At 57.0% G+C, this 112807-nt stretch overlaps 3 protein-coding genes and 2 long non-coding RNA genes across 8 annotated transcripts; 2 read left to right on the forward strand and 3 right to left on the reverse strand.

The window, feature by feature from the left end:
- Positions 1-1245: 1245 nt before the first annotated feature.
- Positions 1246-48734, reverse strand: PRTG (protogenin). The gene is given in 21 exon segments (XM_072982137.2): positions 1246-7114; positions 7342-7446; positions 8130-8263; positions 8266-8297; positions 8686-8806; positions 9792-9980; positions 12724-12894; positions 13733-13860; positions 14918-15104; positions 15659-15754; positions 24308-24496; positions 25291-25596; positions 26133-26297; positions 28475-28722; positions 29192-29351; positions 29967-30125; positions 30442-30579; positions 30820-30953; positions 31802-31946; positions 46591-46896; positions 48586-48734. Coding segments are annotated over 21 exon segments (3528 nt in total). The 5' UTR covers positions 48650-48734; the 3' UTR covers positions 1246-6763.
- LOC144584653 (uncharacterized) lies at positions 18872-21203 on the forward strand. The gene is made up of 2 exons (XR_013539043.1): positions 18872-19105; positions 20803-21203. It is a non-coding gene; the product is annotated as an uncharacterized LOC144584653 (long non-coding RNA).
- A 390-nt stretch (positions 48735-49124) lies between the features above and the next one.
- On the forward strand, positions 49125-52141 carry LOC140702455 (uncharacterized). The gene is made up of 2 exons (XR_012081637.2): positions 49125-49264; positions 51933-52141. It is a non-coding gene; the product is annotated as an uncharacterized LOC140702455 (long non-coding RNA).
- A 2238-nt stretch (positions 52142-54379) lies between these two features.
- NEDD4 (NEDD4 E3 ubiquitin protein ligase) lies at positions 54380-80780 on the reverse strand. Of its 2 annotated transcripts, XM_072982136.2 has the most exons (29): positions 80597-80780; positions 76292-76365; positions 75506-75584; positions 74521-74559; positions 74336-74389; positions 68816-68866; positions 68175-68236; positions 67197-67299; positions 66450-66613; positions 65538-65655; positions 65282-65440; positions 64565-64633; positions 63755-63874; positions 63406-63609; positions 63050-63127; positions 62890-62944; positions 62742-62800; positions 62271-62336; positions 60924-61153; positions 60194-60315; positions 60001-60071; positions 59696-59791; positions 59198-59271; positions 58992-59052; positions 58067-58126; positions 57838-57945; positions 57218-57314; positions 56309-56381; positions 54380-56188 (listed from the first exon to the last, which is right to left on the reverse strand). In XM_072982136.2, the coding sequence occupies exons 1-29, from the start codon at positions 80693-80695 to the stop codon at positions 56086-56088; spliced, it is 2748 nt and encodes a 915-aa protein (XP_072838237.2). In that variant the 5' UTR covers positions 80696-80780; the 3' UTR covers positions 54380-56085. The 2 variants fall into 2 exon arrangements, with proteins under 2 accessions (XP_072838237.2, XP_072838236.2); XM_072982135.2 differs by lacking the exons at positions 74336-74389; positions 74521-74559; positions 75506-75584; positions 76292-76365; positions 80597-80780 and adding an exon at positions 70899-72563.
- Positions 80781-82205: 1425 nt separating this feature from the next.
- On the reverse strand, positions 82206-111894 carry RFX7 (regulatory factor X7). Of its 3 annotated transcripts, none has more exons than XM_072982112.2 (9): positions 111662-111894; positions 97506-97539; positions 96577-96659; positions 95063-95185; positions 94747-94863; positions 94269-94353; positions 93425-93632; positions 92202-92509; positions 82206-89991 (listed from the first exon to the last, which is right to left on the reverse strand). In XM_072982112.2, the coding sequence occupies exons 1-9, from the start codon at positions 111877-111879 to the stop codon at positions 86539-86541; spliced, it is 4629 nt and encodes a 1542-aa protein (XP_072838213.2). In that variant the 5' UTR covers positions 111880-111894; the 3' UTR covers positions 82206-86538. The 3 variants fall into 3 exon arrangements, with proteins under 3 accessions (XP_072838213.2, XP_078237320.1, XP_078237319.1); XM_078381194.1 differs by lacking the exon at positions 111662-111894 and adding an exon at positions 98405-101523; XM_078381193.1 differs by lacking the exon at positions 111662-111894 and having other exon boundaries at positions 97506-98383.
- Between the last annotated feature and the right edge of the window lie 913 nt (positions 111895-112807).

Here is a 112807-nt window from a genome sequence, read left to right on the forward strand (position 1 = left end):
TTCTGAAAGCTGTAGCCCAGCTGGGTGCGCCCAAGTGAACCAAGGTTGCCTCCTCCGTGGCCCCCCCACCACAAACGACGAGGGAGGGGGAATGGAGGCTGGCAGGGCTTTGGGGCACAACCACTCTCCTCCTCTCCCCCCCCCTTATTTGACCCCTTCTACGAGGAGGCCTGTTGGCAGCCCCCAACCCTCCCCAGGCTGGGCTGGCAAACTCCCCCCCCAGAACCCCAAACATGTCCTCCTGTGCCTCCCCCCCCCCCAATTTCTGTCCTGCCTTTTCTCCCCCTCTCCGGCCTGCCCAACCCTCCACCCCACCCACCCCCCAGAGCGGCCGGTGGGGTCCCCTCCTTGGGCGGCCAGGAGAGGAAGGCCCTGGTGAGAGGCTCCCCTGGTCTCCTCAGGAGGAAGCGGAGCCAGAACAGGGAGGGCCACCCTTCTTCCTCTGGAAATGAATCCAACTAACCAACAACAACAAAAAACCCTTCTCTTGTCCCCCCCACCCCAAAAAAATGACCTCCACTGCAGCAACCAGAACCCCCAAACGCTCACCCATCCTCACGAGATGCGGGGAGCTCCGTGCGCTGAAGCCTCCAGGGGATTTCCTTCTTTTGAGAGCCAGTCCTCGGACGAGGCCCTGTTCCCAAAACTATTGGCCGCGCAGCTCACAGGGAAGGGTGGCAGGCGCCTCTCCTAGACCTGCGGGCCCATGCGCAAGGGCCCCCCCTTCCCTCCCTCCCTCCCCCCCCCACGGGAGCGTTTCACTCTCCCAGCTCATTTAAGGCACTGCACACCTTCTGTGGATGAAATGCTCACTCTTTTGCAGAAGGCTACGGGGCGCCCGCTCACCCTCCCGAACCCCTTTGCAGAGGCCGGGGAAGGGGCATGTCGGGGGGGGGGCAGCGGCAGAGGGGTGGACAGCACGGCCTCAAATGTGGCTGCGGAGTGGATGCCCGCAAACCCAGGTGGGGCCCCATCCCCTGGGCCCGAAACCCTCCCCTGGCCGAGAGCCCCTTGGCCCTCCTGAACGCTATGCCACGCAAAGCCCAGACATCCCCAAGCTGGCACCTCCCAAAGAGGTTGGACTACAGGGCCCATCGCCCTCAGCCAGCAATGCCTCTGGCAGGTCCTGGATGGGAGAAGGGTTCAGAAATCTCCCACGGTGCTAGACTCAATAAAGACCAAACTGAAGAGAATATTATTCCTCCCGGGGGCAAAAAACAAACAAAAAACAAAAACAAGCTGCCATTTACTAAAGGAAACTTTTATTTAAACTGTGCAATCCATCAGTATTAGACAGCAGTTTTTAATAAACATTTTGGCATTTAAATTTCTACTCATTTTTGGCATGACATTTGTGCTAGTATAAGAACAAGCCGGGGGGGGGGAACACTCCAGGTTAACATTCACTAGGCTATTTAAAAAAGAGGTATTATTTCTTTTAAAAAAAAACACATTATAAAACAAAACACATAAAAAGACATTTCCAAAAGGTACATTCATTATCAAGGCACACATCAGCTGCCCTCTCGCAATGGAACCCACAGAGCTGACCCCCTGAGTAAAATATAAAATTAATATAATTCAGCTCTATCCTCCATTCGTCAGGCAGCGGCTGCAGCCCTTATGAAAACACAGTGACGGGACCCGGAACACCCACAACGCAAGAGACACACCCGGGGTCCCACACTGGCAAGTCATTCACATCTTTAAAAACACAACAGAAAGAAACATTTTTGTTTTTTAAAAAAAATGTAAAAGCTTGGTGTTGTGAATGAGGTGTCTAACGAAGCCCCCACGCCCACCCAGGCAGACGCAAGGGGTTGTGTGTCCACAACATGCCCAACCACAAGCAATGAGAAAACCTGTCCAGTTCTGCAAGGTCCGGCCGGGGGGGGGGGGTGAGCAGCTTCCCACTAGGGCGGGCTGGCCTTAGTAGGGGCTGGCAGACACCCCAGAGATGGCGGGCCTGCCAGTTCTCCCATCCACCCTAGTAGCCAAGGTCCCCGATGGTAGAGGAGGATGGGAGGTGTGGTCTTTTAACTTTGGGGCTGGGGGTGGCAGCCTTTCATTCCCACCCCCCTCCTAAAAGTCTGGGCTGCTCAGGCATCACAGTAGAAGGTTCCTCAAAGGTGAAACCAAACAAACCTAAGGCCAAGGATGTGTTGTTTCCCCCCCCAAAAAAACACACACACACCCCTCATCTGGCCTCCCTGATTTCCACCCCACCCCCCCAAGGCATGTGCGCTGGGCAGAGTGGAAGAGGAAAGCCCATCAGCCTGCCCAAAAAAGCAGGGCGTCTGACAAGGGGCTGGAGGCAGGCCAAGCTCCGTCCTCGAGGTGAAGAGGTCCCTTCCGGGCGCGCAAGAAGGCCATGCCCACGGCCCGCTCTCGCTGTGGCACCAGCACCGGTTTCGGGTTTCGGTCCCACAACCGCCAGCCCCGCTTGCTCTGCCCCAGCAAGGCACAGCCTGGCACGGGTTCAGGAGGCTGGCGGGGTCCGGCCCCACAGCTCTCCCCACAGGCTGGGACAGGCGACCCCAGGGAATAGCCTCCACCTCCAGGGAGCTGGGGGACAAAGCAGCCTGCCGAGCACCCCCGGAGAGCGGTGGCCGGTCCGAGCGGAGCGTCCTGGGCCGGACGGAGGCCCAAAGGCTGCTGGGGTCCGCAGGGAGGCTCTCCCTCTGGACAGGAGACCTGGGAGCACAGGTGGGCACCGAGGGCTCAAGCCGGGAGGAGGCCAGATCTCGACCCCAGAGACCGGCGTCCTCGTGGAAATAACAGGACGGAGGCACGCCGGGAAGACCCTTTGCCAGATCCCCTCTTTGAAAGGCTGACGCAGCGCGGAGGAGGTGGCGCCTCCTCCGATGGGCCCGTGCGCTTCCTCTTCCTCCATCTCTGGAGGAGCCAACGGCCGCCCGTCAGCCACAGGCAGAGCCCTCGCCCAGCGGGAGAAAGCTGGCACGTTTTGCTCCCAAATCCGCCAAAGCGGTGGCCATCTTTTCCCTCAGTGTTATTGCCTCTCACAGCCTGGGTCAAGCCTCCCATCCTGAAAACATGGCAAGCCAGAGGTCATTTTTGTATGCGCGTCCTATCAAAAGTGATGGGACTACTCTGGAGTATGTGCTTCTAGCACAGCGCTGTTGCCTCTGGTCCAGGTGCTACCTGGATCAAAGGAGGCCTTCTCCCTTTGACTCTTAAGAGGGACCGCATAAAGGTCCTGCGCGGCTGGTCACTGGGAACCCTGCAGGGGAGCAAGGAGCCGGTCCAAGGGCAGACGCCTTTCGGGGATCAGCAATCAGCTGCTCCCACTCCCCACCAGGCTGGAGGCCACCCTCCCCTTGGGAAATTACGCTAGACCTTCCTAGGTTTTGTTACCTGAGGGCACCAAGCAAGGCCAGCACCAATCTGGATGTGGACTGGAGGGGCACATTATTATTATTATTATTATAACAGAACGCTAACTCAAAGAACATCAACAAACAAAAGGCAAGGAGACCTACCTAACATTCGGGCCCCTAGGCTGAGGTAACCTTAAATATCTTTGGTTTTCTTCATTTGCTGCTAAGAAATTCTTGAATAAAAGCTCTCCCTTCAGTGGCAAACCTCCCTGTGGAATCAGTCGTTTTCTTTCACGAGCAGGATCACGTACATACATGGGCAGCAGAGGCGAAACCCACCGTCTCAGGGACAGTTATTTTGGTCAAAGACAGGAAGGAGGAGCGAGGGAAACACCGCTCGTCCTCCGGACAAGTCGAGGCTCGACTTCACGCACCGAAGGTGGATTCTAAGTGGGACGGCCCTCTTTGTCGGAGGTGGTCTCCTCTAACCCCACTGAAGGTGGTTCCGGCAAAGGAGAGGTCCTGCAATGCCCGTCGCCCTCTTTCAGCCTCTGAGGGGCGGAAACACCTCCGCTCGCTTAGCACATCCCACAATCCTGTTTTCTCTTTTTGATTGTTCGCAGAAGCAGCCAGCGAAGCGTTACTGGTCTTTGGCATGAGAATGTCGAGGAGTGGAATTTACCAGTGCTAACCACGACTGACCGACCGTGCTAGGCAGGGGTTCCAAAAAGTGTCGGTATTCACAGCAAACAAGTCTTTGGAGGAGGAAGTGGTTACCTTGACAGATCAGCCCTAGGAGGGCATCGCTCAGAGCCTCGGCCAGCTAGAGGAACGTGGCGAGAAGCCGCTTCGCCCTCACCGCTAACCTGGTCTTTGCCCTCTAGCGCCTGTGACTCCCTCTCGGCTGTACACGACACAGCTCGCTCCCAGGAGACAGCAAAAATAATAATAATAACTCTTTGGTGAGAAAAAAAAAGTTTCTTTTTCTTCAGCAAGTAGATATTTTAGAACATTTTTTTAAAATAGGTGTATCTAATATGGGACTGCTTAAAAGCTAATTGCTGAAGGAAAGGGAAACACAATTCCACTTAGAGGAGTCTTTGCCGATCTCTGTGCTGGGAAGATCTGGCATCCACTTTCAGGAAAGGATCCGGGAACAATCAGGTAGTTAACGCGGTGGAACTAATCTAGGCCATTCACCAACTACACTCCATAGAAGCCCTACGGTTTGGTTCTCTCTCCTTCTTTTTGGTTAGTAACTACATAGGCAATAAAACGTATTCTTCAAACCCTATAGTTTCTTCTCTTTAAAACTAGCTCAATTTCTTTTGGAAAATACGCAGCTTTCTTTGCTACGGGAACATTCTTTGGTACAAGATTATTGTCATCTTTAAAGCCTTTGAATCAGGAAAAAAATGTGGAACAGTGAACACATCCTGCCTGGTACACAGCATTAGCAAACACACACACTGACAAACGGTCTACAGAAGCTATGAGCCAATTCACCCGAGCCAAAGAGGGGTTTTGGGGTGGGTGGGGGTGGGGGTGTCCATTCCCTTCTCTCCCCAAGCAAAACAAAGATTTGTCATGATCTCTGTCTCAATATGGCACAAAGGGAAACTGGGAGCCCAGGCTCGTGTAACAGAACCAGAGGCTCCCCCAGAGGAAAAGCCACCACAAGTTGCCGGCTATGTGAAAAAAAAGAACAATTTTGGCTTGGAGGAGAGAACAGTGGTGGCCGGGGGGGGGGGGCGGAAGGGAGAGGAGAAGGCAACATGTACCAACTTTGGTGAATACGGCTCTTTCAACCACCAACCTGCCTCATGCACGCACGCACACACGCACAAACACACATACATAGTCTAACTTAAAATAAAAATGGATACCCTGTCAGTCTGCCTCACATCGCTGCCAGACAGCTCAAAAAGTCACAAACTGCACCCTGAGTACAGGAAAACAATAATACTAGAATAACGTTAAGAGGAGGTAGTATAAACAGGAGCTGTGGGGGCCCGGGGGGGGGGGGTGAGGGCAGCCTGGCCGGCGGGCTGTTCAGCGGAGACTCTGGCCCTTCCTGCCCTCCGTCCTCCTTTCTGCGGGGCCCTCTCCCAGCGCCTGGCGACTGGGCCAGACAGGTGTGGGGGAAGCGGAGGGGAAGGCTAGCCCTCTCCCAGGGCGCAGACACGGCCCCCCCACCCCACCCCACCCCCCGTCCACCCGCTCTTCCAAAGACTCTGGAGGCTCCCTGCCTGCCCGGCGCTCTCCGTTAAGGCCTCTTTCTGTACCCCAAAAGCAACTTCATGGACACGAAAAACGGCGTAAGGCAAAAAGGGTGATTCCCTAACATCTATCGTGGAAGGCACTGTTGCTCTGACGTACGAGGGAGCGCTCAGTGTTCGGCACTGCCTGTCCGGCCGGGCCAAACTGGGGGGGAGGGGGGGGGCTGGGGAATCATTGCAGAGTCCCAGGGATCCAGGCGACCAACACACACTGGCCGGGGGGGGGACGGGGGGGACAGGATCCCCACAAGAAGGCACTCACTCTCTGGGGCAGCCATGGGGCCCTCCAGGCTCAGAGGGCAAAAGGCCCTTTCAGGGAGGCACCTGGGCGGAAAAGGCTCTTGGGGGTGTGTGGGCGCGTGAGGGAATCTAGACACCCACGTGCGCCCCCCGCCCAGCCTTGGAAGGGGCTGAGGGTTTCGGAGTGCACCCCCCACCCACCCGATGGCCGGGTCCCCTTGCTAGGCAGCCTCTGGTGCCTCCCCCCCCTCTTTCTGGCTGCGGCTGCAGCGGGGGCCCCTTTTTTATAGAACCAGCCTCTTCTCTCCCCCCCCCCTCGCTCTGACGCTGGCCCCAGCTTCAAGCCACACCGAGGCGTCTACGCCTGGCTTCCACCTCTTCTCCAGAGTCTCAGCTGAACAGCCCCCTCCCTCCACTTCCCTCCACAGCTCCTTTGAAACTCACACGCACACGCACACTCTACACCGAAAACAGAGGAAAAAGAAAAGGTTTAGGACTGCTAGGAAGTTATTGTCGGTTACGTAGCTGAGACCAACTCTTCACACAAAAAACAAGGTAAAATGCAGGTGTTCTTCTGAGTTTGCCCCCTGGCAAACTGAGGTAGATCGCAAGCAAAGGGGCTGCCCTTTGCTCCAGTGATAGATAGATATATATATATAGAGAGAGAGATATAAAAGCTCTGCTCTGCTCAGGAAGCAAAACTGAGCTCTCCTTTCACATGGCGGAGCACGGAACATTCAAGACGAGTGAGTTTGACGCATCAAAACCCCCAAAAAACCATTGATGGCATCAGCGTGGAATTGCCTGCCAGCCCCTCGGGGCTCCCCGGATCGCTCGGGCCCCTTGTTCGGCGTCCTGTGACCAGACAAAGAGGCCGGTCAGTCTGGCGGTCGCCTGGCCGGCAAGTCAGTCTTGTCCTGCAGGCGACAGCTGGAACGTGAGCGGAGAGCGGCTCGGGTCTGGAGGCTCCTCGGAAGCCCTCGGGGTGGGGCGGCCGTTGCACCCTGGGTAGGAGGTGGACGCCAGGATGGAGAGATGCAGTTCTTCGTTTGACTCGTGAGAGAACCTTCCGGAATCGCCAGTTTCATGGCTTCCTTCACTGTTTGCGGAATGCTCCGTGTCAGCAGCCACACAGGAGGAGGTCCGGTGGTTGGGCTGCGGCAGCTCCTGCTCCGGGCTTCCCTCTTTGGCCATGAGAACGCTGGCACGTGTGCCAGGCTGGTACAGACGCACCCCTTTGGCAGCTTGTCTCTGGGTCTGGGGGAAGCATAAAGGCGGAAGGGAGGCGGGGGGGTGGTCCTGTCATTTTAACATTTAAGGCAATAAAGGTGCTTCTTACGGCAGGCGGGGGTTGGGGGCACACGAACACAGCACAGAGGCGCTCGGCTCCTCTCTGGACCCAAAAGGCAGGCCTGACACCCAGGTGCCCATGGCCCACCTCCCTCCCTGCCCACCCCCCCACCCCCTGCCATCACCCTCCCTACCTCCTCGGCCTTGTCCTTTGCGGAGTTTGGAAAGAAGAGCCATTTCTTCTTCGTTGTCTTCTTGGTGACGGGACCAAAGCTGTTTATGATCAGGTCCGTCCCACCCTAAGAAAAAGAAGAGAATTCTCAAGTTACTGAATGAAAAGGGGGTTTGGGCGAAATCAGAAACATGGCCTTTCCTGCTACAGCAGGAGGAGGGATTTCAACTCCAGAAAGGTTGGCCCCGCACGCTTTCTTTGGTGAACCCCCGCCCCCCCACCCCCCGGGGACAGGACTCACCTGCCCTCCCAGGTCATCCCCCGCAGCGCCAGGATGCAAGTCTCAGGAACCCTCGCACAAAGGACTCTCCCTCCCTCAACACCCACCCAAATGAACTTGATTTCTGCCAGGAGGAGAACCAACCGGGCGGCAGGAGGAGGGCAGCCTCCATGGGGGCCCCGACCCCTGGGCACGCAAGCCAGCCTTCTCCATCAACTGGATGACGTTCCAGATCAGGCACCAGGAAAGACTGGATTGAGGCCAGGGATCTCTCTGGCTTTCCCACCCTTCACGCCTCGGCCGAGAGGCAGCGCTCTTCTGAGTGGCACCAAGGCCCCGGGAAACTGGGAGGAACTGGCCGGGGGGGGGGTGTCTTTGTGAGAGCTTTTGCAAGAGCCTGGCAGAGACTCTTCCTTGAGGGAAGCCACCCTCTCTGGAAGGGTGAACCGTGCAGGTCCGAGGGAAGCACAAGCAGGGAGGCGGGTGTGTGCGGAGGGGGAGAGAAGAGCAGAGAAAACGGGCCAGCCCACCTTGGCATCCAGGAAGTTGCTTCCGGCCATCATGGGCAGCAAAGACTCCGTATTCTCAGCCACGTCCTCCAGGCTCTTGCCCGTTTCGGTGGCCCCGACGGAGGAGACCACACTGTGGCCAGAGAGCGGATCGGGCCCCGCTGGAGACTCTTGGGGGCTGAGGCTTTCCTGTGCAAGAAGAAGGAAGCCAGAAAGGGGGAGGGGGGTTAGGGTCAGCCTCAGACAAGCAGCCCTGGAGAAACCCGTGAGTGTGTGTAGAGGCCCCCCCAGCCGGGACCCAAGCGGCATAAGCCTCTTCCGCTGCTGTCGGGAAGCCAAGAAGAACCCTGTGGGACCTTAAAGCCTGCCCGGCGTGGGCAGGCACACGCTTTCCCAGGCAGCGGCCCCGTGTGTCCCATTCGTCTGGGCATGACGGTCCACGGACGCGGAGGCCACTTTCCGTCTGGGCCAACCTCCAGGGGCCACGTGAACCCCTGGCGCCCTGGAGGCGGCCCAGGGCCTCTCCCTACCTCACCCAAACTCCCCACCCCCCACCCGCAGAAGCCGGCTCGCCCACCTGGCTCGGCTGCGGTAGATCAGGATCAGGACGCAGATCACGATGCAGGCCAGGGCGATGCAGACGCCCGCAATGATGCCCGTCATGGACCTCTGGTCCAGCTGGTAGTAGCCGGAATAAGCTGCAGGAAAAGAAGAGGCGAGGCAGGCCTATGGGTGTGTGTGTATGTGTGTTTGTCCGGGGGTGGGGCAGTATCAGGGTGGCACCCCAAATACAAAAGACCAAGAAAGGCGGTGTCCACTGGACGGCCTCTTTCTGCCCGGGTGGGGAGTGGGGGACTCTCTGGGTCAGGGTGGAATCTCATGAGGAGCCCCCACTCTTTCCATGGCGGCCTTCTTCTGAGTTCCATTTCTATCTTGTCTTCCCTCTGGTGTCCCGTCCCGTCCCCCCCCCCCGGATAGCCCAATACAGTTACCCTCCCCTCCCCTCCCCTCCCTCCCTCCCACCATGGACACTGCATTTGAGGGGTGGGGGTGGGTTTCGACAGCAAGCCCTTCTCTTCAGTTCCCTTTCAGAGGCCATTTTCAACACCCAAATGACCTCTTCAGGAGAGACACCGTGTCTGGTGGCAGAGGGGGTTCGTTCCAGAGTCAGCTAGAAAAGATGGAGCGCCCCTCACCGGGACCCGCCCTTAGGTTTGTCAAAGAGGGAGGAAAAAGCACAGGCCAAAAAAAAAGGGGGGACGCTGGTGGGCCCCCTCGAACGCAAGCCGCCCTTCTCCCCAGCGCCAGGCTCTCCTGCCCGCCTGCCCTGGACTTTTCTTCCCGAACCCTGGGTCCAGCTCTGCCAAAGAGGGGGACCCCCTGCACAGGGCTGGCAGGAGGGCGAGCGAGAGGTCAGGGTGGGGGCCCTCTGGGTTGTTTAGAAGAGGCGATGCTAAAGAACCGAACCGGCCCCGGTACCCCTGCCATCTGCCTCACCTCTGGCCGGCAGGACTGCGCCGGGAGGGACCTCACCGAGCGGAACCGCCAGTGTTCACGAGAGGCATGTGCGTGGGACCGGCCCTGGCCCTCCCCCTGCGGTCCCCACCACCACCACCACCACCACCACCACCACCACCACCACCTAAACAGCCGGGTGTTACTCCACACGTTTGGCGCTCACACCTAGGTCAGTAGCATCGGCAGAATCCAGGCGCTTGGGCCTCTGGTTCGACTCCAAGGCTTCCTTCGGCGAGACGGCCAGCTCCACCGCGTTGGAGAAGGGACCCTCCCCCACCTCGTTGGATGCTGCTATTTTAACCAGATAGACGTTTCCGGCGGTGAGATTCTCCAGCAGGGCCATGGTGATCGTTCCTGGGAAGGAAGGAAAAAGGCGTCCGTTCAGACACGGTAGAGCCCAGAACGGTATTCCCTAAAAACCTGACTTGGCCACCACCTGGCTTCCATTTCCACCCACCCCCCTGAACCCCACCCCAGAAAACAGAGACGGTGGCCTCTGCCCCTTCTGCTCTTTCAGCCCCCGTTCATTCCCTCCTCTTCTACCTTAAGATGCGCCGCAAGAGGTGTTTCACAGAAGGGAAAGAAACCATAAAGCAAGCTCAAAATCCGAAGTGGCAGAGCGCTGTTTATCATAATTGTTGCATGACACATTCTGAAAGCAGAGGCGGCAGTACAAGGAAAAGCCCTGGAAATGGATGCGGACGGTTTTGTTTGTTTCTGTTTGGACTTGGCTTCCTCTGTTACAAAACTGAGGGCATCTTCAGGAGGCGGTTCTTGGCCTATTAGAAGAACCCTGGTTTGGCTCCCACCTTGCCCGTGGAAACTGCAGGCGCACCCGGAGGAGGAACCTGCTCCCTCAGTCAGCCTATCAGTCTCTGAAAGCGCCACCCATTCCTCCTCCTGCAAACCGGCAAGGGCAAAGTAGGAGCAAAACCACCCGCCCCCCACCCCAATTCCCTCTGGTTCGTTATGCGACATGAGGGATGACGTGCCCTCTCCTACTGGCCCAATCATATTATTGCAATACTTCATTTTTTTGCTGTTAGGCCTTGCAGCTGTTACACTACTAGATAAACATCAATACTCTACAGCAACTCTTCTCCGTGGTGGCACATTTGAAGGGAGCTACAGGCTGAGACATTTTCCATTCTGTTTTTCTGTCCCTTGTTGTATAGGGAGCCTTGCAATCTCTTATTTGGGCAAGGTGTTGGAGCGGGTTGTGGCCGGGCAACTCCAGGCGCTGCTGGATGAAACGGATTTTCTGGATCCATTTCAATCGGGTTTCAGGCCGGGTTTTGGTACAGAGACTGCCTTGGTCGCCCTGTACGATGACCTTTGCCGGGAGAGAGACAGGGGGAGTGTGACCCTGTTGATACTCCTGGACCTCTCAGCGGCTTTCGACACCATCGACCATGTCCTTCTGGATAGGCTGGCTGGGTTGGGAGTTGGGGGCACTGTTTTACAGTGGTTCCGCTCCTTCCTGGCTGACCGTGTCCAGAGGGTGGTGCTGGGGGACAGTTGCTCTGCCCCATGGCATTTATGTCATGGGGTTCCTCAGGGCTCAATACTGTCCCCCATGCTGTTCAACATCTACATGAAACCGCTGGGAGAGGTCATCAGGAGGTTTGGGCTGAGGAGTCAGCAATATGCTGATGATACTCAGTTCTACCTCTCGTTTTCCACCAATCCAGGTGAGGCAGTTTCTGTGCTGAACTCGTGTCTGGACCTGATAATGGACTGGATGAGGGTTAATAAATTGAAACTCAATCCAGACAAGACGGAAGTGCTGTTAGTGGGTGCTTCGCCGGACAGGCTGGAGGGCCATTTCCCTGCCCTGAATGGGGTTACACTCCCCCTAAGGGACAGGGTCCGCAGCTTGGGGGTGCTCCTGGACCCCAGTCTAACACTGGAAGCCCAGGTGGACTCAGTGGCCAGGGGCGCCTTCCTTCAGCTGCGGAAATTATACCAGCTACGGCCCTACCTGGACGAGCGGAGTCTCATGACAGTCACACATGCACTGGTAACATCCCGCATAGATTACTGCAATGCGCTTTACGTGGGGCTGCCTTTGAAGACGGTCCGGCGATTGCAACTGGTCCAGAATCGAGCTGGTGAGTGGTGCAGCTGCCACGGAACATATCAAGCCGATTCTGTATAAGTTACATTGGCTACCAGTTGCTGCCCGGGCCCAATTCAAAGTGCTTGTTTTGACATATAAAGCCCTAAACGGCTTGGGCCCTGGATACCTGAAGGACCGCCTCCTTCCATATGAACCTACCCGGCAGTTAAGATCTAGCCAGGGGGCCCTTTTGAAAGAGCCGTCCCTTAAGGAGGTAAGAGGGACGGCTTGTAGACAAAGGGCCTTTTCGGCAGCTGCCCCCAGACTATGGAATGCCCTCCCGACTGAGATTCGTCTGGCGCCGACGCTGATGACATTTCGGCGCCAGGTCAAAACCTTCCTGTTCCAGAAGGCTTTTAACTGAAATAATATTAGCTGTGGGTCTGATGGCAATTTTAATTGTATTTTAATTGTATTTTAATTATTTTATCTTTTGCTGTATTGAATTTTAATTATTGTAAGCCGCCCAGAGACCTCTGGGTAGTTTGGGCGGCATATAAATTGAATAAATAAATAAATAAAATAAATAAAAGGTCCATGCCCCCCCCCCCCCCAAAAAATAGGCTGAGAGTGGCTACTCCACAATACTGCTCATATTCAACAATTAGTGGAAAGCTTGGCTAAATAGCCGTAGAAACCGGGTTGGATGCAACGGGGAGCCCCCCCCCCGGTCAGAGTCACTGCCTCCCAAGTCAAAACAGAACCAGGAAAAGTAGGGAAGCATGGTTTCTGTCCGTCTGCTCGTAAGCACACAGCCCCTGTGAACAGACACAAGGCCTCGCGCCTGGGGAAAACAGGCTCTCTGTTTTGACCATGAAGGCACTCTGGTTCTTCGGCGGAGTGGTCAGTGGTGCAGACGGTAGAGGAATCCGGGAGCGGCCATAGATGTCAGATGCAGCAAGTTTATATGAGGAGGAGGAGGAGGCAAGAGAGACCCAGAAAGCCCCTTCCGGCTTTTGGAGAGCCAGACACGCTCACCTTCCCGGTGCAGGATTTGCCATTCGCCGGCAATCCAGGCCTTCCGTGAGGCGTAGAGGATGGTGTATCGCGAGACGGTGGTCCCGACTCGGCTGGGCGGCTTCCAAGACACCAAGGCGGTGTCCTCCTCTATCAGAGTCACCTTCACCCCCAGTGGGGGGCCAGATGGCACTGTGGCGCAGGGGGAGAAGGACCCATGTTACTGCTGAGCCACACACACACACACTCCCTCCAGAGGGACCATCCCAAATAACTGGCAGGTCTCCAAAAACACCAACCACAGAACCAGACTGCAAGACACACCAAACAGCTGCTCCCTGGGTGGGAGCAAGAAACCTTCCTAAAGCAACCCAGTTAAACGGAAAGCCCGACTTGCTCTGAGCGTTTCCCCCTCTGAAACAGGGGCACAAAACAGCCACAGAGGGTGATGGTGCTCGGGATCCACCTACACGCAAAAAAAAAAGTGCGGGTGGACGTGGTGGCGGCGGCCCTAGAAACAAGTGCCTGTTCGTGGTCAGGAGTCACCCCCTCCCCATTTGAAATTTTATAAAGGACCCCAAGGAGTGGGGAACAAGGCCCTTGAACTGCTATAACTAATAACAACAGTCGTTGCTTTTCCACTTGGAGGCACCTCGAAGAAAGCATTTCGGGGTTTCATGCCATTCTCCAGTCCCGCAAAATCAAACCCATGAAGAGCCACTTCAGAAGCAAAAGGACAAGGGCCCCTTTTAGAACCCCTGCCACAAAGAAGGGCAAAACGTGGCTTTGCAAAGGGCAGGAGGAGACACTTTCCCCTTTCAAGCTCCGCCTGTGAGATCAGCCTTCAGGTGGGGCTGGGGCCGGCCTGGTGGGCCGGCTGGGCAAGCGACGGCCTTAGGAGGACGTCCACCCCACACTGGGCAGGGATTGCGTGGACTGGTCCACCAGCCACACGCTTGGGGGAGGGGGGTGGGTCACAGCTCCTAGGGTGACCTGACCAGGGTGGTGTCATCATCTTACACATTCTCACCTTCTGGAAGGGTTGTGTGGTATACCACGGGGCTCCAAGGGCTGGAGAGCTGGTCCACATGCAGCCGAACAGCAAACTCATACTTGGTGCTTGGCTCAAGCCCTTGAACCAGCAGGTGGGTTTCGGATCTGGAAGCATGGAAGACACGCTGAATACCGGAGGCCAGAGACGGTCCCGCTCCACGAGGAGCCCCTGCTCTCCCGCATCAGCCCCTTCGAGGGTGGCCCCAGAGGGAACACCCATGTTTCTAGCAGAATGGGAAGGCCAGCCCTTGCAGACGGGAAGCATCTCTCTCAGGGGGTCCCTCTGTCAGGAGAGGCTGTCCAAGAGAGGGGCTGTCCAGAGAACAGATGCAGGCAAGCCAGCTTGTCTGAAATGGCATCTGTATTAATTGCATTATTGGCTTTCTGCTCATCTCCTCAGGTGGCCCAAACTGAGCAGCTCACGGGATCTGGAACGACGTTGAATCCTCACAGAAACAGCTGTTATGGCCAGGGGCCAAGCTTCATTTTGCTCACTGGCTCATTTTTTTTTAAAATTCAATTTGCTCCAAGCTGTTTCTGCACCGGTTTGCAACTTTTAGAAACTGGACATGGATTTTCCTGTGAGTTTCTCAAAGTCTATGCATTTTTCAAATCTCTGCATTTTTGGCAGGGAAATTTCTCCTAAGAGAAAGTATTCCTGCCCATACGTCTCTGTCGTTTTACATGCTTCTGTGCTACGTGCATTTCGGAAGGCCTTTTAAAAATCTGCAAACTTGGGTTGCAACCTTCAGAGCTGCGAGAGGGAGGCCGCAAACGTGCTGGCTTTTAGAGGGAGGGGCTGGCCTTCAAACCACTGAAGTGGCTGGCGTTTCCTGATAGCCGCCCCCCCCGACACACAGACACATGCACACAGGTGCGTGTGCCTGATGAAGAAAGCAACCTGGCTTGGCAGGCAACCTCCGAGGACCGCTTCACTCAGAGGCCGAGCCAGGCGCTCAAAATAAGCCTGGGCCGCTGAAGAGGAGCTTGAATGGGCCACCGAGGGGGGCAGGCATCATGGGGGGGGGAGGCTCTCATTCTTAGGGCCCGACTCCTGCCCCATCCAGAGAGAGCAAAGCAAAGCTCCAGGGTCTGTCTGGAAGGGGGGGGGGTTGCTGAGGAGGTTTTTGCGGGGCAGGGAAGCGGAGGGAGCGATACGCACGTCTGAAGGTAGAGCACCAGCGACGCGTTCTGGAGGCCCACCGGGTTGCAGCGCAGCGTGTAGTTGAGGACCTGGGCGGAGGTGAAGGCCGGCCGGCCCCAGTGCAGGTAGATGGCGGAAGAGGAGTTCGCCCAGGCGTACAGGTGGTGAGGAGGGGGAGGCGGGGGGACCATGCGGTCACGGACAGCTGGGGAGAGCAGGAAGGCAGCCGGGTCAGCGGCAAAGGGTGGAGGGCTGCCGGGGGTGCGGGGGGGGGCATGGGAGGAGGACGGCTCCACCTCAAACAACCCCGGGTCTTCTCCAAAGACCCCAGCCCCCAAGTGACCCTGCTCAAACACAAACGCTGAGGGCTCCACAAGTGGCACCACGGGGCATCCGCACCAAGAGCCGGCGGGCCACTTGGGATTTCCGCCCGCCCCCACCTTTTCCTTCTCCCACTAGATCCCTTCCTCTTCTTGTGCTGTCCTGAGGGAACCGAGGGTCTCGTCCTGAACCTTGGGAAGCTGCTCGGCCTCCCTTCCCTTCGGGCCGCCCCAGCCGAGAGGAACCTCCTGGAGCCGCTCCACCCATCCTTTGGGCCGCGCCTTCCTTTGGGCGCACACACCCCACAGAGCCGTCCTTTCCCACAGGCCCGGAGGCCCCTCTGGCCACAGGGAGGGCTCGGGGATCCCAAACGGTGCCCTGCCCAAACTGCCACAGCCACGGCACAGCGGGTTCCGGCAAAGCGTCAGAAAGACTCACAGACGCATCCTGGGGTGCTGACGGTCTGGTCGGCCTGGTAGCCCTCCTCCAAGGCGTTGTAGGCCAGGAGCCTCACGTGGTACTTCCTCCGGGGATCTGCACCAGGAAGAAGGTTTCGTTTGTCAACCGGGCAGTCTTGGGAGAAGGAAAAACGCAGACTTTTCTCTGTTGCCCGTTCTGAGAACCCAGGACTTTCCCTGGTGTACCCAGGCCTTCAAAAGGGGCCCTGGAAGGAGGCTCCAAAAGCCCTGACCACCGCTGGCAGGAGAGCGGCTTCCAAGGCTGGGAAAGGCCTGAGCTCCAGAGCGCAACCCATAATGGACGAGGAGAGCCGCCCCACGGATCTGCTGTCCCCGTCAGACCACTCGCAAGCAAAGAGGCGTCTCCTCCTCAGCCGACCTGCGAGGGAGACCTGTCGGCCGCCTAAGCAGCTCTTTCCCTCTGCAGCTCACGGCCCGAGGGGTGGCCGAAGGAGGACCTGCCTCTCTGGGGCTACAGACAGAGCCCCCCCCCCCGCCCGAGAACTAATGCCATGGACTGGAAAGGAGGCAATGCCCCAGAGGAGCCTCACTGAGAGCTGGAATGAGACGTCTAGAAGGGTCACAGGGTCCAAACTGCAGCCAAAGCAGGGAATCCACCCCTCCCTTGAGTCTCCCTGGTCGGTGGCCCCCACCCCCCCCCCACTGGAGAAATCACCCTCCTCTCCTGGGTTTGAGTCCCAATTCCTGGAGCCGCAGGAAAGAGACTGGCTGCATCTCCCACGATGGCCTTCCCAAGAACGGAAGACGGTTCTCAGGCAGGCCACGCTCCGTTTTCTTGGTCAGGTAACTCACACCCAGCGCCCCCCCCCCCGACTGTCCTGAACAGGAAAGCTCCAAGTAGGGAGGAAGGCAGCTGTCACAGAGACAGGAGGCCCCCTCCTCAGGATTTAGGAGCAAGACCCGGCCCAAGTGACGGTTCTCAGCCCCCTCCATGATGTGGGGAGCTAACGTCCCCTCCGTTAGATGTCCCAAAGGAGGAGAGAACCACCCGCCATGCCCGGGGGGGGGCAGCTGATCTTCCAGCGGAGGCAGAGAGGGCCCAGAGAGCACCCGACTCAGTCGTGGCCACCCTGGCGTTCAGCACAGCCACCCAGGGTCCCTGCCTGAGGGATGCCAGGGAGCAAAGGTGCCAACCCCGTCTGTGGGCCAAGGAGACATTCCATCCTGCGGAGCGACACGAGGCTCTCTCTGGGTTGAGGGTGCAAGAGGAAGGACGGACCGAGGGGGCAGACCTCGCGCGCCAGGGGAGAGCCAGGGTGGCTGGCTATTTGAGGGACCCCTAAAGGGGGCTTTCGCTCCATGCCTGACATCTCTCCCCCTTGGGAGGCACACACTTCACCGGGAGGCAGATCGAAGGCAAGCTGGGCAGGGAGGGGCCCCAAGGGCCAGGTCCTCCCCCTCCGCCCCCCCCCTTGGTCTTTCCCTGGGCCTCCCAAAGCCCCTCTTTCACCTCCAGGCTCCCAGAGGGAGGGAGGGAGGGAGACCCTCCACATCTGGGCGCCAGAGGGAGCTCATGCCCTCCCTTCCAGAAACGTGGAGCACGTCAAGCGAGAGGCTGTGAAGAACCGTTTTTTCAAGGCAGAAGCCCCCCACCCAGAACCTCTCCAGCCATGGCCGGCCACCCTGGCAAAAGGACACAGTCTGTCGGTGGCCTCTGTGGAGGAACGCCGGGGAGGCCCCTCCACCCCCCAGTTCCCAAACGTGCCGGGAAAGGCGCAAGGGGGCTGCCAGCCTCGCCAGGAAGAAAGAGCAGCGCGGCCAGGGGAAGGGGCCCAGTTTAGTTCAGTATGAGGACACGGGCGGGACGGGGGTGGCTGGAGGGTGACCCTTGTGTGACACACGGACACGCACCATGACCACCACTAAAGGCTCTGCCATGAAAGTCCAATGGCCCCCCCAACAAGCCTGCCCCCCACGCCCTCCCCCTGACAGCTGGGCACGGGATTGCTGCAGAGTTTCCGGAGGGTCCCGGCCCTCTCCCCTCACCCAGCTTCCAGGGCTGGTTTCCAAAATCTAGCCCTACAGCCCGCGAGGGGGGGCTCCTCCAAACGACACCCCTAGTCTTGAGGAGCCCCACTGACTCCGTGGGATGCATGCAAGAGTCTTCTAATTCTTTTTTTTTTTTTTTTTTTTTTGGCCAGATCAAGAGAGCGACACCTACACTCCAACATCACGTTCCACGAGAGGAACTAGCCAGCCAGAGCGGGGGGGGGGGGGGTAAAGAGAGGGGGAGACCCTGTTCTTTGGAGGTTGGAGAAAAAATGCTCCAGGACGCACCCCTCGCCCCGAAGAGGCCCACCAGGCCGGCCCGCACCCCCCTAAAGAGACAGGCGTCAAAAGTGGGGGCTGGCAAGTGTGAGGAAGACATTCCCCACACCATGGGGGGGGGCGCTTCTTGGCCAAAGCCTGAAGAAAGGCCTCTGTTTGCCAACCGCCCCCCTACCCAGGGCCTGGAGGTCACCTGGGGGGGGCCATGAGGGGGCCACGCCAGGAAGCACACCCTGCCTTTCCGCCGGCTACGCGCTCGGGAGCCTCCAAAGGCAGCTGCGCTGAGCCAACAGGTCAGGGCGAGATAAAATTAAGAAGGAATCCGAGGTCAGGACCACGGAGGGGCTTTTCTCTTCTTTCAGAGCATGGAATCCAGCCCCCCCCCCTTCTCAGGCATTACTGATAAAGGTTCAGGAAAGCAAGAAACAGGGAGGGGGGGGTGCGGAGAGCACAGGGAGAGATCACGTTTCCTAAACGGGCGGCATCTGATCCATTCACTTCTCAAGTAAACAAAAAGGAATCCTCTTGCTTAAAGCAAACGCCGGCCGCCCTTGGACGACAATCGAGGGTTTATGATGCATGCAAGATACAGAAGCAGATCTGTTTCCAAACGGATTTGCAAGTTTAGTCAAAAGTTCTTCTTGCTGACATTTTGAATAAAATGTGGCCAGGGTCCATTCGGTGAGTGCCTTTGTCCGAGTGGGGCCTCCCGCTTTGCTCCCTCCCACGAAATGTCCAGCCCCCATTGACTCTTTTGTGCTCCCCGGGTCCGCGCTATTGTGGAGGATGGCCCGAGAGTCCGGCTGGAGCGCCTGGCCGGAGCGGCTGGGTCACCCCCCCTTCCCTCCCTCCCTCCCTCCCCCTCCAACACAATAAACTCCAGATCCTCCTTCCCGAGGAGGAGGAGGAGGAGGAGGAGGAGGAGGCCAGCCGGGAGGGCTGCTCTGCCACCTGGGTCGTGGCCTTTGACTCGGGACCTGGGCCTCTCCAAAATCTGCTCCGAGCAAGAGGGGTCCGGGGGGGGGGGGAAGGGTGGGAACGGGAGGGCCGGCAGAAACCCGACTCTCAGAAATGCACGCCTGAAGTCCAGAAATGTAAATACACCCGAAGCCCATTAGGTAGGAGGAAAAGCAAACAGGTACGTCTTCTGGGATCTTGGCACACCTAAAGAAGCCGGCCCGCCGGAGAGAGGCTGGGGCTCCCGAGAAGCAGCCTGCTTCTTGTTAGGGGGTGGGGGCAGGTAGCCCCCGCTCGCCCCCCCCCCCCAAAAGGACTTCCCCTCAGCATTGGATTCTGGTCCTGGAATGGATTCTCCTGCCAGGCAACTTTTGCACAAAGGAATCCTCAGATCCCAACAAACCCTTCGAAAGACGGCGCTTCTTCTCCCCCACCAACGACCAAGTCGGGGAGGGGGCACTCTGGGGAAGGCAGTGACCACCCCCCCTTTTTTCTACCCTCTGCAAGGATTTAGTACTGGGGCTGTGTGTGTGTGTGTGTGTGTGTGTGTGTGTGTGTGTGTGTGTGTGTGTGTGTGTGTGTGTGTGTGTGTGTGTGTGTGTGTGTGTGTGTGTGTGTGTGTGTGTGTGTGTGTGTGTGTGTGTGTGTGTGTGTGTGTGTGTGTGTGTGTGTGTGTGTGTGTGTGTGTCTCTCTCTCTCTCTCTCTCTCTCTCTCTCTCTCTCTCTCTCTCTCTCTCCTGGGGAGGCAGATCTGACCTCTCAGGGCCAGGTCTCCCCAAGGGAAGGGCAAGCCCCCCATCAAGGGCCAAGAGGGCGTCTCAAAGGGCGGGGAGCTGGAGAGGCAGAGGGGCTTCGGATCGGACCCCTGGGTGACTCTACCCCACAGGATGGCTGGCGGCGAGGGCGTATAGGCCAGGAGAGCTCCTAGAGTCAAAGAGGCACAAGGAACGGGCAGGAGCCCAGGGCGGCTCTCTGCCCATTTTGCGCACGGGGGGAGGGGGGTAGAGAGGGAGCCGACCCGCTGGCACCCCCCCCAGGACTCGGGCGGGCAGCAGACCGTGAAAGGGGCTCCCCAACAGGTCCGGCTCCTGGGGTGGGGCCTCTCCCACCCTCTCACCGGGGCCACGGAGGGGCCGGGAGCTCTAAAGGGGGCCTTTTAACCATGCATGCCGCCCTTTGTATATTCAGTTGGATTCTTAAATATTGTTTTTAAATGCTGTCAGCTGCCTTGAGTCCTTTTCTAAGAAGGAAGACGGGGTGGAAATATCGTAAATAAATAAATAAATAAATAAATAAATAAATAAATAAATAAATAAATAAATAAATAAATAAATAGCCTGTTTGAGCTGGGCTTGGCAGGAAGCTTCGGCCACCCTTGCCACCCGGGCAAAGGAAGGCCTGCCAGGCTCAGCGCCGCCTTGCCCCCCCCCCCGGGGCGGTGGGTCCTTCCTTCCTTCCTTCCTGCCTGCAGCCCCCTCCTCTCCCTCCCTCCCCACCTCACTTGCTGGCTTTTGTGGCTGCCCGGCAGATTGAGCCGAGTTCATTGGCCTCTGCTTTGTAAGATGAGACGATGGCCCCTAAAAGTCACCTCTCAGACAACCATCATTTAAATGGAATTAGAGGGAAAGAGGCCACACTGGGTTGGAGAGAAGGAGCGAGAGGGGGGGGCGGCGGCGGGAAGGTGCCTCCCCCATTCCTGACCAGCCAGTACAACTGGGGGAGCCCTACGTGGTGGCGAGGAACTTTCCAGTGACAGGTTTGGGAAGAGGCAGGCAGCCCTCTGAGTCTGTGCAAGCGTTCTCAGAGGGAAACAAAATAAAAATTGAAAAAGGCAAAAAGGTGCCGCAAGGTGTGTCTTTTTAATGTTTTCTTTTGTAGGTTTGTGTCCGTGTGCTGAGGCTACAACACCGCACGGCTCCTTTGGAGAAGCACCCCCAAGCCCAAAAGCAGGTTCCCCACATTCTTCCCAGAAGAGGCGACACTTCCTCAGGCACCACAGAAGATAAACGATACCCCGGGGGATACTGCCATCCTACCACGAAAACAAGTTTTCTCCAACAGACCCATGAGAGGAAAGGTGCTGCAGAATCTTGGTTTTAACATCTGTTTAAGTGGCTGCCCCGGGAGCGCCGCCCCCCCCCCTGCACTGACCAGCCGACAGAGGAACCCACAGCCTTCTCTTTAATAAACCGTACATTTTTCGACACCGACAAAGGGAATCCATTCAGGGCACCCAAGCTTCCCCCGGAGCTATGAAATAAATTTCCTTTCAGAACTAACATTCTCTGTTGGGCTGTCAGGAGGCCTGGAAGGCACTTTGACCTCTTCCACAGGCAATGTGAAAACGCCATCGATCATCTTTTGGGCTGCACGGCTGGCCGGTCGGGGAGGGGGGGGCAGCCAGCAGCGGAGGCCCTCATTGCAAAACCATCTGTGGGGCGAGGAAGGCTCCCCCTCTCCCTCTCCCTCAGTCCCCACAAGATGTTCCTGGCCTGGAATGGGTCCTTTTGGCGTCCTGCTGCAGGGAGACGCGCGGACCCTATAGGGGTCAAGCCACTGGTGGCTGCCGTGGGCAGAGGGGAAGGAAGGAGGCAGGCCCACCAGCCCGCTCACACACCTGTGGCACAAGGGTGGGCGAAGGGGCACCGCTGGGAAAACCCGCCTTGGCAACACCACTCCCCAAAGCTTTTGCTCGGATCTCGCCGTCCGAGTCTTTAAGGCACCCCAGGGTTGCCATTCTTGAAGGAGCCTCTTTCTGGAAAACAAGGGCAAACTTTTTCCTAACTTCCACCAAATTAGCCTGTGCTCATTCACAGTACCTGAGAGATAGATCACAGATCTCTTACATGGATCTTTAAGGATTGCACTAAATATTTGGATTGAACTTTATGAGTTTTGTCAAGTAAGCAAAGAAAATTTCATACATCCACCCATATACACTCACGTCCGTCTATCAGTCTGACTCTCTCTCTCTCTCTCTCTCTCTCTCTCTGTGTGTCTGTGTGTCTGTGTGTCTGTGTGTCTATCTATCTATCTATCTATCTATCTATCTATCTATCTATCTATCTATCTATCTATCTATCTATCTATCTATCTATCTATCTAATCTAGTCTCTCTCTCTCTCTCTCTCTCTCCCTCTAGGAAAGCTTCTTTTCACTCTTTGGCTCCCTTTCATGTGCTAATGGTGGCTTTAGAGAAAAGCCTCCGCTCCCCATTTGACTTTGCAGGACCTCTTAGGGGACCTCACCCATCTAATGGCCGCTCACATTCACCGGGAACAATCGAGAGAGGGATCTGAGGCTTGACACACACAATGATTAATAGACAATGTTGATTTAATTTCCTTGAGCAGGAGCACCCCACCCCCAAAGCTGGCTTCAAAAGCCTTTGCTTTTCAAATCGGGGCTGAAAGGGGCTCGGACTTATCTCTGGGCAACAAAGTTTAATTCCCATTTTATTGGGTTTCACTTAAAAAAAATACTTGGAGGCGGAAGGGCCTTCCCATCTCTGGAAATGAAGAAGCACAGCTCCAGAAACAAGGAGGACCCACAGACACTGTGCAAAAAGCCTCTTTGAAGAGGAACATAAGACAAATGCCTTTTTCCTTCTTAGAGACGGTCATAAAACGCTGTGGAAGAACAGAGGGGTCATTCCAGCAGGGATGGCTGGGGATTGACTGCAAGGCATAAACAGGAGAGAAAGGGGGTGGTTTGCCCCCCCACCCCCAGCCTCTACCCAAGATAAAGCCCCCACTGAGCCATTTTCCAGCATCTGCCCTTTACTTTTAATAAAAACATTGGCAATGCAACTGGGAAGTCTGCACAGGGTTACAGCCCTTTATGGGTACACAAGCAGCCCCCCCCCTAAAAAAAAGCTGCCACTTCTCCTCATCTATACCAGGGAGAAGTCAGGGCACGCAACATTTTCTGTGCTGGGCAGGCCTTGAAGGACGCACACGCAGGCATCCCATGGGTTGCGGGCACTCCTGGTTGACCACGGGGGGTGGGTGGGGAGAAGAGAGAAGGGACAGAGCACTGGGGGAGAAAGGTCTGCCAGGGCTGGAGTAAAGCAAAGCCACACCAGTCAGGAGATGCATTTCAAAACCCACCGGGGGGGGGAGGGTTATCGCTATTAGGCCACCCAAAAGGCAACCACACATCACACACCACGAAGTGGGCCACGCCTGGAAGAGCCCTGGTCCCTTGGTCTTTTCTTCTGGGGGGGGGGGACAAAGGCTGAATCCTCACAACCTGCCTCTTGAGCAGTGATGGCCGGGGGGGGGGGGGGGAGGAAAGACAGGCCGTGAGGACAAACAGACGGGGCGCATCAAGGTGAGGGGAGGCCATCCGGGGGGGGGGGGGGTCATCCCAAGATTTGCAGGTAGCTGGAAAGTCAGAAAAGCCTGCTCTTTCCTCTCAGGTAATAAAAGCCTGGAGAGGAAATTCTGAGCTGTTTCCACCTCATCTGGGCTCACAGGCGCCTCCATGGATGGAAGAAGCTGGATTTAAGGGAATAAACACTTGCCCAGGAACAACCCTGAGCCACAAGGGCACAGTCCGGGTTCATCTCCACTGCTCCTGTTAGGGGCGACCAGGATGCGTCCGGCTTCTGGTGGCTGTAACCCTGTTTTTCAAGGCATGTGAGATATTGAAGGAGTGGTTTGATCACTCCGAGTTCCCCCGGCCAGGCAGGGACGTGATTGCAGGTCTCCTGAGCCCTGTTTCGATCCCTCTCCCCACCACTCTGAGATTCCACCAAGGGGCACAAAAGTCCCATCCTCCCTCATCGTCCTCCTTGAGGCACCCTCTCCTCTTTAAGAGCACAAACTCATTAGCTGCATCTAATGGCCAGATCGCCCATGATCTTTCTTTAACGGCCGGCCGATTATTGCATCTGTTTACATTCTCTGCAAAAGTCCACCTCGGGCTTGCCTGGGGCCAACAATACAGAGGTCAAGAGGAATCAGGCTGAGTTCTACCACATGGAGAGTCCCACAGATATCACCTTACCTTGCCTAAATCGTGCCAATTCCCTCTGGTGAGAGATTGTTTTGTTCCGTTTTCCACCATGGGGGTGGGGGTGGGGATTAAAGTTGGGATGTTTTCTGATTTTACAAAATGCAACCCACTGGTTCAGTTATTCTGCAACAACAGAAGGCAGCAAACCTTGCCTGAGCAGAAGGCAGCCCACACACCAAGGGTCCCAAATCCTGAAACACCAACACACACACACACACACACCCTGGCACCCTACAGCAGCCTTTCTGGGGCATGAGGGTTTTGGCACCATGGCCTTCCCGGCCTGCTATCAAAGCCGGGACGGCCGCCGGAGCCTTTCCTTGGACTTCGGCGGCCAGATCCGCAGGGAGGCGCACAGACTCACCCAAGCCGCTGAGGGTGTGCATCAGGTCGCGGGCCTCGAGCAGGACAGGCCCGTTCTCTTGCTGGCCTTCTTCCTTGTAGTACAGCTTGTAGCCCTGGACGGCCGCCGTGTCCTCCAGGTCCTGCTGCCACCGCACCGAGACCGTAGTGCAGTTGATCGGCTCCAGGCGCAGTTCAGGAGACTTGGGTGCTGGAAACAAAAAGAACTTGTGTTTTAACACCAAAGAAAAGGAAAATGCAGGCCAAAGGACCAGCCAGCTGCCTGAGGCCACGCCTGTCCACTGGTGTTTCTTGCTTATTCCGGCAGGCGCTTTCCCGGGTTCTAGACCCAAGCCCTTCCCACCTCTTCCTGGAGGAGGACCCGAGAACCCCCAGAATGCCGTGGGGACGCTCAGCCCTCTTCCCATCTTTTAAAGGCCAAGCTTCAAAAGCCCGGCGGAGAAAGAGAGAGAGAGAACGGGGAGCCTCGTTGGCAAAGAGAACGTGGGAGCGGCCGACCCATAAAGAAGCAGCGGAGCCCATCTAGACGACGACTGGGGCTCTTGGGTCCCTTGAGTCATCGTTTGCCATCTTCTCCACCCCCCCCACCCCACACCCCACCCCAGCTCCCAAGAAAGCCTGTTGAATTTCCTCCGTGGTCTACTGAGTCGGTAGGGACAGGAATGGAAAGGGGAAACCCCACAGAAGCCACTGGGGCTACTGGGGCTCACAGCAGGGTCAGGTGGAAGAAAAGGCATTTCCGGATGGGGTTCTCTCCCAGAACCCTCCCCACCAGGGAACTCCCTGGCCAGGGCAGTGGGTTGGTCCAGAGGATGCTGAGTCCTTCCCAGCCGAGACCCCTGGCATGCCTTCCTATGCCCTCCCTCCCTCATTCTCTCTTCCCACCAAGATAATTGCTTCAGAGAAGACACTGGAGAGCAATTCATACAAACAGTGACCAATTTTGATAGCAAATAAAAGGTGACTTTAAAAAGCAGGCCTCACCTTGGACGCTGGTGGCCTTCGGCGTTCGATGGGACGTCCACAGGGAAGCTTCTCCCCAGCCAATCCGTGTGGCTGCAGAAATACGGACCAAGTAGACGCTGTCGGGCTTCAGGCCTCGTAGGAGATGCTCGTACGCCGTGCCTGGAAGTTCCAGAACCTGCACGGCGCTCTCCGTGCTGAGCCGGAAGGACAAGCGGAAGGAGACCACCTGGCCCCGCCTGTACTTGGCCGGGATGGGGAGCCATGAGATGAGGATGTCGGTCGGGCTGCGGCTGGTCAAGCTGATTTCGGGAGCCCTCAGAGGAACTGAAAGGAAGGCAGGGACAGGCAGAGGATCAGCTCCCTGATGGAGCCCAGCCCCAAAGCCACCCGCTCGGTTCCTGCACGGGGATTCCTCTTCTTAGCTGGAGGGCCTGGTGGGCCGCTGGCCCAGCCCACACTCTCCCTCTGGCTGCCAACACAGCGGGGGCCAGAAGGGCTTCATCCAGCACCTGTGCCAAACCCCAAAGCCCCCCTGGTTGGAAGTGCAGGCTCCCTGGAGCATCAGGCAAGGTGCTGCTCTTTGCCAGGAGCACAACACACGTCAGCCGGGAAGGGGAAGAGGCCAGAACTGGGCCCATGGCACCGCTGGGCCCAGGGGTCTGCCAGCCCCAGTCGGAAAGAGCGAGCCGGCACCCAACACTTTGCCCGGGGATGTGGGGAATCCCTCCCCCCAGCCCACTCGAGGGTCCCACCGAGACGAAGGGAAGAAATTCTGGAGCTCCTGGACTCCGAGGTCCGGGAGCGGAGCGCCATTTCGCCTGCCACGAGGGAGCCCCCTCCGCCTCGTGATGCCGGCCTACCATCTTCCAGGGTGGGCTGCGTCACGTGGTCGGACATCTGGCTGGCCCCCATGGGCATGTAGGCCACAATGTAGAAGGTGTAGTTGCTGGCAGGCTCCAGGTCGTCAATGATATAATGGGTGGTGTCGTTTCCAATAACAACTTGGTATTCTTCGTTATTCAAGCCTGAAATATTGGCAGAATTCACAGGAAGAAATAAACAAGGGTTTGGGAAGAAAGCCCAGGGAAACCAGTTGTGCTTTTTTTTCTCTGAGCAAAGGCTTGGATCGGAGAGGAAACCAGATTGCACGCTTGCCTCACTTTGGGACGAGGTGAAGAGAAGAAAGGGGGGGCCCTGAATAAGCTCCAGGCCCTGTTCAGGAAACCGAACGGAGGGCAGAAAGAAAAGGGGAAGAGTGCCACACACACAAACACACACATGGGCAACCTTCTCCGAGGGGGGGGGCTCTTCATTTGGCACCAGAGAAGCTCCCCCCCCCCTTGCAGCCCTTTTACATCCATCCTTGGTATTTTGGAGGGAGGGAATGAAGCAGCCACTCAGGGTGCTTTATGTGTGTGTGTGTGTGTGTGTGTGTGTGAAAGTGCAAGAGAGTTTTGGACCCTGTTTTCAGGAGGAGGGGGGCAGTAGCGGGATGGGGGCCTCAACTGCCCTTCCATAATGCACAATTGATGCTAAATTGCTTGTCAAGGTTTTTTGTGTGTGTGTGTTGTCCCCCCCCCCGCAGCCGGGGGCTGTTGAAGAGGCTAAACTCTTTCCTCGCAAGAACGGACCTTCTCTCCAAAACGGGGGGACAAAAGAAATCCCACCAGTTGAGTTTCCCACAGTTCTGAGTTAACTTGATAGCATTTTAATTAGGTAGGATTATGAGCATCTCACAACACCTCAATTAATGGCTTGTTAATTAGGAACGGCATAGCGTGATTTCTGACCTGCCACGCAGGGTCCCTGAACCCACGACTGAATGGGCTCGTTCTCCCCATGAATGGCTGGACCCCATGCAGGGGCCCTTGTGAAAGAGCTGTGGGGAAGACGAGGCAGCCCCCCCCCCCCCGCTCGCAACGCGCCCTCCTTTTGTTCCTTTTCTTAATTGCTAACAAGGAATTAACACACAGCCCCCCTCCAGCCTCCATTCTTCCTGCAGCACAAACGTCTTCCCCTGCCCCAACTGGAAGACAAAATATTTCTTTTAAAAATACCCTCTCAACAGACACCGGCTCGTTTCACTCTCTCTGCATTGCGCCCCCCCCCCCCAGCCCCCATTTCGTTTCCCTCCAGCCCAGCCTGATTCAACACCGACTTCTGCTTTGTCCTGGGAGGAAGGTGGGGCAGAATATAATCTGATTCTGGAGAGCATTTCAGAGATGAATGGAGCCACCTCCTTCCAGCAAAAAAGCCTCTCTGCCATTTGTCAACGAGAAGTGGAAGCCTCTCGGCCGTTTCCCAGGGACCGAAGGGCAGAGGAGCCCCCCAAGCCGGATCAGGCTCAAGGAGGCCCTTCTCGTCTCATCGCCCCTTTCCCACGCTGGGCAACCAGGTGCTGAAATGGAGAGCCCACAAGCCGGATGGGAGGAGGCCGGAAGCCCAGCCAGGCAGCTGCGGGAGGTCAGGAGCCACCGCCGGCTCCTGAACCGGCAAAAAGGCCCAGAGCTGCCACGCTCACCCGCAGTGGCCCAAGGAGGGCCTTCTCCGGCCTCCGGGGGCCTCATTCTGTTTTACAGTGGGATCAAGGCACCATGTCGGGGAACCGGCTGTAATTTGGCCCTTCCTCCTGTATAGAGGAAAGCGCCTTGGGTGCTGGGCTCAATTTAAGGTGCTGGTGGCAGCCCCTCTCGAGGAAGGGCTTTCTCTTTCTCCCGTGAGCATCCCTTCCCTCCGTGGGGGCCACTGGGGGGGGGGGGGAGGGCCTTCTTGGCTAAGGGACTCCAGTTGGGGAATCCACCCCACCCCCACCTCCCAAAGGCCCACCGACCCTGAAATGCCAGGAGGGCATTCAAAATAGTCACCACCCTGGCTTTGCCCTTGAGCCCCGGCTGGCAGCCACGGGCAACGAGGAGGCTGGTGGGTGGCTACTCCCAACAGTCCAATCCAGCACAGCCAAAGGGGAGAAACACAGAGAAGAGCAGAAGCCTCACGATGCCTTGGGGGGGGGGGGGCGCGACTTGTGGGTGACCGGCCGGCCGGCCAGGCGGAGGGCCTTGAGGGATTCAGTCTGTCCATGCCTTCCAGTCTTCCAAGGGGCCACAGCAAACCCTCACGGGGGGGGGGGAGGGAGAACTCCTCTGCAGGGAAACGAAGGCCCGGAGTGGCAGCACAAGCATCTCCCCCATCCGACGCCGCTCACCTTCTGCCTTCATGTAATGCACGGAGTAAGCGATGACTTTGTCCGAGTTGTAAAGCGGCCTCTCCCAGGCCAGCAGGATGGCCGAGCTGGACATGGTCTCCGCGTGGACGTTGCAAGGGGCGCTGGGCCGGTCCTCAGAGAGAACCACCGTCAGCCGGGCCTTCGAGAGGATGCACCCTTGGCTGTTCTCTGCCATGCACTGGTAGATGGCGTCGTCTTCGGGAATGATCTGGTTGATGACCAGTTTGCTGGACCGGAAGGGAGGAGGGGGACGTTACATGGAAGCAAAATAAAGGTCACGCACATATACAACTTGACCTGCCTGAGCGTCAACAAAGGTCTACCAAGGATCAATCCAGACAGGACAGGGGTCGACTGGCTGCTAGGGCACAGCTGGGAGTGTGAGGACCACCTCCTCTGGATGGGGTCTGGTTGGCAGCTGGGGGGGGGCTTCTGGCCCTGACGCTATTTCATGGGCCTCTCTGGCTGCCATGGATCCAACTTTGGCCTCTTCCTGCTCAGACGCTGGCAGGACAGGGTGCTCGCCCTCCTGTCCACGGGTGGGGGACCACCTGCCCCCCCAGCTCCGTCTTAAAATCATGTTGCCATGCCAAACAGGGCCTCCCATGCTCAACAGCGCTCCCTCCGGCCCCACGGCCACCCACTCCCCCCCTCAGGGCTGCTCAGGGGCCACCAAGGCGCCACCTGCTCTCTCACCTGTTGTACATCTTAATCCTTCCGTTAGAGTGGATCCGCCTGCCGTTCTTCAGCCAGGAGACTTTGGGGGCTGGGACACCCTCCGCCTGGCAGGCAAAGCGGGCTGTTCCCGCTCGGGGCCTCGTCAAGCTTTCCGGCCACTCCACAAACGAAGGAGGAGCTGCAAGGGATCAAGCGAGCGTTGGGGAGGGGGGCTGACTATGCTGAAACCCCCATTCTTCTCCCATAGCCCTTCTGCCCCTTTTCAACCCCCCCCCCCAGACAGCACTGGCCACAGGGCCCCTTATGAATGTTGCCCGTCAGGAAGTGAGATGAAACGTTTCCAAGAGAAGCTTCCCTCTCTCTCTCTCTCTCTCTCACTCAGCCCGAAGACTAGCAACCATGAGGACCCCCCCCAGGGGGAAGCAGCCCCCCCAGGGAAGGAGAGCCTGAGAGCCACAGGCCATCGACATGTGATCCCGCCGGGGACCCACAATGGGCAGGTGTGACATTTAAATCAGGTCCATACACAGACAGGTTCCGGCTGCCGTACAACCTGGAGAAAAGGGCCGCTGGATTTTCGCCAGCCAGCCAGCCTTGCCAGCCGAAGCGGGTTCTGCCACACACACACACACCCTGACGTCTGGTTCAAGCCACCAGGGTTTGGATCAGCAGGAAGGCTTCGACCCTGATGGCCTCAAGACAGGACGAGGAGCCACTCCGGCCCTCCCCTTGGCTGCACCTGCACCCCCACCCGCCCCACCGCACCCCATAAGCTTCTCCATCCGGCGCTCACCGAGCACCACGAGCGCAGCCATGGCCGTGGTGAAGTTGCGAGTGCCGGGAATGGTGGCGCGGCAGATGTAGACGCCGGCATGCTGCCCTTTCACGTCCGAGATCATGAGGTTCCCATTTCCGAGCACCCGGGTGTTGAAAACATCAATGGACTTGTGGTCTGTTCGGGAGAAACAATTCAGCGGTCAGGCACAGCCTCACTACAGAAACCATCAGCCCCTGCTGGTGTGGGAAGGCATCCAAAGCGTGGGAAGCACATGGATCTTTGCTCACGTCTTCTTCTCTCCCCCAAAAGCCCTTCTTCCGGGCCTTGGAAGTTTTCATGTTCTGAACTACAGTTCCCAGAAACACACACCCACACCCACACCCACACACATCAAACCCATGTTCTGAGGCTCTGCCTTTTCATCCCCGGCAGCCTAAAGAAGGAGCCTGTCTCTCAGAAGCTAAGAGCCAATGGCATGTTTAGGACTCACCTAAGCGACTCCAGGAAATGATAGGTTTTGGATTCCCTGTGGCGACGCACTCAAAAATGACGGTTTGGTGAAGAGAAGCGGTGACGTTCTGAGGAGCAGCGATGATGGACGGCTTGTGGAGAAGCTTCGTGTTGGAGGCTTTTTAAAACAAAAGGTCACCCCAAGGGGTTAAAGGCACCTGCCCAGCTGGACAGAGGGATTAGACAGACATGTAGCCTGATCCGCTTAGGGCCAGGCCGAGGGGGGGGGGGGAAGGAAGGGACAGGTTTCAAGGGAAAAGTCCAGGTCCTCTCGACCTAAGAGTCATTGGGTGCCTAAGCCTTGACGCTGGATGACAGCATATAAATACCTGCATCTAAGAGAACCTTTTCTGGGTACCTGGAAGAACTGTGAGTGTCGCCTCAATGCTCTTCCGCCTGTTGGCCACGGTGGTAGCAACGCAGCGATAATTTCCCGCATCCTTCTGTTGGACACCATAGATCTGCAACACTCCAGATGGTAATGCAGTTATTCTGGAAAGCCGGGAGAATGGGGAGTGAAATCAGGAGAGAGAGAAATTAAACAATTCATTAGATCTGGGGGAAAAAAATCACAGGAAAAGTCAAGTTTTGAAGCACATACCAAGCACCCCTCTCTGAATTTCCTGGCTCCCATTTAAGAGCCATGAATTTCACTTTCTTCTGTAATTCTCAAACTCCCTACCTTGCATCTGGCAACACATCTGGTTACTTTTTGAATCTCAACGTTTGAACCTTTAACTGAGCAAACAAGGAATCCGAGGGCCAGGCTAGAGGCTACAGGAAATTTTACAGTTAGCCGTTGCCGTTCCTTGGGAACTCGAAGCTATCAGATCGCAGTCCGGAGCCTTTCAGCTCCCTGGGGAGCAACTTACTTTATTCTGTGATGGGTCATTGAGAATTAAACACCCGCTTAGTCTCTACTCTGACCACCCAGATGCACTAACGATGGCCTTCAATTTCTCTGCCCCCCCCAACGGCCAGCAAAATATGAAGAAGACGATGATGATGATGATGACATTGGGCATGGCCCAGAAGGGTCCGTTTGGATCCCAGCTGAGTCTTGGGCCTCCGAAACCCTTTCCTCTTGACCAAAGTCACGGCACGGGTTTGAAGTGTGGGGTCAGCGGTTCTTTACCCCTGGCCCTTCAAAGGTTGGGGACCTCCGCTCCCAAGAGCGCAGTCCGGCCGACAGCCAGAGGTTCTGGGAGCTGACCTTCAGAACTTCGTCTGGGGACTGCCAATGGATATTAAATGGGAGCAACCCAATCTAACCTGGCCGAGACGGTCTGGGCTGGTCCAAGGAGAAGCGGCACCTCAGCGGAGCAGCTGCGCTCCCTTACCTGTCCGTGGCGATTGGCAAAGTCGTCCGGTTCACTTCCCACGTGATGATGGCAGGGGGGTTGGCCGATATCTTGCAGGCGAACCGAGCCACGATCCCTTCACGGACCTCGGCTGAAAAAGGCTGAACTTCAAACGCAGACATGGCTGGGGGGGGGAGAAGAGGGAGAGAAAAAGGAAGGCCTCAGAATGAATGAAGAACACCAGCAAAATCAACACATCCCTGCAAAAGCAAAGGTTTGTCCACGGACGTTGACGTTTGAGAGGGCGCTTGGCTTTATGGGGAACCGAGGACTTCTTAGGCGTGTCTGACGGTACCCGAGGTGTCAACACAGTGGAATGGCGTCGCCTTGAGTATCGACGCCAAAGGCTTAGAGGTCAGTCGGGCCTTCTTAGCAGACTGGGCCGATCTCGAGGTTGGAAGGCGATTCTGAGAGGGAGGGGAGGGATCGGTAGTTTGCACCTGATTCGAATCCACAACCGCACGCTGAGGTACTCTGCAGAGGTTTTTCCCAGAGGAAAGATCGTAGCCATTGGATACCGAGTTTAAGTGCTGGTTTTGTAAAACTTTTGCAGGCCTGGCCCACGAGGTCGCTGGGTGTGCCTCACCTAAGCAGAAGAGGCCCCGAGGATGGCTGCCCGCCGGGTAAGAGTTATTTTGTTCAGGTGAGACTTGCATCGCCTGAAGGGGCCTGAAGAGGCCCTGAAAGAGCAAAGGGCCCAGGTGGGAAAAGGGCAGGAAAAGAAGCGTTCTCTATTCTCTTTTTTATTTGTGGAAGAGAAAAAAACTTGGAGGAAGGTCCTGTAGGAGGGATCCTAAGTATATTTTCCTTTCTTTTACAGAACGAGCGAACAAAGCTGCTGCTTTGAGCAGGGTGCGTGCGACAAGAGGGGGGGGGGTCCTAGTGGACAGGTGTAAAAGTCCCAGAAGTTTCCGAGAGTCTCTATGCAGGCGCACTGATTTCACCGTTGGGTGTGCATTCACAGAGACCAGGAAGAAGAACCCAGGGTACAGGCGCCTTTCCAGGACGCCGGCCTCGGATATCAGGTGTGCTGTTTAGAAGCATAAAGCGATTTTATTGATTAGCCTCGCAGATATTCTGGCAACGAGAGGCACGTTCTTTTCAACCTCTAGTCCGGAGCACTTCTCTCTCCTGGAGCGTGGCACTCCCCGCATTCAATGCCTTGGAGGCTTGCACCCACCGTTCACACTCGGAGAAGACCGCCTCTTCTGTTCAAAACATCCCTCCAGCCGGATGTTAAAAGGCACAGCAACATTCAGGGACGGGATCTCCAGCCTGGCTTCCGCTTCTCAAAGTCAAGCAACGGAGAAACATCTCACAGAGCCAGAAGCCAAAAATCGACCTCAGGATCAGCGGCAGATCGAAATACGACCAGGGAGGGAGAATCCAGTGACGGGTCAGGACCGGCCAGCCGGAGGTGGTGGGTGTGGAGTTTGCAGCTGGCCTGCTTCCTTCCACCTGGAGGCTCTTCCAGCTGTTTCCAGAGGGACGGGCAGGTAGAGATCGCTCAGAGGGTCCCAACTTTGCCTCACTTTAGGAAGGAAGGCCCCTGAAGGGTTTACTCTGCCTTTCTGGAGGTTTCTCCTCCCTTTAGCCTGACTTTTTAAATGGAATTATTTGAGGGTTGTATTATCATGGGGGGGGGGGGGGAGGGCCAGGTCTTCTGGGCAGAAAGGTCATTTATACATGCCTCGATGAATAAAATTAAAATCTTAATATCGGACCTTACTGGCCGCACTTGGCAGCCGCTGCCTGAGGCCTGCCCTGCTCTCGAGGTGCTCCCAGGAGGCCCAAAGACGGCAGAGGAAGAGCTGCGTGGGAAAGCAAGGCCAGCCCGCAGGGATCTGCGCGGCCCTCTGCCCACTCCCCTCCCTCATTCCTTCCCTGTTATAAGAGGAAACGTAACAGAGAGAGAGAGAGAGAGAGAGAGAGAGAGAGAATCTGCTTTAGAGCAACCTGAATCAATCAGTGGCACTACTGTAACATAAATACGGCGACTGATCGCGCTGCTGCCGTTGTGGAAGGTTAACATGTTTTCCTTGTCTCTCCGGAGTCCGCTTCACATCTGGGTTCGTTCAGAAATAAAATACAGGCCATGTTCCCTGACGAATCCCTCGTGGCGCTCCCTGCCTGGAGAAGGGGAAAATCCACACCGCCCAGCATGGCTTCGGCCAGAGACCAGGCATTTCTTTTTCGGGGGGGGGGACCCGGCTCTGAGAGGACATGAAGCAGCACTGGCTGCACCCACCCACCGAACCCCCTTTCCCCTCCTGGTTCGCTCGCCCTCCACACCCTCCTCCCCCTCCCAGCTTTAAGACCGCAGCTGTCCCTCACCACACAGGAGCCAGGATTTGCCCTCGCTACCAGCAAGAACGGTAGACATCGTTTACTCAGTTTTGGTCGATTCACCAGGCTGTCGTTGTTACTGAATTAACAAATTATGTGCCATCATGTCACCCCCGACTGATGGGTGACCCTACGAACAAGCGGCCTTCCTCCAGTCGATCCGCTGAAACCCTTTTCAATCTGCTACGAAGGTAACTGGGCCGCACATTTTATGTGAATTCATTTTACGGCCAAAACAGAGTCCCACCCGGTGGGCCGCCTCGCCCAGCAGGTGGTTGGTTTTCACACCGGCCGGCCGGGCCCACCCTTCCTCCCTGCTCCCTCCCGTTCAAGGCCTTCCCATCTAAACCAGGCGGCTGAAAGGCCCTTGTAGGAAGCCAGCTGGGGGCTGCAGTGATGATGGCTAGCCCAAGAGAGAATTGGCAATTTGGGTGGGTGGGCTGGTGGCACGGGGGGGGGGGAGTCCTGGGCTCTGGGAGGAACCCCTTCCTTGTGTCCAGGCCAGGACGTGGCTGCCGCTCTGCCTGGAGCCAGCATTTCTCAGAAGGATAAGCCAGCTTGGAGGGGCCGGAGGAGGATCGTGCCCCCTGGGCTGCTCTGGTGGAGCTCCTGTCCACGTTGGCCAGAGCAAGGGCTCACTCAGGACCTTTGTGAAAGGAAGATCAAAGCATGACGGACTCTGCCTTCTTCCAGCACTGTGTTTTTCTTTGAGCTGTGAAAAGGCATAAATCTGCCTTGCGCAGAGGGGTAATTACAGAAACCTTTCATCAATAAAAAGTGGGGGGTGGGGGAGGAAGGAGAGAGAGAGGATTCTCGATGCACTAATGAGAGAGGATTCTGGCCATCTGTCCCTTCTGCTTGGCTCAATTCATCACCTTTGCCCTTGACAAATCTTGCCTGGCTCCGCCAGCCGCTGAGCAACACAGGAAGGCTGAGCAAAGGGGTGACAGGGACACACAGAGGCCCCTTCCTTCCGCCCCCGGGATGGCCAGCCGGCCAGCCCCCCAGCAAACCTCTGCAGGGCTTAAGCCACTGGCCCACCAGAAAGAGAATGAAATTCAACTGCTGGACCCGTCAGACTGCCACCAGGAAACAAGAGGGAAGCAGAAGGAAACGGACGGTCAAGGCGAGGCCTCCCCCTGCCTCTGGGGGCAGGACTCTCGCATAAGCCCCCACCCTGTCAAAACTCTGGCCCCTTCTCTTCCAAGGCGGGTTGGGGACGCTTGCCCGGGCAGGAGGCCATAGCGGCTGGAAGCTCTGTGTGTGTTGATGCCGCCTAGAATGGCATTGGCCCTTTTTGCTGGCGCATCACAGCATTGGGGATTTTTACGTGTCTGACGGTCAGGTAGGGGGCCACCCTTCCACATAATAGTGGCAAAAGAAGGGCAAAGAACGGCCAGCCCGTGGCGCTCTCGGAGAGGACTTCCCTGTGGTCAGCCTCCACCCCGAAATGGGGGTGTTGGCTTCATGGCTGTGACATCAGAGCCTCAAAAGGAACGGGGGCAAAAACTAAGATCCCACCTGTTTTCCTCTCAGTTCCAAAGTTGTTTTCTTCCCTTAACACAGTCACCTGCTTCATACACAATTTAATACAAGGAACTGTATTATTGGACACGTTCATGAAATTTAAAAATATAAATCCTTTTGTTTTGTAGAACTATGATTGTGGAAGGTGCCCTCTATGAAAGGTGGCGCTAGAAAAGGCTAACCGCCTGTTTCACAAGCCATAAAGGACCCTTGTGCCCCCCCCCATGCCCATGAAATCTTGGGTTTTGAAAGGCAGCCCTCCTGAGAAATTCCCATTGGTTTTGGCTGTGTGTGTTTGTGTGTGTGTGTGTGTCTGTGGGGGGGGGGGAAGCCTCTCACCCCCATCCTTCTGGGCACAAAACCAACCTGCATTCCTCTGCCTGCCCACCAGCCATGGCAGAATGTGTGCCCCCCCTCCCCAAATGAGCTTTCCCCACTATCTGGCTCAGCCCTGCCTCCCCCCCCCCCCCGCAGCCTGCCCGCCTGCCCCTTGGACAGGGCAACACAGAGGGTGGGGGGGGGAGGAGGAGAAGCAGTCCTAAATCTTCCTTTGATGGAAGGAAGGCTGTCTTAAAGCTGATCCACGGAGGGGCTCCGCTGACCCCAAAGCAGGGGGGGGGGCTCCTTGGAGAAGGAAGGGCTGGCATCTCTCTCCCCCCTTTTCCAGGGGAGGAAAGAGGGCTGGCTGGGGCTGGTTGTGGTGCACCAGCACCAGGCCTCTTTTCTCCCCTGGACAGGCAGAAGAATGCAGGGCCGGAGACTGGGAACGGGGGGGGGAAAGGGGGGGGAATCAGTGACCAGCTGCTCCTCTAGAGCAGAGAGAGAGAGAGAGAGAGAGAGAGAGAGAAGGAGCGAAAAGAAGAAGCCACCGGCCGGCCGGCCGCCTGGAGTTCACTGACCACTGGCCAGAGTGGGACAAAGGCCCTCCGAAGACCGGGGCCTCTGGGGCCTCCCTGGGGTCAGCCGGGCGCCTTGGCAACAGCCCCCTCCCCTCAGCCACCAAGCGGGCGTTCCAGCAATTCTTAGGGAGGGGCCCCTCGGGGGGGGCTAAAGGAGGCGGCGGCAGCTCTCATCATTCTGCGGCCAGCATGGGTCACACTGGTGGGGGCTGATGGACACTGAAGTCCAAAGCATTTGGAGGACGTTCGGAGGGGGAAGTTGGGCAGTGGGGGGGGGGGGAGAGGGGCCAAGGAAAGAAAAGCATACATTTTATTTGAAACAGCATCCTTTTAAACCTCTGCCAGAAACCACCCTTGTCTTCGGGGGGGGGGGGATCTCATCCCCACCCCACCCCTTCAACTATAAAGTCCCATATTTACTCTTTTCAAGGTATTTTAATTCATTTCACTCATAAGTCTTGCTCTTTCTACTCACCTAGATATACAGATAATAAAAATATTCTCAGTATTTTAACAGAATTAGGACAGCAGGGAAACACAAGTAACACAGACATTTAAATCACTCAATGAAACTTGAGAATGACTCTAAGGTTAAAAGGAACAGGACTAAAACGTCCCCATCCCCGTCCTCTTAGAACAGCAGAGCTGGAAGGGACCCGATGGATTGCGTCAGGGAGGCCCAGTGGGGGAACCGAACTCCCGGCCGGGAGCCTAGACCACTGAGCTCTCGGGCGCCCCACAGTTGCTAGAGCCTCCAAGGGGGCCCAGCCCTCTGTGTTCCCCCACCTAAAGCGAAAGAAAGGAGGAGCGGATCAGGTGTCCTGCTCCTGAGAAGGTCCCCATTACGACCCACCCATCATCCTCCGCCTTGCCCCTCTAGCTAGCAGGACCTGCCGATTGCACCTCTGCTGCTGCGGATGACCTTAAGCCGGTTCCCATTTCCAGATTCCTCCCAGCACAAAGCAAACTCGGGCTCCGAACCAAGACAATGCCTTCGCCAAAGAACATCCTTGACCAAGGCCGTTTTGCACAAACATTCTTCCAAAGCAACCCGAAATGAAGAACGCTCGCTGCTCGTATAAGCGAGGCGGGCGGGGGGGGGGGGAGGAACCCTGGAACAAGGACACCGAGAATCACCAAGTCTGATCTTTCTATCTCATGACCTGAGAAATCAATACATTTTGAAAACATTTTTTTTCCTAATTTTCATTTTTAGCAATAAAACGCTTGGAGATCTAGAAGGAAAATTATTAAAAAAAAAAAACATTGCAGGCCACCAAGGGAGAAGTCAATGATTCACCATCTGAAAAAAGTGAGAAAGTGGGAGAGAGAAAGAGACAGCCTGTGTGTGTGTGTGTGTGTGTGTGTGTGTGTGTGTGTGTGTGTGTGTGTGTGTGTGTGTTTCCACGGGGAAAGTTCTGACCTTTGACCTGGGTCTGCGGTGACCAAGAAGCCGGCTCATAGTAATATATGTAAGTGAACGAGGGGAAATCAATACCTTCATTTAATCCGGGGAACTCTTGAGGCGCGATGGCACACTGGAGAGAGGGGGGGGGGAAAGGCCGACGGCCCTGCCATTGTCTCCAGGAGCCCCATCTTGCCTCGATGGATTTTTTTTTCCACCGGAGAGTCAGCTGTCATGGCGCCCTGCTCTTTTTAACTCAGTGACGGCTGACTCGGCCTGGCTTGTTTTCCAAAGCTGCCTGTTTACTCTGCATTGACCGCTGGGGCTGCGATCTGATTCCAGCTTGGACCGGCCCAGGGAGGCACTTGCACCCCGGCAGGCCCCCTGCCCAGCTGTCCACCCAAGGGGGGCTTCATCACCCCGAGACTCACCAATCCAGAGGGATCCGAAGCCAGCAAGGAAGGTCTGGACAGGAACCGGCCCCAGCCAGTCACCCCTTCTGCTGCGTTACACACCAGGGATACCACCCCATGCGGTGTGTTCCCTGGCACAAGTGGGTAGAGGTGAATGGTGCACACACACACACACCCCACATCCCCATCCTCATCTCAACAGAAGATGCCCTGGTCAGCTGAAATATACACATTTCTTTTTCCTCTCCTTCCCTTCAAGGCAAAACATAGCATAGAGCAAGACACAGCTCTCCCTCCTGAAACATCTTCAGCTTAAAAGAATCAGGCAGCAGCTGATGGCAGAGACACCCACCCCACCCCACCCCACCGCGGTCCCCCAGCCTGCAAGCCTGAAGACCCTGCCAGGCCAGAGAAGAGCCTTCCTGCTTCACATCTGGCTGGAGGAGCAAAGGGGAGGGAAATGGCCTGTTTAGCCGTGACAAAAGTGAGGAATCCCAGTTCCCCGTCTGCACCGAATCTCACGGAGAGACACGTTTCCACCTCTCTGGGTGACAGTTGGGCAGAAATGGAGATTGGAAAGGGGGCCGTGCGCTCCTTTAGCCAAAAGAGACGGGGAGGCGTGCACACCTGCGCGCACACGCACACACACACAATTTTTGAGCCTTGCATGATACCGGGTTTCACCCTGCCACATCCTCAGGCAAAAAAGGATCACCGCTGGCTGCCTCCTCCGCTCCTGACACATATTTCCAGTTACCAGCCATTTACTACATGTCAAGGACAGGTTTAATCATGGGTGTCGAGGAGGGTCTGACGGGTCCGACGGCCACTCAGAGGCGTCTCTCTGCAAAGCAGGCATTCGGCCCTCGGTCTGGCCTGGGGCGTTCCGCGCTGTTATAAAGGAACTCCTGTGGGCCACCGATCAGTCACTTGATCTGCCCCAGAAGAGCTGATGATGATAGATTTGAGGTTATGAAAGCAAAACATCCGAAACGGGAGGGAGGGAGGGAGGGAGGTGGAGAAGACAGGCTTCCCATCCCTGCTTGGCCCTAAATGTTCCCCAGGTGCTTTGAGCCTTCCCCTCTTGCTCTCTGCCTGGACCCCTTAAAACAGGGGTCCCCAACCTTTTCCTAACCAGGGACCAGTTGGGGGTGTGTGGCATGCACTCGTGGGCATGCACGCACCACGCTCACCGAGGGGGAAGGAGATCTGTATCTGTGGCCCGGTCCTGCTTAGGCTGTGGGCCGCCGCCGCCGGGTCATGGACTGAGGGGTTGGGGACCCCGCCTTAAAGAGTTCTCAGGAAGAACAGCTCGCACGCCTCTGCTGGTCCCGGAGACGGGAGATTTTGTCTAAGGCCTCCCCTCTCTCCTTGACCCTCCCGTTTCTGTAGGAAGACGCCCTGCCCACCGGCACCTGTGTTACTGCGACCAACCACGGAAACGGTGCCCAGGAGGTGCCATTTCTGGGCCCCCACGCTGAGACCAGGGGCCAGCATCCTGGGACACACGGAGAGGTGGCCCACACGGCGTGCTCTGAAACACAGCAGGCAGGCAGGCAGATGAATTGGGGCCCCAGGGTGTCTCTGTCCATTCAGGAGAGGGAGTCAGACTCAAGAGCAGCACTGTGTGTGTGGGGGGGGGGGGAGATGGGAGGTCCTCTCTGCTCCAACCACCACCACCACCACCACGCAACGCACCAGACGGAGGAGGAGGAAGAAACGTCTTGGCCAGGCTGATCGGCTGGACACTTCGGCCAGGCGACTGGCGTCTCACCCACCTCTGCTCCTCGTGGCACCACCCTGCCCCAGTGCCACTGGTGGTGTCCTCTTTCTGCCCACAGTGGGCGGACAGGATGCGGGAGGGAGGGGGGGAGCAGCTGACCTCCTCGCCTTCCACGGCTTCCTCAGGCACAAAAATGGGAGCACAGAACTAGAATTAAGACTGTCATCCAAGATTAAAACAATAAAACCGCTATCTAAATCTAGGCTGACAGGCCAGAGGTTGGGGGTGTGATCAAAGCCCACTGTGTTGCCCCCAGAGAGAAGAGCCAGCCTGGGTGGCCTTGGGCCAGCCCCCCCCCCCCAGTCTCAGGATGCCCTCCCCCCCCCAACAAGAAACCACTTCTGAGTGCTGGGAAACTCTGGAAAAGGGTCGTCATAAGTCAGAATCAACCTGATGGCACAGGATGGTTTAAATTTAATTAATTAGTTAATTAGTTATATACATTTAAACCCCATCCCAATTGGCCAGAAGACCCGGAGGTCACCACGCCACTCATCCGATCCAGCCTAGTGTTCATGCCAGGACGACACTCTCTCAAAGAGAAAGCAACTGGGGAGGGGGGGGGCTTTAAAAGTCACCCAAACCCCGATTCATTTCACAAGGTGCCTTCACGAGGAATTCGGACACTGGACGGTCTCCCGGAGGAGCGGCTCCTCCAGAGATGGGGGAAGTGCAAACAGTCGCTCTTGGCCCAAAGACAGAACGCCATCGTGTTCCCTATTATTCTGCGTGTGCACACTCGAACGCACACCCCTCCACAAAAGCTGTGCTCCAAAAGAGCAAATTCGATTCGAGCACAGAGGATTCCCCCCCCCCTCGCCCCGGCCACCAACCCCGGATCTTCTCTAATCATTTAACCACATTTCTTCTCCTTTGTATGAGCAGCTGTGAGTCCTTTATCAACTTATCATCCTCTCTCCCCCCCCCCTTTTGCTTCCTACTCCAGAGGGGTGTGTGTGTGTGTATGTGCGTGTGTGTGTGTATGTGCGTGTGTGTGTTCACGCAGGCCCCAAACAAGGGCCAGGGATAGGCTGTGGGGAGTGTAAGGGGACCTGCCCAGTGTGGGGAAGGGAGGGGTCTCACTTTGCCTGCCCGAAATGCCCAAGGATCAGCTGGAGGGTTCAAGACGGGGGGGGGGGGGGAGAGAGCCTTGGCTTCTTCTTCTCCCTTCTCTAAAGTCGGCCCCTCTGGAGCAGAGCAACCGCAGCAGGGGAGCAGCAGCCGACAAAAAAGGAGAAAGAAAAGGGGGTGGCCGGGTTTACCTGTTAGTTTTTCACTGAGGTGGTGAGGACCACTAATAAAACCTGGAAGCCCCCCCCTGCCTCAATGGATCCCCTGGGAGGGACCCAGGCCCACCTGAAGCCGCCTGGCGACCCCCTTCTCCCCTCCACTTCTGCAGGCAGGCAGGCAGGCAGGCAGGCAAGCGGTGGCTTTTAATCTGCTCGCTCGCTGGGGTGGGGGCACGGTGGGGGGGGGGTCTCTGAATGAAGCCCAGCAACAGTTTCAAAGTTGCCTCCAGAAGCCCCCTTTTGTCATCGCCTTCATTGTTCTGCCCCTTCCTCCCCCCCCCACGAAGGGCCCAGCTGTTCAATTGAGGAGAAGGTGCAAACAAGGCCCAGGACGGAGGGGGGGGCGGGGGGGCGCCCGCTCAGGTCCCCCTTCTATTCTTCCGGGCTAGCTGACCAAAGCAGCTCTCCCCCACCCCACCCCACTGCCCTTTGGACCAGGGCGGTGAGGAAACAAAGGAGGGGAGGGGGCCTGGCAACACACACACACACACACACACACCACGGTGGAAGGAAGCCCCCTCGCCAGCTCACACTTGGGACAGGAGAGGAGCCCTCCCCCCCCCCGTTGAGGTGGGAGAAGGATGGGACCTGAGCAGAAAGAAAAGACACCCCATTGCTGCTTCCCATTTGCCCAGGTTTGCATCCGGAGGTAGGGAAGCACACCGTTCCCTAACAGACTGCGCATCGCACACCTTTTTCACTTCCCTGCAACCCTGTGAATGGTTTAGGGTTTGCATTAAAACCCAAGCGCCCACAATCCCTTTCCTGCTGTTCTCTGAAAAGGCAAACCCGCCACCCCAAAACGGGGAGAGAAAAAGGTTTCCAGCAACCAATTTGCCAAATGGGCTTTTAAGGAAAAACAGGAAGCAAAGGTTTGCATTCCTGTGGAAGGGGCAACCGGGGTGGGGGTGGGGGTGGGGTGGGGGTGGGGGGCTTCCTGGTGCACCAGCTTGAGGTCCTCCTCTTGAGCAGCTCCAGCAGAAGAGCCTTCCAGCACCCGAGAGGCTCCCAGCCTCCTGCCGCAAAGCAACGCCTCCCTCCGTCTGCGCCTCCCCAGCAGAAACGCCAGCCCCCCCCCCGGCAGGCCACAAAACCGCTTGGGGCTTCCTCCTGTGAGAACTCCGGGGCCACTGGGGCTGTGCCAGCAACAGCCAGCGTGCTCCAAGGGACACCCTCCGCCTCTTGCAGCAGCAGCACCCAAACGAAGAACGCCTCAGCTACCACCTGGACATGAAGGTGCACCTTTCCTTCCCTTTCCCTCCTGCACCCTCCGCCGTCTACATCTTGGTGGCCAACCTGACAATGAGGAGGCGAGGTCGAAAGCCAGCAGTTTATTATTATTGGTCTAATAAAGGTATTGCCTCTTCTCATTTCTGCTCAGTGTAAGGGCCACAGGACATTATTTTGGAAAAGGTAGCAGTGGCGTTGCTTGTTTTTTCCTGCGTTGTTTCCCCCCCCCCCCTTTGTAAGAATCAGTGAAAAAGGAGCTCTCCAGAAAGTTTTCCAAGCAGCTTCCCTAACATTTATCTCTACACGTCAGCCAGTGGAAAAATTCCTCAAGTCCTTCCATTTGCCTCATTTTATTAATTTCGGAAACAATTCCCCCTGGTCCTCCTCCTGCAGGGAGGGTTGCAAATTCCCCTTTATCCAAAGGCTAGCTGCTTCTAAAAAGGAAAGAATTCCAGAGGGATTGCCCCCATCTTTCCATGCTGAATGTTCTTAACCTTACAAAGCTTAAGTGCTAGAGGGTGGGGCTCTCTGCGCCACTACCCCTGCCTCGCGGTCCTTTGCCGAAAAAGCCTTAACACAAAACAAATCTAATACTCTAGCAACTTTGAATCCTGTTAGTCAAAAAGCAAGCTCCAGGCCGAACTTCAAATAAGCCGTTTAAATCTTCGGATATTAGCATTTTACCCCCACATGGTGCCTCACAAAGAGACCATGGGGCAGGAAGACACCTCCTCCAACCCCCCCCCTCTTTGGGCTCTGCCCCCCCTCACTTAAATTAACCCTAATAGGTTAGAAGCAACAGCAGACATCTGTGTGTGTGACCCCCCCCCGCCACTTCCTTCCCCATTCCTTGTTTTCACCTAACAGACACCTTATCTCTAAGGCATCATCACTTGGGAGGAAAGAAAAGAAAAGGGAAAGGGGAGGAAAGAAGAGAAGCAGCAGGAAAAGATGCTGGAAGGAAGAAGAAGAACAGAGCAGGCGGGAGTGGAATTCTTTTGTGCATGGATGAACAACAACAGGAAAGGAAGCCCTGGCAGGGGCGGGGGGGGAGGAGAGAGGGGCTCTCGGGAGGACCTTCTCCCCATCCCGGCTGCCCTGGCCTGGCCTGGCCTGGCCTCCTCCTCCTCCTCCTCCTCCTCCTCCTCCTCCTCCGATGGGTGGGCGAGATAAGGCTGCTGCTGCTGCTGCTGCCGCTCTGGAGGAGGAGGAGGAGGCAGGAAGGGTCTGGGATCCCTGCATTCCTCAAAAACAATTCAGGACAATCACTAACTTTGCCTCAGAGCCCACATGAAAGCTTGGGCCCATGAATGAGGGTCATCTGCTCTTTATCACAAGGGTAAGCCTCACCCTGGCCAGTTTCTAACCTTTTAACCCTGTGAATTCTTAATTTGCACATGAATAATGGGATGCCTGCCTTGAGTGCAGCCCTCCGCCTCCTCCTCCTCCTCGGCTCCCGGTCTCTAACTTTTCAGAAACCAAGACCCAAAAGCCGCTCTCCAATCTCAACACAGAGATTAAAGTTTTAGATTTCTAAATGGAGCATCCAGCCAGGCCAGCGGTTGCACTTTATTTGGGGTGGTGGTGGTGGTGGTGGAAACAAAGATAAAGGACAAGGTGCTGAAGGACTGGAGCAAGAAGAGGAAACGGGAGGGGTGGGGGCACGTTTACAGCCCCGGCCTCTTCCCCCCCCCCCCGCTGTCAGTGACTGAGAGGCAGTCTTTTTTTTTTTTTTGGCCTTTCCAAAGGAAGAAAAGAAAAGAAATGCAAAGAAAAGCTCACGCTCCACCTGCTTAGTATATATAGTTTCAGCTCCACCACAAAGAAAGTCACTTCTTTCTTCAGAGCTATAAACTGGCTAAAAAATGTCCCTGCAGCACAAAATGCAGGGAAGCCCTCCACCTTCCCTGAAGGTTTCCGAGTTGTGGAATTCAACGCCTGCCCCACTTACTCTTGGACACACGAAAGAGATCAGGGAATGGCTAACGTTGGAATATATTTTCAAGAGGACAGAGAAAAAAGGAAAAAAACTATCTTGTGTCAGAAAATCGGACAAAGACAGAAGTGGTCCTGCAGGACCTTGAAAACTAAGAAATTGATTTTAATCTGAGCTCTAATGGATTATCGCCCACTCTGCTCCCTCAGAGGCAGGAAGGAAGTGGTGTGTAATTCACAAAAGCTTGCCCTGAAATAAACCTTTTGTCCTTCAGGGTGAAACCACACTAAAGTTTCTGCTGAAACAGACGGAGCCAGCCCCTTCAAAAATCAACACGTTTGGACGAAAGAGTCTGTGGGCTGCACCCACTGCAGAAGAAACAGGCAGGTTTTAGGTAGACCACCCCCCCTGCCCACAAACCAGAAGGAGCCAGGAGAACTTCAGACATGTTTGCAGACTCCTCGCAGCCTCAGTGGCAGATAAAACTTCTAAGTCTTTTACGTGCCAGAAGCCTTTTGCTCCCTCAGATTCGCAGGAGTCATCTCTTGGGGAATTTCTGTAGAGAGGAATAGTTCAAGAAAATCCAAATAACGGACAATGCCTTGAGACACTCCTCCCCCCCCCCCCGTGTTTGGAGTCTCTTCTTTTATTCCACCGTACTGCTCAAAATACATTCCGACCTGAAGAACGGAGGACGGGAGGCTTCTGCAAAGTGCGCATGGCAGGGGAACCTTCCGGCCACCAGCATCTCCCGGAGGCCACAGAGACCTGCCCAAAAACGGCAACACATGTGCAATAGGAAACGAGGACATGGCTGGGAAATACAGGGATATTCTCGGCATTCAGCCCCACTGGATGGGGAGTGGCTGGCGGAGAGTGCGGTTTACTTTGAAGATGATTTTGCTGCTTCTGAAGTCTTTTGAGAGGGTACCAGATTGGTTTTAATACCCACCAAATTCTCTGTTCAGGAACAGTTTCAAGAGCCCTTTAGCAAACAAATTATTCTTTGAGGCCAGAGGTAGCAACAATGGGCTTCACCAGCCCTAAAAACCAGCATATTCACAAAATAGGGAAGTATATTGCACTGGAAAGGAAGCGTTTTATCCCTATATGTTACTGGAAGGTGACTGTTATGTGCCTTCAAGCCGAAACCAACTTACAGAGACAGAACCTAACCGGGCTTTCAAGACAAGTAAGAGATTTGAGAAGTGGTTCCACTCGTTCCACCCGGCCAGAGAGTTTCCATCACCGAGTGGGGATTCAAACCTTGTTCTCCAGAGTCCTAGACCATCACTCTGTCCAGTCCACCAGGCTGGGTAAAGGGATGCTTCCGGTATATTTTTAAAAACAACTGTACCCTCACGGTACCCAAACTGCATGTGATTTTGCCTGATTCATACTTGGGTGGGAGACAGCCAGAGATAACTCCAAGAGGGGTGAGGAAAGACATCTCTCTGCCTGCCCCCCCCCCGCCCCCGCTTACGGGCTATCAGAACCCACAATCCTGTCCCAGAAGAACCAGAAGGATCTGAGCCAGGCAAAGGCAACTTTATTACCCATATGACCAATTTTTTAAAAAAAGTCAAGCTAGGTGCTTGGCTTCAACACCACCGCCTCCAACCTGTTCATTATGCCGAACAGCCCTGATACCGGTGGTGGCCATGACTGATGGGCATCATCCTCCATTGCCGGTGGAGGGCTGTTTTACGTAGATTGCTGCAGGTGTGCTATTAGGGCAGGCTAGCCCTAGCGAACCCCAGCAGCGTGCCGTGGAAGCTCCACAATCAACACCTGCCGGGCCGGACGCACCCACCAGGTCAAGAGGGAAGCTGCCCGGGAAGCCCCTCAGGAGGGCGTCCGTTTCATCCAGCCCCAAAACACAGCAAGGCGCACCTGCCCTGTGGGGGGGGGCTGTCCAGGGAGGAGGGCGATCCACTTACTGGCTAAGGTGAGATGGGCCTTCTGGCTGAGGATGGCGCCGTACTTGTTCATGGCCAGGCATTGGTAGGCCCCTTCGTCCGGCTGAGCTTCCCCTCGCTTCCCCTCCATCTCGCTGATGTACAAAGAACCGTTGGACAAGGTGTAGATCCGCTCGTTCTCAGGGACCTTCGCCCCATTTTTGAGCCACGTGACGGTGATGGAGCCTTCTCCCCGGGCCTGGCAGTCGAGAACCACGGCCTCCTTGCGAGCCACGGTCACATCCTGAGGCTCTTTCACAAAAAACAGTTCGCTAAAGCACCGTGTTCCTGAGAAAGGAGGAGACCAAAGGGGATAGAGAGGGGGAGATCAGGAGCTGGGTACACACAGAAGCTGCGCGAGCGAGTGGCCTACAGCGCTAGACAGGGCGCCATGTCTCCTTGCCCACACCCATCTAAACGAAAGAAAATGTCACCCCTTAGATTCCCCCCCCCACGGAATCACCCTAAAATAAATCTTTTTATTATGAAATAAGCCTCCAAGACTAGTTGTAGCATTTAAGTGTCCACATCAATGCAAAATATGCACACGCACACCCACCCTCGTAGCCCTTCCACCTTCTGGTTTGTGTGTCTTCTGGAAGGGGCTGGTGGGCCAAGAAGGGACCTCCAGAGGTTATAGGGCTGTGGCCACTCCCAGGAGGCAATGGGGGTGGGGATGATGGGGGTGGGGATGATGGGGGTGGGGAGTCCGGGGACCTCTGGAGAGTCGCCTGTTGCCTCATTCCCACTCAAAGAGGAGCTGAGCCTGGGGGGGGGGGAGGGGGCAGTCGAGGGGCCTGACATGTGGGGGCCCTAAATGGTCCACCCAAGGAGGAGAACCTTCTTCCCCCCCCCGACTCAAAGGGGGGGGGGATTCTGTTGCTTCTGTTTTGGGGAAACGGATCCGCTTCATCCCTTTGTTGAAAAAATATCACCGCTCCGCTCCCTCCGGCCTGGGGGGGGGGAGGCCACGGCGGGGCCACCGGAGGTCAGCGGCCCCCCCCCCGCCCGAACCTGAGGGAAGGAGGGAGGGAGGGAGGCCGGGGCTTCCTGGCCCACCGCCCACCTCGAGGCAAGCCCCGCCTCCTGGAGCACAGAAGGCTCGCCCACCAATCTTGGGGGGGGGGTTTACACAGACGGGGGGGGCCCGAAAGGTTTCTCACCCCACCCCCTCCCCCGGTTTCCGAGTGGGGCTGGGAGCGGGGGGGGCAGCGGGGGGAGGCAGCAGCCCTCGCGGCTCGGGACCGGCCAGGCGCGCCGAGAACCGGGAGCCCCCCCCCGCTCGCGCCTCCTTCGCCCTTCGCCCCCCCCCCCGGAGGCGGCCCCCGGCTGCCCTGCCCGGAGAGGCCCTCCCGCCGCCCTCCCGCTCGGCTCCCCCCCACCTCCCCCCCCCCCGGGAAAGCGCCTGGGCGAGCCGGTCCGAGGCGGGCAGCCGCGCCGTCCAGCGGCCAAGGGGGCCCGGAGGGGGCGGCCTCTCTCCCCGGGTCCCGCTCACGGCCTGGGCCGCCGCCGCCTCCTCGCCTCCCCGGGAAAGCGGCGCCCACGGGTGGGGGGGTCGGGGGGGGAGAAAGAGGGGCGACGAAGGGCCTCCGGCGAAGCGCGCAGCTCACCCCCTCGCGGGAGCCGGACGCGGCCGGGAGGCGAGGAAGAGGAGCGGGCGAGGGCGCCGCTCCGGAGGGAGGGAGGCAGGGAGGGAGGGGGCCCCGCTTCCCCTTCTTTCTCCCCTTCCCGGCCAAGTTCCGCCGAGGGAAGGTGGCGCACCGGGCGCCGGCCGGCCGGCTCCACGAGGGGCCGAGGCGGGCCGGGGAAGGAAGGCAGGCAGGGAGGGAGGGGAGAGGCGGGCCGGCCGGCCGGCAAGCGGGGCGCCGCCTCCTCCTCCTCTGGGCCGGTGCCAGGAGGGAGGGACGGACGGAGGGAAGGAGGGACGGGAGGCGAGCCCGGGACCACGACGGGGCGGCGGCGGCGGCGGCGACTCACCTGGGGCGGCCAAGAAGAGGAGCAGGACGAGGGCGGCGGGCAGCGCGGTCCGACGGGGCGCCATTCAGCCGCGGGCCCGCTGGGGCATCGCTCGCTCGCTGGCTGGCTGGCTGGCCGGCCTCGCCGCGCTCCCCTCCCTCCCTCCTTCCTTCCCTCCGTCCAGAGGCCGAATGGCCGCTCCCTGGCCCTCGGACCCCGCCGGCCAGCCCCTCCCCCACCTCCCCTCCCCTCCCCCCGTCCTTTCCCTTCGGGGGCCCCCCTCCCCTTTCTCTTCCTCCTCCTCCGGCCGCCCCTCCCCTCCCCTCCCCTCCCCCTTCGGGCCGCGCAGGGACATCAGGGGGAAGAGGAGAGAGGGACCCCCCCCCGCCCTCCCAAAGGGCAAGGCAGGGCCGGGGTCCGGCGGCCCGAGCAGCCGCACTCGCCCGCTGGCCGGCTGGGCGCGGGGCTCCTTGGTGCGGCGCGGCTGGGCTGGGCTGGGCCGAACCGGGCCGGGGACGCTCCCTTCCCGCGCGAGCCCCCCCCCCCCCGTTGGCCGCCTCCGATCCGCTCGCGGGCGCCCCTTTTCCCCGAGGCCGCCCCAGAGCGCAGGAAGGAAGGAAGGAAGGAAGGGAGCCGTCGGGCCGGGCAGAACCTCCGCGTTCAGGAGCAGCCTACCCCGCGAGGGAGGGGCCGGGCTGGGGTAAGAAGGCGCCCTCCGGAGGCGCGGCCCCTCCGGCCAGAGACCCCCCCCCCCGGCGACCTTGCGCCCCCAGGAGAGGCGCCCCCAAGCCCCCACTCCTCCCCCCCCGACCCGCCAGGCCCCTTCCCCTCTGGCGGGCCCTGGCCTGCTCCGGAGGGTCCCCAGGGGACCAGAGCGGGCCCTGAGGGCTTGGCTGCTGCCCTCCCGAGGCCCAGGCTCCCCCTTGGAAGCTCCCTCGAGGGCCTGGCCCAGCCTCCCGCCTGGACTACTACTGGCGGTGGGGCGGCCCTTGGAGAGGAGGCCAGGAAGGGCCCGATTCGAAGGGCTGGGGATTCGCCAACTTTGCTGCGGGGCAGCTGGGGGGGGGAGGGAGCCGCCCTCCCCCAGAAGACCTTGGAGGGGGGCAAAGAGTCCTCCTGGTTTTGGGTCTCTCTTGAGGGAGGCCAAGGCAGCCCCCCCCCCCACATCTTTCCCCTGTTTCCTCCAGCCAAGCCTTTGGGCAGGGGACAGCGTGCAGGTGCTGGTTTTCTTTCAGGTTGTTTTTTAAAATGGAAGTTATCATTTGTGTTTTAAAGAAGATGCTTCTAAATAATTTTAGGTGTGTCGTAATGGCTTCATGGGCTTAATGCTATTTTAATTTTTTTTTTTTTACTTCTTGTGTCTTAGCTGTGCAGCTACCCAGGGTTTCAGGAGGGGAGGCAACATGTGCATAGGAGAACTTCAGGAGACCCCCCCCCCTTTAGAGACAGAGCCTTTTTGGGGGGGAGAGAGGCACATCTGAAGAATACACACACAGATGCCCAGAGGCTCCCTTGGCCCCGAAGGGCATGCAGGTTCATTTGCTGAAGCCTTTTGGAGGCTCCCAGGCTTTTAGATTTTTTTTAGGGGTGCCTTTATCACCCCCGGCCTGGCTGCAGCCGTGCTTAATTCCCCTTCCAGTTCTATTTCTGCTTAAACATGCTAGAGATCCGTGTATTAGGCAGTTTTAAGGCCATTTTATGAACGGCCCAGAGAGCCTGGGAGAGGCGGGTTGGGGGGGGGAGATGCAGACCCTGTTTACGGCTCTCCCAGTATCTCAGGTTCTGATTAGCTGCCCTTCTAAGGAGGGACCTGGGTGAACTTATGCAAGGCATGAAGCGCAATCCTTAAGACCCCCTCAAGATCTCTTGGTCTGTCAGGGCTGGGCATTGGGCCAGAGCCATTCCCCCATCCTCCGTTTTACCAGAGCAACTGCCATTATTCCCTGGTGCCTTCTGCTTAAAGAGCCACAACTGGGGTGGGGGGAGACAAGCTGGCCCCCTTTCCCAAGGGTTTTACCCTAACCCCCTGCAGTGGTTGCTGGCCCCTGAGGAAAGGGGCCTGGGAGGCAGCCAGGTCTGGCCCTCTCGGGGGACCCCTTAGAAACCCATGCCTTTTCATGGGCAGAAGCTTACCCAGGACAAAACGTGTGTTCACTTCTACGTTGCGGCAAGACACACACACACACCCCTCACAATCCCTCGCTGCTTTGACGGGCGCACCCCTGAGGCGGTTCTGTCGCTGGGTTGAGGGCGCCGAGCAGTGATCGGACTCCACAGAAGGCCCGGAGGGGAAGCAGCCAACTTCCACAGCCCTCAGGAGGGAAAAGCCCCCCCCCCGGCCCAGTTGGCCCCCTGAGGCCTTTGCCTGGCTGCAGCTGGGTCTAGTGCCCACCCACCCTCCTTCCATGGCACACCTCCGGACCCGAGGCCCCTAAAAACACCAAGCCTCGGGGAAAAGGCCAGGCAGAGGGGAAATCCGGTGCCATTCCTTGACCGCTTACCCTTTGCCCAAAGAGGGTCAAAGTGCCTCGAGAGCCCTCCACACCACCACCTTTTTTTTTTTTGCTGAGCAGAGGGACCCTCAAAGAGCAGAGTGGGGTGGGGGACACCCATGCACCCCCCCCAGTGCTCCTACCTTTCCCCTCCAGGGTCAGGTACAGCCTCTCAACCCTGGCTGACCATTAGAAAAGCAAGGAAGATTCTTCTCTCTTGTCTAGAGTTTCATCGCATGTTTCAAAGCTGGGAAGAAGAAATGCGCAGAGGCCAAAGGAGAGATACACAAACGCCTTTTATCCTTTGCTTCTCTGCCTCTTGCTAGGCATTAGGACTGTGATTCCTCCAAACCCCCCCCCCTTTTCCCCCCTCCATCTCCTCGGAAGATGGATGTCAGAGGCCTCCTTTGCTGCTCTGTTTTATCCCTGGAGAGATTCTGGCCGTCTCTGCCCAGTGCCTGCTGGGCCCTTCTCTTGACCTCCCCTCCCTGCTCTCTCTCTCTCTCAGAGGGCCCTTTCCTTCTTTCCTACCTACCTACTGTACCTACCTACCAGCCCCTGTCACGGCTCTGCTCTGAGAAGTGTGAAGATAAACAGATCGGAAGCCTTTAAGGCCTCTCCCACTGCCCTAATATCACCCTGATAACATTTCACTCCTCCACAAACTCCCTCTGGCCTGATTTCAGCTATTTTTGAAAGGTGCCAGATAACACAGGAAAAGGTATTTTGAAAAAGCTTTAAGGTCTAGATGCCAAACGAAGCCAAAGAAATAAAAACAGGGAAGTTTTTTTTTTTCAGTCCATGAACGATGATGCTATTACATTACTGTACACGTCAGTGTCTTATCAACAAGATCGATTTCCACTTCCCTGTTAGGAAACGGGCTCTTACCTCAACTCAAGCTGGTCACGGCCCCGAGAGGTGGACGGGGTGGCTCTGTTCCGTGGCAGGAACCGTCTGTTCTGCAGCCTGACATCCTCCTGGCTCATTCCCAACTGGAATCAAACAGAAACCTCTTCCAGATCCTTTCCACAGCTCTTTCACCAAAAAATTTAAAGGATGATGATGAATTTATAATAAGGCAACAGCACATGTTGTACCTTTTTTTTTAAACTAGGTCAAGTTGCACATCTCTCGTTTCTTGCCTAATTGCTGAAGGCCATTCATTACTCTTCCTGTAACTGGTGAGACCCCCCCCCCGATGCAGGCCGGGGCAAAGGGGTGGGGGGCGGGTCGCCCAGTTGCAGATGGACTGCAACCCCCAGCGTTCCCAGCCAGCCCTGAGGAATGCTGGGAGATGCAGCCCCACAAGGCCAGGAAGGAGGGAGAGAGGGACTCACTCTGCCAGCCTCATAGGGGGCTTGGCCCCAAAGGAGCCACACAGGCAGGTGGAGGACCACTCGCTGATGATCGGTCGCCAATGGTCTCCATCGTCAAAAGACTTCAGGGCAGGAGGTGGGGGCAGCCACAGCCTACGTAGGGCAGGAAAACGATGGCTTGGATTGCCACGTAAGCCTTTGGGCTTTTGATAAAAGTCTCCGAGGGACACTTGGCCACTGCTGCAGGATAAGGGAACAGGCCTTCTGATGGACGGGTGGCTCAAGAACAGGAGGCAGGCGGTAGGAATAAATGGTGGGCTGTGCCTGTTGGGTGGGAGCGAGGAGGTTCCCCGACAAACCTGCATGCCCCCCCTCCCCGTTCAGAGCCTGCCATGGGCTACTGTAACTGCAGAATCCTTTCCAAGCGGGTTCTAGGCATGGCTCTCCCCGGCCGGCCGGCCAAGCGCCTGGTAGAGGAGGCCAAAGAAATGCAGGGGCTCGTCCTCTGATGGGAAACGCTCACCTCCTGGGCAGGAAGGGCCGCCGTCGCTTGTCTCCAGCTGTTCCGCTGCCTCCAGCTATTCTGCTCTGCCCTCTGGCGGAGGTCTGTGCGCCCTCCAGACCGGACTGCAGCCCATCCGTCTCTGTAACGCTGCAGGGAAGCACTTTGACACTCAGATCAGAGCGCCATTCTAGACAAGGGGAGGCGAGCAGAAGCTTTTCTGGATCCTACACACTGGTCAAATTGACCAGCTCAGGAATGCATCTTCAGCTCCACTTTTCACAGGAAAACTTCCCCCTTCTTCCCCTACGAGTCGTCAGAACGGGAGGGAAAAGGAGGTTAGGCAGCCTTCAGGGGCCCAGGCTCTACCTGCTTTAGAGAGAGCCACCCACGGGTGCCTGGAACAAATGAACGAAAGACGTCTGTGCCCTGCACGCTTGTCGTCTTTTCCCTTCTTGACAGCCAGGGTTCAAGGGAGGCCCCTGGCCTCTCCCAGTCTGCCCAGCCTTCCTCCATTTCTGCGGCATAATTTGGGGGTTTTGAGGTGTGATTCTGTTGCACCTGTGGTTGAAGTGGGAGCCACGCGCCTCTCTTGGGGAGCTCAGGAGAACCTCTCATGCCAACGTTAAGTCCAACGCCTTTAGGGAGCCCTTCATCTACAAGAGGAGACCCCAGTCTTGGAATCTTCTGCCTCTTCCCTCCGCCTGTGGCCAACCAGCCCTGTGGCAATTCCAACGCTTCCGTCTCACCCCAGAGGCAAGCAAACCCTCTTCAACCAGTGGATTCCGGGAATATGGAGAGCTTACGCAACTCTTCCTAAAAGCCTCACCCGGCACTTTCGGGGGCTGCGTTTGGCAGAGGAGGAAGCCTGCCTCTCGAGACCATCCTGCGACTGACTCTGTAACCAAGGCACGCACGCGCCAAGGGAGGACGGAGCGTGGCCACGGCCACCTGATCGGGAACCTCAGGTCCAGAGGCATACTCTGCCTTTCAGCCCCTCTTCTCTGCTGTTGTTGGCCCCTGCTGCAGGTTCAGTTGGAGTCCTGAATGACACCAGACAATGTGCTTGAAGTCCAGCGATTTGCGACGGAGATTTCCCACGCCTGAGACTGTGACCTAATGTGGTCATAATCCACTTTGCTTCATGGTTCAAAGTCACACGGTTTTAGACTTGTTGCGGAGGCCAAGCAAACCCAAAGGAGTGGAAGCACAGGATACCTTTTCTAGAGTTGCCACGAAGTGGGGCAGGGAAGGAGATAATAGTTTAAGAGACCCCCATATTGCAAGCATGCATTTCCTGTATTTTGGGTGTGGGGGTGAGTGGTACCAAAAGAGGGGGAGAATACAGAACAGGAAGAGCGTTTCTGAGCTATGGAGGTTCTCAGGAGGACGAGAAGCAGCACAGCAGAAACGGACAAGCCCAGTTATTTTCAGAGAATTAGGCTTTAGACAGTTCCTGGATCTATCAACTGACTGGAGTCAAACAGAAATAAAGCCAAATGTTTAGAATGCATTTTATTCACTGTTCCAGATTCTCCATTTGTTAGAGAGTGAAGTACTCCTGACAGTTACATTCCAGTTTGTACGGACAGATCACTCCAAGTTTTATGAAAAGAATTACCACCTAGACTGAACCGTTGTCTTTATTTCCTGAAATCTTCTGCAGGAGACTCGGCCCCAAAAGATTTTAAAATTTGCCTAAAGACTCACTGGCCAGGCCAGCTGTGGGCCTTCTAAATGGCCAACCGCAACAGAGCACATACGCTTCTCCAGGGGACATGAAAAGCACCCGGCAGGGCCTGGACGGTGCCCCCCCTGGGGTGGCAGCTACTCCCAGCGGTCAGAAAAGCACGCCGGCCACTGCCGTGAACAGTCCCAACTCCTCAGGCCTGGAGAGGATCTGTCAGCACCAACCAACGTCCCAGTCCCAATCCTTCCGTAGTGAAAATATCAAAATTTCTATTTTGCAAGGGTTACAAGAAGCTTCAAGCTGAACGGCAAACGGTTCTCTCGCAATAAATGGCACGTTATTTCCTGTAACTTTGGTTATACTGTATTTTATTTGGTTCCTAGACTAAACACTGACAAAATATAAAAATGCAGTTAGGGTAGAAGGAGGCGGAAGGCAAGTCGACTAACATGTAAACAAATTTCAGGGCCAAACCCTGCCCTGTACGCATTCCGCAAAGTGTGACTTACATTTGCACACATTGGATTGCAGAATTTGGCCCATAAAACCACGTAAACATGCCCATATTTTTGTGGTGCAATACTGCAAGAACGGATATGAAAAGGCCTTTTGCTACAATGTAACACTGTGGCATTAAACAAAACAAAACAAAAAGACGGTTTTGATTTTGAGGACACAAAGCTGAAAATATTGTCCGTGAGACAATTTACCAAAATAGGATTTATCCAAAATACACTAGTATACAAATTTAAACAAGTTTTAAAATAATCTCAAGTTCATGCTACTTTTAACCTCAAAAGTTAAAAAAATTAGAAATATAAGTGTCGATATTTATTTTAATTTTTTAAAAAATCACGAAGTACGAGCCACTGGGAAGCCCTCTTGAGCGGCTGGCTCTCTGTTCTGCTGAGAGTGACCTGAAAGGGACGGCTGGGGTTCAGCACGGCCGGCAGCCTGCGACCCCCTGCTCCGAGGCCCCCACCGAAGGGGCTGGAAACTCCCAATGAAAGCCTCGTGAGGTTTTTACTGAAATATCTATAAGTAAGGTGCTTGGGAAAGCGGGAAGAAAAGCCTCACAGCCCGAGGTCAGGAGTCGGGCGCTCTTTTGCCGTTTTGGAAGGGAGGACGCACACACAGGCAGACGGATGGACGGACAGACAGAGGGACAGATCAAGCCCGCTTGTTCACAGTTTCTGTTTTCAGTAGTTTCAGAGCGCCAGGAAGGCAGACATTCTGAGAGGTAAGGTAAGGTAAGGCAAGGGTGGCCATTGGCCTCCTCAAAGTTCATTTTGCACCTGCTAAATGCAACAGGCCAGAGTTTGAAATGAAAAATGCAATCAAGCATGGGTGCAATTAATACTTTGCTTTTAAAAAAATATGATACCCTAAAGAGTCAATTGCCAAATCAGCACAGCAATAGATTTCCCTGGAATAATTGTGTTTTCTTTGTAAACATTCCATTTGCAGCGCAGAAAAGAAGCCCAGCCCCACGCTCTCTCGCTCTCTCCCTCACAGGGCTCAGTCTACGCCATCAAAACCCTGAGTGTTTTCAATTGCTATGTGCAGTTTCTCCCACAAGTCTTCAAAGGATTCATAGGAAGGCAAATCCAGGCGGTTGAAACTGAGGGGAGGGATGGGGGGTGGGGGTGGGAGAGGCAAGAATAAAGGCCCAATTATGCACCAGGAGAGACCGGCATGAGCTACCCCCTTGCCACCCATTTCATGCCCACTTCATATTTACCAAGTGTGAGCTCTGGGCAGCTTCTCGGGGGTCCCCCACTGCTCGATCGTGAACAACTGCGGTCCATTGGAACCTGTGAGGAAAAGAGGCCGTCACCCTCTTTCGTCTCCTCAACCTGCTCTGGAGGCCAGCCAGTCCAGGCGGCCACTCTCCTCCACGAAGAGGACCTCTGCCGGCTGGACGCCACGGAAAAGGGAAGCCCGTCCGGGACCCAGAGCAGGATGGGAGTCGAGAGTGGGCCGGGGGGGGGCTGCCAAGGGGCCCGTCAGGAAGGGCTGGCCGGGCCTGGCCTCCCTTCGCCATCTCCCTCTCCCTCTTCCCGGGGGGGGGGGGGACTCAGCATCCTGACCCCAGGAAGCCTGGATGCTCACATAAGGGAGCATCAAGCACCCGGCAAGGAGACGTTCCGCCAGCTGCCCAAAGCAGGAGGATTTGGACGTGTTGCTGCTGCTGCTGTTCCCCTCCAGAAAGAGGAACCCCTGCTCTCTAAGCAGCTCTGGGCCAGAGGCCGCTGGGTGATCCCACAAAGCCGTGGCACCCCCAAGTGGCAAGGGAAGGGTGGGAAAGCCAACAGGAACTCTGGCTGCTCTCTGAGGCTCTCACATGACTCACAAAAAGGCAAAGGAAGGTGAACCAAAACAAGCGCGTGGGACGCCCTCCCTCCTAATTCTGCAGAGGGAGGGGGCACAGTGCTGGATCTTGCCCAGGGTGTCTCTTCACCTTACAGAGACGCCAGGTGACAAAAACGTGCCCGTCCGGCCCCCTCGTGCCACAAAAAACTATTAAAAGGTTGACGCCTCCTCGGCTTCCCTCTGGTACCCCTACCTTCAAGGGGGTCGCTCTAAAACCCTCTCCCCTAGAAACCTTACGCAGACGCCAAACAAATGGAACGGGGCACAAAGACCTTACCATATAATTCAGCAAATCCATTCATCGGAACCCGGGACGTGCCGGTCACAAACTGGAGGAGCCGGATGCGTTTTTCAGAGTCCATCGTGAGCACGGCCTAGACAGAGTTACAGCCATAACCGTAAGGTCCACTTAATGGTCAGCTATCCCCCAACAGGGGTTTGTGTATATGTGTGTGTGTGTGTGTTTATTCTGTTCCGTCCACCAGCATTATTATTTTTAATATTTCAAACTAAGACCTCAAATTAATATTGTATTCAAAGAAAAATGTCTCTATTTTTTTTCTTTTTTATTATACGTGTTGTAACCTGCCCAGAGTAGTGCTGTGACACTAATGGGAGTGAGATACAAACTGAATAAATAAATAAATAAATATAAAATAAAAATGGCCTGCCTTCCTAATTCAGGAGGCCGCCAGAGGTGGTTGAGCTGTGCCAGGGTTTAAGTGTAGCCCCAGCCCCCTTTTGGGCAGCCCAGCGAAGAGGGCGCTTGGCAACCCACCGATGAATTCCACCGGGAACCCCCCCCCCCAAGCCCCTTACAGAGAGAGAAACAGGAAGCATGTGGATTCGCGCAGTTCAGCCCTAAAAAGATTTCTGCTTGAGGATTCAATCACTTACCTTCCAAAACCACTGGATAACGATATGATTAGCACTGTAGCCATTCTTATACTTTGTGTGTTCCCTCCAGTCGTTCACGTCAACATCTCCAAGGCCGCACATCAGCAACTGCGCGCCCCCCCACCAAAAAAAAAAAAGGGGGGGAAAGCAAAGAAGAATCTCAGGCAAATGTTTACCCCATAAAACAAGAGCAGGAAACGTGCTCTGGTCAAAGCAGGCCAAACCTTACCTCTAGTTCATTTTCGTCAAAGATTTTGATGAGATCTTGTGGTATCAGCTCAAAAAAACCCTAGAACGGAAGAGGGCTTTGAGAGGAGTTTGGCCATCGCTGGAACGAAGAGTCTTGTGACCTGTCCCGTCACCAGGCAGGGGGGTGGGGGTGGGGGGGTGGGAATGGCGGGGAGAGGCAGACCTGTGTTTTGTTCAGACGGACAGCCAGGCTCCTGTGAGCAAGAACCGGAAGGTGGGGCGGGGGGGGGAAGGAGGAGGGCCAGCTTTTCTAAGCCCAATGGGCTCCCCAGGGACATCTCGACTCGGGTTCCCCGTTCAGTCCTGTGCGACAGACACAGACTCTCCCCCCCCCCCCGTTAAGCTCTCTGGAAGGGAGGGTCCTGGCAATGGAAGCCCAGCCCCAGATCAAGGACAGGACCGACATTCCCATCTCTCCTGGCTTCTTCCTCCATGGCAGAATTTCCTCTCCAGGAAGCCTCCCAGAGCATGTGTCCCACCAGTTTCGGGAACAGGTCTGTTTTGGCAGCCACGTGGTGCTCCAGTGAGACGGCCCTGCCTTGGCTTGGGGGGGTGGGTGGGTTTCAGGCCGACATTCACAGAGGCCGACATTCACTTGCAGTTCCCTCCACCAATCTTTCCTTCACTAGAGAAGATCTGCCTTTCATGGGCCACTCAGGGAGGGGAACGGCTGGCCTGGCTAAAGCTCTCTCTCTCTCTCTCTCTCTCTCCTTGGGGTTCACTTGGCTTTATCGCTATGCTTCAGAAAGAACAGGGCAGGTCACCTCAGGTACACAGCAAGACAGGCGTTCAGATATTCACAGACACAAGTTATGCCCTCAAAATTAATGGGCTAACACCAATATCCATTTTAAACAAGGCGGAGTGAGGCTCTTTGGCCAGATTACATGGATGTATTTATGTACCTCTTTAAAGGCGGCCATCTGTTTTCGTATCCTGTTTACAAATCGCCACTGTATTACCAGGCTGAAAAGCAGAAGAAAATATTTAGCTGAAAATGCCCCAAGGAAGTGAAGGAAGGTTCTCACACCATCCAGTCCCAAAGGACAGAGACGTGTGTTGGCTACAACGCCAGGGAAGGCGGGAGGCCCGGCGGCCTCTCCTCACTTACTAGATGTACTCTTGCTTGTTCCTGTTGGTGACCACCACCTCCGATCCGCCACTCTTCAGCTCATGCTGGTGAGTCTGAACAACAACAACAACAACAGGGAGCCAAAGTGGGAGTCGGTCACGTACGTGGCCAGGCTGCGTGGAGGCACCCACGGCTCTTCCTCCAGGAGCCGACAAAGCACCTGGACCGGGCTGAGCCCCACTGCTTTAGAAGACCCCTAGAGTCAACGCCAGAAGTCTAAAAGGCTCAGAGCACGCATCTCTGTCGCAGAAATGAGCCGTGGAGCTACTTTATAACATTTTGCCCCATAAGGGTTGGCTGCTGCAGCTTTAATCCACTCCTGCAAAATCTGAGACAGATAAGAAGGCCGCCTGGACACCCAACCCCTCACCCCACAGCTGACTGATCCGTCATCCACAAATAGGAACAGTGCCAGGCCAGTTTTCCAACCGAAGAAGACACCCCCTCCTCTCCTTGAGCCCTTCAGGGCGAACAAACCTGCCCAAAAAGTTCCTCATCCACCGTGAACCGGAGGTCCAGCTCCGTGGGGTCATTTTCCAGGATCCATTTCAGGGAGCTGTAATACTCACTGTCCTGGAGGGGAACAGGGAAGGAAGGGGTGTGGATGTGTGTGTGTGTATGAAAAGGATGCCCCCCCTCTAGCATGAACAGCCGCCACTCAACCCTTGGGAGGCAAAACGGGGAGGGGGGGCGGCAAGGGCGGGTGGAAAAAGCTTTAAGGATCCGAAGCCCTTCTGTACGAGACACAGGGAGACCGGGGAACAGCCTTCTGGCTGACATACCACTGATTCCATATCGTGGAGCGTAATCGGCTTCTGGAGCATCATTTTGTAAAAAGGACGAATAAAGAAACCTTAAGAGAGGAGGAGGAACAAGACGGGTCACAAGAACTGGCCAGCCGTTGTCCCAAACCCACCAATCCTGGAGCTGCCCGGGAGGCGAACCCCTCCGCCCTCCGCGGCAGGACCTGCTCACCATCCAAGAGCTTCCCGTGATAGACGGCCATGCCGGCCACACGGCCGATGAACTTGAAGTACGAGAGGTGGTCCTCGTTGCACATGCCGGAGTTTGGGTTGATCTGCAGGGTGTAGTTGTCCCTGCAAGAGAGGAAGAGGGCCTTTCTTTCCACAAACGTCCCTCCAGAAGGCGGCCAGCTATCCAGCTGAAGCAAGTGCCCAGCCGGCACCGTTGGGTCCCTACGTAAGTGCCTCCCCGGGGGGGGGGCACACCACATCCTGGAAGATTCCCTCCTCCCTTGCTCCCAACCTCCCTGGAGACCCTGAGGGTTGCATGCGGGGTCTCTCAGGGACAACCCGGGAAACCCGCTCACTGGGACCCTTTGCGGCTCGAACGTCCGGGACCAGATGCTGCACTAGATCTCCGTCTACGCAGCACAGAATGGTCAGCAATGCAAGGACACATGGGTGGCTTCCCGTTTTGGACAATCACAACCCAAAGTGAGTTGGGGTCTTTACAGTGAAACTTCATAGCTGCATTTTCCTAAGTCGGACACCGTTTGCCAAGAGAGGACAAACAGCGGATGGGAAACTTCCTATGAACATAGGGCCAACCACAGGCACGCCTGAAGACCCCGGCAGCCTGCAGCCATCATCCTTCGAAGTGTGAGTGGCCAACAGTCCCAGGCTTTGCGCAAGAGGGGCAGCAGCAGCAGCCACTGGCGCAACAGGGCCGGGCTATGACTCACGTGGCGGAATATTCGAACAGTCCGTAGTAAGGATTAAACATTTCCTTGGAGAGGAAGAAGAACCACTCGCGGGCGACGCCTCCGTAGTCCAACCCCTTTTCCCCTTCAAATTCAATCCAAAGTCTGGCCTTGAGATACTCTGGTTTCTTGATGGCAATGATTCTCCGGTAGGAGTCCTCAAAGATGGTGGCACGGTGCAGTTTCATTTCAAACTTATTTGGAATGTCACTCTGATGAAGAGGAACAGGAGAGCAGGAGATTAAAGCGACAAGGCCACTGCAGCAAAGATTTGCAAACACCTTAAAATGGCATAACGCATTGGAAAAGGGGGCACAGAATGCTGCTGAGCTCAGCTGGAAGATGGCACACAGGAACGTATCCCACTGTTGTTGTTTTCCAAAGACACCCCCCCCCCTTGGTTAAATTCGTGCTACGGAAGGGAAGGAGTGGATCTGCACCGCACTGGAGGCGGTCTAGTGTTAGCCCGGCATCTGCACTGGCTCTTTAAAGCAGCCTTCCTACATAATGGCTGTTCTGCTAATCTGCTCACAAGTACCGAGTTTCCCTCAAAATAAGACAGGGTCTTATATTAATTTTTTCCTCCAAAAATGCATTAGGGATTATTTTCAGGGGAATGTTTTATGTTTTCATGTACAACAATCTATGTTTATTCAAATACAGTCCTGTCATCTTCTTCTGGTTGCTGCACAAGGGTGGAGGATGGGGTTTCACTTAACTGTGGCTTATTTTTGGGGTAGGGCTTATATTACGAGCATCCTGAAAAATCATACTAGGACTTATTTTCAGGTTAGGTCTTATTTTCGGGAAAACAGGGTACTACGTCCGGAAGCACCGGGGAAAGGTGTCTGGGAGGGCAGCTGGTCAGGAAGAATGCACTGGAAATAACACAACACAATCCGCCCTCTGCTTCGAACCCCTTAAAAGCCACCTTTATTGGTTCTTCCTGTCAAAATGCACAAGCACATATGTGTGACAGACAGAGACTGTGGCCAGAATCATTTACGGCTGCTCACTCACAAGTCACGGCTTGCATTCTTTGACGTGCACACGCAAAGCAGTGGCTCATCCAGCAGCAGCAATCTGACAATGGCATTTAGTCCAGGGAGCTTGTGTTAAGAAGCCACAAGACTCTAGCCCTCAATGGAGAACAGGCAGCTATGAAGACGGATCTGTGCAAGATCACTGTCCTCTTTCTCTCTCCCCTCTCCTCCAAAAACTCTTCTGACAACAGACAGTGGATGATTTTAGACGTGTCTGATGCTGCGCAAACAGAGCTGGGCAGAAAGGCCGGATTGGCCAGCTCCTCGTGGGAGCCTTGCAACTTACTTGCTTTTTTAACTTCTTCCTGAAGAATTCATACTTTCTTTTATAGTCTCTGGAATAAGGCACAGCCTTCAAAGAAAACGAGGGAAACAGAAAAAGAATTTGAGACACTCATGAAGACAAGGTATTCCTTGTTTTATATGTACACCGCCCAGAAAGAGTGCTCTGCAGTAATGGGGCAGATGAAACAAACCAACAAACTTTTTTTAACAAACACAACACTTTGCAGAACGAAAGTCTGTGGGCATGTGAAGGTTCCTGGTGCAAGGTTGTTCTGGGACAGGATGAAGGCATGAACCTCCAGCTTCCAGCAGATCCCGACAGCCCCAGCTCCCGACCAGAGGGGTGTTTGTGCTTCTCCTCTCCCTCTCCCTCCACTCATTCAAGAGCCCACCCATCTCACTCCCTTCTCCCTTTCCCCTTCACTGGTCTAACGACTACGGCGGCTCCAAAGACTAAGAGAGGTGGTCTTACAGGTCCAGTGATGGCGAGGGTCTGCAAGCGAGGGTCCTCCCACTGAGTCTTCTTCGTGTCTGCAAACACATAATATGCATTCAGTTCTGAGACGAGCGAAGAGGGACCGACCGACAAGCGGGGGCCAGGTATGACAAGTGCTACTTACTGTGGTTTATATAGAAGGTTCGGCCATCCGTGTGCATCCTCTCCTCCCAGCCAGGCTGAAAAACAAGGAGACAAAAGTCAGAACGAAGGGAGCTCCAGGCAGCCGCGTTTCCAGAAATGGCAAGGAAACCTCCGAGGCAACCAAAGGGAGGCTCACTCACGGGCAACGGGCCGAGATCGACAGGGTCTACCGAAGTCTTTCTCCTCACGGAAGCGGGAATTTTCAGTCTGGGGTCATCCTTGGGGGAAAGAACACACCGTCAAGGCTCTGGTTATAGCCCTGGGCACAGAAGGCCCCTCCCATGCCGGTCTTGTCCCCCCCCCTTTCCACCGGCCACACAGGCTCCCCACGCAGGGGAAGAGGGTGCAGCTTCTTCCTTCCTCCCATTTTCAGTCCGGAAACAGCCACCTCTGCCGTCCTCGGGGAGACGCCGTTCCTGCCTGCTCTCCCTCCCCAGATCTGAAGAGAGGCGCTGGGGCGGGGCAGGGTGGGGGGAATCTCAGAAAGCCATCCTACCCACGTGGTCGTTTTGGTGTTGTGATCGATGAAGAAGGGCCTCCCGTTCGGGGCGTGACGGATCTCCCAGCCCTTGGGGAGAAATCCCTGATCTGCTTCCGCCACCTTCGGACTCAAAGGCCGCCGCGAGGAGTCTTCGGAGGCCAGCGGTGGCCGGGCGGGGGAGCCCGAGGCCGCCTCCGGGGGGGCCACCTCCGCTCCTGCCTGCAGGGGGGAGAAGAGTCACACCGGGGGCCCTGCCAGGAAGGCCCAGCGCCCCCCCCATCTTCTTCCTCCAGGTAGAAAGTGGCTTGCAAAGGAAGGCCGGCCGGGGCCCTCCCAGGACCCAGGGGAAGGGAGGCCGCGGTACCTGTCCGAGGGGTTTCTTCCAGGTGGTCGTCTGGGAATTGTGGTCGATGTAGTAAAGCCTCCCTTTCTCGTCCTTCCTCACTTCCCAGCCGGGAGGCAGCCCGGCTGACGTGGGCAGCAACTGAAAAAGTGTTTCACATCCCACCTTGAGCCAGCGGGGATTTGTCTGGCCTCCCACCAATGGCAAGTATTCAGCAAGTGGGGGCAGGGGGGGGCTCCCCAGATCCTTTGCCCATGGCCTGCTTTCCCTCCTCACGGCAAGCAGCTGCCACCCCCTCTCTGGAACTCCCAGCCTCATCTCTGCCGCCCGGGGCCCCTTTGCCCTCCCCACCACCTTTGCCCCCTGGCACCCTGACCCCGCACGGAAAGGCCGCCCAGATCCTCCCATGCTGGGACCCCTCCTTGGGTCTCTCTCTTTCTCTGTGTCTTCCTCCCCAACATCCTCTCCCGCCCACCCAGGAAAGACTTGCCTCTCCACTCCTCAGACTGCTTATGGACCTGTTCGTTTGCAACCTTGACTCTGGATGGACTTTCTCTCCTTAACTAGATATTGTTGTAACTGTGCTTCCTAACAGCTGTTTCATTTCATGTGTTTCTCAATGCAGAATGGCCTCTATTTTAAAATCACCCTCCGTTCCTGTTCAATTCTGCATGCACACACGCTCCTCAACCCGCCTCCCCAGCATCCAGGTTGCAGGTCTGGAGGTGCGTGTTTGGGCATCAACCAGAACACCCGGTCCTAAAGGCTCGTTACTCGAAGCCACTCCGGGCAAAGGAGGCCAGGGGGAAGCCCTTCCGGAGCATCACTCACCACGGGGAGCGCCGGCTGTTCCTCGGCTTGGAACGTCTGCAGGGCGCTGCCTCCTCCGTCTGGGCCACTCTTGAAGGAAGGAGAAGTTGAAAAACGCCTCTGAGATGCAGGCGGGCCACTGGGGTAAGGAGTGCGTGGCCCTCCTCCCCGTGTGGTCAAACGGCAGCTCCCACCAGCCCTAGCCACACGTGGCCAGCGGGGAGGAATGGCGGGAGCTGCTCGGCCTGCCCCTCCTCTGGAGGGACTGCCGAGAAGAGAGGAGGGAGACAGGCAGTGGGGTGGGGGTGGGAGGCGGAAGGGCAGGCCCTCCTGGGCTCAGCGGCGCTATTCCATCCCTTCCCGGTGCAGGCAGATACACACACACACAGGGATGCCCCTCTCCCACCCCCGACCTCGCTCTGCCAAGCCAAAGGGAGGGCATGTTTCCTGATCACGTCCCGCAGACATGACTTCCGGCCCGGGCCAGGGCTGGACGAGAGGGCCCTGGGGCTCCTGCTCAGTCCAACGAGCGGAAGGTGCCCAGGGCCCAGTCGATCCTCTGGGGTGAAGGAGCCACTGCCCTCCCTTCTGGACCAGCCTGGGTTGGTCCTGAGAGAGACTGGGTGGCAAAGCCATGCCCGGAGCCGTGCCGCGCATGTGGGGGGGAGGGGATGCCCCCGTGAGCGGCCCCCTTGCTGAAGCCAGACCTTGAGGGATTCCATCCGCCTGCCTGCTTACCGCGGCGAGGACAGGCCCTGAACTCGCAGGGGTGGTCAGCCGACCGTCCAGCTCTTCAGCAAGGCCGGTCGCCCCCTCCAAGCGACCCTGCGGCCCCGTCGCCTGAGGGGCCTGGTGGCTGTAGGCAGTCGCCTCGTCTTCCGTTATGATCTCCCAGCTCTTTAATAAAACAGAAAAAAGGAAAGGCTTTCCAGCACCGGAACACCCATAACCCAACCCCCCCCCCCCCCGAAGGTGCAGCCGGGGAGGCCCTCACCTCAGGGGACTCCCGGCTGTCCAGGCCCTCGGCCTCCTCGCTGATCTGATGGCGATGAGCAAAAGCCCGCAGCACCTCGAGATGGACGCTGCCGCCGCCTGCCTCAGGACCTGTATCCCTGTGCCCAGAGAGAGAGAGAGGAAATTGGGAACGCCATGGAGGGCAGCCTTTACAGAGGTACCATCCAGATGAACACTTTTTGCTATCTGGGGGAAGAGCCGACACCACCACACGGTGAAGCCTGTTAACAGACGCGGGGCAAGAAATCCCATTTTCAGGCACCGGAGCAACTGGAACAACGGTGGCTGACGTGGCCTTTGAACCAGAAGGGGAAGCCTGGAAGAGCGGGCTGCTCCCAAGCCAGCATCTCCCCACCTCCCTCCTTTAACAAAGGCCAGCGTCTTCTTTCAAAATGGCAAGTGAGAAAGGAGGAAACAACAACTCAGGAAAGTCAGGATTTTGCCTTTGAGGTGCAGGCGAGAAGGCCTCTTGACGTAGGCGTCTCCATCTTGGCCACAGAGCCAAAAAGCAGGCCACAGGGGGTCGTCACCTGGGCCCCAGGTCTAACGGCGAAGGGCACCTCTGCAGCCCCCATTCCTGTGGCACAGAAAGGCCCCCCTTGCAGCCTCTGGTGTGTGTGTGTGTGTGTATTCGGGGGGGGGGCTGAGGTTCTGCCTGGCCGTTTGGGAGCTGTTTTATTTCTGGGGTATCTTGTTTATAATGGCAAGAGCTTTGCACATCTTGTGGGGGGCGGGGAAGGGAGGGCTGGTAAAAGCTGCTCTCCCAAGGTCCGGGGGGGGGGGGAGTTGGCCCACCCCCCACATGTCCACCCCCCCGCTTATCCTGCCGGGTGCCTTTTATTCCCTGCCGCGGAAAGCAGACCGAGCGGAGGGTGGGAGCAGAGAGACCTACTCGGCCGTGGGGCGGTCCCACTGGGTCCTCCTCGAGGCGTGGTTGACGTAGTAGGTCCTGCCCAGGACGTCCTGCCGCTCTTCCCAGCCGGGGGGCAGAGAAGCCTCCGGGTCCTGCAACTGGCCGGCAGCCTCCGGCTGGTCCAAGACAATCCAGCCACCAGGCTGAAAGGAAGAACAGCAAACACGCCGGGAGTGGCGGCATCATCTCGTTACCCTCAGCCGCACACTCAGGCATGCACGCACGCACACACGCACGCACGCACGCACGCACACACACACACGCACACACGCACACACACACACTGAGGGACCCCAGAAAGCCAGGCTGGTTCCAGGGGTCTCCTCACCCCTGCTTTCCTGTAAGCAGAAGCTCTTCCTGTGGCCGTGGGGGGGGGGGGGGGCGATACAACCAGGACCTTTTCATAGCACACAGAGGTCTGGCTGTAACTATTTCAGTCAGGTGTGTGTTTGTTTTTCAGTCTTTTATTTTTAAGGAACACCAACAATGGACTCTCAAATCGAGTCACATCATATCTACTCTCTCTGGTAAACAGAGTCCTTGGCACATGGGGTGACTCTGGGTTCATGAAGAGCTGATCTGGGGCTGCCACGGCCAGGAACGGCCTTTGGGGGATCCCTCGTTCATAAAGGTTACCTTCCGAGGGTGGCACATTGAAACCAACAGGTAAAGGGAATCTCAGCTCCGAGGTCTTATCCATGACTCCTTCAAAGACCAAACGCTTACCTCCAAATCTTCTGCCTGTGCTGGGCCTTCTTCTTCAGCCCCGTTGTTTTTAGGGAGGTAAGTCATTTTCAGCCTGAGATGTCCTTTCACTCTGGATTTATGGCTGCAAGGCAAAATCAACCCTAAAAGCAGAGCTGTCTCGGGACAGAACCTGGGCCTCCCATGGGCAGGAATTTCCTTCCACAAGTAGGTTAGGGCTGCCATTCACGTGCCCAGAAAGTGGTCACCGGACGGACACAGCCCACACAAGCGGGGTGCGCGCAATACAACCAACCTTGCAACTGGCAGCTATGGGCCGCCTCTCCCGCCCTCCACCTTCCGCGGGCCTCCCGCCCATTCCAGCTGCTTCCCACCCCTCACGGCCCCCTGTCTCCCCTGCAGAGGAGGCCTGTCCCCTGCCATCCCCCAGTTTACTCAGGACCTCCTGGGGGAGGGGTTTACATCTTCTGAAAGTCCACAGAGAGACGGCCGCTCTCCGGGCTTTTATCCGCACGGCTCGGTGACGTTCTTAAAGGAGATGGACCGAGGAGTGACGCAGGGCCTTCTCTTAGCTAAGGTGGCGGGCCAAAGGCCAAGTGGGAAAAACAGGCATAAAAATGGGGGGGTTGAGAAGATGGCCCCCCAAAAAGGCCACCTTTATTTCAGTGTGGGCTCCCCTGAGTTTTCATGGACTTTGGGAGGAATATGTCTGAGGAAGCAGAGAGTAATCCATAAATGTTCACGTGGAGATGGGCCCTTGTACCTCCTTCTTTTTACTGATTTGCCACCCGCTGGTCGAGAAGAGCCGCTGAGCGAGTGCCCACCCTCCCCACCCTCCGAGGAGGGCTGCTCCCGCCTGCTGGCCGCCCTCCTTGGCCTCCCGCCTGCCCCCACGGCCACTGCCCCGAGGATAACGGCCAAGAGGCAAGTCACGGGAGGGAGAGGGACAGGCAAGGACCCCAGCGGGATGGGAACACGAGGGTGCCTGGCTTTACTAACCTCCTGGGATGAAGGAGAAAGTCCTTAAACGTGTAGGGCCTCTCGGTCGTGGGATTCTCTGTCTGGAACGAAAGGGCAGTCCTGGGTGTGGGGAGGGAGAGCCACCCGACCCAAGGAGCGCCCGGTCCCCACCCTGAGACGGGCCAAGGGAGCCAGCGCCCCTGCTGGCCTTCACACCCTTCCCCTCGCTTAGCAGCAGCCACACTCGCCGACAGCTGTGGCAGCGAAGGCTCCAGACGCCCCCCAGGAGGGAAGGCCTGCCTGCCGAAGGAGGCAGAGAAGACGGAGGATTCTCGCCTCCCTCTGCATTTGGTTAATGAAACCTCTTTCTCTTTTTGTGACGGGCAGTTGGGAGACACCACGGCCTTGTGAACAGGTCTACACTTGGCCCTGAAATGTTTGCTAGCCTGGAGGGATAACAAGTGCAGAGGGAAACAAGTGCAGAGGGAAACACTCTCTGACCCAGAGAGCGAGGCCCCTCCATGGCTGCAGCAAACGCCTGCCAAGGGCAGGGCTGGGGCCCTAAAAACCACCTATTCGAGAAGCTGGCGGATTCTGAGTTTACACACACGGGGGTCGGGGGGGGGACGCTGACTGTATTGCCCGACGGGTTTCCAAAGGGGCTTTAAACAAATACGAACCGGCAGCTGAGAGAGAGGGACGTCGACCTGGCCGAGAAAGTCGTCTCTTGTCTAGGAAGAGAGGAACAAGATTAACAAGCCCCTGACCCCCTCTCCACCACCCGGTCCCCCTTCGCCCACCGGAGGAAGACACCGTCCACTTTCAGAGATGGCGGTAGCGAGAGAAGATCACCGGCTGCCTGGAACTAATCCGGAGACTTTATGTATAAAAGGACATTCATTCTGGATTACTGCAAGGCATGGGGGGGGGGGCCTTCCCCCCCCCTTGATCCTGGTTGCAAATCAAGGAAGTGAATCCTGTCACTGGAAGGCAACCAAGAGAAAGACGTTCCTTCCGCCCCCACTCGGCCAAGGAGGAGGACCTGGGTGCAAATGAGTCACGCTCAGCAAGGAGTCGTTGTCACCGTCCGGCCCCCACCTCCCCCCAAAGAGGGTGGAAGAGAAGCCAAGCCTGTTGCCAGTGCCCAAGAAAAGTGCCCAACCGCCCGCCCACCCGCCCGCCCGTTGGGGTGTGCCACCCCCTGTGCTTCAAGACCCCCTGCCATCTGGGTGCTCTTGCCTGGAGGGGGGGGCCTGTCCCCAGCCCAACCCAGCCCCCACCGTGACCCAGGTTTTGCTCCTTTCAAAGGATGGGCTGCCAGATTTATGCCCCTCACTAGATTTTGCCCAGAAGACTTTCTAAAATGCTTAACCCGGGCCAGCCAAAGACAAGGGCGAACCTGCGGTGGGCAGACTGCTGCTGGTGCTGGAGACGCCGCAGCGTGAAAGTCAAGCACGAATTTAATTTCATGACAGCTCGTCACGGAGAGCTGACACGGCTCCATGTGACTCCAGTATCATCTTGTTAAATTTGAACTGAGACTCAGCATATCGTTCTGCCAGGCCAGACTAACTGGAGTCATGGATATATTTTCAGGGCTGTTAATTTTAAAACGAATCACAATGCAGGACTGTAAACAGAGACGGCCTGCATATTGAAACCTAACAGTTCAAGGAAGGCCTCTTTTCAAAGGGAGTAGTTCCTCTGCCTGTAGCTGAAGGAAACTCTGGTCAGCCGGGAACTGCTCCATAACTTCCTTGTTTTTTGTTTGTTTGTTTGTTTTTGTTTTTGAGCAATGGACCTAAAAGATCTTTTAAGTCAATACTGAGATGCACCCAAAAAACAGTCATTAAAACCAAGCATGTAGTCCAGCAACACTTAATGGGTTCTTTTCACACCCTCTTATTAACTAGCTGCTACTTTGATCTGAAGACCAGACTCAAGCCATCTCTTTGCAACGGGGGGGGGGGGGGGGGGTTCTGTTTGGTGTAACAGCAAACACTCTTTTAGAAACAAGGTTAGCCAGCCTGATAGCAAAATTCTACCTGACAGATATTGGTACAGTACAACTCTTTTTTAAAAAAAATAAGACACAAGCTGGGTTGATGTTTTCCTAGCTATTCAATCTGTTTACTTACGTATTTTTATTACCACAAGCTTGAAAACTGCTTACAGAAACTGCCGTGCAGCCAACCTTGCATTTCCTCCATCTATCTTGTACAGGTTACCCCTGTACGTGCCACGAAAGTCAGTATCAACACTCACAATCTACTCAACCCTTAGTACTATGAAAAAAGCAACTGTAAGGCAGGAAAAAGTCAGAAAGACAGAAAAGAAGGCAGGAAGGAAGGAAAAGGGGGGGGGGGAGAGAAGAAAAGAAAAGGAAGACACAGACATGGCAGACGATCTCTTTTCTGAGCACACCAGAAAAAAGACCGCAATATCAGAACTGAAAGCAGAAGCCAGTACTAGAAAAACCACACTTTCTCTCTCTCCTGAGAAATAACCGTGGGCAGAAATCACACCTATTGAAATAACACCTACAGAGTCGCAAAGCGACACAGACGCAGCAGCCCCTGCCATTCAGGCTTTCACAAGCACTACCCAAAGAGAACTCAGAGTGAAAGCAACATTCAGACGACCGGGTCACTCAAAGGGTCCGGAACGGCACGGCTCCTCCGCAGGGGGACGAGGCAAACCCATTTCAGAACCACTCAAAGCACCGCTGGCCAGAGGGCATTTTTGGAAGAGGCAGACACTCACCTCCCGGGGGTCCCTCCAGGGCTGGCCAGGGGGGGGAGGCGGTGGCGGCCCAGGCCTCCCCCCTGCCCCCTGCGCTCCGCCAGGCCTCCCCTCCCTCTCGGATCCAAACCGGATGTGCAAGTGGGAGGCTCCAGCCTGAGAGCTGCATTGACAACTCGACAAAAAGGAGGGCCAGGGGGACCCCCACGAAAGGCTCCGCGGGACGCCATGGGGGTGGGGGCGGCTGCTCTGCACGGCTGCTGCTCCACTTTCTGGGCTACCGCCGGGCCCGTCCTCCCCCCCAGCAGAGGGTCCAGGTGTGAACCTCAGGTGAGTGGAGGCTGCGACCACTGGCCTGTCGGAAGAAGACGGCGCTTCCCGTCCTGGAGAGAAGCGAAAGGGGACGTCAGAACCTCCGCCGGGCCCTTCCTTGCGCACGGCCGGCCCGGAGCCTTCGGCGACCTGGGTCTTCTCCCACAAGGAGCCGTTCAAAGAGAGCTGCCTCACATCCCTGGCTTCGTTCAGAGGACAAGCGCTTTTAGAAAGCCGGAATCCATTCACGACGGTCAAACGGGACCCCCCCGACGCTGCCTTCCCTTCCCTTTGCACCCGCTCACCACAAGGGCCCTGAGGGGGAGGCGGCCCGCTCGGCAAGGGGAACGTGGGAGACATCGGGGGGGTCTCGGAAGGGCTGCGGGGGAAAATCACGAGGGATGAGCAACGCCGCAGGGGAACCTTGGCTCGCCTCCCTGCCGGCCCCTCGCGCACGCTCGTAACGTCTTCCGAGTCTTCCTGGGCAAAAATCTTTCCAGCTAAAGAATGCTGAGCCATCCTGCTTTGGGGAGAGGCGGAAGGGCCGTCCGTCTGTCCATCTGCAGAGCAACCAGAGGCCACACTAGCAGAGAACCCACAGCCCTCTTCAGCGGAGAAGGGGCGGGGGCCGTGCACCCCTCCGCCGGCCCTCGAACGTGGCCCCCAGTCACTCCCGGCGCTGCTAGGAGCTCCTCGCTCCCTGGTGGAGGCACCGTTGGGGGCTTTGCCAAAGGCTCCCGCAGCATTTGTCGGACGGCTGCCACGGACTAGCTGGCTGGACCAGTTGCCAATCGCAGCCCCGTTCAGGCCGGAGTCCCCGTGCGTCCTTGCCCTGACCAAGGGTGTCTGGTCGTCGGCAGGCAGAGCCGCCCGGGAGCATCCCTCCTGTTCCCTTGAGGCCTGCAAGGAAATCCTGAGCACGGCGCTTTTCCTGTGGTTCCAGAACAGAAGGGACGCCTCCTGCGCTTCTTCCCGGGCTGCAGAAGGCAAGGGGGCCTGGGTGGGATCCTGCTCCACTGGGCCGGCAGCCGGGGCAGCTTTCCTGACGAGCCCAGGCCTATCTTCCGTATCAGAGTCATCTCCAAGGGCCTCCGACAAGGGATCCGTGTGGCTCCTTCGAGCGACAAAATGCAGTCTCAGCTGCCTGGCCATTTGTCCTCATTTCCACGGAGGAAGCCCAGCAGAGTCTGTCTGTCTGTCTCTCTCTCACGCACACGCACTCGCACCTACTTGCTTGCGGCCTGAAAGCTTCTGGAGATCAGCCGCCCCCACCGCCGCTTCTCCTCCTCGGCGGGCCACTGGGAACAGCGCATTCCCTCGCCCAGCGCTTGATTCCCTGCGACCTTTTCCCGAGCTCAAGGCAGGGCCCGCCCGCCCGCGCACACTGCCAGCCTTGTCTGACTCCTGTCCTGACACTGCTGCTGCTGCTGCTGCGCAGGGTCCTTGCACGGCAAATTAATTCCACGGCAGCTCCTCTCTCGCAACGCATTCCTCCGGCTGCCCTGCCCGAGTCCAGGTCTGTGCTTTCTTTAGCATTTGTGCCGCCACTAATAGTTTTACCCAGGGGTTTAGTTACAGGAAGTGGGCCGGAATGAAGTTCCACATAATTAACAAATCTAGGATTCAGTCCTGAAAGATTAATCAGGGTAGTAAGCGAGACTCCACATAAGAGAAGCAGCAGGCGCCTGGCGCTGGAGAGCATTACGAAAGCAGCTCCTGCCTGCCTTTTAAAAAGGAAGCGCCCGAGGAAAGCAGGTCTCGTGCCTGAGCCGCTTGGGTGGGTGGGTGGGCTTCAAGGAGAGGCAAAGGAGAAGAGATTGAAAAAGGAAGGGGGGGCCCCGTGAAAGCAGCCCGGCTAGCGAGGCTGGGGTGCCTTTCCCTGTGTGTTCCCACATGTCCTGCGTAAACCCTGTGGACTGTTTTTTATGTAAGTATCAAAAGGATATAAGTATAACGAGAGTACCATGCGCGTGTCTGCACAAGGCGAATCCCCGTCTGAACCCCAAGCCATTATGGTCTGGACCCAAACCAAGCCATGCTCCAAAACGCTCAGGAAGCCAAGCCAAGCCGAGAACAGCTCCACTCTCGCGCCCTCCAGCCGAGCGGCTCCTCTGCGCGAGCCCGTTTGCTCCACAGAAGCTGCTCCTGTCACATCTGGGAAGACCCGAGAGCGGCGAGCGAGTGACAGCCCCGGGGTTCCCCACCACACCCCCGGTCGCTTCTCGGGCCCTTTCCCTGCGACGGCGGCGCTGCTGATGCTCAGGCGAACTCTGCTCTGGCCCCTTGGGCTCCTTTCCCAAGCTGCTGCTGCTGCCACCACCGCCCCCCCCTCCCCATTCCATCCTTGGCACCAGCCAGCAGACATTCATACTTAAAGACCCAGAAGCGACACACAATTCACGGCTGGGCCCTGCCAAAAGCAATGCGGAATCAAACCACAGGCAGCAGAGAACAGTGCGCCATTTATCCCTCCGTGAATCACATGACTGAGTATCTTCTGGTTGGTATTTATTTAACCTTTACTACATTTTCAGCTCGTTTGCAGTAAGCCAGCATTTTATAACCTCTAAGAGGAGGGGAACAAGTGTTTTTTTCAGTCATACTCAAGAGATTAATCCACGGGCCAGCCTCGCAGCCCCCTGGCTCGATTGAGGGAGGAACCAGGACCCGTTAGTTATGCCACTTGTCACTAACATGGCAGCACCTGGAGGGAACGCACAAGGGGGCACCTCTGAGAGGGCAGGGAAAGGGGGAACTCTGCAGAGGCCCCCCCGCTTCGCCGAAGAATCCTTTGACCAGCAACACATTTCTGAAGGGGAGATGCCCTCAACGCCCTTTTATCCAGGCAACCGTTCCAGTATTTCCTGCACAAGGAAGGGCCCGTTTCTCCATCCCTTGCCTTTCTAAAAACCGACTACTAGGAAAAGGTTTCAACAAGCACAGGGAGCCTCCAAAGCAGAGAAATCAGGAATACCTCCAAAGCTGGGAATGGCCAGAGAAGCAAAATAACTGCCTGGAGGCAGGATCCTCACGGCTGTGGTTCGAGTAACCCATCCAAATTCCATTCACAAGGGAGAACAATTGCATAAGATCACAATTTCTTTTGACCACAAAGCATCGCAAGCAGGAGGAGGAAAAAAGCTTACCAAACGGTTTTCGTCAAAGACTTCGAAGAAGATCCTGTGCTTCTGAGGAATGACCTGGAAGGAACAGTTAACCTTTGGTTAGCCGGTTCTTCAGGGGAGAAGCACCACACGATCTAATGACACAGAACCAGGAGCCCACGACTGCGCTTACTCGGACACGCCAACATGCAACGACGGGCACTTACTCGGAAGAAAAACTCTTCGTTCCACTTTGGATTCAAGGTCTACAAGGAGAGAAAGAGAACTGTAAGAAGACACATAAGGAGCCTCCTCTTGCCGGGGCGGAGCGGTCCAGCAGCCTCCACCTGAACCGGCCCCGCCCTTCCCCAGGGTCTGAGGCCGGGGCCTCTGCTGGAAGTGCCTCAGGTAACGGAAAGGCATGCCGATGAAAAGGAGGAGGCACAAAACGGGAGCACCAGACAAGGGACATGGAAGGCAGGAGGCTGCAGGTGTCGCTCCAGACTCTTAGTTTATTTACTTATTGAATTTATACCCCACCCATTTAGTCAACTGACTACTCTGGGCGGCTAAGAACATATAAAATAAACAATTTAAAATATAGGAGCAAAGTAATGCGTCAATAGACAAGAACATGAAATCTGAGCAGCCTTGTAGGGAAGGAAAAAAAACATCCTTACTGCCCAATATTTAAAAAAAAGGCTTCAGGAAAAAAGATTGCTAATAACAAACCTTTGCTACTGTCCTCTGGTAAAACCTGTTTTCTGTTGATCACATTTTAAAAAAGTGTTGCACAGCTAACTCCATTGTACTAACTGCAGAAAATCTAACCATAACAGGTATATATCAGATATGTGTGATTTGCTTCCATATCTGTATTGCAATGTATTACAGTATATGCTGTTTTTTTTGCGGGGGGGGGGGTGTCTTGTGGAGTATAGGTTTTAACCTGTAAACTGGCCAGAGTAATGCTTGCATTAATGGGGTGGTAGATACATCAAATATGTACACAGACACACACATACAGTATTGTGGTCTGACTTAATTACATGTCTGCACCATTTCATCAATGTATGGGTAGCATTTTCTGTGGGGAACAACCTCTTTAATAGTCTTGCACGAAATGTAAATGATGAGGACCCAGCAGGGAAGTTACTTTCCAAGTTACATCCTTGATTTTCACTACTTACGAAAGAAAGTGTGAAAACCAACCTTTTTAACAGTTTTGGTCTGAACACTGGTAAGGACTTTGTCCCCCGATGCATACACCGTCACTTTCACGTAGGGATCACTGTGTTAAGAGAAGAATGAACAACTGAACACTGTTATCCAGAAGCAGCTTTGCAAGAGATTTGGAAATTGATCCTAACCAAATCAAGTGATCCATGTTTACAGATTCATCTGTGCCAATTATTTTGTTGCAGGAAAAACCCCACACCAAGGCGGCTAGATTTCCTCCGTTCTAAGAGACCAAGAGGCTGTTTGACTCAAACACTGCGATCCTGCAGAGGCCATCAACGAAGGCAGTGAACCGTAAGCGGCAGATGCAGACCTCGGAACAGCAAATGTCTCAAGAACCTCAGCAAATTCCTCTCTTTAGTGTTAGCTTCCCTGCAATTCAAACACCTCTCGATCGCCATGTCACCTGCAGGCACTCTACAGCCCTTGTTATTCACAGCCTTTTAAGAGTCAACAGGCAGCAGGTCCTAGAGTGGTCCTAACCGGCTAGATAGGCGGGATATAAATCGAATAAATAAATAAATAAATGAATAAATGAATGAATGAATGAATGAATCCTGCACAGCCCGGCGTGCTTTGAAAAATGTAGCCAGTACTGGAGTTGAACCAAGCAGGAAAAAAGGGAGAGTAGGGAGCCCTGGAATCAGGACCGAAGGCCACTCCGTGGGACACCACAATGGTACAAAGGCACCAAACAGATTTCCAGAGGAGACGAGGGACAGCTTCCTTCTTGTCAACGCACAGAAAACTCACGCTCACCTGGCTCCTAGGAGATCCTTCTTGGCGAGGCCAATTCCAGCAACAACCTTTAACCTCACAATCCGCGTGTTTTCCTGCAAGAGAAGAAGTTTTGCTTTGGGTTAATTCCTGGCCAAATGGGCACCTGAGCTCAGCTGATATAATAACAATCCCCCAAATTAACAAAAATTGAATTTGGAAGTGAACACGCACTTGAGGACAACTGAACTAGAACCTCATATTCTCAGTGAACCTCTCCTCATGAGGAGGAGAGGGTGGCTTTCTGGCCCTTGTTTATCTCAGGCTTGTACCATGTGGCTTTAATAACAGGCTGTTCCAGGTTAGAACGATGGGGGTGGGGAAGCAAGCGTATGTTTTGAACATTAAAGGAGCAGAAAGTTCACTATTTTAGCAATAAAATCACTCTATTTCTCTTCAAAAACTTTATACACCAGTTTTGTTTTAGAACACAAGTTAGTAAGTTATCTGAAAACAATCACAACACTGGAAATATAAGAATCATTAAACAGAAGAGGTAGCAAAAGGAATCAAAGGACCCAGCTTTTGTCAGTGGCCCTCCACAATCAGGGGCCAGATTTGCCCTGAACGGCAAACAGAGACCCACAAGAGGCTCCTCGTCGAAGGCCCACGGCCGGCCGAGTCTCTGGTGGAAAGGGAGGCCTGAGGCAGAGCAAGGGGGCAGCCGGAGGGAAGAGCTGGAGGCTGCGGGAGCTCCACCGTCCGCCAGGCCGCCAAGGAGGAGAAGCGGTGGGGGTTCAGGAAAGCGTTCCCGGCCAAGGGAAGACCCGGAGGCCGTCCCTGCAACCCCCACCAGCAACATCCCGCCCCCCCCCTCCGGGGCCCAAGGCACGTACAAGACGCAAGGCGACAGGACACGGCCTCGCCGGCAGAAACAGCTCTTCAGGGTTTCAGGCAGAACTCTTTCGGGGGCACCCAGAGGTCTCCAAACCCTGTTCAGCTTCCCAAACCAGTCAAGACTGGAGGTGCTCCATTTCCCCACCCTGATGCCCAATGGGGAGGAACCCCGTCGAGGGGAGGGCAGCAGGCTTAGCCCCCCCAAAAAAGCCGTGGGGAGGGGGCGGCACAGTCCGCCAAAGGGCAGAGAGCAAAGCCCTGGGCATCCCACGCACACACCCAGCCCTGTGGAAATGGGGGTTCGCAGCTAGCTCCATCCTGGAGTATCACAAGGAGCTGGATGAAACGGCCAGAGGTGAAGGGCCAAGACGCTCCAAGCGGCAGGGAGAAGCGCCCGTCCAAGCAGCCAGGCTGCAGGGCGCTGGTCCAGCCCTGTCCCCGAGAGCAAGCACCAGCCAGGAGAGCATCTCTCCCCCCACCCCCCGTCCGTCTCTCTCTCTCTCTGGCCAAGCCCTCCCTCTAGCGGACCGGCTCTCCAGCCAAGCAGCAGGAAGCAACAGGCGGGCAGCAGATGCACGGAGGGCAGACGACGCGGGCCCACCCTCTGATACTGCGGCAAAAGGGCCCTGCCACCATTTCCGCCTCAGAAAGACGGAGGCCACCAGCTCTGGAAGAAAGGAGGCAGGCCTGCGAGGGAGGCCCAGGAGCCCCCTCCCCCGGCCCCCTCCAGGCCAGAAGCAGCACCACCACCACCACCGACAGCCGCGCTGGGAACCTGAGCCCATGAAAGAAGGGGCGCCCAGGCTCTGCCACCGAGGAAGACACAGCCCAACACGGAAGCCTTCACGGCCGGGGCGGCGAGTCAGAAAGGCTTCCCCTGAAGTTTCTGCCTTCCGTCTTCCAGGAAGATCTTCCCAGAAGTATAAAAGGAAACAGGAAAGAGTCCCAAATAGAAATTCAGGGACAAAGAGGAAGCAAACCCACCCAGAAAGCAGCAGAGCAAAAAGCCCCCCCCCCACTGAGCACAGGGAGCAACAAGCCCGTCTTGGCACCCAGAAGGTGACAAGGGTCCCTGGGGAAGGAGGATCAACGGTGGGTTTGGGGGGGGGAAGCTCTACCACTGAAAAGATGCCCCCTCCGAAAGCTGTCAAGGAAGATTCGCCAATGGCCACAGCAGCTAAGCTAAACAAGTACAGTATTTAAAACACCTGCCGGCCCTGGGTGGGTAGAGACTGGGGACAGGCATCCCTTCTACCCAGCCGCCTGCCTGGGAGGCTGGCAGACAGAGACAGATTCTGCACAGGGTACAGCTTAGCCAGGAAGCGGATGGCCTGCCGAGGAAGCCCCGACTCCCACAGATCCGGATTTGTCCTGGGGCCACTAGAAAGAGAGGGGGCCGATTCACGCTTGGAGAGGGCTGGAGGCAGGAGCACAGACAGAACTGGACGGCCAGGAGAGGAGAGGGCAATGGCTTTTCCTTCACGTTGGGGGGTGGTGGCCATTCCCTGGGTCCTTTAGCTGAAGAAGCTGGTGGGATACTGTGCTTGCCCCCCCCCTTTCACCTCTACTGGAACAAGACCAGGTTTTGCAGTAACGCCGGGGAGAGAAGAGCCAGTTCAGCCCTAGAGACGTCCCCCGTGGGCAACTGTGGGGCAGGGGGGCTGCTCAGGGCAGGCCCTGGTCTGGATGCAAACCAACCCCCATGGCAAGAGACCAGCCTCTTTGCCCAGGAGGCGGCCCTCGGGGGGGGGGAGCTGTTTGTGCATGCACACGAGGTCCCTTCAAGGGCCCCCAAGGTATGTGAGGTGTCTAAGGGAGGTCCTACCTGGGGCCGATCCCCCCAAGGGAGTTTCCACCACCCAGCAGGGATCCGAATCTGGCAGCCTATCCACCAAGCTAGGCAAGTTGTCCTTTGGAAGCAATTAAAGATTGAGACTAACCGCAGCAGGGTTTCAAACTAACATCACAGGGGAGTGGATGACAGGTACCGGTGTTTGACTGATTTCTACCTAAGGAATCAGTCAAACAAGGTCATCCTCCTAACCGCCAGGGCAGTTCTGTGAAGTGGGAGGGGGCTCTCCTCCCAAAATTCCAGCCTGGGCTGCAGGAGGGCAGTGACGAATTTGAAAGTGCCCACGCTCACCATGGCAGCCACCAAAAGCCCTCCTCCAGAAGAAAACGGCACGCATCAGGAGTCGATCAAAACAACGGACAAGGGCAGGCCTTTTTTGACCGGAATGGCTCTTAACTCCCCACTGGCAACCAGATCCCCTTCAACTATGTGGCACTGCAAGCAGGAAGGGCAGATCCATCTCTTTCCAAGCTAAACTCAGAGAACAGTGCAGGGAAACCCGAAGGGGACGGTTCACGGTGCAATAACTCGACTGACTCAGAAACTCTGGGGACTCCACCATCATCTTAGGGCTGCACTGCTGGAAGGGCCTCTTTGGATCACCGAGCCCAGCTCCCGTCCAACCTCGGTCGCCTGCCAGAAACCAGGAAGGCTGGCCCTTCGCCTGCAAAGGCTCACAGGGCTGACCAGCCATTTCATGCCTGCAAGGCCTCTCTCAAGAGGGGGAAGAGTCTCCTGAAAGGAAAGCCACCCGTCGGGTCTCTGGAGATACTGAAGAATCCTCATTTACTGGACCCGAGAGGTCGTAGCACCAACTTGTTCCAGAGTTGAGATGTACCACCTCTCTGCGCTGCCCGACCAAATCCCCGGAGGGGGGAGGGAGGGCGGGCAGGTCCCAGCACCCGCAGGCCCGCACAGGCCCCCCCCCCCCCGCAGAGGGAAAACTCCCCCCCCCCGGCCCGGCCACTCTTTCCCTGGCGGAGGCCTCCTCGGCACCCAGGAGAGGGGATCCCGCCACCAGGGCCCGGAGACCGGCCCGCCTGGAGGAGAGGAGGGGAGGGGGTGCCTCTCTCTCTCTCTCTCCCCCCGTGTGTGCGCGCGTGCAAGGGGAAAGCGGGGGGGGGGGCGGCTGAGCAGCTCAAGGAGCCTCGGCCGGGGGGGGGGAGTCCAGGGCCCTCCGGACAGAAAGAGAGAAGGAGACGCCGACACCCCCCCCCGGGCCAGCCTGAGTCCAGCAAGGAAGCGGGGAGCCCGGGAGGGGAGCGGCCGGGACCCCCTTAGCGCCCCCCTCTCTGCCCCCCCTGAGCCTCCCATCCCGCTCTTCGGCCCCGAGCAAGCCAAGCGCCCCCGCTGGGGGCCCTCAAGGGCGTGGGGGGGGGTCCCAAGGTGGAGAGCCCCCCCCGGCCCCGGACAAGGGAAGGGAAGGGGGAGCCGCCCGCCGGGAGCGAGGGAGGCGCCTGGCTGGCTGGCTGGACGAGGCCGCGGCCCGGAGGAGGCGGCGAAGGAGGCGCTTCCCGTCAGGGGCCCCGAGCGAGCGAGCGAGGGAGGGCGGCGGGAAGAGGAGCAGCCGGAGGAAGGCGAGGCGGGCCCAGGCTCACCTCTCCGTCCCCGCCCGGCAGGCCCAGCACCTGGCCCGGCAGCACCGGCACAGACGACGACGACGAGGAGGAGGACGGAGCGGCGGCGGCGGCGGCCATGGCTGCCTCAGGCCGGCGGTCCCGGCTCCGCAGAAGGAGCGGCGGCGCCTCCTCCTCCTCCTTCCAGGCGGGCCTCCGCGTCCGAGGGAGCGACCCGCTGACTGACGGGAAAGCTGTGGCGACGCCGAACCCCACGGGCCCCGCCTACGTAGGCCACGGCACGCCACGCCCCTCGGCCCAGCAGCCAATGGGCTCCTCGCCACCTCGCGCCCACCGGCGGTCGAGACCGCTCTGGATTGGCCAGCGCCCCCGCCGGGACCGCCCCTGCTCGCGGGTCGACAACAAACTCCCCTTAGCTCCGCCCCTAGGCTACTCCTGATTGGCTGCCGCCCCTTGCCTTCCGCACGCCGCGGCCCGGCCTCTTTCCGCCCGGAGGAAGGGGGAGGCCGAGACTCCGCCCACTCGGCTCGTCGCAGAGACCCGTGGGCGTGGCCGCTTCAGGTGGGCAGGAAGAAGAGTCCTGTGCGCTCCTGCGGCCGGCGCGCCTGGCGGGTTTAAGGGGGTCGGCTGCAGGAATGCGCGCCCCCTGGGCTCGCGGGTGGGGAGGAAAGAGGCCCGCCAGGGGGCAAGAGAAAAACAAAAACCCGCCCCTGCCCCCGCCTCGCCTCCTGGGGTCCCAGCGGTGGTGGGGGGGGCAGCTCTCTTGGGTCCTCCACTCTCCCCCCCCCACCCTGGCCAGTCTGAGCGGAAGAGCGAAGCACCCCCACCCCCACCCCGGCGGCGGCACAGGGCTGCTCGTGAATGCCAAGAGGAGACCTTTCTTTGCTTGGATCCGGACCACCCCCCCAATCCCACTCCAGCAGACACACGAGCCAGAGGTCTTGGCAGGAAAAGGGGGCGCTGAACCCTCAGTGGGGCTTGGAGGGCGGGGGGGGGGGCGGAGGCTCCATGCTTTCAAGTCTTATTTCTTGAAAAGTGGGGAAAGGAGGAAAGGGCCAAAGGGTGGCAAGGGGGCTGGGAGGGGGGGTGTCAGGCGGGGCCTCTTTATCCTCAGGGCTGCTCAAGGCCCAGGGGCCTCCCCTCCGGGCTGTTGTGGGACTCCCACTCCCCCCCCCCCAAGTCAGCCACCTCTTCTTTGATGGCTCCCCAAAGGGGTGACCCCACCACCTCCTCCTCCTCCTCCTTGGAGGAGAGACAGCCTGCTTATTTCCTTTTCTTCCAGGGAAGGGGGTGTAAGGGCGCCCACTTTGGGGGGGGGGTCTCTCCCTCCTACGTTTGTTCCCCAGGAGGGAAGCCCGCCCGAGGGGCTTCTGCAACCAGGTGGAGGGTTCTCTCCCCCCCCCCCCCGCTCGGGCCCTCTCTCTTCCCCAAAGGGCTCTCGTCACCCCAAAGAGGCTGAATTCTCCAGCAAGACCTTCTTGCCAAAAACTGCAAGGGAGGTTCCCCCCCCCCCCAGTTCCATCCACTCTGACACCTTTTCCTCCCAGGACACGGAGGCGACACCTTCCCCTTCCTTTTTCTCCTCTTTGACCAGAATTCGCTCGTATTTAAGAAACAGCTCAAGTCCGGCTTCATATAAAATGTTTTATTGTTTCTGAAAACATTTAAAAAAACAAATTTTGAGCACTTTCAATAAAAAAATTAACTGAAATGCTACTGCAATATCCAACTACTGTCATTTCAGCAGTACAACAGACAACAAAACACCTGGGGAGGGGGGGGGGCTATTGACTGTGCACTCGGATGAAAAGGCAGACAGGGTGGGGGCCCAGCGGAGTCTTCCTCTCCTCCTCGAAAGCAGGGGCAGGCGGGAGTTAGTAGTACAAGACTTGAGAGAAATGTCAGATGCCTCGGGCAAGAAACAACTTCCTTCTTTTCAGTTCAAAAGTCAGTGCTTATTGCAATTATTTGCAAATTCTTTACTTCATGAATTCTCATGAAAAAAGCGACGCCAAAGAGTTGGGCTTTTTTCCCCCCTCCCAACGCCAGAGCAACAAAAACAATCCGAGAAAAGAACATATCCAACAATAACGAAGCAGAATTAGTAAACATTTTTGTTTTTTAAATGTAGCTACCAGGTGATTCAGCTATGCTCTCTGGTTAACACAGAACCAGGTCAGATACAGCGCCAAAAATAAAATTTAAAAAACCAACCGAAAATGGAGGGGGAAAAAGAGAGTGTGGCTGGGGGGGGGGTGGGGAGGAAGAGGAAGGGTTGTTACAGGAATCTACCTAGCACTGTACAAGGTAAGAGAGTCAAGAGAACACGCATGCACATTGTGTGGTCATGTATTAACACGGTGAGGCAAACAAAACATTTTTTTTCCTGCTGTAATATTCTCACGTAAGAGAATAAGAAATAGAATCATCTCATTGAGATCAATGCACATTGCTACATAAGGCAAGTTCCCTGTCACCAGGATGACGACACGTTGCCTTTTAAAAACGAAACACATTAATAAGTTCTCTGTAGTCGTTTGCTTACATTTCTTTTCGTTCTTTTTTTTAAAAAACCAGCTGTGGGCTGTATTGGTTGCATTTATCCTAAGGAATGTGCCTACCACAGTTCAACACAAGCTTTAGTGCAAAAGGCAAACCCCGGCGCCGTTCGAGGGGCCACAGACAAAATATTCTTGGCGACGCTGCCGGAGGGGGGGGGGGTCCAGCGCCTCTGGTCTTTCTTCCACTCAAGAGGGTCTCTCTCAAGAACAGCTGCGCCACAACATCCCGGCCCTTCTCGTCCTAGGAAGGCCCACGCGCAGGCTCAGGGCCGGAGTGGCCACAGTCCTGAGGTGCCTCCCGACCGAGAGAAAGGGGGTTCCACCCTCCCCAACTGGCAGGAGATACCCACCCCCACCACCCCCACCCGGGCTTGCACAATGCGATGATCCGCAGCGCCCCTGCTCAACCCAAGGCGAAAGGCATCAATGCTAGCACCATGGAAAAAAAGGGGGGGGCTCAGCAGGCGGTTCCTTCCGACATTCAGCACAGGGAGGAGAGACGGCCACCCAAGCACAGACCCACCCAAGCCCCAGCACCACCAGGGGCTGGTGGTGGTGGTGGTGGTGATGGTGAGAGAGATTATGCAAAAAGGTTTCAGACCCCAGGGCTCTCAAAACCCAACTTTCCCCAAAGTTGTTTTCAACAGTGATCGCGTTCCCACTAATGTCACAGGGGTCCCTGAGGAGACTTGGAACCCCCATCCCGAAAAAGCCTCTCCTGAAGGCAGTGATTGTGGTGGGCACACGGCGGCTGCAAAGCTTCCCCTGTGAAAATGAATTGGGCCAGACTGAATCTGCCCCGCGTCAGCTTTCCAGCCAGGGCAGCCCCCCAGGGGCTCCGAGTCCGGGCACCCCCACCCCCCTCGCCCAGGCCCAAGGGCTAGGCTGCTCCTTCCTCTCCCTCGACACGCACGACATACCCCTCCTGGTTTGGGTAAGGGGTCCATGTCCAAACAGACCTCAGCGGGACCCCTGCCCGAGGTGGGGGGGGCGAGTCCCCAACAGGGGGAGTCCAGCCGGGCGTGGGAGCGGCCGGCCCTTTTGGCCACTGCCATGCCCAGGATGAGCCTCGGAGGGCCAAACCTCGTTGTGGGGTTTGGTTCCCCTCTGCCCATTTGCAGCTGTTCCAGGGAGCCACAAAACTGGGTGGAGAAGAGGGCCACGCTCCCTGCCCCTCCCCCCGGCCAACCCACAAAGCAAGTTGACCCTCTCCCTTTGGAGAAAGGACTGTGTGGGTCAATGAGCGGGTGGGCGGGGGGGGGGAGAGGCCCTGTTGCTTGCTGCCTGGGATGATCCTGAGTCCTGGGGAGGGAAGGCCGGCACCTCGCCCGGCCAGGGGAAGGGAGGAAGGCTCAAGCAAGCGCTGCTGCTGTCCGGGAGCCCCACTCCCCAGCTCCCCCCCCACTCCCTCTTGGGGAAGGGGACTGCACCTGCCCGATGGCAAAGGGATGGCCTCCTGTGGGCAGCCCTGCAGGAGAGCCTCTGCCTTGGCCCCGGGCCCTCTTTTGCTTCTCTGCCCCACCTGCCTGGCATTTTTTAAGAATTTTGTTTTATTGGCAAGTGGCAATCTCTCAGACTTGGTTAAAAGAGGAAGCAGCGCAGCCCCAGGGGAGCTGCCGCCTGCCCCAAGCACCAGTAGAACCAAGTCCTGATGCCTTGGCTTCAGCCCTTTCGGAGGGGGGGGGAGAGTGCTGCCCCCAGCAACCCATCTGACCCCGAGCGGGGACGTCTGCAGGTGCAGGGCCCTTGTTTTCTCCTTGGTGGCTTTTTGCAAGGCAAGGGGACGTGACCCCCAGGGAGCCTTCTCTGGGCAACTGGCCCACAGCAAGGGGAACGAAGCAATCTCTGTGGCATTTGCATAGGAGAAGATGGCGGCAATGGGGCTTTGGGGGGGGGAGGCAAGGAGGAAGAAGAGCCCTAGACTACTGCCCATGGTCCGGTGGCTGACTCGCGCAATGCCCGGCAGCATTGATGGCTCTGCAGAAAGTCTCCCCGACCCCTTTCAGCAGCGAGAGCAACCCAGGGCAGCTCTCCAGGAAACAGCCGGGCAGCAGCATCGCACGCACGCACGCACGCACGCACGCACGCACGCAGCAGGTGCTCTCTGACTGTGCCCCGACGTTTGGAGGGGCAGATGAACTGGGGAGACCTTGGTCTTAGTTTCTGGTTTTTCTAACACTGATAAGAAGATTTTAAAAAGAAAAAAGAAAAGCCTAGGGCCGTGACAAGGAGGTGCAGCCTGCAGAATGGAGAGAGTCATCTCAGCCGAGAAGGAGCTTCCCTTCCCTTCGCCAAGGACACGAAAGCCAAGGTGAAAAAAGGTTAAGAAGGGAGAACACCTTCTCAGAAGATGGGTTGGTGAGCGCACCCACCAGTGACTACAACGGGCAAGAAAGAGAGCGCCTGTTCTGTCTGAAGCGGCCGGCGGGTGACTCTCCCCCTTTCTCCCTGGGTGATCCCTCTCTGCTCTGAGCCCTGGACAGGGCTTGGACCAGGTGTGCACGCGGGTGTCCCAGGGAGGTCTCACCCCTCGCTTTCCTCGAGCCCATCGCCCGGCCTGATCCAGCCCAGTTCCCCGCGGAGCCACAGGAATCTTTTCTGGGGCAACTGTGCCCCCCCCCGGTGAGGAAACCGGCCCCTCTGTGACCTCAGGCAGCAACAAAACAGGAGGGGGGCCCCAAGCCCAGGCTCCCCTTCCGAAGTCTGGCCACTACTACGCAGATGGGCACTCGGGGCTCTGACCCCCCCCCCGGCCGAGGCAGTCCACCTACCCACCTGCTCCTTCCTAGGAGGATTGGGGGGGGGCTCCCTCTGGTGCCACAGCCAGCCAAGACCTGCCTATGCCTTCCAGGCCCTGTGGCTCGGGTGACACGGCATCATCCACCAAGCCCCACGGACGCGGCACCTCCAATCACCTCCCTGGCCCTGGCTTGGCCAGCCAGGGTTTCCCGTCTGAGGAAGCCCACGCAAAGCTGGCCACGGTCAAGGAGGTCCCCTCAGCCACGCGCCACTTGGGGGAGCCCCTGTGCGCCGGTTCTTTTGCCTCTTTCATCTTGCTATCCTCGTGGCACCCGGTCTGCTTGCTTGTCTGCTTTCTTTTCCTTTTGCTACAGCAAGAAAAGCTTCTCAATATGTAAAATTTTTAAATCTAATACTGGCTCTGGATCAGGCTGTATCCTTCAGAAATGTCTTTAAAACTGGTAAAATTGTGTATTCCCTGCTGAAGAATAAAACAGCTGGTAGAGCAATATTTTTTTTCTTTTTTTAAAAAAATGCCACCATAGTTAAGTGTTTCTGCTGCAAGAGGCACTTCCATTAAGACAAATACAATACGCCTGTCTTTGAGATACAGTGTGCTACATACATATTTTATAGATTTTCTTTTCTTTCGCGCTTCAAAAATCAACCCAACATCTCCACCGCGGGATGATCCTTGCTCTCCATCCAGTCAAAACCCGCCGAGCTCATGGAGTTCATAGATTCGTTGCAGATCTGCTGGAACAAGGGGTCGTTCTTTAAGTCTTCCAGGGTCGCCTCGTCATCCTGGCCCTGCTGGTGAGCCGGGTCAAACAGCAGGTTCGTGTCCAGAGCGTTCAGGTCGTTGATGCTGCTGGAGAGCTCCGAGGTCAACCTGAGGTCGCTGGAGAACACGGAGGAGGCCACCTGGCTGAGGTCGGAAGCCACCTGGCTGACCAGCTGCTGGCTGGGCTCCAGGCTGCTCTCCTCCTCCAGCAGGTCCTTCACGGTGGCGCTGAAGTCCAGCTGCGGCGGCGGCGGCTGCTGCTCCCCGGCCTCGGAGGGCGGTGCTTGGGGGTCTCCGGAAGCAAAGGCCATCGGATCCGTGTTGCTGCTTTTGGTGAGGTAACTCGGCGTTTGGAATTCGAAAACTGAAGGGCTGGCGTTGAGCACGTCCGGGGCGTTGGCACTGGGGAAGGCGGGCACCGAGGCCTCCAGGATCTGCGTCAGGTTCATCCTGGCCGTGTAGTTGGAGGGCAGGTTGTTGATGCCCAGGCCCCGGACGGCGTCGTCGTTCTCCGAGTCCAGCTTGCTCAGCAAGACGTTGGTGATTTTCTTGGCGTTGGCTTGCTTCGGAGGCGGGGCGACGGCCGTCTGCATCATGACCGTCAGCGGCACCGACTGGCTCCGCTGGGCGAGGTTGCCGGCCCCCGCCGGGTCCCCGTGGAGGCTCCCAAACGTGCCGTGGACCTCCTGGGCGCCGGGGCTGCCAAACGACGCCGTTGCTGTTGCCGCCGCCGCCGCCGCCATGCTGGACCGCAGCAGGTTGGTCACCGGGCAGCCGGTGCTTCCGCTCAGGTTGCGCTGGCGGTGAATGGCGGGACTGACGCTCCGGCATCGGAAACTGCTGCCGGTGGCGCTGCCGCTGGCGGAAGGCGTCCCTTTGTTATCCAGCGGGGCAGGGACCGCGAAGCCTTCCTGCTTGTTGCTGCCGCTGCTGCCGCTGTTGCCCCCCCCACCCCCGGCGCTCACAGGAGACACTGGTGTCACCCGGCCGAAATGGGCCTCGTGGTGCCGGGCCTGGGCCTGGTAGGACTGGCCCGGGACCGCAAAGGCGTGGGGCTTCCGGAACCGGTCCTCCACCAGCTCCTGGTAGGTGGGGAGGATGCTGTGGGCGGAAACAGAGGGGTTGCTCACCCCGCCGTAGCCCACGTTCATCCACTCCAGCTTGGTCTTGTCGGGGTGGGTGGCCGTGGGCCGCTGCATGGGCTTCACGGGGCTGCTGGAAACGATGCTGGCGTCGTGGTAGGCCATGCTGGAGCTGATGGGGGTGAACGCAAAGGGGTTCCTGCACTCCACGGGGCTGGGCGGGACGCTGCTGCTGCAGTTGGAGTGGGGCGTGCCGATCGGGGTGTGCCGGCTGCTGCCCAGGGCGCTGTCAACGGGTGTGGTCTGTGCCAGCCGGGAGCAGGGGCTCTCCCGCGACACCCCTTGCGATCCGGCAATGATCTCGGAGGTCGGGGTGGGGGTGGGCGTCGGGGTGGGGGTGGGCGTCGGGGTGGGGGTGTGCACCGGAGTGCCGCTATTATGGATCTGGTGGAAGAAGTGGGAGCTGCCAGCATGAGAGGACAAGGCGGCCACCTGCACCGCCCCCTGGCTCTGAAGGCCCAGGCCCAGGGACGGCCCATACAGGTGGGACATCTGCTCCTCCATCAGGACCAGCTCCTCCACGATGCTGTCCTGGGTCAGCTCTTCGTCAAAGGAAAAGAAGTTCTCATTGGACTGCGAGGCAGCATCCTCAAACTCCTTGAGCTCGGGCTGCAGAGCGAGCTGTCCAGCAACCTGGGCCTGGAGCTGTTCCTCCAGAGAGGGCCCTGGGCCTTGGCCCGGCGGCAACTGCTGGCCGTATGGGGCCACCGGCTGCGGCTGCGGCTGGAGTCCTTCGAAGCGCACCGGCTCCCAGGCGGACTTGGGCAGGTCCTCCGCGGTGCCTGGAGGCCCCGTCAAGGTCAAGACCCCGAGATCCTCCTCTTGCTGCTGGGGGGGCGGCGGCTGGGGGGGCTGGGGGGGCGGCGGCTCCTTGCAGGGCAGGGGGGCAAAGGTGGAGCTCTTTCCGAGGTGCTGCCACACGTTGGGACTAAAGGTGCCGTCGGGTTTCGAGGCGTTTTCCAAGACAAAGACGTTTCCTTCCAACTTCACCTGGACGTCCGAGGACGAAGCCGCTGCCAGCTGCTGCCCAAGGGTGGCATCTCCGGCACTGATGACAATGTCGGCGTCCAGGGGGCAGGAGGTGACCAGGCTGCCCGAGGCTCCCGAATGGACCTTGATCATGACCTTGCCGGGCACCTGCAGGAGCGTCGCTGGCCCGTCGCTCTTGGCAAGAGCCACCATTCGCGGCACGGCTGCCTTCCCGGCGCCCGCCTGGGTGGTTTCTGCACCGGCCACAGACGCTTGCACTACGGACAGCTTCTTCACCGGGGGGCCCTGGGTCTCCCCAGCAAAGGGAGAAGGGAGTCTCTTCCGCAGGCTCTTCACGTACAGTTTGTCGCTACCGGCAGGCGAGCTGATGCTGCCGGTGCCAGAAAAACCTGGCGTGGCGGCCAAGGGAGTGGCAGTGCTTGGGCTCCCGTCGGCGGAAGGGGCCGAGCGGCCTTCGCTGGGCTGGGCCAGGCCTTTCTTTCCAACGTCCCCCTCCCTGCGATCACAGCCCGGAGAGCATTTCACGTCTCCGACACCCTCCTCCGGCCGAACCTTCCAGGCCTCGGCTTCCTCTTTCCTCTGCTGACCAACAGACACACCAGCTGGAGGGCCCTTGGCCGCTTTGGACACGTCCGGATTCTCTGGTCCCTGGAGCGGGCTCTCCTCCACCACCACCACCACCTCTGGCTCCATTTTCACCTCCACGGAAGAGGTGGCCGGAGCCGAGCCCCCTCCGCTGGTTCTGGGGCCCGGAGACTGAAGGGAAACCACGGAGCCATTCTTAATCTGTGGGACGCTCCTCAACTCTTCCGCTGTTCCAGCCAAGCTCCCTGCAGGGCCCGTGTGCTTGACTGGCGTGGTAGAGGAGCTGCTCGGGGCAAGAGAGATGGCAGTCATTTTGACCACGTTCATGTGCTGAGCGGGGACCACCGTCTTGATGGGGCTGCTCGTGAACAGCACGGTCGTCGGGGAGCGGATGGTGAGGGCGCTGGTGTTGGCCGGCTTGGGCAGGATCTGGGGATACCGATGCCGGGCCGACCGGTCCCCAACTGGACTGGCGGGGATGTTCTGAGGCGTCTTTGGGGACTGCTTGACCGACTGCATGTGCTGCGTCACCACCTGGACGTTGAGCGGGAGGACTTTGCCCTCGGAGGAGCCCACGGGGCCAGGCGAGGTCACCAGCGGCCGGGACCTGGGCACCTGTTGGGAGAGGAGGAGAGAGTTCAGTTCGTGGGCGACGCAAGCAAAGGGCGCTCCTGGAGAAAAACTAGGCCAGGGGCTCCTCCTTCATTCCAGCAGCAGCAGCAGAAAGGGACGGCGATGGGCCAGTAGGACGGAGCCGTTTCTCCGCCACACCTTCGTGACCCCCGCCCTCCAGCTCCCACAAGTCCTGGTGCTTTTCTTTTTCAAGATGAAGTATTACTAAGATTTTAATGAAGAGGTTTCAAGGGACTTCAATTCTAACTGTACTTTAACAGGCTAATCCGTTTAATTTTATATTAAATCTCTGCCACTCTTCTATGTTATGTGTCACTAAGTGACTTCCTATTTTTTAAAACGTTTTTATTTATCTAAAACATAAACATAAAATACACAAATTGAAATACAATATAACTGTGTTCCCCACCACCATAGACGGGACCTCTTGCTATAATCTTCTTCTTCCATTTATATTCTTCCTCTTCTTTTATTGTTCACTTCTCGAGAACTGCATTGATTCTTAGATCTGGAGCTTTCCCCTTTCCTCTTGTCAATACTGCCCCATATTTCATAAAAACTATTCTTTTTCAACTCTCCTTTCTTAACCTTTAAATTACAAGTTAATTTATCATTTAGATATTCCACATTTCTCTATACCATTCATCCATTTGAAATTCAGGATTTTAATTTCCATTGCCTAGCTATTATTAATCTCGCTGCTGTTAATATATTAGTTATCAGTTCTTTTATCATCTTATCATATTCCACATTTTCAAATATTGATAACAAAGCGATCTCAGGATTCAGTTCTATATCTTTTCCACATATCTCATTTAATTCTTTAAATATTTGTTTCCAAAATATTTGTACTATTTCACATTCCCACCACATATGAAAGTATGTACCAATTTCCTTCTCACATTTCCAACAGACATTCAGATAACTAGCATTAAATGTATTTAATTTTGTTGGCGTTAAATACCATCTTAGTCACTGAGTGACTTCCAACTTATAGTGACCTTCACAGGGTTTTCAAGGTGAGTGAGATATTTAAAGAGCAGTTTTAATGCTGCCACCACCACCACCACCACCACCATGGCTGAGTCAAGATTTGAATCCAGGTCTCCCATTTGTCACCCTGTGCACAACACCAGACTGGGTCCCCCCCCCCCTTAGGGTGCCTTAAGGCTATTGTTCTTCACTAAACTGTGAGCTCCCTCAGGCCCCAGATTTGGGAGAAAGGAGGCATGTAAATAATGAGAACTAAATCAACTTGGGTTGGATTGAATTGGACTGAATGAAAACATGACATTTACCCCACTCTGGAAAAAAAACCTGCTTGACATGGCCAACCTTCTCCGCCTCCAGAAGGAGCCCTTTCCAACTCCTTCAGACTTTTCAACCCCTGGAGAGTTTGGGCCGAGGCGCTCGCCTCCTGCCCGACACAGACGCTGCCCTCGAAAAACCACTCAGGGGTGTTTAGCTGCCAGTCATCTGACCTGTTTTATCTTTTATCAGATAAACATTCGAATTATAACCACTCCAAGATTTCATTACTCTAAGAGATATGTATCTACGGTACAATAATGGTCACGATTACAATGTCTGCACTTTTAGTATTATCACTGATTTTCTTTTAACATTTCATTTTTATTATTTTACACATTTTCCCCCAATAAAGACATATATATTCAATAAAATTTCCTCTCTGATCTACCCCTCAGTATAAACCACTGCACTGACACAACACTGGCCTTATCCATTGTTCTATGTTTTCCACTCTGGCTTCACGTCAGATCCTATCGCTCTTCCGCCTTTTATTCCCACAGCCCCAAATCCTCTAGTCGTTCTATGCCAGCATTAACACAAACCAGGTAACGTTTGGCAGGCAAAGTCACAAGGTCAGTGCGGACACGCTCTGTGGAACACGCCAAGCCACACAGCTCAGCAAAAGGCGGCCCAGCGCCAACTTCATCCTGTGGAGAAGCTGGCGGCCAAACCGGGGCCGTTTGTCTTAAAAGGCGGGCCGGGTCCCGTTCGTCTCATCTTCCGCCCGGGGCAGCCCCTCCTCGGCTCTCTCTCCGGCCCTCCCTTGAAGGGGGGGGACTGTGCCTGCTCAGTGCCCCCTTCCCTTCAACTCCCTGGTGTCCTGGATCTCCTTCCCCAGAACGCAGACCCGACCGTCGGCCACAGAGACTCTGCAGACCTACCGTGATGGGGCTGGGGACGGCGGCCACCACGATACCAATAGGTTGCGGAGACAAGATGGCCGGACTCCCGTTTGAAAGGCTGGCGACCCCGTTGTTGTTGTTGCTGGCAGCCACCCCTTCGGCCTTCTTGGCTGGGGACTCTCCCGGCAGAGGCGACTGGAGCTTCTGCTCCTGCTGCTTCTTCTGGATCTTGCGCTGCAGCTGCTGCTTGGCGTCCATGGGGGAGGAGAGCGTCTTCACCTGAGGCTGGAACGAGTGGCTCTCGGCCGTCGGGACGAAAGCGGACGGCTGAGGGGTCCCTTTGATTCCTGAAAGAGCAACGACAGGCCGAATGGCAGGAGCAAAGGGACGGAGAGATGGCCCGGGGGGTGGGAGTGGGGGAGTATTTTATTGGATCTCATCAAGCTTGAGCTGTTTGCTTTTGGACCACTCAGTGAGAGCATCGGCTGTTGAGCAGCATTTTACTGATTCCCCTTTAGGGTTGCCCTGCTGTGAGAGGTGGAAACACCCCCCCCACACACACACACACACACTCACGACCACACCACAGGTAAACCGGAGGGCTGCCAGGCCAAAGTCCTTCCCATGGTCAGGCCAGCTCTCCAGGCCGAGAAGGGCTGCAGGGCTTTTCCCCACCGGGGTGGTGGTGGTGGTGGTGGTGTAGGAGCTGCATATCCCACCAAACAGCCGGCCCACCCCTCTGGTGAGCAACAGCAGCCAGCGGGACGGACTGGATGCGGCCCTTCTTCTGAAGATGTGGGCATGCCCTTGAGGCCACGGCAGCCTCGGGCCTCTGAGGCCACAGGGCCCTCGGACAAGCTCTGATCCGCCTCCGCTTCAGGGAGACAGGGGCCTCTCCACAGCCAGCCCCACCCTGTGAAATCCAGGGGCTCTGCGGTGTGACAGCAACACACACCCATTTCTACCATGGGGACACGGGACTACTTCGGCCGTGGCAGCTGGAGGCTCTTTCATGGGGTTCCTCAGTAAGGGTGCCGAGAAGGAGCCAATATTGCAACCCTGAGCAAGAGAGGAAGGCGGCTTTCTGCAGACCAGGTTCAGTGGCCCGGATGGAGAGGAGACGCGCCAGGAGCCATGCTGATGCCCCTCCGAGCACGCCTCCTGCCACCACCGCCACCCCCCCTGCAATAAACAACCCATGCTGGGCTTTAGCAGCACAACAGCCCCTCCCTGAGTGACCAGTCAACCTCCCCCCCTCTCACCTGCTGGGGCTCCAGCCATCACTGTCAAAGCGGCCATGGATTTGGTGCCGATGTAGTGGCTCTTGACAAGGAAACGGGAGAGATCCAGGACCGAATCAAAGGGCTGGCTGAGCACCTTCTGGGCCCACTCGCAGACCAGCTGGCAGGCGGCTGACACCACCTCCTCATCAGCACTCTGCAGGTGCCCAGAGGGCTCAGCTCCTTCCAGCTAAACCAAAGCAAGGAAACCAAGAGGAGATTCTCAGCAACAGCAGCCTCCGCCGCCACCCCAAGCCAAACAATGCCCCCGCGGCCCACCCATCGAAGGCCCACCGCCCTTCGGGAAACCCAGACCTCCTTCCCCAGCCCAGGCTGGCCGAAGGCCCAGTGAGCGCAGCCGGGGGGGGGGCAATCTGGCTTCCCTTGAGAACGCCACCGGCTTTTTATCACTAACCTATCCAAACTTACGTTGTGAGCCACACATCCAGTAAGTTAGGCAAAACTGAGTTACGTTACGACTGGCACAAGAAAGATGGACAACTTTCTCCTTTTATGGTATGGCTTTTTCAAAATTACTTTTATCCTTCCAGGTTGTTTTCTATGGTCTCCCTACGTACTTACAGAGGTTCCATATTGCAACTCCCTGAGGCTGTGGCCCTTGCACCCTCACATCTGACCTGGGCGGGCGAAGGAGCACCCTTGGCTCTGTCGCTGCACTCAGTTACTCCTGAGAAGGAACTTCCTCTGAGTGATGGTTCTCTAACTAAACCACAACACGTATCTCTGCGTTACAGATGAGACACGGACAGCAGCACGGGCCATTCGTACGACCGCCTGTGTGTGTAAATGAAGGTGGATTATTTACCCCATCTCCCGTTTTACGGAAGTCCAGGTTAGGAAGCGTCGGCATCTGCACAAAAGCCTTCTTCCGCAATCCGCTGTAGCAATACGTGATTTAGAAAATTAAGGCATCATATTAACTTCAATGAGAGAACTAGTTCATCTTCTTTTCTGTTCTACCAACTTCCTTGCACAGAACAAAAGAGATCACGTTTGGTCTGTTCCCATGCAGGGGAATCGAAATCTAGGGTCTCTGCATGGAAGCTTGGAGGCTAAGAGAACTACACAGCTCTCTTGCTCCCTCAAACTGAGCCGGTGCCTTCCAGGAAGAGAGGGAGAAAATGAGAGAGAGAAAAAGAAAGACAGAGAGAGAGAGAGAGAGAGAGAGAGAGAGAGAGAGAGAGAGAGAGACAGACAGACAGACAGACAGAGACAGAGACAGAGAGAGAGAGAGGGAGAGAGAGAGAGAGAGATGTCCAGAAAGACATTCAAGTAAAGGATATTTTGATTTGCCTCTGGTGCCAAGGCGGCGAGCCTTCATGTTGGGAAAGACATTTTTCATGATCTTCCCGAAGTCAGCTGCACTTAATGGGTGGTAGCCAAGATTGTCACAATAGCTCCTGAAAAAGCAAGCCACAAAAGCCCGGTCACCCCCATCGCGGCAGGCCGGGCCAAAGCCTCTCAGCCTGGGCGATGCCCCGGCTCACCCCTTTGGGCTCAAGCATCTTCTCCGCTTCTGGCGTTCTTTGGCGCCAGCAGCGGCAGCTGACCGTTCTAGGGTCTGCCCTGGCCTGGCAGGATCGCTGGGGTAACACTTACTTGTATTCATCGTACACCTCCTGCTTCGGGAGGGAGGTCTCCGGGTGCTCCTCTAAGGTGTTCCGGATCCAGGAGAAGGCATGCACCTGCTGGGCGCGGTTGGATGACCCGGACAGCTGATCGCTGCGCCAGGGAGGGAGAAGAGGGCCGATTAGGGTTAGGAGGGCCCTTTAAGGGACTCCCAGCTCACCCCCCCCATCGCCCCCACCCAAGTGTTCCAAGGCAAAAGGGAGGCGGGCGGGCGGGCAAGCTTGGCAGGGCGCCCGCGGCCTCACCGGGTCAGTTAACCAGGGCACCTGAACTCAAGCTGGCCGGCGGTCAGGATCTCACCTACAGGAGTGTTTCTGAGACACGGAAGGGAGACTAGGAGGATGCTGACCTTCCTACCTCGTGCCCCACTGTCCCCAGGCAGCATAGCTTCTGGCCATGGCAAATGGGAGTTGTACTCTGCTCTGTCAGAGGACACCATGGCAGGGGAAGTTGATTTAGGCTGATGAACGAAGCAGCTTCTCCCTCAGGAGAGACCTTGCCCTGCCATGTTCTCTCGCTATCCCTAAAGCCTCCGAGCAACAGAAAAGCCTGCCCCCACTTTGCAGGGCCCTCCATACACAAAATGCCGTGGAGGAAGACAGCCGTGGAACCCCTCCGGTGGTCCACCACAGCCCTCTGGCTGCGTCTGGGCTGCCCTTTCCATTGAGTCCACCCCCGTCCCCCACTTGGACTGGCTGTGCTTCTTTAGGGGTGATGGGAGTTACAGGGGAGGATGGGGGGGGGAAGAAAGACCCTGAAGGGCCACCAACCATCCACCCCTGCTTCAAACTGCTGGTGTATGCACGCACGCACGCCGCCTCTCTTCTCGCCCCAAAAATAGCCCCTGCTAGCAGAGCCTTGGATCCCCCCTACCTTGGCAGGCGTAGCTGTGTGCCACGAGCCACACTGACTGGGGGAATGCCAGGGGCCAACTGCTCCAAGGGGTCCCTTTCCCAGGCAGCCATGCCTGGACCCAGAGGAGAACTCAGGGAGGGGGGAGGGTCGAAGAGGAGGGAGAGGCCGGCCCAGCAGCAGCAGCTGCCATGAGCAGCAAAGGAGGTGTTCCTTCCCTGCTGGGTGGGCTCAGCACTGGCGACCCCCCCCCCACCCTCAGGCCCAGAGGTACAGAGACAGACAAGAAGCCGGGGGTGGGGTGGGGTGGGGTGGGGTGGGGTGGGGGGGGAAGGTAGGCCAGGAAGTGTGTCTTGCCCCCAGTCAGCAAGGATCTCCATCCCCACCCCTGGTCTCTTGTCCTTTTGCACATGAGAACGAGAGGAACAAGGGTGACATCCTTCATTTCTCTCCCAGCAAGAGGCTGAGATACGAGAGGAAAGACAAGGCAGGGCAGATGGGGGGGGGTGCCGTCCCAGTCCAGGGAGCCTGAACGAGAGGCTGGGGCCCGAGAAAGGGCTGCCTCGCAAGCAGGACACAGAGCAACACAAAATGCCCATGGAAATCACACAAAGAGCCGCCGGGCGCCTTACCTTTTCTCTCCACTGCTGGGACCAGAAGGCAGCTGAAGGTAGAGGTAGAGTTTCTGTAGATCTGTAAACTTCTCAACTTCTTGCTAAAACAGTTTTCAGAAGAGACAGAAACAAACGGATCATGTCATGCAATGGAGCCCATAAGGTAATCACAGCTTCACTTACAATTTGCTTCCAAATTCATTTCATGGCGCTGGCGTTGACCTACAAAGCCTTCAGCAGCTTAGGGGCAAGATACCAGAAAGACCAGCTCCTCCTATGTAAGCCTGCCCGGAATTTGAGACCTTCAGCAAAGGCCCCGCGGACGCCCTCGTCACCCTGAGAGGCAGGCCGGGCTGGTGAGCGAGCGCACAAGCAGGGCCTCCTTAGCAGCCGCCCCCAGACTGCCAAGCTCCCGCCTACGAAATGTCAGGCCGGCTCCTTCACAGCTGCACCCGTGGCAGGCAGCCAAAAAAACACTTTACCCCACATGGCCTTTGGTCTTTAACCTTGGCTTCAAATCTGGCTTTTAAAATTGGTTTCAACTGCTGCTCAAAGAATGTTTTAATCTATTTTCTGCACGTCGCTGTGGCAGCCACACGGGAGTGGCGTCCCCTCGGGAGACACACAGGAGTCACGGAGCTGGTCCGTGTGCTATTAGACCCCCCCTCCCTCCACGAACCTCCTGGCCTCAACCCAAGTCCCTCCGATGGCTGGTTCAAAGGGAGCTGGGGGCTCACATGAAAAGGAAATCAAGATACTGTCCTAACTTTTAAGGGTGCTTTACAGTCGGTCTCTCCTGCTCCTTTTTAGATTGCAGAGACACTGACAGAGCGTTACAGATCAAGAACACCCCTTCCTTACTCCAGAGGCCAGCCTCACCCACTTCGTCCGCCCCTGCACAAATCGTGGCCACGTAACAACCACGGGCGCTTCCGCTTTGAACTTACCAAAATGCAGTCCACTTTAGATTGCACAGTTTTGCTAGACAAAAGAGAACAAAAGGGAAAACAAAGGTTTATACATAAGGCGACGATTTGTATGGCTTCACATACAGAATTATGCAGCAACTGAAACATCTGTTTGGATTTTGCTGGCGGCAGTGAGAGGTTCTTCCCTCGGGTAGCCGCCGGCCAATTCCCCAGGGAGCTGCCACCAGACACCCCACCCCCCCGTCCCTGGCAAACGCTCGGGGCTCCATCGACAGGGCCCCTATCCTGAGCGGTACTGGACACCTGCTGGCTCAACCAGCCTCCCAGGAGTCGCCTCTTTCGCAACTCAGCAAGAGGATCCGCAGGTCTTCCCATGTGGTGGCAACCTCAGCAGCAAGGCCCTGCCCTAGAAACCAAGCCCTCACACGACACGGGGCGCTGAGGCCACCGAGCTCTGCTCAGCCACAAGTGGGGCTAGTGGCTGCCCGCCCGCGTGCCCACTCCTCGGGCCGTGGCTCTGGCTCCCTGCCACCCCCACCGCAGCCCCTCTGGCCCCTTCTCCTCCCAGGCCCCCTGCGTCTCCCTGCCCGTGCACTTCGCCCCTCCCATTCGACCCCCTCAACTCGCAAAAAGAGCCTTGCCGTGGGCTGCCCCCCACCCCTAGGGCGCCAGCTCTCTTTTAACGTTCAGAGGAGATCAGTCTGCGCTGCCAGGGTGGCCAATGCTCGTCCCCAGCCGGCGTCTCCGTCTACTACAGGTCCCCCACGGAGAACACGCTCAGGCCCCACCGGGGATGGGGGCTTTTCTCAAGCCCCCTCCCTTCCTGGTTCCCATCCAAGGATGGCCCCATCCTCACAAGAGTCCTGGTGGCGAGATCCCCTCCACCCCCCCCCGCCCTGCCCCCTCTCGTTACCTACTCTCTTCCTTTAGGAACCCTCCATGGTCGCATCCTGCAGCCGCCGCAGCTGCCGCAACCGCAGATTCTGGACGTTCCTTTGGGGTGCCTTCATCCAGAAGGATGCTACTCGGTCAGCCCTCAGCCAACGGCCCACTGATTTCTGAGCAGGATCCCTTGTGCCCGATTCAAGAGAGAGAAAGCCGCCCCCGACCCCCCGCCCCCTGCCCTCTTCCTGCCTACGCCAGGCACCCGCTGTCTCTCGGCCCTCACTGTGTCCTCCCTCCCCCAGGGCCTCAGCCCCCTTTTTCTTGCCCTGAAGAGCCGTAGGGAGGAGGCCTGGCCTCCTCGTCCAGCTCTCACGGGGCGTCCTTCCTTCCCCCGGTTGCCCAAAGGGAGCGAGGCCCTGAACAGAGCCGCCCCCCCCACACCCGAAGGCCGGGAGCCCCGAGCCCCAATGGGGGCAAAGCCTTCCAGCGGGGCTGCGACCAGGGGAGCCCGTCGGTCTGCTTGCTCCACACCCTGGATCTCTCCGGGCAGGAGGAAGAAAGGGGGCCCCCTTCTCTGCCCGCAGAGCCGACCCTGACCTTAACCCACCGACAGACTAACGTGGGAACAATCATACCAGGATGAGTCCAGGGAGCAGGGAGACCAGAGAAGAGAGGTGTGAGCGGCGCTGGCAGACGGCTGGCCCCTGGCAAGACCCGTCAGGGCCCATTTGGCCACCCTCGCCAAATGCTGCAAAGACTTGCACTGGATTTTTCCTCTTCCCTCCCCCTTCCTTCTTCCTTGTGTGCCATGTCTTAAATCTAGAGTACAAGTCGATTCACACCCTACTTATTTTGTAAGCCTCTCCGGGAACCCTTTTGGGATGGGGTGTAAATGACATTATTAAATAATAAAACACGCCTCTACCCGAACCAAAGAATTCAGGGCACCTGCTGGACATCAAAGGGAACGGCCAGAGAAACCACAACTTCCAGCTTGAGTCATTTGACCCTAATTTAGCTCTGTGAGACCCCGGGGGGGGGGGGGAGAAACCCCTAGGCAGGACACAAGGTTTTTGTAACTCTGGTTCATTCTCTCCTCCTGCAAGGGGACACCCGGTCCTTGACAGATCCTGCCTGCTTGCGATGGACTCTCCTCTCTCCCTCTCTCTCTCTCTGCCACGTTCTGGCATTCTGGACCTGCGGCGCCGGGCGGTTCTCCTCACCTCTCCTTTCCCCTGTGCTCCAAATGAACCCAAATGATAAGGAACAGAGAAACGCCAAGCTCCCCATTTAGAGACACACAACCAACCCCCCCCCCCGCGTGGTGCCAGTGGTGTCCTCCCTCTCCTCCTCCCTCCCAGCCTTCCTGTCGGCCCCACAGGAGGGGACGAGACATGTCTGTCACAAGGACAGCGTGGCTCCTTGAAAGGAGGAGGGCGGGACAGAATCGGGCGGCTGGAAAACAAATGTGGGCAAAGGGCCTTTTCAAAGCTCCCTCATTTCTGCCACCTTTTTGAGACCGTCAAACGGGCGGTGGCGTCCTGAGTCTCGGACAAGCCCTTCCGCCTGCCAGGCACCACCTCCCCTGAGACCGTGGCCAGCATTTAAACCTGCCTCCTCCAAGTGGAAGCTATTTGCCGAAGCCCCACCAGAACAATGCCTGCACCAGGCAACGGGGAGGGAGGGGCTCGGGTCAAGAGCCAAGGGACCCCGGGGGGGGGGGGTGTGCCCTGCAGGGTTGGCCATTCGCAAAGAAAGCTGCCAGCCGGCCCGCAATGCTTTGGGCTGTTCCGGTGGTGGAGGAGCTTTTTCCGCAGCAGCCGTGGCCAACTCGGAGCACCTTTTGACTTAAAGGAAAGGCCAAAAAAGGCCACTTTTCCCTGGAAAGGGCTTGTCCTCAAGACTCCTGGGCTGTTGTGAAACCGGACCTTTGCACGCCAGGCTGTGCCGAGGAGTTCAACCCGGGACGAGCCAGCCAGCCAGCCAGCCAGCCAGCTTCTCAGTGACCCCAAGCAAGAGGCAGACTACTTGCTTGCTTGCCCTTCTCGCTTCCCGGCTGACCCTGGCGCTCGGCCACCACCGGCTCCTCCCGAGTCCGGCTCCCTACAGGTACAAGGTGGAGGACACACCAAGCGCGCTTGCGGCATGGAAGCCAGGCCTCCTTCACCTCCCCTGCTTTCACCCTCAACCTTTAACTCCTTCCTCTCTCCAGGGAAGCCCATCAGGCCGAGTGTGGGAAGACGCAAGACGGACAGAAGACTGAGAAGAGGACACAAAAGACACGGGACACAGCTGGACGCAGCCCTCCACGCAGAACACCTTCCTATTTTCTGAAACCCAGAAAGGTGACAACACAGGTGGTCCTTGACCGGAATGGGGGAGGGGCCAGGGGCCAGAGGGTGCTCCGGCCACCTAGACTTTGGGGGGACAGCCCCCTCCCCCCATTCAGGTCGCAAAGCACTGAGTGAAACTCGTTTCGGATCGGAAGTGGCCTACAAGCCTCCAGGCGTTTGGCTCCCCGCAGACTCACTCTGTGCAAGGGCCAGGCTTTCCGACACTTAGCATGCGCTGAAATACTTCCCCATCTGTCCAGAGCCCTCCAATCTGTTTTTGAGGGGGGGGTCACCCTGAGAACGCCCAGGAGCCCACGACAACCGTAAGGAATGAGCCAACAAGGGGAAGAGGAAACACAGGGGTGCCCGTACTTTGGGATTTTGCCCTCCAGCTCTGCATCCTCATTGTGAGAACCTGAGATATGCTCAGCGCCTCCGATGGTTCCCTCCCCGACACCCTGAAGCGTTGCCACGACTTTTGGCCGAAGGGCGGCAAATGGGCACGGAGCGAACTTGCAACCTGTTCGGGCCTGCCATGCTCTCAGTTCAGGGAGGACTGCCTCATAACACGGAGGCACAGGATCGTGGCCTCAGAGGCGGGGCGGTGGAAGACCGGCCACAATAAGAAGAGAAACACAGGCCCAGAAACACCTCTGGAACTCTAAAAACACCCTCCGTTTTATCCAATTATTACTTTAGGAACATGAAGAAATGTATCCCCTAAAATGTATAAACATTACAAACAACATCAAAGACATTTTACTGCCTTAGCAAACATAAAAGCCTTCACTTATAACTTAGTTACTATCTGAAATTATACTGTTTGGCATATTTTTGAGATTTGAACACACATACACAAAGAGTACACATGTACACATGTACACATGTACATATACATGCATACATACATGCATGCATGCATGCATGCACACAGAGTATATATGTTTATGTGTGTGTGTGTGTGTGTGTATATATATATACACACACACATATATATGTATATATGTATGTATGCATGTATGTATGTACATGTGTACTCTTTGTGTATGTGTTCTGTACTGATACAGTATATATATAATCAGAATGTGAATAAATAAATATTCCCCATAATTAAAGAGAGAGGGGCCAAGTGCTGGACCTTAGGCAAGGCAGTCTAGTATGGACAAAGCCTCCAGACTTGCCCCGTGCCCCCCTCTGACCACCCCAGATCACCTTCTGTGGTCAGCCACAAGTGGCTCAGGCCACTGATTCCAGGCCAGCCAAAAGCTTCCCGGCTGTCCAGGGAGGTTTCCATTTGCATTTGAATTGGAACCTACCTAATCTGCAGTTCCTGAACCAAAAACACTAATGGAAACATACAGCAGTATTTCAGGATCAATATGTCTCAGCCCGACGACTTAAAAATGCACAGAAAATGGTACGTTGCGGGGACATTTATAGACAAAAAGTGCCTTTGCGTGGAAATAATGGTGGGAATCTTACTGGCGACCACTGGTGGTTTGCGCCGCTTGCTCTGGCGAACAGACTAGGTGCTCGGTGGGCCATCAGGAATGTGACCAGGCAGGCGCCCGGCTGAGAGAGGCTCCGCCATCTTGTCAATGAGCTGCAATTAGCCACAGCAAATCACGCACAGCTGAGATGAACAGCGAGAGGGTTCCAGCCCGTGCGCACCAGCGGAAGGGCTCGGCCTGAGGCCCCTCGGCAGGTACACAAAGACTAGCTGGCGCCCGCCAAACGCCACGTTTGCAAGGGGGCCACCAACACATGCCCCTGCAGGAGCAGAGGGGGGGGAAGAAATGGGGTGACCACCGCACCACCACCACCACCACCAGAGGGTGTGGGGTGGGGGTCATGCCATCCCTGACTCCGCTCCTCTCCTTCCCTGCCCTAAATCTCCAACATGGTGCCCTTTCCCCTCAGTCAGCAGAACTGACTGCCTGCCTGCCCGGGCAGCCCACTGGGGGCCCGTGTGTGTGTGTGTGTGTGTGTGTGTGTGTGTGTGTGTGTGTGTGTGTGTGTGTGTGTGTGTGTGTGTGTGTGTGTGTGTGTGTGTGTGTGTGTGTGTGTGTGTGTGTGTGTGTGTGTGTGTGTGTGTGTGTGTGTGTGTGTGTGTGTGTGTGTGTGTGTGTGTGTGTGTGTGTGTGTGTGTGTGTGTGTGTGTCCCCTGCCCGGGCAGCCCACTGGGGGCCCGTGTGTGTGTGTGTGTTTCACCCCTCCCCAGCCAACCTCTCCCCATCCACCCCCTATGCTGGCTACATGGACCAGGGCAATATGTTTTAGCACCTTGAACGCAATTCAGGATTGTCCGGCACCTCCTGCTATTCCTCTGCCACCCGGCAGGCCCCGTCACCCTTACCCACCTCCCTAAATTAGCCAAAGCCCCATATTCACAGACGGTGGCGATGCCTTTGGTGAGGGCTCAGCGTCTGGACACAAAAGCGATTAGCACAAAAGCTTTAATGAATCTAAAATGAAAAAAAAAACTGAAACACAGAGATTAAATCCCAAAAGCACAACAGCAAAGGCAGCGGCAATTTTCAACACGGCCCTAAATGACATTAATCGGGGTTTCTGGGTGCTATTGCTGCCCAAGCCCCCCCAGCCTTTTTGTCTAGACATCTAATCCACAAATGGGGAAGGCGGGGAGAGAAAGCCAGCCCTCCCCCCCCTCCCCCATCATTTCAGGTCTTTTCATCAGGACAGTAAAAAAAATCATGTCATGGTCAGCACAACACAAAGCAACAAGCTATAAGCCCCCCCCCGCCCCAAAGGTGGTCGTATCCTGAAACAGACTCTTAGCAAGCGCTCCCCAATGGTTCTCCTACACCTGCAGAAGCAGGTAAGGGCCAGGAAGGGAACCTGAAGAGGATCCCAAACGTCAGCTGAAAATAAGGGGAAACCATAACGGCCACAATCCTGTTCACCCTTACTTCAGATCCTGTCTTGGGCGCTTTGCTTCTGAGAAAACCTCCACAGAACGAGCGCTTTTATTGGGGAGAAAGCTCAGCTGAAGCCTGCAGAAGGCACTTTCACAAACCCAGCCCGGATCCCAATGAATAACAGCTCCACACTGAATTGTCACCTGAGATGTTCACCAAGAGGGCTTGTGAAAATCTGAGGTTTCTGGGGCAGGTAACGGTTGTGAGCTCACCCACCAGCCACACCTTGGAACAGGTGCAGATCAATTAAATGCTAGCATATCCCAGAACTGAATGAGTCTGCCTATTAGGGTCAATCCTCACAATAGCACCATTTTGAAAAAAACCTATACAAAATTATAACCCTTGGGTAAATATTGATAGCTGGCACAGCGCCTTCTCCTACCCAGTTCTGCCAGCGCCACTTGTTCCAGCCAGGTCGGGCAATTGAGGGGCCTACCGCCGAGGGAGGTCCGGAAGGAGAGAACGAGGAACCAGGCCTTCTCGGCAGTGGCCCCTCGCCTCTGGAACAACCTGCCCGTGGAGATCCCCCTGGCTCCCTCTCTGGGTGTCTTTAGAAGTAAACTCAAGACTTGGCTATTTGGGCAGGCTTTCCCTCCTGCTGTATCTTATATTCACATTTTACCATCTTGGATTTATTGCATGTTTATTGCTTTTACTGTTTATAAATTTGTAATGCCACCCAGAACAGACCTTTGGTCTAGATGGGCGGGGAATAAATCTAATAAAATAAAATTATATATAAATGAAGAATTTTCTCCTATATTTCTATATGCAAGGGGAAGTTTTAAAGTTGCATCAGCACAACATTTTCATAGCATAGGGGGTGAATTTCAATTCCGGAAATAGCAAACAAAGGCTTGACATCTGTATGTGAGTTGACAGGAACGTTAAGAAAAATACTTGGGGATGAAGGAAGATTTGACAACACAAGTTAAATGAGATTTATGCCCTAAAATAACACCTACACATTTCAGAAAATTATTTCTGTTCCCAGAAACAGTCCTGAAAATGTGTGACACAACTTACTGGGAGCAATTAATACAGCTGCACAGCTGGAAAGTAAACCACGGTGTTTGACAAAAACTGGCCAAATGGAAAGAAAGCAGGCAAAATGTTAATGACTTCTTTCAAAAGCAATGCGCCTTCCCATTATTGGAAGTAAACAGACATGCTTCCCCCCCCCAAAAAAAATCTACTGGATATTTATTCTGGATTTCGTACATTCAGCAATTGCATATATTTTGCATTCATTTATATTTGTGCCATTTATCTTAGTTATTTTTTTTTAATGTTAAAGGCTAGCAGAGTCTATAACAAGATGCTGCTGTGGTCTTCACCGCTAAAAGAAGCGCCCATTTTCCAGGGTACCCCCACACACTTTTTTCTCAACGAGACTCCGCTCCAACCCCTGCACCCCTCCCTCACTCCAGTTTTGCTTTCCTTGACACCTGATAATCAGCAATTCAGATTGATTCAGAGCCACCTATTTTTCCTTTCCTATTTTTTAAAAACAAACCTTATGTAGTTTTCAGATTCCCCTACCTCATTTCTCAGTGTCCTGATTTGGCTTCCCTTCTGTCGGCGCCCATGCCCTGAACTCTTTCTTCAGAGAGAATCCTATTCAGCAGGAATGCGTGTGTGCAGGTGTGTCGTTTTGAAATCAAAACAAAATGCCAAGGTGTTACGCCCTCGGCACACGTGTGCATGTGTGTGTTTTTCTTTGCACCACGACTAAACTGTATGTGAATCAAATTCCACCAACTGGATTCCTACATTCTCCTTGTGGGGTGGTCAATCTGGTCCTTTGGCCATGTCCTATCTCACTTGCTTTACCATGCTCACCTGTTTTGTATTTATTTATTTAATTAATTTCATTTATTTACCGCCCATCTGGCAGCCAAGGCCACCCTGGGCGATTTAGAGCAAATAACAAAAAAAACAGAGGAACAAAATAGCAAATCAAAAATCATAAAATGAAGATAAAATATTAATACAATAAATACAATTAAAAGCGTAGAAAAATAAAAACATGGAATATGGCAGTATGATAGAAGTTATTGGACACGATTGCATCAGAGGGGTGTGTGTGTGTGTGTGTGTGTGTGTGTGTGTGTGTGTGTGTGTGTGTGTGTGTGTGTGTGTGTGTGTGTGTGTGTGTGTGTGTGTGTGTGTGTGTGTGTGTGTGTGTGTGTGTGTGTGTGTGTGTGTGTTAAAAATTCAAACAATTGCAAGGCCCTTTCTGAGGCCAGGTTGTCAATGCAAGAGGAGAGGGTAGAAAAGTTACATATAACAAATCTAGGATGAATGGCCATGAAAGACCGCTGTAAAAAAAAAGCATTATCACAGTATTCCAAAAAAGGATACCAGTATCATTGGTGCACTCCTTTTTTCAGATATTTCTTTCTGAGCCTGTACCATAGATAAAAGGTCTTTTTGAAGGCTCCTTCCTCCACTAGCAAACCATGCAAGGCCAAACACCTTGGCCTTTTGTTTTGATTCCAAAACAACAACAGATTCTTCTTCTTCTTCTTCTTTGTGTAACCCTTGTTTATTTCACATTTCCTCCAAGAGGGTGTGGCAGGAGCATTCCAACCAAATCAAACCCCCTGGGAAGGAAGGGCAGGGCAGGTGAGGTGGCTGACTGACCCGAAGTGAAAGGCCGTTCACCTCCTAAGGCCTTTTCCTTCTAAGGTCCAGGTGGTGAACAGATGTTGCTGAACTACAACTCCCATCGTTCCGGCTCACTCACAACCAACAGCCTCTCGAGGGGGCCATGGGTTCCCCATCTTGGCACACAGGATCCCAGCGCTGATGAATTGGATTGCACAGAATTCTGCACCTGAGCTTCTCCAGTCCCTGCGTTCAACCCTATCATCACGACACCATATGGGTCCCTTATTAACAATGCTACTAACACGGACACTGTTATTTGATATTCTTATATTTTTAACCCCAAAGCACTCCCAGATTGACTCCACTAATATATTATCATCCATTCATATTGTGAACATGGAAAATTAGCAGTTGCCTAAGGAAGGCCTCGGGTTCAGTCGCCTTCCTTCCTCTAGTCTAGGCAGCCCCCCCTCTAGCTGCCGGGAATCTGAAAACGGGCGGCTCATTTGAGGCCGCTGCGCACGCAAGGCGGCTGCCATGAGCCTCCGTGACTCCCCCTTGGAGTCTGGCCAAGGTTTGAGGGGCATTTCCCCCTCCCCCCCAGCGGAGCCTGGGGAGGACGGTCCCCTGGCCACCCCTGCTGGCCCCACGGAGGGTCAGAAGCTGAGCCAGGAGGCCCAGGCGGACCCTCGCCTGCAGCCCTGCGGCCCAAGCAGCACGGCCAGGCCTCAAGCGAGTCAAACAGCCGCCCCCAGAGAGCCACGGCCAGGTGGCCTGGGGATCTGGGACGCTCCAGGTCAAGGAGATCGGGGGGGGGGGTTTGAAGCAACCTAGCCGGCTCCCTCCCACACCACTAGATTCCCCGTGGCACCTCACCATCCTGAGCACCTGGAAACTACTTGTGGGAACAGCCCACGTCACACACCCTCCGGGGTTCCTGGGTGCCCCAACCGACTCCTGCCATGGGGAGGGCCAGGTATCTAAGGAATCCTCCCGCATTCGCTTCCCTGGGCAAATCCCTGAACAAAGATTCGCAGGACCAATCCAGGACCTGATGCGGCATTTTCAAGAGCCTGCCACACAGGTGGTGGCAGGGAAAGCTGACCAGTCCTCTGGGGTTTAATGGCAACTAACTGTCCAGCGGCGATGCTTCTCTCAGGAGGCACCAAAATAAATTCACCAGCAGCTAAAAGAATAACCAGTGTTGAACGCTGATGATGGTAACGCTGGCGGTGGCAGCAATAGTGCTGCGTTGCTCCGAAGGAAGCCCCCCACACACACACACTGGCTGCTGCCCTTCCAGAGTCAGGACACGCTCAAACTTGCGTTCCAGGAGCTGCTCCACCCTGCCGGGCTCTTCTGAAGCAGCAAACTGGGAGCGGCAACCCACTCCAGCCGAAGTGGCTGGGAGGGCCCACTAATTGGCGCGCTCAGATTTCAGCCACTGGGGCTGCGCCCGTCTCCGTGGTGGGGCAGGGCCTTGGCACCGGCTTGCTACCGCCACAGGGCATAAGGGACAGCGGCCTTTCCTGATCCAGGCAGCAGAAGGAAGCAAGCCACCATTGCAATATCTGGGAAAGAGCACTGGTTTCTGAAGCATTTGCTTAAGGGCAGCCCTCCAATCCTTTGGCCATCTCATGAGAAGAGGAGACTCCCTGGGAAAGGCCCTGATGTTGGGAAAGTGTGAGGGCAAGAAGAAAAGGGGACGACCGAGGACGAGATGGCTGGACAGGGTCATCGAAGGGACCAACATGACTTTGACCCAACTCCGGGAGGCAGTGGAAGACAGGACGGCCTGGCGTGCTCTCTGGTCCAGGGGGTCACAAAGAGTCGGACACGACTTAACGACTAAATAACAACAACAGCCCTCTCTCGAAAACAGGTCTGGTCAAAGAAAAGCTCCTTTTTTTGGTGCCAGCTCCAGTTACAGCCCAACTTGGAAACAGACCTCGGTTTAAAAATTCCACCCTCCTCTCCTCCGTAACCTTTTCTCCAAGCAGCTGAGGACAGCCTGTGTGCCGCTCCCCAGGGGCACCTCTCTGGATCCCGCTTCCTCTCCTGTTGCTCTACAGGCAGATCTGGCCAAAAGGCGGTGCGGGCCCAATTCCCCCCCCCCCCATGGCAGGGGCTGGAACAGAACCACCACCCACTCCGCACCCGCCCAGGGAGGCACCAACCGGCTTTGGACACATGGACCATCACTGGGCACTGTTAAGGCTGCAATCGTATCCACCTTTACTCAGAATCAAGTCTCATGAATTTCAGGGAAGCTTACTCTCTTGTAAGTCTGTTTTGGACTGCAGCCAAGAGAGACTGAATCAATCCTCCCTTGATATCAGGAGTTAACATACAGTCCTTCAGACACTCTTTCCGGTTGAGATAGGGGACATGCCGGCTTCAGGCATAGCACAAAGCACTTTATATACATATATTTATATATATATGTACAGTATATGTATGTATATATTTGTTTGTTTACTTAGATGCTTATTGGATTTCTAGCCGGCTTTCTGCCAAAGCTTTAAGCTCTCAGATTGTGTGGCCTCCTTCTAAGGCGCAACATCACAGCGAGCCATTTTCCACGAAACCCCTGGCCCCGCCAGCGCATGACCGACCGACCGACCACCCAGTCCAGAGAAGGAGCTGCCCTCCAGCTGAGAAGGAAAGGGACCCCCCCCCCGGGACGGGTCCATGCAGAGCACCTGCTGTTTTCACAGCCCTTCAAGAGCAAGGGATAAGATGCAAACGCAGCACACCTCTGCCGCCTGCCGGGTGTGTGTGTGTGTGTGAGCTTCTAAGGAGGAGCACGGCGCCCACCTGCCCACCCACCCACCCACCCAAGGAAACATGGGGCTGGGTCCAGTAGCTGTTTCATAGTCATGGATGGCGCACAATGCCTTTTAAATTCTCGGGACACCCCCATCAAGGCCTCCAGGTCCGTAATGGCACGCACCACCCCATCTCCCTGTGGGGCACCTCAGTCCACCTCCCTGGGAAACTGGGGGGCATTGGCCCTGCAGGGTCAAGGCAGGGCTAAGCGGTCTTGGACCAAGAACAGGAGGGGGCCCGGACCCTCCCCAGCACTGGGTCCACCTGTGGTTGTTGCCAGGCGGCAGGAAGAGGGGCTCCCCCCATCTCCTTCTGCCTTGCTGGAAGAAAAGCTGAAACACCCACCGAGAACTGTTCCAGCTCCAGCCCACCAAATTCATATTGGGGTGTGTGTGTCTCTTCCCCCCCCCTCCTGCTCTGGATGGCTGTCCCGGAGAGGAACTGGGCCATGAAAAGGGGGTCGGGTCCTGGGGCCAGGATCCTGACCCTCAAGAAATCCCCTGGGCTCCCTTCCTTCCACGGAAGGAGGGAGGCTTGGACGACCTGCCCTTCCTCCCGAGGACCTCACGGGGGGGGGGCAAACCTCGGTCGCTGGCCAGGCCCCCTCCTCCCGACCCCGCCGCCTTTCCAGGAAACAACCACCAAAGAGGGGGGGTGGCGCCGGGGGGGTGTGTGGGGTGGGGGGCGCCCCCCCCCCGCCGCCCGCCCCGGTGGTGGCTTCTCTTTCCAGGAGAGGGGCCCCGGGACGGGCCGAGGAGGGGGCGAGGGCGCTTGTTGTTGCCGCCGGGTGCCGGGCCTCCCCCTGCCCGCAGCCCCGGTTCGCGCCGCGGGGAGAGGCGCTTGCGAGGAGGAGCCATTTTGTCTTCCGACTGGAACGCTCCACGCCTCCCTCCGCCGCCGCCGCCGCCGCCGATGTCAACACGCGGGGTCCGGAGCGCCGGGGAAGAGCCGCGGGGGTGGGGGTGGGGGGTGCCGGCGGGGGCTCTCTGAGGAGCCCTCCCTCCCTCCCTCCCTCCCTGCCGCCGCGGCGACCCCCCCCGCCAGCCCCCCCCCCCCGCCCGAGTCGCCGTCAACAAAACAATGGCCGCGTGCGAAGCCCGAGCTGAGCCCTCGGCGGCTGGAGGGCGGGCGGGCGGGCAGGAGGAGTTGGAGAGCCGCTCCCAGGGCCGGCGGCGGCGTCCCCCCCCCCTCCATCACCACCTCCACCCCCACCGACCCCACCCCTCGGGGGGGAGACCGGCTTCCTTCTTCCCCCCGCGACCCCCTCCCTCTTGTTGATGCCTCTGCCCGCCGCAATATGCCTCCTGCACACGCCGGGCACGCCGCCTCGCCTGCCCTGCCCTGCCCGGCCCTCCCCGCCCCGCCTCGCCCGCAGGCAGCGGCGACGGAAGCCCAGCCCGCCCCGCCCCGCCCCGGGGGGGGGCTCCTCCCGTGCCCGGTTCGCAGCCGCCTCGCCTCCCCCCCTCCCTGTCCTTCCCCCCCCCTCCTCCTCCCCCCCCCCGGGCGGCGGCCATGGCCGTGCCAAGCCGGTCCTTAGGAGACACAAAAGCCGAGGTGGGCGAGGCTGGCAGGAGGACCACCGGGAAGGCAGGCAGGCAGGCAGGCAGGCAGGCAGGCGGCCGCCCCGTGCCAGCGACCCGGAGCCCTTGCCCCCTCCTCGGAAGCCCTCGGGCTTGGCAAGCCGGGCGGGGAGGAGGGCGCCGGAGGAGCTGCCCGGGCACGACCCGCACGCCCCCCCCGCCGGGGCCACCTGCCCGCCCTTGCCTTCCGCAGCGCTCCTGCCGCGGGGCCGGAGGGGGGGCTCAGCAGACCTCCGCCCCCCCTCCGTGGCAAGAGACCCTGGGGGGGGCGGCGGTGGCGGTGGCTGTAAACAAGCCCGGTGCCGCCGCCGCCGCCCCGCCGGAGGAGAGCCCCTCCCCCCCCCGATCTGGGCGTTTGCAGCCGGGAGGAGGAGGAGGGGGGGCGGGCTGTCAACATGCGGCAAAGGCGGCCCCCGCCCCCTCCCCGCCAAGCGCCCCTTCCCCTTGCCCTGCCGGGCGATGCCCTGCAAAGGCGACCCCTCCCGGGCAGGGGGCGCGATCCTTCCCGCCCCCTCCCCGGGGTTGGACGGGGGACTCTCGGGGGAGGGGGCGGCCTTGGGGGGGGTGCTGCCTGCCGCCCTCCTCGCCTCCCCTCCCCTCCCCGCACGGCGAGCGTGTCTGGCTCCCTCCGCAGCGCGGCAGCCAAGTAAACACCTTCCCCCTCCCTCCGCTCCCCCTCCCCCCCCCCGCGCCCTGCAGACGCCCCCCCCCCGCCCCGGGTCGCCGCCCGCCTCGCCCCCTCCCCCCCATGGCCGCCTTCCTCCTCCTCCTCCTCCTCCTCCCGGGGGAAGGCAGGCGAGGCGGGAGCCGGTGCCAGGGTGACAAGCACAACACCGAGTGTCCCCCCTCCCCGCTCGGGAAAAGGGGTGGGGAAAGCCCCCCCACGCCCCCCTGCCCGCCCCGCTGCTGCCCACGAGGCGCCGGCCTGAGCAGCCCTCCGTGTCCCCCCCGTCCCTCCGGGGGCGCGTCCCCCCTCCCGTTCCCGGACTCACCAGATGGAGTTCTTGATCTTGTGCTGCAGCGCGCTGGCCTCCGTCCCTTGCAGCCCCGGCACCAGCGCCGGCAGGGCAGGGGGGGGCCCCGGGGTCGGGGTCGCCGCCCCCGCCGCCCCCGCCGGGGCCCCCGGGGCTGCCCCGCCGCCGCCGCCGCCGCCGCCTCCAGCGCTGGGGGGCTCGGGCGGCGGCTGGGGCTGCAGAGGCTCGTCGGCCATCGCGACCGGGCCGGGTCGGGGCGGGCGGAGCGGAGCGGCGGAGAGGGGCGGGCGGGCGGGCAGGCGAGGGAACGAGCGAGCCGGGAGGGCGGAGAGGACGCGGCCCGGCTAGGCCTTCCCCGCCGCGGGAGCCGCCTGCGCCCTCCGCGCCGCAGCCCTGGCAGGAGGAGGAGCCGCCGCCGCCGCCTGGCCGGGCTGCCAGCTGGGAGGAGGAGGACGCATCCCCGAGGCTCGAGCCCGGCTCTCCCCTTCGTCGCCCTCGCGCCTCGCCGCCGCCGCCGCCGCCGGGAGGGGGATTGGGGGAGGAGGAGGAGGAGGAGGAGGAGGGGAAGGCGAGCAGCAAAAGCAGCAGCAGCAGCAATGGGAGGAGGAGGAGGAGGAGGAGCCTCGGAGGGCCGCCGCCGCTGCCGCCGCTACGCCGGAGGAGGGCGCGGGCGACGCATCGCAGCCCCGCAGCAATCCAGAGGGCCGGCGGCGGCCCCTCGGTTCGGCTCCCGTCAGCTCGGCCGGCTGGCTCCCTCCCTGCCTGCCTGCCTGGCCGCCTGCCCGCTCGGCGTCGGTGGGTCGGTGGGTCGGCCGGCCGGCCGGGCGCAGCCTCTCCTCTCGGGCGCGCAAGCTCAGTGCCGGGCGCCCGCCCTCCTCCTCCTCCTCCTCCTGCTGTCGTCGTCGCGGGAGGCGGAGAGAGCGAGCGAGAGGAGCCGCCGCCGCCGCCGCCGCCGCCGCCCCCGGGGAAGGCGGAAGGAGGGAGCGGGGAGGCCGCCCTTCCCGCGTGCTCCGGCCAGCCGGTCCGGAGCGATGCCCTGCCTGCCTGCCTGCCTGCCTGCCTGGCCCCGCGGATGACGGCGGGGAAGAAGAAGAAGAAGAAGATCCCTCGCCTGACCCCCCCCCCCCCGCCCCGGCCGCCCGCCCGCTGCCCTGCCTGGGGTCG

Source organism: Pogona vitticeps, chromosome 12, assembly GCF_051106095.1.
Source record: "Pogona vitticeps strain Pit_001003342236 chromosome 12, PviZW2.1, whole genome shotgun sequence".
NCBI classification, from domain to species: domain Eukaryota; kingdom Metazoa; phylum Chordata; class Lepidosauria; order Squamata; family Agamidae; genus Pogona; species Pogona vitticeps.

Bases quoted from the DNA above. Each gene is read 5' to 3' on its own strand.
- RFX7 (XM_078381193.1), bottom strand. From the start codon at position 97,862: ATGGGAAGACCTGCGGATCCTCTTGCTGAGTTGCGAAAGAGGCGACTC. The intron at 94,864-95,062 runs GTAAGTGTTACC...TTGCTTTTTCAG, and splicing joins GAGGTGTACGATGAATACAA to GAGCTATTGTGACAATCTTG. The intron at 92,510-93,424 runs GTGAGAGGGGGG...TTGCTCTTTCAG, and splicing joins GATGGCTGGAGCCCCAGCAG to GAATCAAAGGGACCCCTCAG.
- NEDD4 (XM_072982135.2), bottom strand. From the start codon at position 72,341: ATGGCCAGGCAGCTGAGACTGCATTTTGTCGCTCGAAGGAGCCACACG. The intron at 63,875-64,564 runs GTGAGTGATGCT...ACACTTTTTCAG, and splicing joins AACAGCCGGCGCTCCCCGTG to TTGCTGCCCACGTCAGCCGG. The intron at 59,792-60,000 runs GTATGTCAGCCA...GTTCCCCTCCAG, and splicing joins TCCACGATATGGAATCAGTG to GACAGTGAGTATTACAGCTC.